Genomic DNA, 144,179 nt, shown 5'->3' on the forward strand with positions numbered 1-144,179 from the left:
TTTTACTGTAGCATTGCATTATAATCTGAAGTTCAAGGAGTGTGATACCTCCAGGTTAGCTCTTTTTTCTCAAGATTACTTTGACTGTTTGGGGCCTTTTGTGTTTCTGTACTAGCAAATTGTAGGATTTTTTAAAATTTATTTATTTTAACTGGAGGTTAATTACTTACACTATTGTATTGGTTTTGCCATACATCAACATGAATCCGCCAGAGGTATACACGTGTTCCCCATCCTGAACCGCCCTCCCTCTTTCCTCCCCGTACCATCCCTCTGGGTTGTCTCAGTCCACCATCCCCAAGCATCCAGTATCATGCATCAAACCTGGACTGGCGATTCGACTCATATATGATATTACACATATTTCAATGCCATTCTCCCAAATCATCCCACGCTCTCCCTCTCCCATAGAGTCCAAAAGACTGTTCTATACATCTCTGTCTCTCTTGCTGTCTCACATACAGGGTTATCGTTACCATCTTTCTAAATTCCATATATATGCGTTATTATACTGTATTGGTGTTTTTCTTTCTGGCTTACTGCACTCTGTATAATTGGCTCCAGTTTCATCCACCTCATTAGAACTGATTCAAATATATTCTTTTTAATGGCTGAGTAATACTCCATTGTGCATATGTACCACAGCTTTCTTATCCATTCATCTGCTGGTGGACATCTAGGTTGCTTCTATGTCCTGGATTTTTTGTTCTCGTTTTGTGAAAATTGTCAAGCATGTTTTGATAAGGATTGATTTAGGTTTATGGACCTTTAAACAATGTTAATCTTTCCAGTCCATGAATATGGAATGCCTTTCCATTTATTTGTATCATCTTCAGTTTCCTTTATCAATGTCTTATAGTTTTTATAGTGTAGGTTTTTTCTTTCTTGGTGTTTATTTCTAGGTATTTCATTCTTTTTGATGCAGTGGTCACAGGGATTTTTTTTTTTTACTTACTCTTCTGCCATTTAATATGAATTAGCTGTGGGTTTGTTGTAAATGGACTTTGTTATGTTGAGATATGTTCCCTCAATGCCAACTTTGTTGAGGGTTTTTCTCATGAATGGAAGTTGAATTTTGTCAGGTGGTCTGTGTGTACCTGTTGAGATGATCGTATGATTTTTATTTTTTGTTCTGTTAACGTGGTTCATCCCATTGGTTGATTTGTAGATATTGAACCATCTTTACATCCCCGGAATGAATCCCACTTGACCATGATTTATGGTCCTTTTTGTATATTGTTGAATTTGGTTTGCTAATATTTAGTTTAGGATTTTTGCATCTATATTCATCAAGGATACTGAAATAATTTTCTTTGTCATCGTGTCTTTGTCTGGCTTTGATATCTGTCGTGGTGGACTTTAGCATGCACTTGGGAGTGTGACCTCCTCCTCAGTTTTTCCAAATAATTTGAGAAGGCTAGGTATTAACTCTTGTTGATATGTTTGGTAGACTTCACCTGGGAAGCTGTCTGGTTCTGGACTTTTCTTTGTTGGGAGGTTTTTAATTACTGATTCAGTTTTAATACTAGTATCAGTCTATTCATATTATCTGTTTCTTCCTGATTCAGTTTGGCAAGATTGTATGTCTCTGGGAATTTATCCATTTCTTCCAGGGTGCTGAATTTGTTGGCATATAACTCTTCATAGTATTCTCTCATGATTGTTTATGTTTCTGTTACATTGATTGTAATTTCTCCTCTTTCACGTATTATTTTGTTATTTGGGTCCTCTGTCTTTTCTTAATGAGCCTATGTAAAGGCTTAATAATTTTCTCTTTAAAAAGAAGAACTCCTTATTTCATTGTCTTTTCCTTTCTGGGGAGAGGGGTACTGTAGGTTTTTGTTTTTGTTTTTTTTGTCTCTGATCTTTACTGTTTCCATCCTTCCGCTGACTTTCAGTTTTGTTTGTTCTTTTTCTGATTCTTTTACATGATAATTTAGCTTGTTTATTTGAGATTTTTCTTGTTTTCTGAGGTGTATAGTCTCTGTTTTCGTTTTTCCCATTTTTCTTCCTGTATTTGATTTCTGGTTTTATACTGTTGAGATCAGAAAAGGTGCTTGATATAATTTCTGTCCTTTTAAATTCGTTGGGACTTGCCTGATGACCTATTCTGGAGAGCATTCCATGTGAACTTGAATATGTATCTTGCTGATTTTAGATGGAATATTTAGTAACTGTCAAGTACAGTTGGTCTAGTTTGTTATGTAATGCCCTTGTTTCCCAGCTGGTTTTCTGTTCGGATCATGTACCCAGTGATGGTAAGTGGAGTGTTAAAATCCTACTGTTACTGTATTCTTGTCAAGTTCTCCCTTTTATGTCCATTGTTAGTAGATCTATTTTAAACACTTTTTTTTTAATGCCAAGAAGAATAGAGGAAGAATTCCAAGTACAGTTGGCATAGTTCTTCCCTTCAGAGTTAATAGGGTAATATGTATTTCCTTAGTCTTTTTCTATAAATATATGTTTTTTAAGTGGTGATGAAAGTATATGTAACATTTATGGTAAAAGCTTTTTTCCACAGAAAATAAAATTATAAAAATGATTTTAATTAATGTATCCTAGCATTCTGTTGAATGAATTTACCATAATTTACTTAATTGGAACCTAAACTGAGAAACATTTGTTCATAGTTTCTTGGAAATTAAAAATTTAAAAGCAGTTGAGCTACTTGTGTGTTTGAGTATTAGAATAATTTTCTTTCATATATTTTAGATTCAGGTAGACATGTATTCCCCTCTTAAATTGAAAGTTAAAATAATACTCTATTTGACTAGTTTATAATAAGAGATATTGAAAAGATTTTTTTTAAGACTTAAAACTCATTGTGATTGTATTTCGAAGTGTAATTCATTTATTGCATTATAGGTATTTCTAGTGATTTTTCTTTTTTGAGAAGTTTGTGAGTTCTGTTATTTCTTGAGTTATGAACACTTAGTTTATGAATTTTCATGCATTGAAATACCTTTCTTTGGATATGCTCTAGAAATGAAATGAAGCAGTTTAAAGTTATTTCTAAAATTAGGTTTTACGGTCCATACAAGGAATTGAAAATGAAATTTTGAAAAAGGGATCCAATTTATATTTGGGAAATAGAAAAACAATGATGTTTTTATTTATCTCACTTGTATCTGGAGGATGATCAGCAAGCAAGATCCAAGCTTTATTACCCCCTGGGTTTCACTCTCACTTGAATATACAGGTAGGGTGGTGACATCAGAGATTATCAATCACTCATCCTTGTCCCTGTTGATAATCTTCAGATAGCTTATTGTGAATAAAAAACAGAAGAAGAAAACTGGCAGCTTCCCTTCTTTTGTTTTCTCCACTTCTCTTCCTGTGGTTCTGTAGTAGGTGGTGCTAATAACTTTCCAATAATGAGAGATTAGATGTTTATCTGTAAATGTTACAAAATTTAAAACTCCAAAAATTGGAATTTGATTCAGTTTTTAACATGCATACATAGTTTCAGAAGTTAGGAAGACCAGACAGTATCGTACTTACGACTTATACTCAACATAGTAAATAAAAAGTATAATATTAACAATTAAAAGAATCATTGATGTGTAGTGTAATTCTAATACTAGTGATGTATATTTAGAATATACTGTTTAAAGTCATAGATTTTCGGTACTCACATACTTTCAGTGTTACTGTTTCTTCTAATTTTTAAAATTTTCCCTAGAGCTTTCTAACATTATAAATTATAAGAATCATTTTGAAGTTTTAAGCTCATTTTTAATAGGAAAACCTTGAGAGAACATTAGTATGCATAAAAAGAATTGATTTCCTCTTAGTCTTGAATTTCCTGTGGGCAAAACACCCTAAATTAAAATTAGGATCTTGACAGTGGGGAATAAACCTTTTTAACAATATTAAATAATAAAAATATATTTGTCATTTTTGTAAAAGTATGAAATACTTATAAGTATACTTATAAGTATGTATAAATACTTCGGCCACCTGATGCGAAGAACCGACTCACTGGAAAAGACCCTGATGCTGGGAAAGATTGAAGGTGGGAGGAGGAAGGGATGACTGAGGATGAGATGGCTGGATGGCATCACCGGAGGTGATTGACATGAGTTTGAGCAAACTCTGGGAGTTGGTGATGGACAGGGAAGCCCGGCGTGCTGCAGCCCATGGGGTTGCAAAGAGTCAGACACAACTGAGCAACTGGACTGAAAATTTTGGTTTAGAATGAACTAATTTTTACCTAACATTTTTTAAGTGAGGTAAAATATCCCTTCATTATGGAAACTGTATCACACAGGCACACTAGCGGTGAATATGGAATGGTTGTTCTGTGAGTTCCCTATAAATTTTAGAAATCTCATCTAATGTTACTTAGATTCCTTCATTTAGTTGTCATAAAAGACTAACATAAATTTATCCTGTGTCCTTGGCATATATTTCCGTGTCTTTTCTGTTTGTTTCTTTTTAATGCATGTGTATTGGTTTACTTAAGTAATTTTAGTTTCCAGCACTATTCAGAAATGAATTATAAGTACATAATGGTAAAATATTATTTGGAAGTTTTCTCACAACTTAGATTTGGACAGTCATTTACAACCTATCTGGTGGTTAAATTTCTAACTCTTTCAACTGTCCTAAAGTTCTGAACCAATAAGTATGAAATGGCTCCTGGGAAAAACACACACATGTGCACACACACCCAGGGGAAAGTACACAGATTTATGAAATGCCTTCTTTATTAGTCACTGTGCTAAATACTTTACTTTCAGTTTTATTTTTCACAGTAACTTGTGTTCATGATATTGTCAAGGAAGCAAATGCCCAGAAATTAACATAAAGATTAGGATTTTTTTTTTTTTTTTTTAAGAATCTCTTGTTTGGGGCTTTATAGTTTGACAGCAACATTAAAATGAAGGCACTTCGGTTTCCCACACCCCCTAACCGTACGCATGCATGGCCCCCTCCATTGTCAGTATCACTCACCAGAATGGCCCGCTTGCTACGCTGGTGAACCTATGTTAACACGACAGAATCACTCAAAATCCAGTGTGCCTTTGGAGCCACTCGTAGTGTTTACCATTCTGTAGATTTGGACACATGTATTAATAACATACACATGTACAAATCATATATTATTATTAATAATATACATATATTATTTATGTTATTAATAATAATATAATGATATTCCATCATTAGAATATCATACAGCATACTTTCAATACCTTAAAAATTCACTCTCCTCCCTCTATTCAGCCTTCCCTTGCCCCCAGCCCTGGTGATCACTCATCTTTTTAAAACTGTGGATAGTTTTATCTTTTTCCAGAATGTCATGTAGTTGGAATCTTGTGGTCTGTAGCCTTTTCAGATTTGGCTTCTCTTTATTACTAATGTGCAATTAAGGTTCCTCATGTGTTTTCTTGATTTGATAGCTCATTTCTTTATAGTGCTGAATTCTGTACCATGTCTGCATGTACCACAGTTGATGTATTCATTTCCTTTCTTAAGGGCGTCTTATTTGCTCCCGAGTTTTGGTAGTTACGAATAGAGCTGCCGGAGACACCCAAGTGGGCTCCCCTGGTTGCTCCACAGTAACGGATCGCCTGCAAGTGCAGGAGAAACGGGTTCCATTCCTGGGTCAGGAAAATCCCCTGGAGAAGGAAATAGCAACCCACTGTAGTATTGTTGCCTGGAAAATCACATGGACAGAGTAGCCTGGCAGGCTACAGTCCATGGGGTTGCAAAGAGTTGGACATGATTGAGTGATTAAACAACTACAGAAAATAGCCATTTGCAGGTTTTTGTTTGGCTGTAGGTTTTCAACACCTTTGAGTAGGTATCATGATTACTGCATTATGTGCCCCCTGGTGGATGAGATTGGGCCAGGGACTTGTGCCCACTTCCTGGTAAGAGGGACTGGTGCCTGAGCCCTCGTGAATGGAGCTGAGTCTTGTCCCTCTGGTTATCAAGGCCCTGCCAAGGGATGTGTGTAGAGGCAGTTGTGGGCTCAGGATGACTTTAGGCCACCTGTCAGCTGTTGGGTAGGCTGTGCTCCTACCATGTTGATTTTTTGACCTGAGGCATCCCACCACTGGTGCCTACAGGTGAGACAAGGTTCCAGTGCCAAAACGGTGACCTCCAGGAGAGCTCTCCCCGATGAGCATACCCTGGGGCCTCTGGCACTGCGTCCTTGTCCCTAAATGAGCGTCAGCTGACCCCCACTTCCTCAGGAGACCTTTCAAGACCTGTAGGTAGGTCCGGCCCAGGGTCCTGTGGAGTCACTACTTCACCCTAGATCCTAGTACGCATGAGTCCTTGCATGCGTCCTTCCCGCCGCGGGGTGCCTGACATGGGGTTCAGAACTTTCTCTTCTGTAGGAGAGCTTCATGATATAATTATTTTGCAGTTTGCAAGTTCTGATTTGATTATATTACGAATTTGTCCCTCCTACCATCTCACTGTGGCTTTTTCTTTGTCTTTGGAACTACAGTATCTTTTTTAGTAGGTTCCAGATGAGGTGAGCTCAAGTCTTTTCTATTCCACCAGCTTGTTTTCATCTCATAATTATTACTTCTTAAAATAATACTTGTTTACAAATTTCTAACCTTTTGTAAATGGTATGTTATATTTATCTCTTTTTTTAATTGAATATACAATTGATTTAAGTTTAGGCAGCCTCAGTTTGAGTCATAAGTAATTCTTTTTCTCAGTTGCATCAACTTTAAGACTTACTTCTTCACACCACACTAAAATGCTTCCAACTTAACATTTTTACCTATGTTCAGGAAATAAAGACAATATGGTATTCAAAAAGTATGAAAGCAAACACTGCTAAATAACCAGATAGGCCAAAGTTGCTAAAATTGAGCTCTTCACTGACATTATCTTAACATTAGAGCCCAAAATATTCATTTTGAGCACTACCTATTTTCAGTGGTTGTAAAGTCAAATGTATGAAAGCTGAATACCGTCTAAGAAAAATTGTAGCTACTTGAAAATTTTACTCGTGGGCAGTTTAGAACTTAAATTCTCTGATCATTGCAGGTCATTATGTTTCAATAGGAAATAGAATAATTCTAGGAGTGGTGCTGCATGCAGTGGTCGGATCCCACGTTTGAACAGCTTTCCACCCGTGGGCCTCGTGCTAGCTGTTTTCACTGTTCATCTGCCAGTTTGGCAGAAAGAGGCACCCAGTTGCTGCCCTTTGCAGCTGTTTTCACTTCTTTACTAACTGCAGCATCCTTTTCCATACAGTGAAAGCTGTATAGATATAAATGGTGTCCAGCAGCAGCCAGAATTTGCTGGATTATCTCTTTCCTTGGTTGCTCAGAAACCTCAGGCAGCCGAACTGCCGCAGCGAGTTTTCTAGGACTGTCAGCATAATACTTTCATGTTTGTCTGGACATTTTTATTTCTGGAATACATCTTGCAGGAAAGTTGCTGTCTTGGTTAAGGGGTTTTTCTCAGCTCAGATCATTTTGATAGTATTCTCTAATACCCACAAGTTTTGCCGTAGACTGCAGATGTTCATGAACTTCTTACAGGAAGCTACCAAGATTAAAGCCACACTTGACTTCAACTTAATATGCAATTAGGCAAGCTAATTCCCAAATCACTTACCTATATTGCCTTTGTAGCAACATTTTAGAGTAAGACCTCCTCAGTTCAGTTCAGTTCAGTCACTCATTCGTGTCCGACTCTTTGCGACCCCATGAACTGCAGCACGCCAGGCCTCCCTGTCCATCACCAACTCCCGGAGTCCACCCAAACCCATGTCCATCTAGTTGATGATGCCATCCAACCGTCTCATCCTGTCGTCTCCTTCTCCTCCTGCCCTCAGTCTTTCCCAGGATCAGGGTCTTTTCCAAAAGACCTCCTGCTCCCTGCCTTATATATGTTTATGTGTGTGTTTTCCATGTACCTCCAGTGTGAGATTCTGTCTCCTGCTCTGGCTTTGTACTAAATTTTGTATGCCTTTCACTTAGTATTTATAAGTGCAGTTATATTGGAGAGAGACCTTTGTTAATACTGGCAGTGACCTAGAAAATTAATGAAAGAGGAGTTAACTTTGATTCAGAAGACTGTTGAAAAAAATACATAGTTTTTATCTTGTCAAAGGTCAGACCCCTAATAAATGATGACGTTTAGACTACCAGGTACATATCAGTTCTGATATAAAACTTAGAGTAGGTGACATTTTTCTTAAGGTTTCACTGTCTTTTGAAAAGAATTTGAGTATTGAGTTCTTTAAAGGCAGCAACTCTTAACCAGTGGCTTGCACATAGGAGAAGGAGATAAAATTTAGTGAGTACCTGCTATGCACTGTATTACATACTTAACCTAGGTAATCTTGACAATTCTGCAGGGTAGGTGGCCTTATCCCATTTTTACATAAGAAAAAATTAAGGTACAGAGAGGTTAAATGATTTGTGTTATTAGTACTGAGAAGTAGATGTGGGATTCCAACCAGCTATTTTCCTTCCACCCCATCAGGGGTTGGCTGGCAATCTACATACAGCTCATGGACCACATCTCGGATCTTACTTTTGTAAATGAAATTTATAGAACACAACCACAGCTATTCTACGATTAGATACTGCCTGTGGCTTTCAAGCTGTAACAGCCGAGTTGAGTACTTATGACAGAGATCATATGACTCAGAAGCCATACGACTCACAAGTAGATCTTTTACTATCTGGTCTTTTATGGGAAAAGTTTGCTGATACCTGCACTAAACCTTACTTTGTTTAGAGGTACTGTAAACTGACGGTGCATTCTGTAGTGTACATTTCAGTCATACTGAAGCATTAGACTGGGACAAGAGCTATAAGATAATGATGAAGGCAAGGAACAACCCATGAATGTTCAAAAGCTTTCCTATTTGGAAAGATAGGCTGGTATGATTTAAATATAGTCCTTTCTGCTTTTGTGATTCAATGCATGTCTCCCAGTTTCCTCATTCATAGGTTAATAAACTGCCTCAAAAACTCAAGTGCACTTTAATTAATGAACTACTCCCAGAAATCCTTTATAGAACATGAAGTTCTTCAAAAATAAATATCTATCTCCTATTATGTTACCTTTTACTACAAAAGTAAACTATTTTTAAAGTCATTATTATGGGTTGAAGGTTGGCCTCAACAAAATAATTGGCTCCTACTCTTAATTTAACTGATACTAAAGATAACCTTTAGAAATACGATGTCAAACTGGAAGAGTCTATTGAGGAATCTTACACTCCCTTGTAAGTTTACTTATTGTAGCAGCTGGTTCTATGCACCTCCACTCTCCTAACATATGACCCTTGAGCTTAACCCTCTTACTATAATTTTTAAAATTTGAGCCATAGTATAGCTCATTGTAAACAAAAATCTCTGAGTGCAAACATTAATTAATACAATTGGAGGTATAGTTTAAATGTCACATATACTATTGAAGTGTTACCTTATATCCACAAAAAAAGAATCAGAAAAACATATTTCTTTCTTATTAAAAACAAAAATTATAGAAAGTGAAGTCACTCAGTCATGTCTGACTCTTTGCGACTCCGTGGACTGTAGCCCACCAGGCTCCTCCGTCCATGGGATTCTCCAGGCAACAATACTGGAGCGGGTTGTCATTTCCTTCTCCTGGGGCTCTTCCCAACCCAGGGATCGAACCTGGGTCTCCCACATTGGAGGCAAACTCTTTAACCTCTGAGCCACCAAATGAAGAAAAAAGAAATTATAGAGCCCTTCACAATTGAAAGATAATCAGGAAATTAGGGAAAGACCTATTTCTTACTCTTTGAGTGATTTTTACTTTCACTTTCATCCATTCTTTACCGGTTAAAGGATACATTTCTTAGTCTGGCCACAACCTATTTTCAGTTTCGTCTTCTATTAGCACAACACTAGAGGTACTCACCAATTGAATAAACCTTTTGTTTCATACCTTGCTTTGCATGGGCTGTTTCCTTTATGACTGATTTTAATAATGGCTGAAGACTAGATTCAGAAACGTTTATTGGAATGGAACAAAACTAGCATTTATTAAGCATACTAGCCAAGGTCTGTGGTAGATACTTAAAAAAGTAGCTCTCATAATCCTGACTATTGTCCTTAAGAAATGGTTGTTTCCTTTTACTGTATAGACGTAACCTGAGGCTTTAGGAGGGTAGGTACAATTACATAGCTAGTGTAGGTAAATGTGAGATTTCATACTCCAGATTAAGTGATTGTTTTCTTGTCTTTCCCCTACCCACCTCACATTGCTTCAGTAGTAAATACCTGTGATCTTTATTATAACCTCTTTCCAAATACAGTAGGCATAAACAGTTCATGTTTTCAGCCTTGTTTTGAGTTATTTACAGTAGAAGAAAATAAATGTAATGGTATTATAATCACGATTTCATTATTCTGAGTGTAATTAGTTGTAGTTAGTTTTACTCATTTGCTGTGAGTTGTATAGCCCTCTATATTTACATTTGAAAAATCTTTTCTTTGAGGTCCTTCTAAGTACTGAACAATTTCATTTTACTTTATTGTAATTTAACGTATTCTAGAGTTCTTATATGAGCAAAATTTCTTATATTTTTCATTATCCTAGAAATTGGCTGAATCAGATTTATATGTAATTTATACAAGAATTTAAGTGTATTCAACCATAAATTTTAGTCAAACTCATTTCCTGCCTCTGTGAAGGAGAAAATTGAAAAGACCATGTATATATGTAACTTTATAGTATAAAGTACAGCCTGTGAAACCGTCACTTTCTGTATGGGAAAATATTACAGTTTAAGAAGTTAGTTTGGGGAATATTAAACATTAAAATTTTTTTTGGCTATTAAGATAAATTTGGTAAAACATAATTCTTTCCCTTATATGTGCTTCCTAGATTTTATTAGTATTCCTAATTGTGGTATTTTTTTCCTTAGGATACTGATTCATAATTATTGGTTTTACAATCTAATATTTTTTCCTCCATTAGAATGTGAAACATGTTGCAGAAGCATTTAAGAAGTGGCTGAAGGGTGAAGGAAAAAAGTGCCATTGCCCATCAGAAAAAAGCAAAACAAAACATGGGAAGTTCAACCACCAAATTTCGTAAAGCACTCATCAATGGTGATGAAAACCTGGCCTGCCAAATATATGAAAGCAACCCTCAGCTAAAAGAATCCCTTGATCCAAATACATCTTATGGGGAGCCCTACCAGCACAATACTCCATTACACTATGCTGCTAGACATGGAATGAATAGAATATTAGGGTAAGTATTACTGGAAACCAATTGGTAACAATTTAGAGAAAGGGAAAAAAAAACACTCTGGTCTTTGAGAATACATGCATACATATGTGCATGTTGTGGTATTATAGTGAACTAAACTTTGTAAAACTGAATATGCCTAAATTATTAAGTATGGTTTTTTTATTATGTGTTTCATTTGTGAGGTTAGTTCACATATTCTTTTTACTATAAATACGTTTTGATCCTCAGTATGTTTCATAGTATGAATTCTTTATAACAGTGTAGTGTTTTAATTTACAGTGTTTCAGTTCTAGAAAAGTACTTGTCATCTATCAAAAAATTGCAGGAAATGGTGTCCAAGGCAATTTAAGTTGAAAAACTGATGTGTTTGCCTTACCTATTCTTGATCAGATTTGAGTTTCCTTCTTTTAAAAGGTTTAGTTACTTGAAAAGACTTTTCTAAAAAGTAAAACATTTTCTTGAAACTGAAAATATCAATACTAAGAAACTTGAAAAAAAATCTCTTTAGGAAGAAAGCCTTAGTGATAGCAGTATGTGAATTCTTCTTAATTACATGGGAATTAAATTTGATATTTGCTAACTTATAAGATGAAAGAAGCAAAAGATAGAAAAGTAGTTCCAAAATAAATGTAGTGTTTTTAGTAGTAGGTTGTGCAGCTGTGGAAGTCTGGTGGTAGAAGAGAAAGAAGCACTTTGCCTATGCAGTGCAATATAATTCTTAAACCGGCATTCCGAGTACTTTAGAACTTGACAAAAAGCTTTTCCATCCTTTCTCTACAGATTTGTTGTTCAAATTAAGCTGCTCTTTCTGGTGTCCCTGAACCATGCCAGGGGTGTTCTGTCTGCCACATTCATAACACTGTTTCCCGGGAGCATCGCTCCTCTCGGCCTTCTCTTTCTTACCTAAATTTTAGCCTTCCTTCAATGTCCTGGGCTTCCCTGGTGGCTCAGTGGTAAAGAATCTGCCTGCTAATGTAGGAGATGGGGTTAGGTCCCTGGGTCAGGAAGATCTCTTGGAGAAGGAAATGGCAACCCACTCTAGTATTCTTGCCTGGAGAATTCCATGGACAAAGAAGTTTGGCAGGCTAAAGTGACTTAACAGCAAGGCCCTAGGCATTCTTTTTCTGTCTTATCCTGTCACAACTTGTAAGGAACTTCAGTCCACAAGGAACTTCAGTCCACAAGGAACGTCAGTCTTCTTTTGAACTTCTGTGGTTCTTTTTTGTTTGTATTACTTGTGTGGTATACACTCTCCCATTGGTTTTGTAATTTTGTAAACCTACTCTTTGCCTGCCTAAATTACAGCTTTTTAAAAGGACTTTCTTTGTACTTCTAGCATCTAGCATAGTATCTTACACAAAGTAAATAGAACCTTTCTAAAAGTCATTGCATAGATAATTATCTTTACGATCAGGATTTGTGAATGAGAAAAATTCCATGAATAACTTAGTTTATTCAGGCCTATGATTATCAAGTAGGTATTTTTGTAACCTCTTAAAAATAAAATAGGTATTTCTTGATTTAAAAAGAGATATTTCTATTACCTCTCCATTTTTCATTTATCTCTTATTTTCATTTCTCTAAAAACACCCACTTAGAAGCCTCTGCCACCTAATCTTGTTTGAAATTTTACATTTTTTCTTTCAAAAATGGATGTTCCCTGTGTTAATTACACTGACATATTATACTAATAAAATAATGGCAAACGTGTTGAGGGCTTACTGTTTTCTAGGCACTACTAACTGCTCTGCGTGCCTTGTCTCAGTTAATTCTCATTATAGCTCTATAAGATTGTCTATCATCTGCATTTCAGAAGTGAGAAAACTGAAGCTCAGAAAGATTAAACAACTTATCAGAACTCTCCAGCTTATAAATGGCAAAGCTAACTGCCCATGTAGGCAGATGACTATAGTCTTTAGGCTTTCAACACTGTGATAGCCTTTTATCTCTATAGTCAGATAAGCCTGTATGTCAGGAGTGCCTAAAACACTTCTTGTGCTAAGTCGTTTCAGTTGTGTCCGACTCTGTGTGACCCCATGGACTGTAGCCCACCAGCCTCCTCTGTCCATGAGATTCTCCAGGCAAAAATACTGGAGTGGGTTGCCGTGCCCTTCTCCAGGGGATCTTCCTGACTTAGGGATTGAACCACATCTCTTTCATCTCCTGCATTTGCGGGTGGGTTCTTTACCACTAGCACCCCCTGGAATTCTAAAATACTTATTAGCAAGACAAATTAGTTACTCTGGATTTCAGTTTCCTTGTCTGTAAAATATTAAGCTTGTATAATTAAATGAATGTGTTATGTTTCATGATGCCTAGTGTATAGTTTTATTATTTCTCAAATTTGTAACCCTAAATATCTTCAGATTATCCTTGACTTACTCATCTCCTCTACCTAACCTGTTACTAATGCAAAGTTCACTCCGTCTTATCTGTTGGATTCATGTCTTTCCATTCCTGTTGCCTAAAACTTTGTTTACTCTTATCAACCCCTTCTTCCAATACTGAAAGTACTTGACTCCTGAATGTTCCTTTTGCAAGTCTTTTCCTCTTCAGGTCTCATGTTCGGGTTAATCTTGCTAAAAGTTTATCCTTTTCAGTGTTCTGTCATAAGAAAACTGTAGTGGTACACTGTTGTTTGCCTCATTTCACTCGGCTTCTAAAGCCTTATTTTTTCTCTGCCCTCATTCTGCCGAATCAGCCTAATCTCTCATTATTCTCCAACATGATCATATCAGTCAGACTGGTTGCCTTCCCTCTTGCTTTTCCCACTTTTAAAAAATGCCACCCCGTTAGCTTTATTGTTAATCCCTGATTCTGAAATGTCTTGTTTCTTCTCTAATTCCCTGTCCTTTAAGTCCTCACTTGATTTCTGCCTTTTTATGAACTCATTACCAGCTGTTCTGACCTGCAGTATTCTTTGTTCTCAGAAATTCCTATAACTTAGATTTTAAATCATCCAGTTGCTATTAAACATCTCTGACTAGACTGTAAATATTACAGATACACTGCTAAACAGTAATGCTCTAAGAAGATTAACTCTTGTTTACTTAGTCTACTCAATCTTTGTTTTTGATTTGCACATTTTCAGTGAGATTATGAAACTGTTGCCTTAGGTTCCGAATATTGAACACTGACAATAACATTTAATATCAGGTCTTGTTATGTGATTAATTAAAACTTTCTTAGAATACCACAGTAAAATGGTTTTGAATGTTATTACGAAGGTAATACATCTATTTTAACATAAAAGAACTCAAGTAGGAAAATACTTTTTAATCATTTATAGTATAATTTAAAATATACTTTATAAAATTGGAAAACTTTATTTAAGAGATGTATCTAATCCATTGAGTTTTTTTTTTAGTTGTATTCAAGTGTAGTTGATTTGCAATGCTGTATAAATTTCTGTACAATAAAGTGATTCAGTTATACATATATTCTTTTTCATATGTTTTCCATTGTAGTTTATCACAGGATGTTGAATATAGTTCCCTGTTCTGTACCGTAGGACCTTGTTGTCTATCCATTCTATATATATCGGTTTGCATCTGCTAGTCTCAGACTCTCACTCCTGCCCTCTCCCACCCCTTTCCCTTGGTAACCACCAGTCTGTTCTCTGTGCCCTTGATTTTGTTTCTACTTCGTATTTAGGTTTAATTGTGTCACGTTAGATCCCACATATAAGGGATATCATATGGTGTTTGTCTTTGTCTTTCTGACTTGCTTCACTTGTTACGGTGGTCTCTGTGTCCATCCATGTTGCTTCAGGAGCTTTGTTTCATTCCCTTCTGTGGCTGGGTGGTAAATATTTCACTGGATTATGCACCACATCTTTTTTATCTGTTCATCTGTCGGCAGACATTTAGGTTGTTTTCATGTCTAATCTAGTGAGTCTTAAAGTGCATTCTGAGGACTTGTAGATCCTGAGATACTTTCAAGGAGGCAAAGTAGATCAAAACTATTCTTAGTATTTAAATCAATACTAATGTTAAGATGTTATTTGCCTTTTTCACTGAGTTGACATTTGTGGTGATAGTGCAGAAAATGGAGGATAAAACTGCCAATGCTTTTGGGTGAATCAAGGCAGTGGCACCAAACCTTACTAGTAATCACGGTTTTCCTCACTGCTGGCCACTTGCTGTTTAAAAAAAAAAAAAAAGCCAGTTTTACTTAATATTTCTTCAATGAAGCAATAGAATGACTAATTAATCTCCATCCTTTAGTACACATCTTTTCATTAGTCTATAAATGAGAAGAATACACAAAGTACTTCTGCTCTTGTATGCTGATAGCTTTGAGGAAGAACACTTGTACTGTTGTTTGAGATGTGAGTTGAAATGTTGATGCTTATTTTTTCATGAAAACATTTTAAACTAATAACAACAATAAAAGATGATTGAGCTTGCCAGTGAGTACTGGAATTTTGAAAACTTATATTTACTGCCTTAAGCTTGACAGTTTCCTAGTACGTAGGGACTTTCTAAGTAAGATTGGCAGTGATATAAATTAACATGAGTTTTTAAAATACTCTATAATGAAATGTGACAAAATCTAGAAGATCTGTATAACTTAGTGAATTAGTATTTTCCAGAAGATAAGTATATGATTTTTTGCAGTTATGCATGGGTAAAAGATTTATTCAAAATACAAGGTAGGAGAAGGAAATGGCAACCCACTCCAGTGTTCTTGCCTGGAGAATCCAAGGGACGGGGAAGCCTGGTGGGCTGCCGTCTATGGGGTCGCACAGAGTCAGACACAACTGAAGTGACTTAGCAGCAGCAGTAGCAGCAAGCCACATATGTACATGTGTTCTCACATCCTGAATGCCCCTCCCACATCCCTCACCATGCTATCCCTCTGGATTGTCGCAGTACTTTCTCTTTGCAATAGTTTATTGTTAGATTTTGGAAGTGCAACTGACTTCTGTACATTAATATATTTATCCTGCTAGTTTATAAAATGCATTGATGAGCTTTAGCAGTTTTCTTGTAAAATCTTTAAAGTTTTATATATGCATATATATATATATATATATATATAACATTATATCTCTGCAAACCATGACAATTTTGCTTTTTTTTAACTTGGATTCCTTTTGTTTATTTTTCTTCTCTGATTGCTGTGGCTAGGGCTTCTAAAACTGTGTTGAGGAAACGTTAGTGGAGTGGGCATCCTTGTCTGGTTCTTGAACATAGAGGGAATGCTTTCACCTTTTACCAATGAGTATGATATTAGCTGTTATTTTCTTACATGTGTGCTTTTATTATGTTGAGGTATGGGATGTTTTGATGAAATCTAATTTTGGCCTGTCCCACTTTGGTGGTTGCTAGGTAGCTCGTTTACCAGTTTCTAGTTTGGCTAACTAATTAACATGTTCAGGAGACTGTTCCTTAAGCCTGCCTTGAGACTAGAGAGAACATCCTAGTCTTCCTGATACTTGGTGCTTTCTCTTGAATAAATGCTCCTTGTATTTTTCTAAGACTTTGCTTAATTTCCCAAGTTATTAAACATTTCACTTGACAAAAAATATATATATATATATAAGGTAAACCAGTAGAATTTTAAACATGGCAAAAGTTCATCGATAAGATTTCAAATTTTATACTGTAGGTAATCTAAGAAATGACCACTTGTTGAGTTTTTGGTATCAAATATGAATATTCACACTTGTCTGAAAAGGCTATTTTAAAACAATTCTCTCTTTTCTAATTATCTAAGGCTGGATTTTCTTCATATGCTTCAACCCAAATGAAATATATCATAACTGATTTAATACTATGAGAATCTTCTATTAGGCAAATGTTTAAAAAGATTTGTAAACTTGTAAAACAATGCCATTGTGTTCACTTAATTTTAAAAAAAAATATAGTTATTTTTCATTTTAAGATATTACAAATGTCAAATATATAATGAGTTTATTTTTAATGGATAAATTTATTTTAATTTTTAATATGAGTATCTCTCATATAAACAAAGGCTCTTAGAGATCTTTTTTAAAATTTTTTGTTGGAGTATAGTTGATTTACAATGTTGTGTTAGTTTCTGCTTTACAGTAGAGTGAATCAGTTATTCATATACATGTATCCTGTCTTTTTTAGATTCTTTTCCTATAAAGGTCATTACAGAGTCTTCAGTAGAGTTCTCTGTTTTATAAAATCAGTCCTTATTATACTTATCCATTTTACATATAGTAGTGTGTAAAATACTGCACACTAAAATACTACATAGTAGTGTGTAAAATAATGCAGAGAAGGCAATGGCAACCCACTCCAGTGTTCTTGCCTGGAGAATCCCAGGGACGGCGGAGCCTGGTGGGTTGCCGTCTATGGGGTCGCACAGAGTCAGACACGACTGAAGCAACTTAGCAGCAGCAGCAGCAGCAGCGTGTATATGTCAATCCCAGTTTCCCAATACGAATCTTCAGTAATTTTTAAATTTGTAAAAGTTATAAAAGTTTACTACCAGAAAGTTTAAAAATTGCTGATTTGATCAATATAATTGGTTTCTCTTAGAAGGGATGTATTTGTCTCCACCTTCTGCTTATCATTCTATTGATGAGTGTTTAAAGACCTGAAAAAAAAGGTGACTGTAAATTCTCTTTAAAAATTACTGTTTTTATGATTTGGCCATATACTTTATACTTATAGTTTTACTTTATACTTTCAATTTCAGCCTAAAGTGTTTGTTTTTTCTTTTTTCTTAATTGTTTGGAGACCAATGATTGATAATTTCTTTATTAAAGCCTTTAACATCCTGTCCTAGAATCAGAAATTACTTTATTGCTCTCCTTTCCTAAGATTAGACAACTCTAATTTCTTTAATCTGTGTATCTTTTTTCAAAATTTATTTAGTGCAGAGAAAATCACAAATCATATTATTATTTTAATTGTTTAGTCAATTTTGTAATTAAATAACTTTTAACACTATGTCACTTAACACTTAAACGCAAGAGAGTTCCAGGAAAACATCTATTTCTGCTTTATTGACTATGCCAAAGCCTTTGACTGTGTGGATCACAATAAACTGTGGAAAATTCTGAAGGAAATGGGAATACAAGACCACCTGACCTGCCTCTTGAGAAATCTGTATGCAGGTCAGGAAGCAACAGTTAGAACTGGACATGGAACAACAGACTGGTTCCAAATAGGGAAAGTAGTACATCAAAGATGTATATTGTCACCCTGCTTATTTAACTTAAATGCAGAGTACATCATGAGAAACACTGGACTGGAGGAAGCACAAGCTGGAATCAAGATCGCTGGGAGAAATATCAATAACCTCAGGTATGCAGATGATACCACCTTTATGGCAGAAAGTGAAGAAGAACTAAAGAGCCTGTTGATGAAAGTGAAAGAGAAGAGTGAAAAAGGTGGTTTAAAGCTCAACATTCAGAAAATTAAGATCATGGCATCTGGTCCCATCACTTCATGGCAAATAGATGGGGAAATAGAGGAAACATTGGCTGACTTTATTTTTCTAGGCTCCAAAATCACTGCAGATGGTGATTGCAGCCATGAAATTAAAAGACGCTTCTTAGAAGAAAAGTTATGAGCAACCTGCTGCTGCTGCTGCTGCTAAGTCGCTTCAGTCGTGTCCAACTCTGTGCGACCCCATAGACGACAGCCCACCAGGCTCCGCTGTCCCTGGGATTCTCCAGGCAAGAACCCTGGAGTGGGTTGCCATCTCCCTTTCCAATGCATGAAAGTGAAAAGTGAAGGGGAAGTTGCTCAGTCGTGTCCGACCCTCAGCGACCCCATGGACTGCAGCCTACCAGGCTCCTCTGTCCATGGAATTTTCCAGGCAAGAGTCCTGGAGTGAGTTGCCATTGCCTTCTCTGTCACCAACCTAGACAGCATATTAAAAAGCAGAGACATTACTTTGCCAACAAAGGTACGTCTAGTCAAGGATATGGTTTTTCCAGTAGTTGTGTATGGATGTGAGAGTTGGACTATAAAGAAAGCTGAGCACTGAAGAATGGATGCTTTTGAACTGTGGTGTTGGAGAAGACTTGAGAGTCCCTTGGACTGCAAGGAGATCCAGCCCATCTATCCTAAAGGAGATCAGTTCTGAATATTCATTGGAAGGACTGATGCTAAAGCTGAAACTCCAATACTTTGGCCACCTGATAAAAAGAACTGACTCATAGGGAAAAACCCTGGTACTGGGAAGATTGAAGGCAGGAGGAGAAGGGGACGACAGAGGATGAGATGGTTGGATGGCGTCACCAACTCAATGGACATGAGTTTGAGTAAACTGGGAGTTGGTGATGGATAGGGAGGCCTGGCGTGCTGCAGTCATGGGGTCGCAAAGAGTTGGACATGACTGAGCGACTGAACTAAACTAACACTGTGTCATGAATTCAATAGAATAAGGATAAATAGCACACATCAGCATTAAGTGAAATACCAGCTCTGTTTTAACTGTTTATGTTTTAGATAGCTTCAAATGTTTCACTGTGTTTAACTTTTCTAAACTCGTAACAAGTTGATGGCCATTATTTTCTCATACTGCCTCATGTAACCTGGCATACCTGCTTGCTAGCTTCGGTATAGACTCTGACTAAGCTTGGCTAGATTCCTAACACATGACATATATGGGTGGACAAAGAAGTATACCTAGCCAAGGACAATATAGTTTAGTAGCCATAAAGTAAACTGTAATACAGCCTTGATTTAATCCCCATTTCCTTTAGCTTTATGGTACCTGCAACAGCAGGCACAACTTTCTCCTCTTCTTAGACTTAATAATATGGTAAAAGAAGGGCAGTTTACAGTTTAAGAGCTAGTTTGCATCTGTATCTCTCTGAACCTAAATGCTATGTGTTTACATCATACCATACCACAGTGCTTCTTTCCTGGGAAACTGAATCCATATTCATAAATAGTTACTGTTTGATGTAGCAAAAGCACTGTTTAGACTTTGGAGTCCACATGTTCTAGTTTGGATAGGCATGTATAAAATGGGAAATTAGAGTGCTTGTTCCTTAGATTTTATAGGATAATTTCTTGGGCTTCCTAGAATATGAAAGGGGCCTGTCTTTTGGTATGAATAAAATATAAAATCTTTATTAGAGCATGTGTTTGTCAGAGCATATGTTAATATCAAGCTTTGAGAATTAAAATAGAGTTTCCAGTTTTGGGGGGGGGGTTTGATTCTTGTATTTCAGGAGTTATTAAATTCTTAAAAATGGATTGAAATTCAGTTCTCTCCTAAGCTTCCTTGCTGTGCAAACACTGTAAGGGCAGGTACTTAATCTGTTTTCTTAACAATATGCCTAACCTCTATAATACAATTACAGGTACTCAAAAATAATGTTGCATGAAAGGTAAGATGTAAAGGGAACTGAAAGTATATCTTAGTAACTACTGGAATAATAGTGTTATGACAAGAAATTGAGGCTGTAATAGAGAAGACGGTTATTTTGAGGGGAGCTCAACTGAATATGAGATAATGATGGAATGTGCAAGAGAAATGGACCTTAGACTCTTTGTGACCCCCATGGACTGTACAGTCCATGTAATTCTCCAGGCCAGAGTATTGGATTGAGTAGCCTTTCCCTTCTCCAGGAAATCTTCCCAACACAGGGATGAAAGCCAGGTCTCCTACATTGCAGGCAGATTCTTTTACCAGCTGAGCCACCAGGGAAACCCATAAAAATTTAGAATATGGCCTCAAGGTCAGGGTAGTAGTCAGGGTGATAGTGCATTAAGAATTATCACTGAAATAATAGTAGAAGCCCTTTGAGAAAAACCATGATTCTGCTGCCACTGTCTGTCATTTAGGTTCCAATAAAAGTTAACAGTTTACAAAGTGTATGCATAGAAACCACCAAAAGATAAGTGACTTTAAGAATGGATTTGCTCTCTGGAAGGAAGGAAGATGTCCAGAGAAGAAAATAGACTCAGAAAGTGAGTTTGCTTCCATTCAGGAGATAGGAAGGTAGAGCCATCCATCATAGGTAAAAGAGAGGTTGTTCTGAAAAAAAGTAAGAGATCTGTTAAAAAGATGGGTAGTTATGGAAACTGAGGTAATAAAGAGATCAGGATATAAATGAATTATTAGCACTTTCAGGCTAAAACAAGAATTGAGGATAAGAACTTAACTCTTAGGAAATTCCTGATGATGTGAACGAGTGCAGTTTTAGTACAGTGATCAGAATAGGGTCATATTGAAGTGGAGAGTAAATGTAGATTTATAGATTGCAGTTATAAATTGACTGTTTGATAGTGAACACTGAAAGAATCTAGACAAACAGATGACTTTCGATGGGTTATTAAGGTCAAATGAAAGGAATTTTTTTCCCAAGTTAATGTTTCCCTTACCCTACCTTCCTACCAGTTATCTCCTATCCTGGTCCAAGAATTAACCGTGTATGTAAACACTTCATAATTACTGGCATAGTTATAAGAGGGGCCTATCTAAAATTTACATGTCAGTTACAAATTTGTAATTCTGTTTATTCATTCATGTAAGTTAAAGAAGACTCTACTTTTGAATTTAAGCATATAATATAAAAGTAGTAATGTAAATCAATAAAATTAAAATATCTAACTTGACAGTTTTAGTACAAAATGTTTATGCAGGTACAGTACTATATCTAATAAATTTGAGAATCTTTCCTGAATATATGTAATTAAGCTCTTTTAATATTTTAAATTCAGAATAATAAGCTTGCTTTGGTTTGATTAATCGGAGTCTGGCATATTGAGTATAAGAATGTTTTCAAAATTATCCCATTATCTCGTCCCTCTTTTGGTGAGGATGTAGGATTGTTTAATGAAAGAGTTGGTCTCCATATCAGCTGCCATCCTTCCAACTTGTATTAGATTCCATGGTGATGAGAACCTGAGGTCTCCTGAACAAACTAAAAGAGAAAATACGTGATATATTGGAAATAGGGATAGGAAGAGCTAAATCTATGTTGTTGTACAGAGTCGTATGGAATCTGAATTAATTTTAATAATTTACTTCTAAATTAAATTTTTAAGAAAATGAAATCTTTTTATTGTTAATAATGGCTCTTGGAAGAGATTTTAATCTTGAACACATTTTTAGAGTAGTGTTTAAAATTTTGGTTATTCACTGTAATTCAGCCATTATAAATACAGGGAAATATCACTGAAAATTTTATCATCAGTTGTTGACTTAGGAAAAATATATTTTTCCTTTTTTCATAAACTGTGAAGCAACATTATGGTTATATAAATAAACTACTCACATTCCTGCCTCCCTTAAACAACTCTTAGAATCATTCCATGTCCCTTCTGATTTTTGCTATAAATAGTCTTATATAGACTTGTTAATGACTTTATAATTTTCTATTGTACAGAAATACTGTGACTTATATTTCCCAGTTTTCCTATAACCAGACATTTGAGTGATTACAAATTTTTCTGTTAAAAATAGCAGTTCTTTTGAATATTATTATTATCGTACATTTTTATTCTTTGTTTCCTTTAGGATAAATCTCAGGAGTAGGTTTACTTGGTCAAAGAATAGAAGCCATGTATTAGTTGGTTTTATGTATATAATATATATATTAGCTGTATATTTATATTGGTTACATATGTAGTATATTTTATATATTAGCTATTTTGTGCAAGATCACACACCTAGAAAGTGACAGAACTGGGACTACAGCCAGGTGGTCTGTACTGGTCAGTAGGTACTATGTTCTTGACCAGTCTGCTGTGCTACCGGCTTGTAAGATCTAGAATTCTGTCTTAATGTATTCCCAATGCCACATCACTAATCTTCGTCATAAAAGTAATACACAAAGTAGTTCATCTATCAGAATTAGAGCAAGTCTCCCCTCTGTGTTTGATACTATATTGGGAATTCAAGAAAGAACAGGATATAGACCTTGCCTTCAGTTCAGTTCAGTCATTCAGTCGTGTCTGACTCTTTGCGACCCCATGAATCGCAGCACGCCAGGCCTCCCTGTCCATCACCAACTCCCGGAGTTCACTCAAACTCACATCCATCAAGTCGGTGATGCCATCCAGCCATCTCATCCTCTGTCATCCCCTTTTCCTCCTGCCCCCAATCCTTCCCAGCATCAGTCTTTTCCAATGAGTCAGCTCTTCGCATGAGGTGGCCAAAGTACTGGAGTTTCAGCTTTCATTCCTTCCAAAGAACACCCAAGGCTGATCTCCTTTAGAATGGACTGGTTGGATCTCCTTGCAGTCCAAGGGACTCTCAAGAGTCTTCTCCAACACCACAGTTCAAAAGCATCAATTCTTCAGCTCTCAGCTTTCTTCACAGTCCAGCTCTCACATCCATACATGACCACTGGAAAAACCATAGCCTTGACTAGATGGACCTTTGTTGGCAAAATAATGTCTCTGCTTTCAGTATGCTATCTAGGTTGGTCATAACTTTTCTTCCAAGGAGTAAGCGTCTGTTAATTTCATGGCTGCAGTCACCATCTGCAGTGATTTTGGAGCCTCCCAAAATAAAGTCTGACACATTCCACTGTTTCCCCATCTATTTGCCATGAAGTGATGGGACCAGATGCCATGATCTTAGTTTTCTGAGTGTTGAGCTTTAAGCCAACTTTTTCACTCTCCTCTTTCACTTGCATCAAGAGGGTTTTTAGTTCCGCTTCACTTTCTGCCATAAGGGTGGTGTCATCTGCATATCTGAGGTTATTGATATTTCTCCCGGCAATCTTGAATCCAGCTTGTGCTTCTTCCAGCCCAGCGTTTCTCATGATGCACTCTGCATATAAGTTAAGCAGGGTGACAATATAGAGCCTTGATGTACTCCTTTTCCTATTTGGAACCAGTCTGTTGTTCCATGTCCAGTTCTAACTGTTGCTTCCTGACCTGCATATAGGTTTCTCAAGAGGCAGGTCAGGTGGTCTTGTAAGGCTATAAACCAAGTGGGAGAAAGGAACAGATATGTAAGAAAGTAACTGTGATACGATGTGATGAATTACATAATTAGGGTGTTATAGGAAGACAAAGAAGGGAATGATCAATGAAACTGGAGGAGGGAGCTTAGTGTAAAGAGCCTTCTAAGTAGGGTTGGGTTTGTTCAGATGGCTAGGTCAGATCCTTGGAAACCAGATAGAGCAAGCAGTAAAGAGCCTACCCATGTACTGAGGGAGTCACAAGGCCATCAAGGCTCTGTAGGACTTTAGAGAAAATGGGGTTTTCTGAGCAAATTTTATTAGAGCTTGAGACCTGAGCTTCAAAGGCAAGCTTTGAAAGTTAAACTTGGACTGAGTAGAGACTGAGAACTCCAGGAGATACCAGAGATACTTACTTCTCAGGATATACTTGTTTAACATTTGACTTGGGGGTAAGGAGTAGATGAGACATGAGACCATTCCTACATTCCCTGAATTGTCAGACTCAGAGATGAGAATCTTATCTTTTGCCCAGAAACATATATTTTACATTGCAAAGCATGAGAACCCAAGATCTTCTGTAGAAGAGTGTTCATACTCAGGGATAGTTTCCCCCTCCACACAACCCACCCCCATCCCAACCCCGCCCCGCCCCCCCCCACCAACCCCCTTCTCTTCACATCTTCCCTGGTCTCCAGAGGGAAGGAGATCTACTACACAGGCTTCCCAGAGTCTCATATTAGGGCTCATTCCTATTGTTGCTATAACAAATTACCACAAACTTGGTGACTAAAAACAACACAAATGTATTATCTTAAAACTCTGGAGATAGAAATCTGAAATGGTTCCACTGAATTAAACTCAAAGTGTTGGCAGAGTTATATTCCTTCTGCATGCTCTTGGGTAGAATCCCTTAGCTTACCTTTTCCAGTTTCTAAAAGCTGCCTGCACTTCTTGGCTTGTGGCCCCTTCCACCATTTTTAAAGACAGCAGCATAGCATCTTCCAATATGTCTCTGATTCTGACCCTCCTGTCTTTCCCTTCTAAGGATTTGTGATTACATTGGGCCCACCTGGATACTAGGATACTTTCCCAGTGTCAAGAACCTTAACTTAATCATATCTGTGAAGTCCCTTTTACTGTATAAAGTAACATATTCACAGGTCCTGGGGATTAGGACATAGACCTCTTTGGGGTGGGGATACTAGTCTGCCTGTCATATTGCCCCGCAGTGCGGACCCCAGTACATGTGCTATATGATGTCTTATCTGGCTCAGGTTGCGTTACCCCAGTGGTAGGAGTTGGGATGTGAGTGACTAGTTCCTATAATATTTCATTTGTTCCCGCATCAGAAACTTCATGTTTTACTTTCAAAATGGCTCAAGTGAATGTGAACCCTAGAAGCCTAATAGGCTAGTTTTGAAGAGCTGTATTGCTGAGCTGTCTAGAATCTTGAAGGATAAAAGCAGGAGATACCCAGAGTTGTTCTAAAAATTGGAAACCACCTTTAAGACATCTTACTCCACCTTTTTCCCCGTAAGAGCTCTCTAGCTTGGCTCATTTATTCAAGTTGAAGAGCTCATCCTGGTTCCTTCCTGGTCAGGGTTTTGTCTTTGTTTTTTCTTGTTCTGAACTAAAACTAACCTAAAAACAACCCAGATGTGACTAGGGTTTAGCGTTTGACTCTTTTGCTCCCTTCCCATTGCTATTCTGCCCTTAGACATAGGAATGCAAGTGATACCAACCCTCCATAGTAAATTGACTCATCTTTGCATATGGGACTGTATGCCCGTTTCATAGTATATTTGTGTTTTTTAGTACAGGCTGACTGAATTATACTAGGTTTTATCCAACTCATTTCCTGTTATGGCCACTGAATTGGCTCAAATGTTAATCCACTGAGCCTAGCCCAAAAGATGTAGTGGATGGTAGGCACAGTTCTTAGATCTGGATCTGATAGAAGTTAAGGCAGCTCACCTATTATCATCAGTAAGGTCTACCACCTTGAAATTAGATCGTGGTCTTCCAGAACTCACCTAGCTTATTGCCTTAAGAAGGTATTACATTGTATAAATATATGCCTTATTCTTTCAAAGGCTGTGGAAAACTCATATAAATTTTTCTTAGATTTAACATTTACTTCCAGACTTATGCATTGCTTGCTTCTCCTATATTGTCAGCATCCTTCCTAAGTAAATATGTACTCAAGAGAAATAAAATATAGCAGAGCAATAACAAATAAATCGCTGGGATATGTTTAATAATGTACCTAAGACATTTATGTTAATTGATATACTAGTCCGTTATGTGGCCCTTTGCTTCCTTTCTTTCTTCCTCCTTTTCCTTTTCTCTGTCCTTTTCCTTACCTTTCTTTTTTCTTCCTATGCCTTTTTCTCTTTTATTAGCAAATACTGTAATGATAGTCAACTTTGGTTTTTTAGTATTATTGTTCTGGAATCAGGTTTTTTTATAATTGTAAGAATTAGTGGGGCTTCCCTGGTGGCTCAGTGGTAAAGAATCCACCTCCTAATGCAGAAGACACGGGTTTGATCCCTGGTCTGGGAAGATCCCACATGGCACGGAACAGCTAAGCCCGTATGCCACAGCTGCTGAGCGCATACTCTGTTAGAGTCTGGGAGCTGCAACTGCTGAGCCCTTGTGCCGCAGCTCCTGAAGCCCTCGTGCAGGGGAAGCCCCTGCAGTGAGACGCCTGTGTACTGCTGTTAGAGAGGAGCCCTCACTCTCCGAGACTAGAGGAAAGCCCGCACAGCAGGGAAGACCCAGCACAACCAAACAAAAAAAATTAGTCATTCAGCCTATTGTGAAACAGTGCTTCAGTAGAAACTGGATCAGCAGCTTAGAAGCAGAGCTTTAAATGTATCTCCAGTGTATTATTTCCAGGGAGGAAAAACCTGATTTTCACTCTTTACCATTTTAGGACCTTTCTTTTTGGTAGAGATGGAAATCCAAATAAACGGAATGTGCACAATGAAACATCTATGCACTTGTTGTGTATGGGACCTCAAATTATGATCTCAGAAGGCGCCCTTCATCCTCGCTTAGCACGCCCTGCGGAAGATGATTTTAGAAGAGCGGATTGTCTACAGATGATTTTAAGATGGAAAGGAGCAAAACTTGACCAAGGCGAATATGAGAGAGCAGCTATTGACGCTGTTGATAACAAGAAGAACACACCCCTGCACTATGCTGCTGCCTCAGGGATGAAAACCTGCGTAGAGGTAAACCTTTGGTGTGCGTGTTTGTTTGCTTTAGCATTCTGCATGGTGAAATCCGTGTCTCGGTAACGTGTGATAATCAGTGTTTGTTTTACTTAGTTAATTTGACTAGTCATTTCTGTCTCTTGTGGTTCTAAAAGAAGTGGAAGCCCTTGTTTTAGGGAAAACAAACCCACAAACATTCATCCTTGGAAATAAAATGAAATCAGAAGCAATTTAAAATTGACTGACATCCCTGAATGTGGCAGTCATCATACAAACACTCTTATTGAGAGTAATACTTTTGGTATCAGAAGTTTCACTTAACGCCAATTTATAGAATGTATACATATGGCAAATCTTGACAAGTGGGACCTTTACCTATATTATCTAGAAGTGATCAGTTCCCTAAGCATATGAGCTTCGCAGGTGGCTCAGCAGTAAAAGAATCCGCCTGCAGTGAAGGAGAACTGGGTTCGATCCCTGGGCAGGAAGATCCCCCTGGAGAAGGAAAGGGCAACCAACTCTGGTATTCTTGCCTGGGAAATCGCATGGACAAAAGAGGCTATAGTCTGACAGGCTATAGTCCATGGAGTTGCAGAGTTGGACACAACTTATTGGCTAAGAAGCAGCAGGGATAAATATTTATGAATCTATTTATTGGGGCTTTAAAAAATTTTGTATATTAAAATGTGCTGGGGTTTTTTTGTGTAATTTGCACTAAAGTACCTGAGTACTTTGTATTTGAATTTTTCCATCAATGTTTTTCATCTATATATCTAACAACAAGCTTAGATAAAATCAGCCATATAGTATAGGATCTTAACTAAGCTAAGAAATCATTATTCTTTATACTGTCGTCGCTGCTATACAGCTATATTCTCTCAGCTATATACATGTCAGTCCATATATAACTCTTAGACATTGTTTTGCATAAATGTATTTAAGTTTCAGTGGGGAGCATTATAAATTGAATCAGAGTGTCCATTTACCAGAAATGTATGACTTGATTAGAAAAGTGGTTTTCCAGATTAAATATATGTTAATAAGATTAAAATATACATCCGAAAATTTAGTATTTCCGTAATATTATTCATGTGTATAAACTTATACTTCTAAATTGATAAATATACAAAAAAACATGAAGGTTCTCCATTTTCTTACTCATGTTAAAAGGTTATGGCCATTTATGTGACTTCTTCAGTGTATCTGGAGTGTCAGTTGTTCTCAACTTCTGGAAGCCTTCTGATCTGATCTTGTGTTTTTTGCTCTTATTTGTGATACTTACTGATCTTTTAGAATATTAGTCATTTCAGCTCTTGGAATTGTGTCACCTTTGCCCACTACTTAGCTAGTGACAGTCATTTAGTTGGTTGGTTTAGACACGACCAGTCGTGTCTTGCGACCCCAAGGGTTGTAGCCTGCCAGGCTCCTCTGCCCATGGGATTCTCCAGGTAAGAACACTGGAGTGGGTTGCCATTTCCTTCTCCAGGGGATCTTCCAAACCGAGGAATCGAACCAGGGTCTCCTGCATTGCAGGCAGATTCTTTACCAACTGAGCTATGAGGGAAGTCCAGTGACGGTCATTAACTTAAAACTAATCTTAAGCTTTGCTTTCTAACATTGATTCTTAGTGTGGTAGAAGGATATCCTAGGATTTAGCATGGAATGAGACTATTGACAGAATTCCTGAGGCTTTTACACAATTTTTTTTAATATATTGTTCTGCGCCCACCTCTTATGAACGAATCGCTGCTATGGTGGCTTGTTCTTGACAGGACTGCATCAGCATCATATTAATAATTTTCAAGTGAGCTAGAGTAGAAAATAGCTTGTTCTTGATAGTAATATTACTTTTAAATTGCTGCTTTATATCTTGCTTCCAAAAATTCTCTATAAGCATTGCTTTAGTAGTTGTTGATTTTGAAGAAAGTTTACAGTGATGGTGGAGAAGGCAATGGCACCCCACTCCAGCACTCTTGCCTGGAAAATCCCATGGACGGAGGAGCCTGGTGGGCTGCAGTCCATGGGGTTGCTAAGAGTTGGACACGACTGAGCGACTTCACTTTCACTTTTCACTTTGATCCATTGGAGAAGGAAATGGCAACCCACTCCAGTGTTCTTGCCTGCAAATTCCCAGCAACGGGGGAGCCTGGTGGGCTGCCGTCTGTGGGGTCACACAGAGTCAGACACGACTGAAGTGACTTAGCAGTTACAGTGATGGGTTTATTAAATTGTTTTCAAAAGGTGAATGTGGTATTTTTGCCAACACATTTATGTGTTTGTGTATCACACCATTCAATAACTATTTTCATTTTTCTGTATTCAGAAGAGCTCTTTGACTTAATGTAAAAACCATAAATAGAACCCTATAAATACCTTCATTGCATTTATTCTAGTTGTCATCAACAGATTTTAGCATATCATTTTACCCATATAACGCTATTTTAAATCTGTTTTATATACTTGACTGTATATTTACCCAGCCTCAGGTCTTGAATGACTTTTGATAATGTTAACTGTTAACTAAACACAAAGAGTTTCACAAGAAAGTGTACATTAACTAATTCCCAGAGGCCTTATTGTGTTTTCTAGTTCTAGTACATAAAACAAATACATTGACATATATAACCTACTCTATAGCTGTCCTTTTAGAGTATTAGTCCTTTAGTGTCTTTGTGTAAGGTCTTCTAGTATTCATAATGCTCATTGGTACCAAGCATGGTATAAGGGGCTTGGGTTGAGTGAAAGAATTATGAGATGTTTATTAACTTTTTTCATTAAGCTATCATAATATGGTGTAAAGAGCAGTGGTGTCTAGTCCTGATCCTCACAGTGATTATCTGTAGACCTTCAGTCACTCAGCTTCTTTGAGATTATCAAAGAAGAGGAAGCTGTCCAACCATCCAAGAGGTAACTATCACAGTTATCTCAAAAGAACCCTTTCAGTTCAGTTCAGTTCAGTCTCTCAGTCGCATCCGACTCTCTGCGACCCCATGAATCGCAGCACACCAGGCCTCCCTGTCCATCACCAACTTTTCACTCAGACTCACGGCCATCGAGTCAGTGATACCATCCAGCCATCTCATCCTCTGTCGTCCCCTTCTCCTCCTGCCCTCAATCCCTCCCAGCATCAGAGTCTTTTCCAGTGAGTCAACTCTTCGCATGAGGTGGCCAAAGCACTAGAGTTTCAGCTTTAGCATCATTCCTTCCAAAGAAATCCCAGGACTGATCTCCTTCAGAATGGATTGGTTGGATCTCCTTCCCATGGATCAAACCCGTGCCTCCTGCATCTCTGGCATTGGCAAGCAGATTCTTTACCACTGAGCCATCAGGGAGACTAAAGAACCCTTTAGCACTAATTTTTCTGTTAATCTGTGATTGTAGCAAAATAGATCTCATTTTTAATGTCTGGCCTTCAAGGTTAAATTGATTATTTTATTCCACGGTTAAGGCCAAACTATTTTTTTTTTAACTCTTAAGGATTTATTTATAAATGTCTATGGAAATATGTCTTTTCTAGCTATTGAAGGTGTTTTTTTCTGTGTTTATTTAAGGACAGAGTTGATAAAGTCAACATTGGGCAATTTTGTATGTGCATTTAAACACACAGATTCTTGTGGCTCATTATTTTGAACCATTTAAATGAAATGTTTACAACTTCCCCTTCTCTCTGTAATAATGATGTTCTCTAGTAAGATAAAGGGGCACACACATGTACATACACAGAACATAACATAAAAAACCTCTTAATCATAGAGTTCTTTTAGAAACTTGTCTGTGTGAAGGCATCAGTGGCTAAAGAGTTGACTCATTGGAAAAGACTCTGATGCTGGGAGAGATTGGGGGCAGGAGGAGAAGGGAACGACCGAGGATGAGATGGCTGGATGGCATCACTGACTTGATGGACGTGAGTCTCAGTGAACTCCGGGAGATGGTGATGGACAGGGAGGCCTGGCGTGCTGCGATTCATGGGGTCGCAAAGAGTCGGACGTGACTGAGCGACTGAACTGAACTGAACTGATGGCGGATTCATGTTGATGTATGGCAAAACCAATACAATATTGTAAAGTAATTAACCTCCAATAAAATTAACCTCTAACATAAATAAATTTATATTAAAAAAGATATAGATATAGATATACTGATATATGTATATATACACACACATAAACATACACGTACATACATATAAATGGAGAACTCACCCTGAAGTTTCTCATGCTATATTACTGCCTAGTTGATTTCCTCATACGAACATTCCAACAGTCTGTAAAATTTAGTGTTTCCAAAACTGTACTCAAGCTTCTCTATTCACAGCTCCTCTTCTGGGCTGCCTTGTTCCTATTAATGATGCTACCATTACCACCATATCTACTCTGGATACTTGGGTTTATCTTGACAATGTTTTTGTTTTGTTTTGTTTTGTTTGTGTCAAACTCATGCCACTAATTTGCAGAATACAGTTCTTCCATGCCTATTTTGGCCAGCCCCTTCTGTTTATCTCTACAGGGCACCTTCTAACAACAGATGCTTATATCAAATCCTACTTTTTCCTTAAGTAGGAAAATTTGAAGTTCGACAAACTAAGCATTCAGATTATTTATGAGATAAAAGTAACACAAAGAAGAGTAGACTGCAGTTTGAAAATTAGAAATGTTTATATGTTGAACGTTTATTAATGCAAATTAAAGTCCCTTTAATTGTAATTTTTTCATATTTCAAAGCATCATTCCAAGGGTAAGCAAACATTTGTCTGTGAAAGCCCAGAAAGTGTATATTTAAAGTTTTTCTTATAATTTAATTTATTTTTGGCTTTGCTAGGGCTTCATTGCCACGTGAGTTCTTTCTATAGTTGAGGCGAGCCGGGGTTACTCTTCATTATGGTTCATGGGCTTCTTGGGGGGCGGGGCACAGGCTGTAGATGCACGTTCAGTAGTTGCGGCACGCAGGCTCAGAAGTCGCGGTGTGTGGGCTCTACGGCACGCAGGCTCAGTACTTGCAATGTCCATCTCATCCTCTGTCACCCTCTTCTTCTGCCTTCAATCTTTCCCAGCATCAGGGTCTTTTCCAGTGACTTGGCTCTTTGCATCAGGTGGCCAAAGTATTGGCGCTTCAGCATCAGTCCGCACACCGCTAGAAAAGACTCTTGAGAGTTCCTTGGACAGCAAGGAATATTCAGGATTGATCTTCTCCAGCACCACAGTTTGAAAGCCTCAATTCTTTGGCACTCTGCGTTTATGGTCCAGCTCTCACAACTGTACATGGCTACTGGACGGAGCATAGTCTTGACTCTGTGGACCTTTGTCGGCAAAGTGAGGTCTTTGCTTTTTCACACACTGTCTAGGTTTGTCATAGCTTTCCTGCCAAGAAGCAGTTGTCTTCTAATTTCATGGCTGCAGTGATTTAGAGCCCAATAAGAGGAAATCTATCACTGCTTCCACCTTTTCCCGTTCTATTTGCCACAAAGTGATGGGGCCGGATGCCATGATCTTAGTTTTGTTTTGTTTTTTTTAAATTTATATTTATTTATTTTATTTGGAGGCTAATTACTTTACAATATTGTATTGGTTGTGCCACACATCAACATGAATCCGCCACAGGCACACACATGTTCCCCATCCTGAACCCCCCCCTCCCACCTCCCTCTCTGTACCATCCCTCTGGGTCATCCCGGTGCACCAGCCTCAAGCATCCTGTATCGAACCTGGACTGGTGATTCGTTTCTTATATGATATTATACATGTTTCATTGCCATTCCCCCAAATCATCCCACCCTCTCCCTCTCCCACAGAGTCCAAAAGACTGTTGTATACATCTGTCTCTTTTGCTGTCTCACATACAGGGTTATCGTTACCATCTTTCTAAATTCCATATATATGTGTTAGTATACTGTGTTGGTGTTTTTCTTTCTGGCTTACTTCACTCTGTATAATCGGCTCCAGTTTCATCCACCTCATTAGAACTGATTCAAATGTATTCTTTTTAATGGCTGAGTAATACTCCATTGTGTATATGTACCACAGCTTTCTTATCCATTCATCTGCTGATGGACACCTAGGTTGCTTCCATTTCCTGGCTATTATAAAGTTAGTTTTTTAAATACTGAGTTTTAAACTGGTTTTTCACTCTCCTCCTTCACCCTCATCAAGAGGTTCCTTAGTTCCTCATCGCTTTCTGCCATTAGAGTGGTATCATTCTCATATCTGAGGTTGTTGATATTTCTCCCAGCAATTTTGATTCCAGCTTATAACTCATCCAGCCTGACTTTTCTCATAACGTGCTCCGCGTGTAAGTTAAATAAACAAGGTGACAGTAAACAGCCTTGTCATACTCCTTTCTCAATCCTGAACCAGTCAGTTGTTTCATACAAGGTTCTAACTATTGCTTCTTGGCCAGCATAGGTCTGTTAGCAAGGCCTAATTTGTGATTTTTCTCCCCTTGGCCGACTTCCGTAGAGCAAGCCCAGTCATTAGGCCTCATTTATATTGGTGCTTCACCTGTCACAGTGATTCAAGAAATGGTTGACGTGACAGAGGTGACTGTCGTGTTTAATAGTGCTTCAACTCTGTGAAAAGTGTTTTTTAAAATGAGTATTATCTTAAGATATTTCCTATGCACCCCTGTCCTACTTGCTTATTCAAAGCTTTAAGTGTTGCTGCTTATTGTCAGATCAAATAAAGGTCACTGGAAAACCAAAGCTGGTAAGTCCTACTTCCCCTTTATAGCCACAGGGCCTATATGACACTCAGCAGCTGTCAGAGCATTTCACACTTCATTGAAAAGCCATAAAAATCATTCACAAGTTATACTGAAAAGTTTTATTTAATTATAATTGTGTTTTTAGCACCTGGGGTTTTAAAACTATAAAAAAGAACAAGGAAATTGTGGTCCCAACTTAGCAACTAGAAGTAACTGTGCCTGACTGGGCCTCGATTTTCTAATTTTTAATCAAGATAGTTATGATTTCATTATTGTATCCAAAATATTGTTACAGGCACTGAAGGGAAGGAAAGATCATTTTAATTTTTAATTTTCCTAAGCCCAGAAAATATTTTGGATTATAGTATTTGAGTGGATAAGACTTCAGTTTAAGTATTTGGAGGAGGCTACTCAAAATGTGGTCCTCAGACCTGTAGCATCAGTAACTCTTGTTGTAAATACAAATTCTTGTGCGTGCCAGACCTCCAGATACCAAATAGGAATCTCTGGGGTAGACTCCAGGAATGCTTTAAGCAAATTTCACTGGTTATTCGTTTGCATGTTGCAGTTTGAGAAGGACTGCTCTACATCTCAAACAAATGCAAATTGAAGTATTTTGCGGAAGTTTGATAAGACAGATGATTTAAAATGAAGATAGAAGTCATAGTAAGTAGAAAATCCTAAGTGCTAATTTGAAATTTATTTATAGAAAATTGAGCCATTTAATTTTCTTGATTGGTGCTATTTTGAAAGCAAATATAGTAAGATTAACCTAATGGTTGTAATGTAGAATAGATTTTATTTGAAAGGGGGTACTGATAAAGGAGTGGTTCTTAAAGCCTTGCTACCCAGACACTATTCCTCAGACTGGCTTTGGCATCAGTTTGGGTATTGTTGGGAATACAGCTTCTCAGGCCTTATCTCAGATCACCTGAGTCTGAATCTGTAGTTTAACAGGAACGCTAAAGTCATCCATATTCACATAAAGTTTGAGAAGCCTTAGCCGAGGGCAGTAATCTGTGGGACCTACAATGGAATAATCTGTAAAATGTGCGTATACTTAGTCTCCATTCCAGATCACCCTAATAGAACTATCAGACTACCCAAGTGATTCTTAAACAATTTGGAAACCTTTGTGTTGGAACAGTGGTTTTAACTATGTCTGCACACAAAATCCCATTCTGTAGACTGTATCTCAAACCAATAAAATTGGATTGCTGAGCGTGGGCCCCCTGTAATAAAACTTCTCCGGATGATTCCAGTGTACAGCCACAGTTGAAAACCAATATACTAGAAGGAGTGATAGGAGTTAGAATATTATTGCACTGATTCTGCTGTGAATTGATAAAGAGCCTGGATATGTGCAGTGGTATTAGAAATGGAAAGAATGAGACAAATGGATTTTGGTGACTTGGTCAGTTTATAGAAGAAAGTAAGAGAAAGGTTAAAGATGATGAAGACTTTAAAATGTTAATATTAACAATGGTGAGCTATCTTTGGATAATATAATTTTCTCATTTTTATTTTTCTGCATTTTGTATAACAATCTGCTATCATATCTATAATTAGAGTAGAACAAATTAACTTTAGTTTTAAGTAAACTGAGCATGATTTTGGACCTAGTTCACTTTGAAGCCTGCTAGCAATTGACAGACATCTAAAAAGTGAGTTCAGGTGTTGTATATGAAGTGTTCTTCAATAGTATAAAGAAAAAAATTAACAGTGAGATGAGATGAAGGAATTGGTTAGAAGGAAAGGCGAATATCTTGAATTGTCATTTAGAAGAAAATTGAGGTCTTAGATTATCCACATGAAATGGTATTCAGGCTGTTAAAAGTTAGAACCAACTGGGGGTAATGAATTTAGATTTAGAATCAAATGTTATCTCCATGGAGTTGATAACTAAAAGCAAGATAAGGTATAGATGACAAATCCAAGGACAGGACTTTAGATTATAGATGAAATTACAGAATTAAAGTCACAGCATCAACTTGGAGAATGTCTGTGTTTAAAGGAATGAGAACAAGAAGTGGCCTACAACAACAACAACAAAAAACCGAAAAGCAGAGAAGAGAACCAAGATAATTCAGCATCAAGGATGCCAAGAGAAGAATTTCAAGGAGAGGAGGCAGTCAGTCATTTGACATGCTTCAGAAAGGGCAAGGAATTACAAGACTAAGAAAGGCGGCTGGTTTTGAGAGGTATTAATGACTTTCAGGAATAATATTAGAGTGAAGTGGGCAGAGTAGAAGTTAGATTGCTGGGAGAAATTGAGTAATTTGCTGAGGAAATGTAGAGACAATGAGTGTCAGTCACTAATTTCAGAAATGTGGCTGAGAAAGTATTAAGGAAGTCATTAGAGGACTAACAGAATTAAGATAGGGGACTCCTCTGCCAGGAGCCAGTAGAGTCAGAGACTGAAGGGGGTGGGAGAAATGGAGTGCTCAGGGTCATAGAGGACACAGATTAGGAAATGGGAATTTTACTAGAACGGACTCTTAAGAATCATCTTTCTTTTTACACTTTTTCTCAAGATAATGTAAGCCTCATTTTACAAATGGACCTGTGTAAACTGAGGCTTACAGAAGTTAAACGACTTATGCAGAGTCACCAGCCATTTAGATGAAGGATCAAAGCGGTGGAAAGGGATTTGTCATCAACTCGGGGCTGTCCTTCCCCTCTTCTTGTGGGATTATGAATAGAAAGGAAGACAACATCGATAAACTGAGATGAGATGAACTGAGATGTGCTCAGACGGTGATAATTGGATGTTTCTTTGAAGGTAGAAAATTGTATATACCACCAAGTATGTGAGATAGGCTAAAATATATATATATTTGAATAAAATATTGAGTTCTCCTTGTTTGAGAGTGAAGAAAATGATACTTGGATGCTTTGGTTGAAGCATTTAAAAACTGCCTCTTCAGAACCAGGTGTAACTCCCTATTATGCAAAAGCAAAACATCTGACTTTATGCAGGAAATGGTGGCTGAGACGTTAAGGAGTCCACCTGCGATGTAGGAGACCCAGGTTTGATCTCCTGTGTTGAGAAGATCCCCTGGAGAAGGGAATGGAAACCCTCTCCAGTATTCTTGCCTGGAAAATTCCAGGACCAGAGGAGCCTGGTGGGCTACAGACCATGGGGTTGCAAAGAGTCGCATACGACTGAGCAACTAACTCATGTAGCAGAAGTTTAACATGTCTTGACATCTTGTGTTTACTGGTGTTTCGACTTTAGGCCCCAAAGGTCAGTATGCTGAAACGCTTTTTTAAGAATTCCTCCTCCAGTGTCAGGCAGTACTGCTGTTAGCTAGCTAGCTTCTCTGACAAAAGTAGCATATATATTGATTTCCTTGCCAAGACAAATGGACTCATGCTGCAAACATGAACCTTCCCTTCCATCACCCATCACGGGTATCTCTCCAGCAATGAGATACAGGTTTTGGGGACCCCTCACCATACTCCCATCAGACTCATTTTGGGACTGCTTTTGAAGACAGATCACCAGTCAAGGTAAGAAATCTCAAGTTCTGAAAATTGTCAAAAGTGACTCTCAACAATGACTTCTCGCACATTCCCTCTCCATACACTCTTTTTTTTTTCTTTTTTTTTAAACCCATGGAAGGCAGACTGGAAGGTTCCTCTCACCAATATTTTGGAATGGCACAGCCTCTTAAATTTTGTCTTTGCTTTTGCTAAAGACTGGAGTAATTAAGTTAAATATGATTTATCTTGTTTGCTAGTACTTGGAATGTCTTCCATGGTAGTATCTATTTTGGATGTAAATCAAATCATGGCTTTGAAAGCTATCCCAGTGTGCTTTTTAGAAATCATTTCCTACTGCTCTGAATAAAGAACCAGAGAACAAAGTCAGCTCTTAGTTCTGTAGCTGCTGCTGCTGCTAAGTCACTTCAGTCATGTCCGACTCTGCAACCCCAGAGACGGCAGCCCACCAGGCTCCCCCATCCCTGGGATTCTCCAGGCAAGAACACTGGAGTGGGTTGCCATGTTCTTCTCCAATGCATGAAAGTGAAAAGTGAAAGTGAAGTCATTCAGTCGTGTCCGACTCTTAGCGACCCCATGGACTGCAGCCCACCAGGGTCCTCCATCCATGGGATTCTCCAGGCAAGTTCTGTAGCAGTCAGAAGCAAATTGTTTTATGTTGGATAGCCTGTGAAGCTTAAAGGCTGAAAACAGTAATAGATCCTGCAGTTGGTATGGTAAGTCTGTGGGCTTATTACTTCCCAGTATTAAATAGAGTAGGTAATATAAATATACCAGTCTCCATACCACTTAGGCCAGAATGTAGGGTCATTGCTTGTCAGACTTCCATGTGCATAAGAATCTCCTTGAGATTAAAATCAGATTCTGATATAGAGGTCTGGAGTGGGAGGGGCTTGGGTGGTAACACTGAGATTCAGCGTTTCTAACAAACCCCCAGTGATACCACTGGTCCCCAGACCACACTTAGACTGAAGGGTTCCAGGTGATAAGTGACTGCTGAGACTTCTGCTTCGCATACTTTTTTCCTTTAAAGGGACAGATGTAATGTGTAACTATTTTAACCTTTGTGACCACAAGTCTGTGTTTCATATTCTTCTTGATTTGTTTGCTTGTTTTCACAACTTAAAAACTGTTGTCAACCATCTTAGCTCTGAGGAATACCTTTGGCCTAGAGCAGGAAGCCAGAGTCATGTCCACTGGGTTTGTGAGTGGCTTCCAGGCCTGGCATTGGTGTAGGTCCCTGATTTTGTCAGGGCCTCTTGGGATGACTGTAGAGGAACCACGAGAACTGTAGAGGCAGTAAAGGAATTTTACAGGAAGATCTGCGTTTGTTGAATGAAAATGAAAAGAAGCTACCATTTTGATTAGCTCCCTTAAACAGTGCAAATCGCTAGAAAGTATTCACGTTTAGATCATAAATGAGATTTGGCCAGAACTTTGCAGTAGGCCCAGGATACATGTGACTTCTTTAATGTTTGTGGTCAACCTGTTCTTTGCGTCAGTACAGTGTCATTAAGAACTTGGTCAAACTTGTGTCTGAATCCCAGTTCTGCTGCTTATTAGTTGGGTAATTTTGGTTAAGTTATTTAACTCTTCTGAAACATCATAGTATCCCTGCTACTTGGGGTTGTTAACATTAAATAAGGAAATGTGTTAGAGGTCTCAGCATAGTGCTTGGCACTCAGGAAACAATAGGTGGTATCTGTTACTATGTTATGTGGTGGTGAGTGAATTCTGTAAAAGAATTGGCTCCCTGACTAATTATTCGGCTGTCCTTCAGGGGTGTCCTGGATTATGGCCCTCGTGGTATTCATGCCCTTCCCGGTGTCTCTGCAGATGTAATGGGGAACCTTGAAGCTACAGCCCTTAGTAACAGTGTATTAAGCTTCTAGAAAATCAGCAGAAACCTCAGTAGTAAACACATTGTTGCTTTTTTATGTATTTTTACAAGTGGGATTTCTTTGAGTGATATCCTTCCTTTAAATATCAAGAGATTTGATGGAGTATCTTCTCACCTTGGCTGTGAGTAGCTATTCCCATTGCTTATTTTGAGTAATATTAAAAACAGTTTTGCTTCAGTGATTTGCTCAACCTAATTTCATTTCAGTGTTTAACTGATAATGAATGACGCAAATGAAAATTTTTGTCTGCCTTGCCAGGACATCAGGTGTTAATGGCACTTCTTGTTTAAGAAAGATTTGTAGAAATGTATAAAATTTAAAGCATTGAATAGCTATAAAATTATTCATTTTTTAAGTAAAACTTTGGATTGGACAGAATGTTTACGAATTTCTTTATAAAATTTAAGAAACAGGTTTGTTGTTTTTAATCAAAGGAAGTCATCTTAACACCGATTAACAGTAATTGCCTATCTTAAAATCAGAAGCCACTGGTATCTAACTTCTTAAAATCAGAAGCCACTGGTATCTAACTGTCACTTCATACTTCATATTATTACATATTATTGATTTGTGGTCATGCTTCTTTTATTATATCAAAAAGTTTTAATATGTAGCATGGAATAACTTGTCATTTAAATCTATAGGTACAAGTTTTTTGAAAAAATCTTTTTTAGCTTTTAGTAAAACATGGAGGAGACCTGTTTGCTGAGAATGAGAATAAAGATACTCCTTGTGATTGTGCAGAAAAGCAGCACCACAAAGATCTGGCCCTCAATCTAGAGTCTCAAATGGTATTCTCACGAGATCCTGAAGCTGAAGAAATAGAAGCTGAGTATGCTGCTTTAGATAAACGAGAGGTAAGTTTTTTTTTAATGAAAGAATATGCAAATATTGTACTAATTTTTTTTATTCTTTAAAACCCAGTTTGTGTGGTCTTCTTTGCAGTATGCTATACATTCTGTCATCTGTATAGCCATAGTATGAAAATACATCTTAAAAAGCCATAAGTATGAAAAAGATACAGAAAACCTGTCCTTTGACGTATGTATGTTTGTGTGTGTGTGTGAAGGTCACTCAGTCGTGTTTGACTCTTTGTGACCCCGTGGACTTACAGTCCATGGAATTCTCCAGGCACGAATACTGGAGTGGGTGGCCTATCCCTTCTCCAGGGGATCTTCCTGACCAGGAATCGAACCAGAGTCTCCTGCATTGCAGGCGGATTCTTTACCAACTAAGCTATGAGGGAAGCCCCATACGTATGTTTAATTGTATAGAGAGGTGCAGACTCCAAGATCCAGTCCTCCATTTCCTCAGTCTCTGCCTGTCTGGATTGCTCTTCTCAACAAACATGCTTGGATAACGCCCATCTTAAAATACAAAACAGCTTCTCCATTAACCACTCTTCCTGTCCCTGGCCCCCTTCAGTTGTAGCCCCACATCGCTGATCTTCATATGAGAAAAACAAAATTTAAGAGTTGTCTGTACATTCTGACTTCCTCACCTTCCCTTCACTCTCCAGCCCTTTGCAGTGTAACTTTCTCCCCTTCTACTCTGATGGAACTGCACTGACGTAGACATCGAGAGTCACCATCTTGCCAAATCCTTCTCTCTCCTCCTCTTACTTGGTGCTTTTCTCTCCTCATCTTACCTGAATTCCTCAGCACCACTTGACACAATTAACCATTCCCTTCTTAGTGAGACACTTCTTCCCTGGGCTGCAGGGACTTTGCTCCCTGGGTTTCCTTTAAGTCTTCCTTGTATCGGTAAACATTACCTCCAACCACTCAAGCATAAATTTGGCAGCATTTTCAGTTCACCACATCCAAACAATCTGGGAGTTCTGTCAATTTACCTCCAAAAATATAACCTAAATCCATTTACTTCTCTCCTTCTCTCCTCCTCCCTCCCTCAGTCATCCTTTCCACCTTCACTTTTCATCTGGATTGCTATAGTAGTTTCCTAACTGGTCTGCTGCCTTCTGTTTTAGTCCCCTTAGAATTCATTTTGTGCACAGTAGCCAGAGTGAGATTATTAAACTTAAATTAGATCATATCACTTAACCATTTAGTGATTTTCATTGCACTTAGAATAAAATCCAAACTATTTGCTCAGATATAAGAACTTATATGGTCTTGCCACTATTTGCCTTTTCAACCTTATCTCAAATTATTTTTCCTGTCATGCTATGGTACTTAGACTACACTAAGGCTCAGCTCAACTCAGGGGTCAGCTAATGTGAGGTTGGTATTGAGAGAAATTGGAAATATCCTCTTCTTCTGAGTGTCTTTCACATCTTTTAAAATTTTAACAGTTACCAATATACTTGGGTCAATAAGTACCTGTTTTTTCATTTTTTTCCAACAATGAACTTATTTCACCTATATAATCAGGGGAAAGCTGTTTTAATTGTGGGGGAAAATAAATATATCTTTAATAACTCCTTTGTCATAGTCTCTTCTGAAACAGTTTTTGAAGATACTATCACTTTATACAGGACTTCAAAGTGGTACAGTTTATATGTTGGACTGTTTCACTTTTCTTCAGTGGTATTTTGGTAGCAGTAATATGCACTGATGCAAAAGAGGCACTTTTATTCCCTGTTTGTCTTTAAATTAGTTTTCTTTTTCAGTATTAGACTGCTTTGAAGGTTATTGATGGTTTGTATTAATCTGAAAATAGAAGCAACAGAAAAGAGAAAGGCACCTTCATTTTAATCCTTCCTGCAGAAGAGAGGGATACTGCCTACATGTTGTTGTTTTTGAGTCAGTAAGTTGTGTCCAACTCTTTGCCAACCCCATGGACTACAGCATGCCAGTTCCCTGTCCTTCACTGTCTCCCAGAGTTTGCTTAAACTCATGTCATTGAGTTGGTGATGCCATCCAATCATCTCATCCTCTGTTACCCACTTCTCCTCCTGCCCTCAATCTTCCAGCATGAGTTGGTTTTTCACATCAGGTGGCCAAAGTGTTGGAGCTTCTGCATCCGTCCTTCCAGTGAATATTCAAGGCTGATTTCGTTTAGGATTGTCTGGTCTGAGCTCCCTGCTGTCCAAGGGACTCTCAAGAATCTTCTCCAGCACCACAGTTTGAAAGCATCAGTTCTTAGATGCTCAGCCTTCTTTATGGTCCAGCTCTCACTTCCGTACATGACTACTGGGAAAACCATAGCTTTGACTGTACGGACTGTTGTCATCAAAGTGATGTCTCTGCTTTTTAATATGCTGTCTAGGTTTGTCATAGCTTTTCTTCCAAGGAGCAAGCAACTTTTAATTTTATGACAGCAGACACTGTCTGCACTGATTTTGGAGCCCAAGAAAATAAAATCTGTCACGTTTCCACTTTTTCCCCATCTGTCTGCCTGAAGTGGTTGAACTGGATGCTGTGATCTTCATTTTTTTTGAATGTTGAGTTTTAAGCTAGCTTTTTCACTCTTCTTTTTCACCTTCATTACGCGGCTCTTTAGTTCCTCTTCACTTTTGTGCCATTAGTGTCATCTGCACATATGAGGTTATTGACATTTCTCCCAACAATCTTGTTTCCAGCTAAGGATTCATCCAGCCCGGCGTTTCACATGGTGTACTCTGCTTACAAGTAAGCAGGGTGACAGTATACAGCCTTGATGTACTCCTTTCCCAGTTTTGAACCAGTCTGCTGTTCCATGTCCAGTTCTAACAGTTGCTTCTTGTCTTTGATATGGGTTTCTCAGGAGATAAGTAAGGTGTTCTGGTATTCCCTTCTTTTTAAGAATTGTCCACTTTGTTGTGATCCACATAGTCAAAGGCTTTTAGCAAAGTCAATGAAGCAGAGGTAGATAGGATTTTTTTTGGAATTCCCTTGGTTTCTCTATGATCCAGTGGATGTTGACAATTTGATCTCTGATTCCTCTGCCTTTTCTAAATCCAGCTTGTACATCTGGAAGTTCTCCGTTCATGTACTGTTTAAGCCGAGCATGAAGGATTTTGAGCATTACCTTGATAGCATGTGAAATGAGTACAATTGTATGGTAGTTTGAGCATTCTTTGGCATTGCCTTTCTTTGGGATTGGAACAAAAACTGACCTTTTCCAGTTCTGTGGCCACTGTTGAGTTTTCCAAATTTGCTGACATATTGAGTGTAGCACTTTAAAAGCATCATCTTTTAGGATGTGAAATAGCTCAGCAGAAATTCCATCACCTCCACCAGCTTTGTTCGTAGTGATGCTTCCTAAGGCCCACTTGACTTCGTACTCCAAGATGTCTGGCTCTAGGGTTATCTGGGTCATTAAGACCTTTTTTGTATAGTTCTGTATATTCTTGCCATCTCTTCTTAATCTTTTCTGCCTCTGTTAGGTCCTTGCTGTTTCTGTCCTTCATTGTGCTCATCTTTGCATGAAATGTTCCCTTGGTATTTCCAGTTTTCTTGAAAAGATCTCTAGTCTTTCCCATTCTATTATTCTCCTCTATTTCTTTGCATTGTTCACTTAAGAAGGATTTCTTATCTCTCCTTGCTGTTCTCTGGAACTCTGCCTTTAGATGGGTATATCTTTCCCTCTTTCCTTTGGCTTTTCACTTCTCCTCTTTTTCAGCTATTTGTAAGGCCTCCTTAGACAACCACTGCATTTCTTTTTTCTTGGAGATGGTTTTAGTCACCACCTCCTGTACAGTGTTATGAACATCCGTCCATAGTGCTGAGGCACTCTGTCTACCAGATCTAATCCCTTGAATTGATTCATCATCTCCAGTGTATATCATAAGGGATTTGATTTAGGTCATACCAGAACGGTCTAGTGGTTTCCCTACTGTCTTCAATTTAGGTCTGAATTTTGCAATAAGGAGCTGATGATCTGAACCACAATCAGCTCCAGGTCTTGTTTTTGCTGACTATGTAGAGCTTCTCCATCTTCAGTTAAAAAAAATATAATCAGTCAGATTTTGGTATTGACCATCTGGTGATGTCCATATGTAGAGTTGTCTCTTATGTTGTTGGAAGAGGGTGTTTGCTATGACCGGTACATTCTCTTGGCAAAACTCTGTTAGTCTTTGCCCTGCTTCATTTTGTACTCCAAAGCCAAACTTGCCTATTACTCCAGATATCTCTTGACTTCCTACTTTTGTATTCCAGTCTCCTGTGATGAAAAGAGCATCTTTTTTTGATGTTAGTTCTAGAATGTCTTGTAGGTCTTCATAGAACCATTCAACTTCAGCTTCTTCAGTGTTAGTGTTTGGAGCATAGACTTGAATTACTGTGATGCCGAAAGGTTTGCCTTGGACATGAACCAAGATCATTCTGTCATTTTTGAGATTGCACCGAAGTACTACATTTCAGACTCTCTTGTTGACTATGAGGGCTACTCCATTTCTTCTAAGGGATTCTTGCCCACAGTAGTAGATATAATGGTCATCTGAATTTAATTTACCCATTCCCATCCATTTTAATTAGTTCAGTGATTCCTGAAATGTGGATGGTCACTCTTGCCATCTGTTTGACAACAGCCAATTCACCTTGATTCAGGGACCCTAACATTCCTGGTTCCAATGTGTTATTATTCTCTAATGAATCAGACTTTACTTTCCCTACCAGATCACACCCACAGCTGAGCATGGTTTCCACTTTGGCCCAGCCTCTTCATTCTTCCTGGAGCATTTTCCCACTCTTCCCCAGTAGCATATTGGACTCCTACTGACCTGGGACTGAACAATGTATTAAAATGCTTCACATAACCTAGTTCAATTGTAGAGATTCAGAGTGATCATGTTACATGTTCATGAAGGCAGTATGTCTTTTTCCTTCAAGAACTGTTTTTCTTCCATTGTTACCTATTTAAGTTTTAAGCTGTGTATTTTTTAAAAAAGGAATCTATACAGGTTGCTTTACATTATTCTTTTCTTGATATATCTAAATCAAATTTTATTTTGTTCAACATAAATTAGAATGAAAGCTACTCTAAAGAAGAACATTTAGGAATTAATACCAGGAAATATACAACTGCCACCACTGGGAATATTAAGAAATACTGTTTTTCATTACTGGGGCAGAAAAAATACCTGGAGTCCCAAATCTGAACTTAGAAGCAGTGTTATACATGGTGAATAACTTCTAGGCTAGAATGAATACTACAAATTTAATCATGAAGGGATTTGTGAGTTTTTGCATGAAAAGCTGTGTTTTATAAATTAGCTTAAAAGCAAGCTGTACATGATGATGTGGGGGTACTTTTCAAAGGATAGTTTGGATTAAATTTCCCTTTTTAATTTCTTTTTAGTTAATCCCTAGAGAGGGATATAATAATAAATTATATTAGAAGTTTAGGTTAATTTTTTTTTTCTTTTTCTAGTTAGGGTCCTAGGATACCTGTAATATGTAGAGATTCATGGCACTATAGCTGAATGCCTGTATCAGTGTAGTAGACTATTAATACAGTGTGCTGTGTGGTGTATTCACTATTAAGGCTTTACCATCCTTTATAAAAAGAGTAACACTACAGACCCATTGAGTGCATGCTCTGCCAGGGATTAAAGCTCTTTAACATCCCCAGTGATTTTCTTTAATTTTTTTTAATTAAATTTTTTTCAACCAAACATGCTCTTTATAAAAAGCACAGTAAAAATTTTAAATATTCATTTTTTCTACCACTTATAAATAATACTTGTAACATTGCCTTCCATTTTTAATCAGTGCAATGATATTGGACATTTTGTATCCTATAGTTTTTTATTTTCCTTAACATTTCTTGATATTTATAAACTTATAGGAAATATTTTGAGTGACTGGGGACTACTATTAATGTGTAAATATCCTTTAACTCCCTTAAAGTACATTTGAGTTAGTTGTATTTTGTCACTTTTATAAGTAACATTGCAGATGACCAGTTCTGTTCACATTGCGATTAGACCTTAGGATGAATTCCTGTAAGTAAGATTATTGAGTCAAAAGATGAATATTTTAAAGACTCCTGGGATGTGATGCTTAGTTTTCAAATGATACACCAATTTCTATTTTTACCCACAGTATATCAGAGGACTATCTCACTGCGACCTTAGCAATATGGAAGGTGGTCGTTGGGTTTTTTGTTTTTTTGTTTCAAACGTTGGCCATTTTGTTAGGTAAAGAGCTTATATACTTCAGGATGTTTGTGTTTTTGTGACATTCGATATTTTAAATTTACTGATTGTCACAAATTCCTTATATATTAAAAGCAACACAGTTGTTATGTTTAAATCTTGGCAGTGTTTTTGCAGTTAAGTCTGTCAGTCTTTCCTGTGATAAATACACTCATTGCTTCTATATGTATCCCTACCAGAAGACATTTTAGGATTAGAAAACTTGTATCAAGTGAGAGAAATAGCCTTGATGAATAGAGTTCCTGTCATCTTGGGTTGAGTAAGAAGTGATAAAATGGTTTCCATGATAATTTTAAAAAAGCAAAACAAGAAATAAAGTTAATATCTAGTTTTAAAATATCTGTAAATCAACTGTAAAAGATGAGGTTTACTAACTGCATCTGTTCTGTGGTTTCCAGAACTCTCTGGAATATTTGATAAATGTCACCAAAGGACATCCTCAGTGGTTGTAATTCTGATGAGTAGTTCAGAATTTCTACTGCTTTTTAACTTGTTATCTTTAGTTCTTTGCTTACTGCAGTAAGCTGGTTACATCTGTTTAAAGGACTGAAGTAGATATGTATATCAATATTAGTAATAAAAATGCAATATTTAATAAAAATAAAGGCAAATTGCGTAGTGATATTTATAAAGTTATGCCTTATTATTAGAATAGCTACAAATCAAGCTCATGGTGGTGATTGCCATAAGCAGGATAGGGAAATTAGGGAAATGAAATGAGGAAAACATGTCACAGGTTATTTTGGCCTTTATAAACTTATGAATAGTGAGACATTTGTGATTTTATTCTTTATATATTTTTTGTTAAAAGCGAAGGGGGGAAAAGATAAAGGATAATAATAAAAAAACACCTGAAATGATAAAGTACCTTTATGGAGTGTTAACAAACACTTGAATAAACAGAGATAATACATTTATGAGTAAGTTGAATAGTATGTCATAATCACTTTTCTCCAAATTCAGTCTTAATAAGTGTAGATGTTGGTGGTTCAGTGATTAAAACTGTATCTAAGTGAATATGTACATATTCACAACCAGTTGATTTGCAGAAAGAAAAGACTGGATAAAAATACTTGAGAACGTTTATCATGACCCAGTTGGTCAGTGGTGAAATCGTAAGTTTTTATTTCTAATGCTTTTTTTTTAGTATTATTTAGATTTTTGAAACTATAAGATGATCTTGTCATTATAGTATAATTCTTTGTTTTAGAGTGATGAGGTTCATGAGACCAGGCATCTACTTTCCAACTTAAAAAAAGACTTGTGAGAAAGTAGTTCGAAGTTCGTGATAGTGGAAGATACAATGCCTTTTTAGCTTCATTGCCAACCCAGAACTGAAAGATTAAATAAATGATAACCATATATATTATAGATTTGCAGAACTTCCTAAAGGTATAGTAGCCAATTTAATTTTGTTTTTCTTCTTTTTAAAGCCATATGAAGGATTAAGACCTCAGGATCTTCGTAGATTGAAAGATATGCTTATTGTGGAAACGGCAGACATGCTTCAGGCTCCACTATTTACTGCTGAAGCTTTACTTCGAGCTCATGGTAATGAAAGAAACGTCCTGAGTACCTTTTGAAACTTTTCACAGTGAAAAGATGGCTGTTTTGAAGCACTTTTACTTTTCTCTTGTTTTTTCAGAACATTTAAAATATTTAATTCTTCTAAGAGCTAATTCTCCCAAGATTTTAAAATAGTCAAAATAGAGTTCTGTTTGAAAAAGAAAAGTTTTTTAAGCAATAGATTTCTCTTGAGTTTCTTTTATTTCTTTTTTAAAAAATGCTATGCAGGCAAGGCACTGTAGAAATCAAATTCCTTTAAGAGGAACCAATTAATCTTTTTTCTTTGGTTATGTTTATTTCTTTGCCTTTTTTAACTACTTTCAATTTTTAGAAGAATGTAAATTTGGCACCTTGATCAAAATTACTGTAACAAATGGAAACAATGATATCTAAAGCTTACAACTATAGAATCTTCAACAGAATAACAAATACTTTGCCCAGGACATTTGAGATCAAATTGAACATGAAAGTTGTCTTACAAACCCTTAGAGGCAGATCTGAACAAGCATACATAGAAGAGGGAAAAGAGAGAATGAAAATAAAACTTAACATTATGCAGATTTATGCCTTATTTTTCAGCATTTTTTAAATGTTGGTTCTCTGAACCTGGTTTTACTTTTTATTAGATCTGTATAGTTTGGTTAATTAGTGATTCGTTCTTATTTCTTTGTCTTTTTAAACTACTTTTAATTTTTAGATGTTTTATTGAGTCTATCTAGAGCTCCATCACAATGGCAATGTGTATTTCCCTTAAAACACTGCAAACAAAGAAGGTAATAGCACCCCACTCCAGTCCTCTTGCCTGGAAAATCCCATGGATGGAGGAGCCTCGTAAGCTACACTCCATGGGGTCTCTAAGAGTCAGATACAACTGAGCGACTTCACTTTCACTTTTCACTTTGATGCATTGGAGAAGGAAATGGCAACCCACTCCAGTGTTCTTGCCTGGAGAATCCCAGGGACGGGGGAGCCTGGTGGGCTGCCATCTATTGGGTCTCACAGGGTCAGACACGACTGAAGCGACTTAACAGCAGCAGCAGCCACAGGCATGCACCGTTTTAATCTCATAATAACTAGTAAAGTTATTGTGAGATTGCTGTGTGAGTTAATAAACACATTTGTAAATACATTGCTTGCAGGAAGTAAATTTCTGAGTTACAGCTCAGGAAAAGCCTGCTGAATTTATGTGGTAAGCATTACTTAACACAGTATAAGGGTGAAAAGACAGCAAAAGTATCTTCATACATCCTCATCCCCTCACTGCAACAAGCCCTTAAATGGGAGAAACTTATTCCCCTCTCTTTCCTCCTCCTCCTCCAGTTCCCACTTACTGTCACCTTATAATATTCAGAGAGCACTTGGATTATGGATCTGAATAGAGAAATGCTTTCAGATTATCATCAGGCCACATACCCCAGTAACTGGTACTCAAAAATGGGATGTAGTTGTAAAGTGCTTTTAGAATACAATATTATTGTTAAAGGCAAGGGTTGACTCTCTTGTTTTGTTTTGACATGGCATGTCCTCAAATAAATATCAATCAATATAAAAAAAAAGATGGCTGTTTTATGTTTTAATATAAAACAAAATAGTTTGCTAAACAAGCCTGAGTTGTTATTTGTGCAGTGATTACTGCAGTACTCAACATCCTTGTGTTTTGAAGTAAATATAAACTGGCTATGAATCAGAGGAGAAATAAGAAATCTCTTTTTGAAAATTGAGCAAGTAGACCAATTTATAGATTGTCTAATTTTAGAAATGTATCTGATTCGAGCAAGGTTGAAAGTTGGAGTCCATAGTCCTAGTTCTGGTTTTGACATTAATTTTTACTAAAGCCGATTAAATAAAGTCAGTTAACTAACAGTTTGTTATTATTATTTATTTTTGTCAGTTGTATTTATTTTATGTAAAAACTGTTTCTCACCATGAAATACACAAAGCAAAATCTATAGAGTCAACGCAAGAACATACTGTTCCTTTTACAATGGAGGTTTTTTGTTCATTTTTTAAATTTTTTTGAGCACATTACCAACTTTACTTAGAAAAAGTGCTCAGCTTATTATAAGTCCTCTGTGATCCTTAAGACAACCATTCTGGGAATTGTCACGTGTTGAGTTGGACCCTCCAATTGCACAATTGATATTTGACATTTTGGCTTATTCAGAGTTTTTTGTCTGATTTAGAAATTACTTTTAAAAAGGGAAAGGTGAATGCCCTTTCTCATCCAATAATTTTGAGACATGCCTCTTTGTTTTAACTATAAATCATTATCATCTATATTAAAATAGAATGTCTACTTCCAAAAATTTTTATATGATCTTTTGATTAGAAGAAAATTTTAAACTGCATATTTCATCTTCCTTTCATCATTTCTGTGAATAATTTGGTATCTAACCCTCCAGAATCACCAACTTCATTATTGCTATTTCTCAGAGTTCTGTACTTGACACTCTTTTCCACTTTATATACCAGTGCCTCTAACTTTTGGGGTAAATAAGAATTGCCTAGGAAACTAACCAGAAATTCCTAGGATGACTTCTAGAGAATCTTAAGTCTTTTCTTTAGGTGAGGGAATAGGCATAAAAACATGGGTTATAAACAGCCTACCAAATAGACCCTTATCTAAGAAACATTGTTGTGCACATTTATCTAATGAAACCAAGGGTTTCAAAAACCACCTAGATAATAAAGAACATAGCTACAACCTGACCTTAATGAAGTATTCAGGATTTTATTTCTAAATGCCTTTTTAACCTTTTCTCCCCAACCAAAGGCTGTCCATACATGAACTCATCGTTTCTCCCACTATCTTGATAAATGGCCTCCACATTCATTTAATCACCCTGACCAGACTGAGAAGTCACACTTTCCTTCTTCCTCTCTATTACATTTGCACACAGCCTCATCATTTCTCTTCCTAAATAGCTCCCATCCTCTCCCCAGTCTCCCTAGCTCTTTCCATTCTCACTGCCCCGACTTAAATTCAGTTTGTCATTATTTTTCCTCTAAATTGTAGTCCAGTGTTGGCATTCCTCTTCACCCGTATTCATTTTTCATATTGCATTTTAAAATTTTGGGTATTTATCTCCCCTACTGAAAAACCCTTCACTGGCTCTCCCCAGACTTAGAGCATCCCATCTCTTTAGTACATCTTTATGACTCAGGCCTGTGCACCCGGGCCATCAGTCTCCACTTGTATTTACCCACTCCTGCTTGTCTTCATTAAGCACCGCTTCCAGGAAATCTTTCCAGCTCATGTATTCCCAGGGTTACTTTGAGAGCCTTCCTGTCTCTTCCCATTATATCCTGTGCATACATGTGTCATACACTTAGAATACAATATTATTGCAGTAATCTCTGTATTTGCTTTTCCTCTACATTAACCTGGGAGCTCTTAGAGGGCAGCTTTTTATTGTGGGTTTTTTTTTGTTTCCACAATAACCATCCCTGAAGCCTTGAGAACATAGTTACAGAATGAATAGATAATATATTTGAAATGTTATTTTAATAATTTAAACCCATCTTTTTATTATAAAACCCTATTTCTCCATTGTCATCTTTTAAAACTTTGAAGTAATCCTTTGGGAAGAAAAAGCTAGACCTGGTTCAAAAATGAAATTGAGGAATTCAAAATAGTTTTTAAAATCTTAGAATTTAAAGATAAAATATTTTCCTTTTAATCAGTAATAATGCTTAACAGTCATAATATAGAAACTTGTAAAGAAATACAAAATATCTTAAATTGTGTTTGTTTTGTATGAGGTTCACAGCAACCTGTCCTCTGCTTGAGCTTTCAGATAAAGAGAATGCATTTACATATAATATAGAGCTGGCGTAAAAGTAGAAGTCACTCATCTGCGAGGGGCTGTGTTGTGCCAGTTATATTAGAGTAGGCCACTGCGGAAGTGAAAGTACAGAGTCAACCACAGTAAATGTGTCTTGATTGTAATGGTAGTCTACGGTGTTTTATTTAGGTTAGGAATGGGGCAGTGGCTCCACTCCACACAGTTATCCCGACCAACTGAGACTCGGCCATCCTAACAGTGGCTTCTGAGGTTGCCCTGGGGATTCTCTCCATTCTAGCTAACCAGTCAGAAAGGAAGAAGCATGCAGATAAAGATGAGCCTGTCCCAGAAGTGACATAAATCACCCCTGCACCTATTCCACTGACCAGCCTTCAGTCATATAGTCACACTTAACTGTAAGCAGCAATTCTACTCTGAGTCTACCCATTTCTGCCACAGGTGTCTGCATTTGGCTAAGTTATATAATGTATCATAATTCTAACTTATAATATTGTATCCAATAAAAATCTAAGGCTAACTTAACCAGTAACTATATGGTAATTAAAACAAAGATTCTTTTCTAGTGTTTACACATTATATCATCAAGTATTTTTAAGTGATAAACTCCATTTTCACTCCACTGATCTTTCCTTAACTTACTTCTTTTACATAATAGGCTCAACTCTAATAAGGTGATATCTAACTGAATTTTACTAGTTGACTTTTGTCTATTCTGTGATAACTTTTTTGATAACTTACTTAAGAGTTCTGTTAATTTATTGCATTCCCCTGTTAGAGCATAAAATAGAGGCTAATTCAGGCTTTCAGATGAACATTTCTACATTCTTCTAGGTAATATCAGTGACATTTGATAATTAAATACGATTTTCAGAGGTAAATGATGTTAGTGAATAAAATAGACAGTACGTAGAACTACAGTTTACACTAATTGCTGTCAAAACCCGGATGGGCTCTGTTTCAGAGCTATTAAACTGAACTGTTTGGTAGATTTATAGATTGTATCCTTGGATTTATAGATTGTATCCTTGGTAACATTCATTCAGCTTTCTACAAGAAAATAAATTTAAGCATGATTTTATGTACTGTCAAATTTAGTCGCAAAGTAATGAGGTTGAAGACAGAAGACAGAAATGTTTGGCTATATTTGCTGAGAAGTAATTGAATTTTAAGAATGACTCTGTTAAAAATACAAAGGTCATTTTCTGAGCATTTCCTCAGTAATAAAAGTAACATGTATTAATAGCTGAAAGCTATCTAATGAGTAAATAAGTAAAATTTACTTGTGTGTTTGCTCAGTCACTCAGTCGTATCCAACTCTTTGTGACCCTGTGGACTCTAGCCTGCCGGGCTCCTCTGTCCATGGAATTTTCCAGGCAAGCATACTGGAGCTGTTTGGCATTTCTGTTTTTTAAAATACGAGGCCAAGTCTAGTTTGACTGTCCTTAGAGTAAATGTATATTGAAGTATTTTTTGAAGCTCCTTTGGAGACTCATCACTTCTAAGGTAATTCAACTTGAATAGTCCACATCTCCTCTCACTCTACTTTCTTCCTAGGAAATGACATTTTCTCCAAAGGCTTCTGTCGGTATTTCTCCCTCTGGACCAGACTTCTTCTCTGAACTCTATACACTGATATTTAACTGCCTATTTGAAATTTAATTTAATTTGAATTTAACTGCCTATTCTACCTCTAGAATATCTCATCATGTCTAAAATTAAAATCACGCTGTTAAACCTGTACCTGAGTGTCTGGTATTTCCTATTTACATGGAAGGCGGCACCAACCAACCAACATGGTAGACCTGGGATGAAAACTTTGACCTTTCCTCTCCTTCAGGCACTATATCCCAATGTCACCAAATTTTCAGTCTGACCTCCCAAATCTTAACTTCTCCCTTTCTCTTCATCTCCACTGCAGCCAGCCGTGGCCGTAGCTGCATAATCTCTTACTTGTACTTCCCAGTACCCTCTTTGCTAGACTGCCCTTCCCTCCACTCTTGTCCTATCCGATTTCTTTCTCCGTACTGTAGTCAGAAAGATCTGTTCAAATCTAACTGTGACAACCTTTTCTTCCTATGGCAATTTTTTCACTGGCTTCCTGTCACTCATAAACTGATGATAGGAGTGTTATTTAGAAGTTCTCTATGGACTGCATGCATACTAAGTCGCTTCAGTCATATCCAACTCTTTGTGACCCTATGGACTGTAGCCCTCCAGGCTCCTCTGTCCATGGGATTCTCTAGGCAAGAATATTGGAGCGGGTTTCCATGCCCTCCAGGGGATCGTCCCAACCCAGGGATGGAACCCGTGTCTCCTGCAGCTCCTGCACTCCAGGCGGATTCTTTACCACTGAGCATCAGGGAAGCCCCTGTATGGCCTAGTCCCGGCCTGTTTCTTCAGCCTTGCCCAAAGGGTCCTCCTGGTCTCCTTCCGGTCTTCCGGTCTCTGGAGACCTTTTACCTAGTTAGCTCTCACTAATACCTCAGATGTTCACTCCAGGCCATTTCCCCAGTCACCTCCTCTGACCTCCCTAAATGGAAGTCTGCCTTTTCTTAATGCTGCTTCTGACAGTGCTGATTTTTTTTAATGTGTTGATTTTATTTATTGACTTTCTCTTTGCTAGACTTTACATTCCAAGGAAGCAGGAATTGTGCCTGTTTTTCCCTCCCATTGTATCCCTACAGCTTGACATAGTGTATGGCACATAAAAGACACTCAATAAATGTTTGCTAAATGAGCGATATGACAGAATCCAAGGCTAGAATTTAATTTGTTTATATGTATATAAATTATAGCAGTTCTTTTCTCCCTTTATTTAAAAATGTTTTAATGGAGACCTGAAAAATAATCATACTGTTCCAAGAAAGTTTAAACTTGTTAATTACAAGTATACCTTGTTTTATTGCACTTCACTTTGTTGTGCTTCGTAGATGTTGCATTTTTTACAACTTGAAGATTTGTGGCAACCCTACCTTGTCAGATGATGGTTAGTGTTTTTTAGCAATAAAGTATTTTAATTAAGGTACTGTAGTCTTGTTAAGTGTGCAATACCATTATAGTTTTAAAAAAAGCCAATGTAGTGTAAACATAATCATTACATGTACTGGGAGACAAAAAAATTTGTGTGACTTGCTTTGTTACACTGTTTTGTTTTATTTCAGTGGTCTGGAACGAAACTTGCAATAAGTCCAAGGTATGCCTGTGGTGACCTATCAAAAACCTCAGATCCATTTAGCAACATTTCCCAGAATACACTGCTATGCAGAGCTTTTTACTTGCTGGATTTTTCTTCTTTGTAATCTGACTCCTATTTCCAATCTTATCTTCCATCTCCCCAAACCAAAGTATAGTACCCTGGAACTTTACAGAGCTGTTCACATCTCTCCATTGTACTTCTGTGACTTTCTACCTATGGAAACACACTCTGTCTTCATTGCATACCTGAATCCTAATTATCCTGTAAAACCGCCAAATATATTGACTTAATATGGTTGAAAAAAGCCTTCCATATAGAGTTTCCACAGATATTTGTATTTGGTTTGTAAAATGATATAGAATGGGCCTTTGGTAAATAACTGACTCTGTGTTACTTTTGACCTGTGCTTTATTGAGCTGCACTGGAAAGAACACAGACTTTGGATTCACAGAAATTTGTTTCATATACCTTATATCTGTTTGAGCCTGGCTAAGTCACATAATTTCCCCAAGTCCTGGTTTCTTCACCTCAATAATGATTGGAAAGTTTGTTAGGAGGAATGAGTGAAATAATATGTGTTAAACACCTGGCAAAATCATTGGATATATCAGTTTATTGTTTTTAAAGGTGTGACTCTGTATAACATAGATCACTTGGCTGTTTTTAAAGTATTCATAGTAGAAAGATAACCTTTTTTAGTTAAGCCAGATTCAGGCTCATGTAATATATAATTTACATCAAATTCCCTAAAACTTTATAATCATAATCCCTTAAGAAGTTCTTTCTGCTTTCAAGATGTTTATCAAATGGATTTTTAGAAGTTGTTGGCATTTTGACATGTTTATTATGAACTATGTAAAATTTTACAACTTGATAGCAGTGAGGCCAATTGTGAAGTTATATGTTATTCTTGAAAGAATAAAATGGCTTAATCAAACTTTTACCAATAAAAATTTAGTAAATTCCAGTGATGTGTGAGCCACCACTTTTGATTAAGAGTAGAAATGCCTGAAATTTTTGGCCATCTTGTTAAATATTGACATGGTGGTAAGCCATGGTAAATTATAAAAGTTTCAGTTCTGTTTAAAAATATGAATGGATATAACATGCCTAAATATGTCATTTGTAATTACAGCTTTGCTAACAAATAACTTTTCTTCCTAGAGGACCCATAGCCGTATGATTTAGTCTCTCTTTTGTTATTATGAATCTCTTAAAACAGCACCATGTTTCTCTGTTATTTGAGATATCCATTCCATTTGTCTTAAAGACTGGGACAGGGAGAAATTACTTGAAGCTTGGATGTCCAACCCAGAGAACTGCTGCCAGCGATCAGGTGTTCAGATGCCAACACCACCACCAAGCGGGTATAACGCCTGGGACACACTCCCTTCTCCGAGAACGCCAAGGACGACCCGCTCTTCTGTCACCTCTCCAGATGAATTAAGTTTATCGCCTGGCGATTTGGATACCAGTTTGGTACGGTTTTGTACTCGGTGTACTTCTCATAGTTTTAATTTTAACGTTGTTTCATGGAGCCTCTAGTTGTAGTCTTATAATTGAATTCTGTACCCTGCTTAAAGGGCTTAATTATTTCATGCTTTGGTTAAATATTTATTATCAGAGACTATTTTTGTGATCTCTGAGTTATAGATTGAAAAACAAGTGGGCTTTCTTTTCTCTTTTAAAGGTTTTGGCAAAACTGTTTATGATGTTTTCACTGAAAAGCTCCAGTTACTTACAGTTTTGAATAAGCCATATTGAAATATTAAAAGTTGAGTGTTAGGCACCTAAAACCAAAAATATGAAAATATTTTTATATTTTTCAGAATACATTTATAATATGTTGATAACTGTGTTTCAATGAAGCTTCTGGAGTTATTCATCCAGATACATCTCCATAATAAATATTTGCTTTTTATTGAGACACAGTACTGCTGTTGTGTCCATTTTTAATTGTCAAACCATTGATGCACTGATATAGGCAATTTTTATGTTTCTTGAATAATTCAGCTGATCAAAATACATGATAAATATGAATATACTCCAGATTTTATCTGGACCTTCTTCAAAAACAGCATCCTACTTCTGTAATTCACATCTGTAACATTTTAAAGTTTGATTCTCCTAGTTATGTGTAGAAGATGCAAAGCTTTGTAGCATGATTTGCTGGGTAGAAACACTTAAATTGCTACTCTGAATATGCTGAGTTACTTTTTATTTTTGTAGATTTCTCTGGGTTGAGTATAGGGTGAAGGACACCATATTGAAGTGGTTATCTCACAAGGAGCAATTTGATCTTGACCTGAATAGATTGTAATGATTTGTTTCTTATGTTTCCTTTCAAAACAAATAGTTGCACATAAGTTTAGAATTTAAGAATTTAACTTTTGCATTAAAACATTTCAATCCCACAGTAGTTTATAATGAGTTAAGGCTGATATTTGTTATTTAGTCAAAGACAGGCACAGTAATTTTAACTTCCCTTATAATTTTGAAACACTTTATATAATTACTGGTATTTTTTGCCATGAATTAATGAACAAAGGAATGTTCTCCATCAAGAGTATGACTTTGTTGAAATCATTTTTCTTCTTCATTTTCAGTGTGATATTTGTATGTGCAGTATTTCAGTGTTTGAAGACCCAGTGGACATGCCCTGTGGACATGACTTCTGTAGAGGATGCTGGGAGTCGTGAGTATATGTGCAACTTCGTATTTCTTACTACAGGATAGCACTCGGATTTCGCAGTAAAACCGCTTGCTTTCAATATTTAATGATAGGGATTATTTATATTGGTTTTAGAGTTACACTGAAATGTATTTTATTTTGCTACTAAATAAGAGTTTTGTTTTTATTTCGCTGTCTTCCCATCTATTAATTTTATAAAATTGTTTAATTTAGTAATTAAGGTTATTTAGCTTAATGTGAGGTACTGTGGGGAAGAAAGCAGATATAAGAATACAGATATTTAAAATTCTTTTCTAATCAATTCAAAGTTATATGTCTCTTCTAGATATGATTGGTCTATATTACAAATTGAAATTTTATTTTCCTTCTCATGTTTATCTCTGTTCTCCTTTCCATTATCTTGCCAATTTATGTTTTCTCACCATCCACTAATTTTACTCTAATGTACTTTTCAAGAGAGGTTTATAAACAGAATGGAGATGATCAGTGTGATGAGCAATATGATATCAGGTTATCCCTGGAGACACATAAATCTATTGATTGATGACCTAAGCAAGACATGTCATTAGTATTTAAGACAAAAGTTTTAAAACTATTCTTTCAAACTATATAAAAGTTTTTAAAACTGGACACCAAGTGTAGGGAATTGGGGAGCACCATGTGGGGTGAGACAAGGACCTGAAGACATTTCCTGGTTTTCTTTTATTAGTTACTGTGTCGTAGTATAGTTAACATACAGTAAGCCACATACTCAAATTAAATAATTCAAAAAGCTCTGACTCCATATACCATACAGTGTCATGAAACAATCAAGTTAATGACTGTACTCATTACCCCCCAGGGTTTCCTCATTTCTCCCTGAAATCCATCCTACCCGTCTCTTCCTACCTCCGTCTTACACTTGCATCACCACCTCCACCACCCCCCTCCGCTTCCCGTCTGTGGGCAAACACTGATCTTCTTTCTGTCTTTCTGGGAGAAGGAAACGGCAGCCCACTCCAGCATTCTTGCTTGGAGAACCTCATGGACAGGGGAGCCAGCTGGTCTGTGGTCCATGGGATCGCAGAAGTCGGACACGACGGAGCACACAGCTCAGCACCTTTTATCTGTTTTCCAAATTGGGATATAAGGCAAGATTTTATTTGGAGGGGGAAATAAAAGAACCTTTTAAAAAGGATTTTAGAAAATCAGAATAAATAAAATTATCTGGTTTTTCTTTTTAAAACATAGATTAGATTCTACTCTTGAGTCTAATTAGATAGGATCAAATCGATGCAGTTGATACACATAAATTAATTGGCAAGGGTTGGAGCTCATAACACAAAACAAACTTTGACCTAGTTCTGAGCACAGAAAATCCTCCATAGGTTTAGTACTTTGGTTAGCTTAAAATTGTCAGCTGAATTGCATTAAGAAGTATTCTTTGGGTTCTACCAAGTTTGATATTGTTGACCTTCATTTCTCTATAAAATTGAGTCCCCCTAAGAGATTTACTTGAGTTTTTTTGAAATTTTTTGACCTTCCTCGCCAAACTCCTATCACAGGAACCATCTCGCATACTCATGACAGACTAGCTGTGAGAAATTAGTGATAAGACTTACATTTGAAAGACTGATTGTTGTTTTCCATGGTCCGTTATCAGCCCACCTAGTGCCCTCCTCACTCCTACCATATCGTTCTTGTCCAGTCAAGTATCTGCAGTATCAGTAAAACACGTTCCAGACTGAGTGATTCTTCTGTGAATGAAACAATTTTAAAATTAATTGCAGTCCTTTCATTGGCACATAGAAAAGAAACTCCCCAGTCTAAGAAGCAAGGAAGAATTTTTAAAGGCCCTTAGATAGTTTGAAAACCTCTTCTCTACCCCCTTATCTGATTAGTCCATACATATGCTTTGAAGCATCTATGCCAAGGGCTTAAATGAAAGAAAAATTAGTATTTTTCTGTGCAACCTAGAATATCCTTCCTGCTACTTATTAGTTGTTGATTTAAGTAATCAGTAACCTCCCTGTGCCTCAATTTCCTAATCTATAAAATGGTAACTGTGGTGTTACTTTATAGGACGCTTCCCAGTTAATTGTTAAACGGCTAAGTACATGTAAAATGCTTAGAACAGTGCCTGGCACATAGTAACCACTCAGTAAATGTTAGTTACTAGATTCTTACTAAGCTCAGTAATGAACAGTGGAGTGGGAGCTGAGGATATAATCTGTGAAGCTGATCTAAAGATAAAAATATAAGTCAAGTCTGATCTAGATTTCCCTCTTTTACTAACATTTATCAACACTATGTTATACTTCTAAATTTAGGGAGAAATTGTATGTTGCTGAAAATTGATAGCCTGGCTCACAGAGAAATTATCTTTTCTTCAGGAAGTTCTTCTGGGTTCTGTCATTTAATTCTCCAGAAATAGTTAAACCTGCTCTGATGTATTGCAGTTCAGTTCAGTTCAGTTGCTCAGTTGTGTCCAACTCTTTGTGACCCCATGGACTGAGGCACGCCAGGCCTCCCTGTCCATCACCAACTCCCAGAGTTTACTCAAACTCATGTTCATTGAGTCGGTGATGCCATCCAACCATCTTATCCTCTGTCATCCCCTTCTCCTCCTGCCTCCAATCTTTCCCAGCATCAGGGTCTTTTCAAATGAGTCACGTCTTCGCATCAGGTGGCCAAAGTATTCTAGTTTCAGCTTCAGCATCAGTCCTTCCAGTGAACACCCAGGACTGATCTCCTTTAGGATGGACTGGTTGGATCTCCTTGCAGTCCAAGGGACTCTTAAGACTCTTCTTGAACCCACAGTTCAAAAGCATCATTGTTTTGCACTCAGCTTTCTTTATAGTCCAACTCTCACATCCATACATGACTGCTGGAAAAACCATAGACTTGACTAGATGGACCTTTGATGGCAAAGTAGTATCTCTGCTTTTTAATATGCTGTCTAGGTTGGTCATAACTCTCCTTCTAAAGAGTAAGTGTCTTTTAATTTCATGGCTGCAGTCACCATCTGCAGTGATTTTGGAGCCCCAAAAAATAAAGTCAGCCACTGTTTCCACTATTTCCCCATCTATTTGCCATGAAGTGATAGGACCAGATGCCATGGTCTTAGTTTTATGAATGTTGAGCTTTCAGCCAACTTTTTCACTCTCCTCTTTCATCAAGAGGCTCTTTAGTTCTTCTTCACCTTCTGCCATAAGGGTGGTGTCATCTGAATACCTGAGGTTACTGATTTCTCCAAGCAGTCTTAATTCCAGCTTGTGCTTCATCCAGCCCAGCATTTCTCATGATGGGTGGCATCATAAAAAAATGGGTGACAATATACAGTCTTGACATACTCCTTTCCCAATTTGGAGGCAGTCTGTTGTTCCATGTCCAGTTCTAACTTGCTTCTTGACCTGCATACAGATTTCTCAAGATGCAGGTCAGGTGGTCTGGTATTCCCAACTCTTGAAGAATTTTCCACAGTTTATTGTGATCCACAGAGTCAAAGGCTTTGGCATAGTCAATAAAGCAGAAATAGATATTTTTCTGGAACGCTCTTGCTTTTTCGATGATCCAGCAAATGTGGCAATTTGATCTCTGGTTCCTCTGCCTTTTCTAAAACCAGCTTGAACATCTGGAATTTCACAGTTCACATATTGCTAAAGCCTGGCTTGGAGAATTGAGCATTGCTTTACTAGCATGTGACGTGAGTGCAGTTGTGTGGTAGTTTGAGCATTTTTTGGCATTGCCTTTCTTTGGGATTGGAATGAAAGTTGACCTTTTCCAGTCCTGTGGCCACTGCTCACTGTTCCAAATTTGCTGGCGTATTGAGTGCAGCACTTTCACAGCATCATCTTTCAGGATTTGAAATAGCTCAACTGGAATTCCATCACCACCACTAGCTTTGTTTGTAGTGATGCTTTCTAAGGCCCACTTGACTTCACATTCCAGGATGTCTGGCTCTAGGTGAGTGATCACACCATCGTGATTATCTGGGTCGTGAAGATCTTTTATGTACAGTTCTTCTGTGTATTCTTGCCACCTCTTCTTAATATCTTCTGCTTCTGTTAGGTCCATACCATTTCTGTCCTTTGTCGAGCCCATCTTTGCATGAAATGTTCCCTTGGTATCTCTAATTTTCTTGAAAAGATCTCTAGTCTTCCCCATTCTACTGTTTTCCTCTATTTCTTTACACTGATCACTGAGGAAGGCTTTCTTATCTCTTCTTGCTATTCTTTGGAACTCTGCATTCAACTGAGTATATCTTTCCTTTTTCCTTTGCCTTTCGCTTCTCTTCTTTTCACAGCTATTTGTAAGGCCTCCTCAGACAGCCATTTTGCTTTTTTTGCATTTCTTTTCCATGGGGATGGTCTTGATCCCTGTCTCCTGTACAACTGCATGAACCTCTGTCCATAGTTCGTCAGGCCCTGTGTCTATCAGATCTAGTCCCTTAAATCTATTTCTCACTTCCACTGTATAATCGTAAGGGATTTGATTTAGTTCATACCTGAATGGTCTAGTGGTTTTCCCTACTTTCTTCAATTGAAGTCTGAATTTGGCAATAAGGAGTTCATGATCTGAGCCACAGTCAGCTCCCGATCTTGTTTTTGCTGACTGTATAGAGCTTCTCCGTCTTTGGCTGTAAAGAATATAATCAATCTGATTTTGGTGTTGACCATCTGGTGATGTCCATGTGTAAAGTCTTCCCTTTTGTTGTTGGAAGAGGGTGTTTGCTAAGACACCCTCTTGGCAGTTCTCTTGGCAGAACTGTATTAGCCTTTGCCCTGCTTCATTCTGTACTCCAGGCCAAATTTGCCTGTTACTCCAGGTGTTTCTTGACTTCTTACTTTTGCATTCCAGTCCCTGCTAATGAAAATGACTTCTTTTTTGGGTGTTAGTTCTAGAAGGTCTTATAGGTCTTCACAGAACCATTCAACTTCAGCTTCTTCAGTGTTACTGGTTGGGGCATAGACTTGGATTACTGTGATATTGAATGGTTTGCCTTGGAAATGAACAGAGATCATTCTGTTGTTTTGGGGATTGCATCCAAGTACTGCCTTTCGGATTCTTTTGTTGACTATGATGGCTACTCCATTTCTTCTAAGGGATTCCTGCCCACAGTAGTAGATAGAATGGTCATCGAGGTAAATTCACCCATTCCAGTCCATCTGAGTTCGGTGATTCCTAGAATGTCGACGTTCACTCTTGCCATCTCCTGTTTGACCACTTCCAATTTGCCTTGATTCATGGACCTAACATTCCTATGCAATATTGCTCTTTACAGCATCGGACCTTGCTTCTATCACCAGTCACATCCACATCTGGGTGTTGTTTTTGCTTTGGTTCCATCCCTTCATTCTTTCTGGAGCTTTTCTCCACTGATCTCCAGTAGCATATTAGGCACCTACCGACCTTGGGAGTTCATGTTTCAGTGTCCTATCTTTTTGCCTTTTCATACTGTTCATGGGGTTCTCAAGGCAAGAATACTGCAGTGGTTTGCCATTCCCTTCTCCAGTGGACCACATTTTGTCAAAACTCTCAACCATGACCCGCCCATCTTTGGTGGCCCCACACACATGGTTTAGTTAGACAAAGCCATGGTCCATTTGATTAGATTGGTTAGTTTTCTATAATTGTGGTTTCAATCTGTCTGCCCTCTGATGCCCTCTTTCAGCACCTACCGTCTTACTTGGGTTTCTCTTACCTTGGATGTGGGGTATCTCATCACAGCCACCGCTACTGACCTTGGCTGTGGGGTAGCTCCTCCTAGCAGCCGCTCGGCACTGCAGCGCCGCGCTGATGTATTTAGAATACATAAAATTTTAAAACATCATCATATATTAACTATATCTGTGTGCATTGTGCACTGTGACAGGGGACTATTAAGATAAATTATATCTGACATTACAGGGAACCTGTTCAGAGCTAAAAGGAAGCGATTCCTGCTTTGTTGAAAAAGCAACTTTGTAGTTAGAAGTTCTCAAATTTTTAGTCTCAGCATCCCTTTACACTATTAAAAATTCTTGAGGACATTTTTCACATAACTAGAACAAATAATTCTAAAAATTGTATAGAAATGCAAAAGACCCTTAATAGCCAAAGCAATCTTGAGAAAGAAGAATGAAGTTAAATTTGTCACACTCTCTGATTTTAAACATTACTACAAAGATCCATATAGTCAAAGCTATGGTTTTTCCAGCAGTCATGTATGGATGTGAGAGTTGGACCATAAAGAAAGCTGAGCACCGAAGAATTGATGCTTTTAAACTGTGGTGTTGGAGAAGACTCTTGAGAGTCCCTTGGACTGTAAGATCAAACCAATCAATCCTAAAGAAAATGAACCCTGAATATTCATTGAAAAGACTGATGCTGATGGTGAAGCTCCAGTACTTTGGCCACCTGATGCAAAGAGCTGACTCATTGGAAAAGACCCTGATACTGGGAAATAATAGTTTGCAGGATGAGAGGGGGTGACCGAGGATGAGATGGTTGGATGGCATCATCGACTCGATGGACATGCATTTGAGCAAGCTCTAGGAGATGGGGAAGGACAGGGAAACCTAGCATGCAGCAGTCCATGGGGCTGCAAAGAGCCAGGCATGTCTGAGCAACTGAAGAACAACAGAGCTGCAGTTATCAAAACAGTATGGTCCTGACCCAAAAACACATAGCTCTGTGGAACAGAATAAAAGAGCCCTGAAGTGAGCTCACACTTACATGGGCAATTATCTGCGACCAATGAGGACAGAATATGCGATGGAGAAGAGACAGCATTTTCAGTAAATGGTGCTGGGCAGGCTAGACAGTCACATATAAAAAAATCAAACTGGACTGCTTTCATATACCATGCATAAAGGTATATTCAGAGTGTATTAAAGGACTGTAATGTAAGACCTGAAACCACAGACTTCTAGAACAAAACGTAGGCTGTAAAGTCTTTGACATCAGTCTTAGTGATTTTTTTTTTTTTTAATATATATCTCCTCAGGCAAGGGGAATTCACACTTCAAAAGTTTCTTTCTTCTTTTTCCATGGGAAATATTATTAATAATCAAACCCTCAGTAAAATTTTGTAATTCTTTATTCTGTGCCCAGCACCATGGAGATATTTCACATACATTATATCATATAATCTGAAAACAACTCTGGGAAGTACATATTGTTATCTCTGTTTTATAGATAGAACACATTACATGTGTTACATGATAATTACTTAAGATCATACAGTTACATGATAATTACTTAAGATCATACAACTTGTTAGCAACAGACCTGGAATTCTCTAATTCCAAATCTTGCTCTTGACCACTTAATTGACCTTGGGTTAGATTCCTGTCACTTTCTAGGATGTCTTTTCCCTACTACCTCAACCAGTGTGCCTAGAGTAGGACATGAAACACATTTTAATGTTTATCTAAATAAAATATAAGAGGAAACCTTTTCTTCTAAAAGTTGCACTATATTACAGTGCCATCTCAAAAATCTCTTGAATTTTGTATGGTTTAATTCTGTACCATTGCTGTCTTTTTTTAAAGGCGTAGAATATTGAGAATCGAATATGACCTTTCTAAATCACTTATTTCTAAATTTTTACTCTTAAATATAGTGTTTCAAGTTTTTAAAGAGGACAAAGCAAACAAATGTAAAAAATGTATAAAACATAGATGCGTATAAATAAATAGTCATATAGTGAATGGCGGGGCAGATAATAAATGCTCAGTGTTTGTGAATTATTTGAGTTAATGTATTATAGTTGATATTGCACACTTTGTTTATTGGTATGTTTTAATTATACTCTTAACAGAAAATTCAGCATCTGGAAAAATTCTTAGAATGTGCAAATAAATTGTATCCTTGCTTTTTTTCTATCAATTGACAATTTTATTAGGTTTTTGAATCTGAAAATTCAAGAAGGTGAAGCTCACAACATCTTCTGCCCTGCATATGATTGCTTCCAACTTGTGCCTGTGGATATAATAGAAAGTGTAGTTTCTAAGGAGATGGACAAACGATACCTACAGTTTGATATTAAGGTATGTTGCCAATTGTCTGTGTAATCTCTACAATTTAAATTTTATTAAACCTATATTAACAATTTTAATTTTTTGTTCTGTTTTTGAAAGCAAAGTAATGAACTCTGGCTTTTGTCTGTCAGTTGGCGTAAATTAAAGTTTTAAGCTAAAGTATTGTTTTATAATCATGATAGAAGTAAAAATGAAAAGTGGCAATAGTAGTTTACCAGAAAATAAAACTACTATTTGTTGATTTGCGTGTTGAACTTTTGTAACTAATTGGTCAAAAAAAATTCTTATTAAATAGTAGCTATTTAAAATTTTCTAAATGACGTATTTTTACTCCTCAGTATATTTAGAAATAAAGATTATCAACCTGAAAATTTATGGATTTTTTTATATTTCAAGTAATCATTTCATATAATAAATTATAATGTTTATTTCATCTTTTTCCCTTATCTTCTTTATTTTCACTCAGGAGTTATTCATTACTATGTGCAAATCTTTTTTGTGGGATTTAATAGACATGTTCAGATTTTTTTATAGTCTGAACCTTAATATATTTTTAAAAAAGAAGTCCTGCTGTTTCTTTAACATAGAAAGTATCATAATATTGGTTTTTCTTTACATTTTTCATTATTGTGATAAAATACACATAAACTTTACCGGTTTAAACAGATTTAAGTGACCAATTTGTTGTTATGAAGTACTTTTACATTATTGTGCAACCATCATTACCCTTCATGGTTAGAATTTTTTTCATCATCCCAAACTGAAACTCTGTTTCCGTGAACACAGATGCCCCATTTCCCCTTCCCATAGCCACCAGTAAGCACTGTTCTACTTTCTGTCTCAATGTGTTTCTAGGCAATTTATATAAGTGGTGGCAGTGGTGGTTTAGTCACCAAGTCATGTCTGACTCTTGCAACCCCATGGACCGGAGCCTGCCAGGCTCCTCTGTCCATGGGATTTCTCAGGCAAGCATACTGGAGTGGGTTGCCATTTCCTGCTCCAGAGGATCTTCCTGACCCAGGGAAGCCTGGTGGAATCATATAAGTAGAATCATACAGTGTTTGTCCTTGTAAACCATATTATATCCATATAATGTTATATTATTTCATGTAAGTGGAATCAGTATTTATCCTTATGTGCCTGGGTTATTACACATAGCTTAATGTCTTCAAGGTTCATTCACCTTGTAGCATGTATCAGAATTTCTTTTTAAGATTGAATAATATTCCAATAATGTATGTAGCACATTTTGTTTATCCACACTTTCATCCATGGACATTTGAGTTGTTTGTGGCTTTTGATTAATGTTAGTAATGCTCCTTGGAGAAGGCAATGGCACCCCACTGCAGTACTCTTGCCTGGAAAATCCTATGGATGGAGGAGCCTGGTAGGCTGCAGTCCATGCCATCGCTAAGAGTCAGACACGACTGAGCGACTTCACTTTCACTTTTCACTTTCATGCATTGGAGAAGGAAATGGCAACCCACTCCAAAATCCCAGGAATGTGGGAGCCTGGTGGGCTGCCGTCTGTGGGGTCGCACAGAGTTGGACACGACTGAAGTGACTTAGCAGCAGCAGCAGCAGTAATGCTCCTATGCATATGGGTGTACAAATATCTATTCCAGTCCCTGCTTTTAATTATTTGGGGTATATATTGCAGAAGTGGAATTACTGGAGCATAGGATAACTCTGTGTTTGTAATGTTGATTTTTATGTATTATTAAAGTACCATGTAGAAATTTATTATTCTAATACAGCTAATCATCAAACAAGATTCTATTTATTATAATTATTTTCCATCAGAAAAGTGGCATATTGTGAGAAAGCATTTTTAAATTACACATATTCTGTATGAACAGTTGCATTTTTATACTGTCATCAATCTACTTGGTTCTTAGATTAAAGAATACATAAATTTTAAAAATTATTACTAAGGTAATTGCCACATTTTTTCCTTCTTATTTAATACATTCCAGTACTGTTTTAAGTATTTCTTGAAACTGACTACTCTTTGTTTTTTCATTTCATTCTGTTTCATTTCATTCATTCTGAAGTAAATTGACATAGGATACACTCTATTAGAATTGAGAGTTAACATATTTTTTTATGTTTTGTTATTGCTGTTTAAACAGGCCTTTGTTGAAAATAATCCTGCCATTAAATGGTGTCCTACTCCAGGCTGTGAAAGAGCAGTCAGACTGACAAAGCAAGGATCAGACACCTCTGGGTCTGACACACTCAGCTTCCCCTTGCTCAGAGCTCCTGCTGTGGACTGTGGAAAAGGACACCTCTTCTGCTGGTCAGTACAGGACAAGTTGGAATAGCCTAGTCACCTTGCTGACAGTTTTTAAAGAGACTTTGTACTCTGAATCGTGCCTTTAAGTTGTAGTATTTTTGATACCATTATTATTCATTAAAAAATGTATACAGTAGTGATAGTTTACATTTACGGTGTGCTTGATGTGTGCCAACTACCTTGTCAAAATTTTCAAATATTGAATTCTCCCAACAGTGCTGTGAATGGAATGCTGTTATTATACTCATTTTACAGATAAGGAAATTTAGACACAGAGTGGTTGCCCTGGGTTATATAGCTAGGAACTGGCAGAAATGAGATTAGACCCCGTCTCTGTTTGATGCTAGAACCCATGAACTTGAACTTTAATACCAAATTATTGACCTTAGATAGGAAAATATTTAGAGTTTGATATCTTTTCTTAAAGTAGAAGTGTCTAGCAGTGATACTTAACCAGGGATGCCCAGAGTTTAATATAAGACAGCTTTTCCATATTTTCATTCTAGACCCCAACAAGTGAAATTCTGATTTAGTGGATTTTGGAGAAAGAAGTCTTATGTGATTCTGTTGCACAGTCCCAGTTAGAAGCCACTTGATGTGTCTTGTGTGTTATGTAATTCCTAGTGCCCGATAAGTACTTAGTAAGTATGAACAGATGATGAGTCAGTAATGGGTGTGTAGTCAGTATGTGTAGTCACTTGACTGTGTGTTTGTCTAACATCAGCATTATACTTTATTCAGAGTAGTTTCAATTATAATAACTTCTGTTTTTGTTCAGTGATCAGAGGAAGAAATAGTATTTGTAATGCTTTTTACTCATTTCCAGATTTATTACATATGCAAGGATATATTTGAAGTGAATATAAAACACTGATCTTTATTTAATATACCTATCAGAATCCAGAGTCAGATTGTAGCACTGCTAGATGGTAAAAAGGCATAGTTATGGAAATATCCCTACCATGAAAGATCTATTTCTTACACTCATCATCATTATCATTAGCTAAAACTACTATTTGAACTGCCAACCTATATATAGCAGTGAATTCTAGGTCAGGTGTCAACAATGTAGTGTCTGCACCAATTTTTTAAAATAAAGTTTTGTTAGAACACAGCCATACCTGCTCATGTCAGTTTGTTTACCTATCATCTGTGGCTGTTTTCAGACTGTGACAGTATCGAGTAGCTACAGCAGAGACCATGTGGCCTGCAAAACTCAAAATATTTACTATCTGATCCTTTACAGAAAAAGTTTGCTAGGCTTCTGTGCTAACTGCTTGAATATAGTGATTAATAAATAAAAGCAGTGTTTACTACTTTCATAACTAAATCAGATTCAACAAGTAAAATAGCAACAAAATACTGAATAAATATTTAGAGTATATCCATATACCTGTATCCACATGTGGTAGTTTTTCACAACATTTTAAAAAAACATGCCTAATTTTTACTTTTGGGCTTCCCTAGTGGCACAGCTTATTAAAAAGCAAGACATTACTTTGCCAGAAAAAGTCCATCTAGTTAAGGCTATGGTTTTTCCAGTAGTCACGTATGGATGTGAGAGTTGGACTATAAAGAAAGCTGAGCACCGAAGAATTGATTGTTTGGAACTGTGGTGTTGGAGAAGACTCTTGAGAGTCCCTTGGACTGCAAGGAGATCCAACCAGTCCATCCTAAAGGAAATCAGTCCTGAATATTCATTAGAAGGACTGATGCTGAAGCTGAAACTCCAATATTTGGCCACCTGATGTGAAGAACTGACTCATTTGAAAAGACCCTGATGCTAGGAATGATTGAAGACAGAAGGAGAAGGGGACAACAGAGGATGAGATGGTTGGATGGCATCACTGACTTGATGGACATGAGTTTGAGTAAACTCCGGGAGTTGGTGATGGACGGAGGTGTGGCGTGCTGCAGTCCATGGGGTCACAAAGAGTCAGACACAACTGAGCGACTGAACTAAACTGAAGTGACTCAGTGGTAAAGAACCTGCCTGCCAATGCAGGAGATGTGATTTTGATCCCTGGGTTGGGGAGATCCCCTGGAGGAGGAAATGGCAACCCTCCCCAGTATTCTTGCCTGGGAAATCCCATGAACAGAGGAGCCTGTTAGGCTCCAGTCCATGGGGTCACAAAAGAGTCGGATACTACTTAGCGACTGAACAGCAGCAACAGATTTTTCATTTTATATGTTTTATTATTCAATGGTTGACCCTTAATTCCACCTCATTACCCCAGCAGAAGAGATAAGGATCCAGCAACAGAAATGGGAAGTGAGTTAATGAATATACATAAACGTAATTATAGATAAATTATCCTTGGATGAGTATGAGTCTACTTTATTTAAAGTAAGAGTATTTAAAATAAGGAAATAAAAGAATTTATTTGAAGTTAGTTTCTTGAGAAACTTAAGTTCTAGTACCTTCAAGCACTCCACCTAGAATGTTACTAATTATGTACTATCCTTTGGAAAGTCATTTTCTGAGCTCTCTGGTTCGTGTAAGCTTCCCTGGTTTAGAAAAAACTGATTAAGAGGGTTTTTGAAGAGCCTACAAAAATGGAAACCATACTTTAGTAAAATGTTTAGAAAATAGAAAACACAAATTAGTAAAATATTTAGAAGATAAGACGATAAACTTTGGTTTCTGTGGTCTAGTTTTTATTAGTTTTTTACTCAGGATTAGTTTTTATGTTCTTTTATTCTTCCCCACCTCTCTTTGTATACTATAGGTAGCAAGTTTGGATTAACTGAAAATATGGAAACTAACAGAGAAACCTACCAAGATAGATTAGATTGTAAAACATACATATGCATACACATACATGATGCTGTAAGCTGTACATTTCTAGTGTTGTGTTTAGAGAAATATGTCAGTTTAGTCTTTCTCATACCCAAAATATTAGGCTGGATATACTCAATCTCCATTGGAAACTATATGCCAAAATCACAGGCCCTACTTGGAATTTTATCCCAGTTTAAGGGGTCTGTGAATGGCCACGTGGATTTAAGATGACGTTTATTTACTCCTCCTGGTGGCAGGATGGTAGGACTAAGCAAATAGTATCATCATTTTCTAACACAGCAATTCAAGACTTAACCTTGTTACTTTTCAGTTTTGAAATTCCCTAAGCTCTAAGATTGATATATGTAGGTATATGATATATGTATTTGCTAGGATTTTTCTGTTGCTTCACTTCTCTAACCATTAATTGGCATTTTTTGTTTTTACATAGCTTCCTACTCATATTCATTGACTATATTTAGAGCTTTGCCTGTAGTCAGAAATTCTAAGAAAAAAAGAAGTTCTAAGTAGAATTCTGCTGCCCTTATCTTGTGTTTCAAAGACAAAAAATCTGCCTCATGCAAAAGGAAGCTTTGCAAGAGAGATCTTTATAAAATAAAAGCATGTGATTCAGGGTTTGCTTCTTTCTTTCTCCCATAAGTTCAAAACTATTTTCTAAATATGATTGCAAAAACCATCAGAAATTCCAATAATAATTTCTTCTTTTTAAGAACTAAATGTGACAGAATCAGCTGAGAGCTGTCCCCAGGATATGTCTGCCTGGATAGAATGAATATATTCATTGTTAGGAGGGAAGGTGGGAGTAGGCATTTTTCTTCCCACCACAGGATAGCCTTTTCTGTTCTAACTTGTTCACCAACAAGTTCTGTGCCCTTAATAACTGAACCTAGAATGCTTTCTCCCACTAACCTATATGATGACAGTTTGTCAAAGTATTTGCCACCAGTCATTGGTGTCTTGGTTAACCCTTTCTTCAGGAATTTAGCTTTCCAGTATCTGCAGAACTTTCCAGTATCTTCATTGCTTCTTTCAGAATACTCTCTCTTCCTACACATGGTGAGATCTAGATTATCAGTCACCTATTAACGTCTGACAACATTGTCAGTACTGTACTTTGCAGAAGTTCAGCCTTGTTTTCTTTTATGCCTTAGTTTTCAGAGAAACTTAGTAGTATTCAATGGCAACACTTTCTCATTCGTGGTTTTTGCTCTAGCTCCTCCTTTATTTATAAGCTTGTTTTTATACCCACTCTTAGCGTTGCATTGTAAAGTGGTAGAAACTGTGCCAGCGGGCTGTAACACTCAGACATGATCATACTGATTAGGCTAACCATTGAGGAAGCACCTGTGCCCTCCTGTGAGGTTCTGGAAAAGAAAAACTGATACTGCCCTCTAATGCAGCATGGCCTCAGTGAGCCAAGCCCACTAAAAAGCCAAGTACGGCCTTTTGAAGACATGGCATTCATTTTTTTCAGACTCTATTTGAAAGCAAAGGACTTCTTCCGCCATTGTTATTATTTTTTTTTTTCTGTCAGAAAATGTGCTGACAGCACAGTCAGTCATACTGATTCTACTAGAAAAAAATAGTGAATATCCCGGGGGAGGAGGGAAATCCTAAACTTACTGAAAATAATTTATTTTACTGACTTCATTTGTTTTGTTTTAGATATTACAGATTTGTAAAATTTCTGCACTTTGGTTTTTTATGTTCATTTGGGTTTTTTTGATGATTCATGAGAAATATAGATTATATATTCCATTTTCAGACAACACATGGAAATACTCTTCTTAGATCTGTGGCGTATTTCTTACTCTAATATATGTGTCAAATTAAAATGAACAGTTACCACAGATATCCCTTACATTTCTGGAAAGCAGAGTTGATTTTAATATGTGCTAAAATATATACTGAATACATCTACTTCCACTTTTAATCAACGCAGTATTTTTTTAAAGGCTGTTAAATTATAGCTAAGTAACTAAGGAGCTATATAAAACCAGTTTTGGAAGATTTCCCAAATACTAGCTATGGTAATAATCAGAAATCTAAGAAAATTATTCTTTCAAGATGTACGTAGTGATCTTTTTAGGTATACCGTTTGATGGCATTAAGTACATCCAGTGTTGTGAAACTGTCATCCCATCCATTTTAGAACATTTCTATCATCCCAAACAAAATCTCTGTAAGAGATTTCTCTAGAGATAATTTCTCTAGATTATCTCATTTAGATTCTCCCATTAAGCAGTAACGCCCCATCCTGCCTCCCTGCCACATCTCCTGGTAACCATCATTCTACTTTTTGTCTCTATGAATGTCCCTGTTCTAGTGGAGTTGGACAGTATTTGTCCTTTTGTATCTGGTTTATTTCACTTAACGTGTCTTCAAGATTCTTTCCATGTTATAGCATGTATCAGAAGCTCATACCTTTTTATGACTGATATTTCATGTGTGTGTGTGTATATATATGTATATATACACACCTTTTTATGACTAATACTTCACTGTGTGTATATATATATGTGTATATATGTTCATTGTTTATCCAGTCATATGTCAGTGAACAGTCTAGTTCCCATCTTGTAACTATTGTGAATAATGTGATGAGCATTGGCATAAAAGTTTGAGTCCTTGTTTTCAATCCTGTTGAAACGAAACTCTTTGAGGAACTATACCAAAGTGTTTTCCATAACATCTGCATCATTTTACATTCCTACCAGCAATGCACAGGGGTTCCAGTTTTTCCACATTCTTCCATACACTTGTTCTGTCTTGTTTTTCAAAAATAGTAGCCATGGATATGAAGTAGAATTGATACATTCTTAACACAGTGGAATGTTACCTCATCATTGTTTGTAAGACTCTACCTGTCAGTTGGCATGTCTTCTTAACAAAGCTAAATTGTAAATAAGATTTTTGTTTAAAATGACACTGGTGATGATAATGGTGATGTTGGCACCTATAGATTGCCTTTTTCTTTCCCCAAAGTGATATTTTGTTATTAACTGTAACAATTTGTCCTATAGAGTATAATATATTGAATTAAACAATTTGTAAAGGCTCTATGTCATTTTTAATGTTTGACATTTATATGCCTATAGAAAGAATATATAATTAAGTTACAAATGATACATTGATACGGTTTTTATTATTTAAATCAAAATTTGCCAAATGCCAATAGAACCGAAAATCAGGATTTGTCAAACACTGGAAAGTAAGTTAGATTGCCCTTGCTGTTACTTGGGAATTCAGAGGTAAAAGTAGTGACAAGAATGTAATGTAAAATAGTACTTCCCAAACTTTAAAATGCAGAAGGGTCATATGGTGATTTTGAGAAGAGGCAGATTCTAATCAGTATGTCTTATGCCATCTGCTCCTCTGCAGGTAAACAAGCTCCCAAGTAATGGCAGTGCTGTTCCCCAGGGGAACACACTTTGAATTGCAGACATTTAAATTGTTAGTGAGACAGAACTTAACTGATAAAAATATCTTTACCGCTCTTAAGGCCTGCCTGCGTGCTACATTACTTCAGTCGTGTCCAACTCTTTGCAACACAGGAGATGTAGGTTTGATCCCCGGATGAGGGAAATACCCTGGAGAAGGAAATGACAACGCACGCCAGCATTTAGAAGGCAAGAATGCGGGAGGAGGTTGTCATTTCCTTCTCCAGGGTATCTTCCCCACCCAGGGATCAAACCTACATCTCCTATGTCTCCTGCATTGGCAGGAAGATTCTTTACCACTAGCACCACCTGGGAAGTTAAAGGACTAAATTATAAATATTAGTTAATCTGTTCAGAGCTTTTTAAAATGTGTGAATAAATGCACTGCTGAAGGAATACTCTGGCCTAGTGCTGCCGAGCTGTAGAGTCATGCTTGCATTCCTCTGCTGAAATGCTTCATCTCTCAGTGGCTGCTGTGCCTCAGTGTTCTCAACTTTACATTCAAAACAGTACTTCCCACCTGCTCTTTTATCTTGACGTTGATGAAGGATGTTTTAAAATTGCCTTTTCCATGTTTTCCTCTTCAGGGAGTGCCTTGGTGAAGCCCATGAGCCTTGTGACTGCCAAACGTGGAAAAATTGGCTACAAAAAATAACTGAAATGAAACCGGAAGAACGTAAGGGGAATTTTAGATAGCTATGTATTTTCTAATAGCATTCCAAAGATAACGTGGTCCTGTTTCTTAGTCTTCATTTCTAAAGTTTTCAAGTTTGTTAATGCAGAGCTCCCCTTTTAAGTCCTCTAGCCAGTATCATTTTGGAGATCTCAGGGGGAAGTATAGACAGGTTCCATGTTTCTAACAGACTTATTAGGACTCCAGGGTAAACAAAGTCACTCTAAGTTCTGCTTTTGTAGTCCTTCCCTTTTATCCTGGAGTGAGCTCACCAGCTTTTCTAGACTTCATGGGAAGAAATGCATGGTCTGTACTGAGAGGAAGCTTCCAGTGGAGGGTAAGGCAAGTCAATTTCTTGCTATTATGTGGTTCTGTAGATTTACTTAGATTAAATATGATGTCTGTTTGACTAGTTTTTAATGCGATGTCTCTAAATATAGTATCTCTGTTCATCCTCACAGAAATGCTATGAGACTGATGGCAGTTATGCCATTGCACAGATAGGAAGCTAACAGATTGGATTGAGTGACACAGGGCAATTAGAATAGGTTTGAATTAGCCTTTCTAATAGCAGTTTCTGTGTTTGACAGGTAAATATATCTGCTTTGCCATAATTTTTTACCCCCTGACGTATTTTATGACAACTGTTTTCTTTTAAATTAATATAAATTAAAACTCATTTGGAGTTTTTTGACTTTTTTAATATTGGAGTTTGAGGTATTATGAATCAGGATTAAGAATTCACATGGTTCATCTACACTTATTATGAGCAAAGCACATAATAAAGATGACATCAGTCTCCAGGGAGTACAGAGGCTAGTAGGGAAGCAGTCAGATATTACAGTTAGCTGTCATATGGTACCTAACATAGTTAGGTTAGACAAGAGTACAAAAACAACTAACTAGGTTGGGGACAGAGGTTGTTAAGGAATCCTCCTGACAGCAGCAAGATATGAATTGAGTTTTAGCATGTCTGCAGAGGCATATCTGTCAGCAGCTAAAGCAATACTGGAAGAGGCTGGCTGGCAGCCTTGAGTTCCTCAGGTTTGTATTACTATTATATTGAACAGTATACCATTGCCTGAGAAATGGTTCTCAGCATTTGATAGTCACAAGATGATATTGTGCACCCACTCGGGATTATTCACATCCATGGAAAAGAGACAACTTAGGTAGACTAGAATACCAGTTTATTAACTGACCATGAGAATGATCTCTTTGATGTGTTGAGAAAATGCATGTCCTCTAAACAGGAGCAGAGGCAACTGGATAGTCTTAGGACATTTTATAGTGATATCTGATTAACCATTGCTTTCCTAAACATTGATCATTCAGTCAAATATCTTCTGAATACCTGCTTCCCAAATCAGAAAGGTTTGTGTAGATTGTTCTTGGTCCCCTGGTTCATTGTCTCTCTCCTCTGTATACCAGGGAGACTGTGTCATTGCTTTCTGGTTACCCATCCATTTTCCCTGTTCTCCATCTATGTGTAGTATGTCTGTGTGTGAGAGTTCCATAGAGAGATTAATACCATTACCCTCCAACACACTTAAATACGGCAAGATGATTGGATTTTGCTTTCTTTTCCTGCTTCTGACACCTGAAAACATATATATTTCCATTAGAGATGGCTTTCTATTGCCCACCTACCTGCATGTCTTTATACATTCTGTGGAGTTTAAAATTAAGATCCGTGGGAGAAATTTGCAAAAGATGAGGCTGGAAAGATAGGTGTTGCCAGATTGAAAGAGTTCTTGCCAGATTGTCTTGAGTTTATCCTATTAACAGAATAAGCCATAGAATGCAGTGTTCAAGTAGGAAAATAACATGGTTAAAGATATTGTTTATTTGATAACTGATGACTAGGAGTGATAGACTAAAGGAGGGATAGACCAGAAGTAGGAAGATGAGTTTTTAGTTTGGGTCGGAGAGTAGATCATGATGTCATTGGTTAACTTAGGAGATTCAGGTAGAGGAATAACTTGCAGGGGAAAATAATGAATTTTGTTGTGGCCATTTTGCAGTCAAGTTACTTGCAAGACATATGTGTGGAGATGTCCGGTGGATTTTAACAAGCGCCTGTCTGCAGCTTAAAACAGATGCTGAGAAAACTTAAGAATAATTTGTTGCCTTTAAATGATGTCTTCATTATGTCTTTAGCATTTATTTAGTGCTATTTTATGGTAGAATACAGAAATAGAATGCCCTCTATGCTCTTGAAATTTACATTTTAGAGATGGAGACAGCTGTGCACAAAACTCAGAACAATAAGTATTAGAGATGCTGTTAGAGAACAGTATACCTGTGATACATTGTGAGGGAGAGGAGAAACAAAGGAGGGGATTAGTTAAGAGATCATCTAGGAGAGAGGTAGGGAAAGCTTTATAAAAATAATTGATGCCTAAGCCATATCTTGAAAGGTGATAGATGTTCTTCACACAGACGAAAATAAGAAGGGCATTCTAGGCTCATGGTGCAGTAGGGCTATGAACTAGCACGGCATATCCAAGGACTGCAAGCAAGTCCCTTTAGCCAGCACAAACATGCAGTGAGAGATGAGACTGCGCGTGCAGGGGTAGGGTTGTGTGTAATGCTGGGAGGTCTCACTTTATCCCAAGATGCCAAAAAGGAGTTTTAAGGAAGGACATGATAACTGAAGATGTTTGCTTAGAAAAATCAGTCAGGTGCAAGTGTGGATGATGAATTAAGGACTAGGTAAGAGCACTGTTTCTGCAATAACTTCAAAATGTACAGGTAAGATGAGATAAGGGCTTGAACAAGACAGCACCGCACTTGGGAGGGGAGAGGCATATAGAAGAGAAATAAGATAACTTCACTTTATTACATTTTTAATCTATTGTACCTACTAGCTGCCTAAAAGAATTAATCCACTATAAAAAGTAGTACAATATATTATTTAATTCTTGAAAGTAGTCAGAAGTATCTGATTTGAGATATAAAGCAAGTATTTTGAAATGGGTGAGTATTTTTAGTTATGCCTTGACAATGTAAAGTTGGATCAATCATTCCACATCCATGAATAAGTCTTATTAGGGAAGGGGAGAGAGAATGACCTGGGTAGTCAGTACAGCTTTTTGGTGGAACTGTGACAGAATATTCTTGCATAAGACAAAGATCTGGATAGTGAAGAGAGAAGACAAATAGAATTAGAAAATGGTGCACACAGTATATACATGGCTGTCTCTGGTACTCAGATAGGGAGACCTCAAGTTAAAAACTGAAGATCACCCTCACAGAGTCCCAAATGGTATCTTATTTCAGAAAGATGGAGGAACTTTAGAAAATTCAATAGGAAGCAAGAGACCCAGGACACCCGCAAGTGGTCTACTGTAGAGGGAGCCACCACCAGGACTGCAGAGAAAATTCCCTGTTGCTAAGAAAGCTTTCTCACTGTCCTGGTGCATGCTCACCACAGTGAAAGCCGGTAGTGACCAGTTATACTCTTAATGGCCACTTTTAAGCGTGTGAAATTTATGGTAAGACTTAAAGCAAACAATAATAGGCCAGTTGTAATACTTAAGTAGAACATCATCGTTAAATATACTAACACAAAAATAATACTCTAAAAAAGAAAAGTTTGATTTACTACTCTACTGGGTTTACATATTAGTTTGGGTCAGGGTCACATATATTTGGCATAAGAATTTTCAACAGAACTGGTAGATTCATGAGATTGTTTTCTCCCTTATCCCTGGTTTTCCAGAGTCTTTAAATTACGAGACTTAAAAAAGGAGTGACAAATTCTAATTGATGGGAAAATACTAGAAAATATACTGAGAAAATATTCTTTCAATTATTAATTGAAAGAATTAATTCCATATAAAGTTGAAACACTGTCTTTGAGTACCAAACCTACCTCTGTTGTAGCTAATCAGAGCAAGAAACAGGAATGATTATATTTTCTGTGAAATGATAGTTTATAAAAATTTAACACCAGCGTTTTTTCATAGTACACATAATAATGGCTACTAAATGAAATTCAAGTAGTTTTTAAGAATTCAGTCTTTAAAAGCAACTTAGTTTTCACTTACAGATGTTGATTCTATTAATATATTGTTATACTGTAATACTTGATTAAATGAAGTTAATTTTTCTTACAAAGAGACTGGATAATTAAGGAAAGAAGATCAAGATCAACATGCAGCTGAAAAATGAGTTTGAAAGTCTGAGAGGGTGAAGAGGGCTCACCAGGTAGACTGAAGGGACCTTGCATGTTGTAGATATTGAGGAAAGTATATACAAAGGGCAGATGTCTGAAATGAGCATGTTCAGAGCACTGGTAGTGAAGGCATTTTTTCTAGCACAAGGATTTGTTGTTCTGATAGTCGATTATTTTCTGAACACCATTCACTTCATATAATCCCCTAGAATGCAATCAGAAACTAGCTTTCTTTCTCCAAGGGTATGAGAAAAAAAACTGTTATGTTGCAGGCCACACAGCTGCTTTGTTTAAATGTCTTTGTGCTTTATTTATTGTAACAATGGACAATAAATGTCGTAAGAATATATTGGAGCCTCTGAGCTAAAAATAATGTTGTTGCTAAATGGAGGAGAAAGGCCACTACTTTTAAACAAAAATCAGACATTGTACTTAGTAATTAGGTTTTCTAGCAGCACCTTTTGTAAACAGCATTACCTCCAGAGCTGATTAGTAGCCGCTAAGGGTAGTAACTTTACACATGGACATCACCAGATGGTCAACACCAAAATCAGATTGATTATATTCTTTGCAAAGATGGAGAAGCTCTATACAGTCAGCAAAAACAAGATCGGGAGCTGACTGTGGCTCAGATCATGAACTCCTTATTGCCAAATTCAGACTTCAATTGAAGAAAGTAGGGAAAACCACTAGACCATTCAGGTATGAACTAAATCAAATCCCTTACGATTATACAGTGGAAGTGAGAAATAGATTTAAGGGACTAGATCTGATAGACACAGGGCCTGACAAACTGTGGACAGAGATTCATGCAGTTGTACAGGAGACAGGGATCAAGACCATCCCCATGGAAAAGAAATGCAAAAAAGCAAAATGGCTGTCCGAGGAGGCCTTACAAATAGCTGTGAAAAGAAGAGAAGCGAAAAGGAAAGATATAAGCATCTGGATGCAGAGTTTCAAAGAATAGCAAGGAGAGATAAGAAAGCCTTCCTCAGCAATCAATGCAAAGAAATAGAGGAAAACAACAGAATGGGAAAGACTAGAGATCTCTTCAAGAAAATTAGAAATACCAAGGGAACATTTCATGCAGAGATGGGCTTGATAAAGGACAGAAATGGTATGGACCTAACAGAAGCAGAAGATACTAAGAAGAGGTAGCAAGAATACACAGAACTGTACAAAAAAGATCTTCACGACCCAGATAATCATGATGGTATGATCACTCTCCTAGAGCCAGACATCCTGGAATGTGAAGTCAAGTGGGCCTTAGGAAGCCACTGCAAACAAAGCTAGTGGAGGTGCTGGAATTCCAGTTGAGCTATTTCAAATCCTGAAAGATGATGCTGTGAAAGTGCTGCACTCAATATGCCAGCAAATTTGGAAAAGTCAGCAATGGCCACAGGACTGGAAAAGGTCAGTTTTCATTCTAATCCCAAAGAAAGGCAATGCCAAAGAATGCTCAAACTACCGCACAATTGCACTCATCTCACACTCTAGTAAAGTAATGCTCAAAATTCTCCAAGCCAGGCTTCAGCAATACGTGAACCATGAACTTCCAGATGTTCAAGCTGGTTTTAGAAAAGGCAGAGGAACCAGAGATCAAATTGCCAACATCTGCTGGATCATCAAAAAAGCAAGAGAGTTCCAGAAAAACATATATTTCTGCTTTATTGACTATGCCAAAGCCTTTGACTGTGTGGATCACAATAAACTGTGGAAAATTCTGAAAGAGATGGGAATGCCAGAGCACCTGACCTGCCTCTTGAGAAACCTGTATGCAGGTCAGGAAGCAACAGTTAGAACTGGATATGGAACAGACTGGTTCCAAATAGGAAAAGGAGTATGTCAAGGCTGTATATTATCACCCTGCTTATTTAACTTACATGCAGAGTACATCATGAGAAATGCTGAGCTGGAAGAAGCATAAGCTGGAATCAAGATTGCCAGGAAAAATATCAATTACCTCGAATATGCAGGTGACACCACCCTTACGGCAGAAAGTGAAGAGGAACTAAAGAGCCTCTTGATGAAAGTGAAAGAGGAGAGTGAAAAAGTTGGCTTAAAGCTCAGCATTCAGAAAACTAAGATCATGGCATCTGGCCCCATCACTTCATGGGAATTAGATGGGGAAACAGTGTCAGACTTTATTTTTTTGGGCTCCAAAATCACTGCAGATGGTGATTGCAGCCATGAAATTAAAAGACACTTACTCCTTGGAAGGAAAGTTATGACCAACCTAGATAGCATATTGAAAAGAGAGACATTGCTTTGCCAGCAAAGGTCCGTCTAGTCAAGGCTATGGTTTTTCCTGTGGTCATGTATGGATGTGAGAGTTGGACTGTGAAGAATGCTGAGCACCGAAAAATTGAAGCTTTTGAACTGTGGTGTTGGAGAAGATTCTTGAGAGTCCCTTGGACTTCAGGGAGATCCAACCAGTCCATCCTAAAGGAGATCAGTCCTGGGTGTTCACTGGAAGGACTGATGCTGAAGCTGAAGCTCCAGTATTTGGCCACCTCATGCGAAGAGTTGACTCATTTGAAAAGACCCTGATGCTGGGAGGGATTGTGGATAGGAGGAGAAGGGGACAACAGAGGATGAAATGGCTGGATGGCATCACCAACTCGATGGACGTGAGTTTGAGTGAACTCTGGGAGTTGTTCATGGACAAGGAGTCCTGGCGTGCTCTGATTCATGAGTTCGCAAAGAGTCGGACACGATTGAGCGACTGAACTGAACTGAACTGAAGGGTATTAAGTTCCTTCTGAAACTCCTGTTTTCCACCAAATTATCAAACAATTCTCTGCACCAGCACCCTAATGAAACCGTCTTCCCAGGTGGGTTTAGAAATGGAGTGGAATCTGAGCAGTTCATGGCCGCAGTTGTTTCTCTCTGCCGTGTGGAATAGCAGCGCTTTGCAGTTGAGCAGTAGCTGCTGTTCTGTTGTTGACACAAACTTAAGTAGATAGGTACGAAGGGTTCCATGTGGCAAGACACCATCAGTAGGCTCCTGATGGTGCTCAGCACTTCCAGTTCATATGCAGAACTAATTACCAGGGGTCAGACCATGCAAAGCTTTGTCCCCTTCCCTCTCCAGGGATTTGAATCTGGGAGTTGAGTGACTTTTCTTTTAGACTTCAAAACTTAGAGTTGATTTCTCCCCTGCTTTCAGTAGGGCTAACCTGTTACCCCACCCTTTCTAGACAATCTGCATATAATAAGGGCCTTAATAGAATGGACCACTCTTTTTCACAGTGATTTTCAGAATCTCTTTCAGTGAAGAAAAGGTAGAACTTTCCTCTGTACTTGAAGTTAGAAAGCAAACTTGAGTACTGACAATCTTGCAGGAAAAAATAAATTTTAAATTACCCGTCTGCCACTCTCTCCAGCCCCTAAATCTCTCCGTAGGTGGTGGTGGGGATTTATAGAATATAAAACGTAAAATGTAGAGTCTTTAAAAACACTGGCGTTCTTGAAGATTGCAGATCTCATATTAAAGTAGAATGAATAGTTTATAAGATGGTGAAGAGTATAAGGTTGGTGTGGGGATAGCAGGTGGGAGGACCTTGCCAGGTAGTCAGTCGGTGGCCAAGTCATGAAGGCCGTTGTGTTCTTTGCTAAAGAAATTTGATTAATCTTGTAATCAGTGAGGAACAACTAAAAGATTTAAAGATTTGTATTTTTAAAAGATCACTTTACAGAGGCAATTTAGTGTGGGTTTGGGGCATGAGGGAGAAGGATCTGGGGAGATAAGCTGGTTTCTGTGTTTTAATTGTCCAGGCAAAAGGTTCGGAGGATCCTAGCTGGAAATGGAGAGGAGATGGATATGAAAAAGTAAGAGAGAGAACCCATGGGATACAGCATATGAGGCAAAGAGGAAGATGTCCAAGGATCATGTTCTTCCTATATTGATTCTGGGTGGATAATCAGTCATTTACCAGGAAGGAGATAGAGAAAGGAGATTTGGGGGAAATAATGAATTTAGTTCTAGACATGTTGTTGGATTCATTTTTAGTTTATCTTAAATAATCATGGATTAAAACTTTGCCATAGACTCTGGTAGGAAAATAAATATATATATTTAAAATTGAGAGGCAACCTGCAAAGAAAACTTTGAGTGTTTTTCCATTTGAAGTTGTACACTAAATTGTTTATTTTTGTATTTGTGCTTAATACCCAAAGTTGTGGGAGTCAGCGAAGCTTATGAGGATGCTGCCAATTGTCTCTGGTTGTTAACTAACTCCAAGCCTTGTGCGAATTGTAAGTCTCCAATACAGAAGAACGAGGGATGCAATCACATGCAGTGTGCTAAGGTAAGTTAAAGAGGATTGTACTTGCTTTGCAGTTAGAACCGTAATTTGATTGTGAATCCAAAGGACAAATACTGTAAGCATAAAAACCTTATCTTTCAGAGTGATTCTAGGAGATTGTATTCTGCATTCTTTGTTAATTAACATAAATGTTGATTTATATTACTAAATTTTACAATCATAGTGAATGTTAAAAGCAAAGGTAAGGACTCAATGGTCCTTATCCAGTCAGAAATGCCGGAGTCCATGATCCTGAGAGAGTTCTGTATATATGTAAATGTGTAAATGATCAAGTGCTACCTTAATAGAGATGTTACAAAGCCTATTTTGGAGCATACTGCTTAATCTCAAGGTTCAAATCAGGCCCCAAGCGAACCCTTTAAGCCCAAATTTAAATCCTGTATGAGAAAAGTGCCCAAAGCAGTGTGCAGACTTTAGGTTTGCCAATACAATCAATTAAATAAGTAACTCATTACTATATTAAAAGTGAAAATGTCACTTGGCTAAAAAATAATTACTTTTAAAAGGCTACCCTCCTGACCTAGTTGCACAGAAAGAAACTACTATATTTAAAACAAATATTCTAGAAGTTAAGAATATTTTATTAATCCATGCCTACTTTCATGACCATTTTTGTTTAATTGTACTATCTCAGTTTATTTCCTTTTCCTTGGAAATGCCATGTATATAAAAATATTTATTTGAAATTATTGAGAGAAGAGCAATATAATTATTCTGATTTAGGATGTGAAAGAAACCCATACAGTTAAGATTTCGATAAAATACATCAATATCTTCTCTAAGTACTTATTGATTTTTTTTACCTTGAAGCTAATAATCATTATTACTATGACTTCAAAAATAATGACAGTTGCCAGTTAATAAATTAACATGAGTGAATTGTCTCAGTGAGACAGCAGTGATTTCCTCAGAAGAAAAACTTTCTACAGTGTTTTGAATGCTCAGGAGTACTTGTTAGTTCAGCTGATCAGGCCAAAATTCTTTCATTTATATGCAGTTGTATTTCCAACATTCATTTGGTTTTTTCTTGGATGGTCTGATACAGACTACATAGATGTGTAAAAGAAAATTTTTCACACAACAAAAGGTTGACCATAAAAACATCAACAGGTGGGGTACTAATAAAAAGACCAAATCTACCGTTACCTTTATTTCAGTCATAGCACTCACCAACAGTAAGTAGTTGATGAATACATATCAAGTAAATAAATATTTTCATGAACTAATTAATCAGGCTAATGATACAGGGTACCTTATTTTAAAGTTTGCTTAAGCTTCTGTTATATATTAAAAGGAGCACTTACATTCTATAAGAATAGCCTTATTTTTTTGTTGTTGCTCAACATTTTTTAGTAGTTTATTTAAAATTGTATGTATATAAATGCATGCCTATTTCTTATGGTCAGTTTCTGTATGTCATCAAACAAAATTTATTTCCAGCAAACTTAGGCCCTGTCCTATCTCATTCCGATAATTTTTTTAACTGAAGGATAATTGCTTTACAGAATTTTGTTGTTTTAGTATTTGCATTCAACAGAGGAAACTGATGAGTAATTCTTTCATTCTTATGACATAAAAGGAGACGTCTAGAAAGTGAAAGTTTTTAGGCTTTTAGAGGTTTTTTTTTTTAACTTTTAAGGTAGAACAAGAAGTCATATGTAATTGAATCCATATGATAACACAATGACTAAATGATAATATGCCTTTATTAATTCTTCAGTGTTTATTATTACTCAATAGATAGTTTTTACTATCTGGAATCAAATTGTCAAACATTTTAAAACAGTGACAGATTTGGCGATATAAAAATAGGTTCATTTTTAAAAAAAAACTCAATTCATTTCCCTTTAGATGATTTTTAGGAAACTATTTAAATTTTATATTCTTACACATTTTAAATCACTTGAAATTTGATCTGGCTCTGTGGAAAATTTATATGCTGCAACTGAAAAATTAAAAATTATCAAAGTTCTATTTTCTTTTTCTTATCATAGAATGTAAAATTCTTATCATAGAATGTAAAATAATAATAGATAATTTTACTCAACTCTTTCAGATAAGTTTGAACTTGGATTTGAAATGGATTGATTTTCTAAGAAAATTTAATTTATTAAACTAACCCTAGAAGAAATATCCGAACAAACTCACTCCCCAGATGATTTTTTTCAACAATGTTTTCTTTAAAAGCAATAGCCCCTAACAGTTTCACAATAAAATTTCATCAAAACTTAAGGAATAAGTAATTTCAATATGATTTGAACTGTTACTGGGACAAAAAGGAAAAACCTGGAAACTTTCAGATTATTATTATAAAATGAGTAGAGCCTTGATGTGAGTGCTTGATAAGTATTGAATGTGTGTGTGTGTGTGTGTGTGTGTGTGCGCGCGCACGCGTGCGTGCACACTGAGTCATGTCCAACTCTTTGCAATCCCAAGAACTGTAGCCTGCCAGACTCCTCTGACCATGGGATTTCCCTGGCAAGAATACTGGAGCAGGTTGCCATTTCTTTCTCAAGGAGATCTTCCCAGCCCAGGGATCAAACGCACCTCTCTCGAGTCTCCTGCATTGGCAGGCAGGTTCTTTATCACTAACACCACCTGGAAACCCCATTGAAAGTATAGATCAGTCTTATATATAAATAACAATGCATGAGTCCTAAATAAGATATTGGAGGAGAAAATACAGATATTAGCGAATATAATCCAGCAGAGTGCATTAGGAGAGTAATTGACCATCGGTTATATCTAAATGAAAAAACATGTTTTTAATTCTCTAAAAAGGTAATTAATCGCTTGGGGTTTCTTTCAGGAATATAAGAATGGTTTGATATTAAAAAGCTATTACTATACCTTATTGTAGTAGATACAGGACGAAAAACTATGTAAATTTTCTGTAGATGCTAAAAACGGATTTAACAAAAACTCAGCAACCATTCTTTATAAGACACACTAAGAAATAGGAATACACAAAATTTTCCTTTTAAGTATGATAAAAATAAATTTACTTTAGTCCAAAAATTAGCATGGTATTTAGTGGGGAAACTAGTGGTACTCTCCTAAAATTGAGAACAACATAAAAATGCTCTCATCACAAATATTATTAACAATGGACCGAGGATACCAGTCAACATAATTTAACAATGAAAAGAAATTGCAGATGTAAAGATTAGAAATGAGGTAGTAAAATTGTCTCTTTTTTTTACAGACAGCATAATTGTATACCTAGAAAACCCACAAGAATCAACTGAAAAACTACTGCAAACAATAAAAACTTAATTAACTAGCAGAATACAAAAATGATATGCAGAGAGTAATAGCCTTCACGTGTTCCAGCAACATCCAGATAGAGTATATGCTGAAAGGAAAGACTTCCTCTATCTAGAAAGAAGCTTAAGAAATGTGTAAGAGAAGAAAAGGCTTCCCTGGGGGCTCAGAGGTTAAAGCGCGTGCCTCCAATGCGGGAGACCCAGGTCCCATGGGGTCGCAAAGAGTCGGACTCAACTGACCGACTTCACTTTCACCTGAAGAAAATGTTAAGACCCCTATCTTTAGGTCTTAGAAGTGGACAAACAAATGGAAAGCTAACGAAGTTCTTAGAAAGATTGCAACAAAAATACCAGCAGGTTTTATTTCTTCATCTAGACAAGTTAATCCAAAAATTCATATGGGGAAACGAAATAAGAGCCAAAAAACTTTGAAAAAGAGCAGTGAGGAGGAACTGCTGCTACTGCTGCTAAGTCGCTTCAGTCATGTCCGACTCTGTCTCATGTGAGACCCCAGAGACAGCAGCCTACCAGGCTCCCCCGTCCCTGGGATTCTCCAGACAAGAACACTGGAGTGGGTTGCCATTTCCTTCTCCAATGTATGAAAGTGAAAAGTGAAAGTGAAGTCACTCAGTCGTGTCCGACTCCTAGCAACCCCATGGACTGTAGCCTAACCAGGCTCCTCCATCCATGGGATTTGCCAAGCAAGAGTATTGAGTGGGTTGCCATGTCCAAATAGTAGGCCCCACTATAAAGGCTCAGTAATTAAAACAGCATAGCTCTGGTACATGAATCTACAGATCAACGAAACAAAGCCCAGGGAAATAGATACATACATGGGGATTTAGTGTTTGTAAAGGAAGCATCGCCAACCAGTAGAGAAATGTGGGCTGTGTAATAAATGGTATTGAGACAACTGGACAGCTGCATGGAAGAAAGTTTAATTCATAGATACAGATCAAAGATGTAAATATTTTTAAAAAATAAGCTGTAAATGTACCACGAGAAGACATCGATTTAAATTAGGAAGATCTTTCTGACTCAAAATCCATAAGCATTTAAGAGAAAAAAAGGATATATTTTCATACTGGAATGCTCATATTTTTGGCATTGTTTGCAATTACAGTAAAGAAAATTTTCTTAAAGAGAAATAGGTTTTTTGTTAGATGTTCTGATTAAAGACCTTTTTAACTTATTCCCAGTTTCAAAACCAGTTTGTCAAAGTCAACAGAAGTTTTCAGATACACTGGTAGAGCTTTAGAGACCAAAGTAAGATTACTATGCACGTGAAAAATGAAACATTAGTCAGTATCTGTTTTTGTTATTTGGAAAGAGTATCATATTGATATTTTTAAAGATTTCTTGAGATTACTTAATATTATTTATATTTTAATTTATCCTTATAAACAATAATTCTAAACTACCCCCACATCTTTCTATAGTGCAGATAAGGCCTTTAGAGACGACCTGAAACAGAGGGCTTGTCTTTGAGAAGGTTTGTGTCCCTGGTCACACAGGCAGGATTGTTTAATCTCTTAACTAATTGATTAACTAGGAATTGAAAAGTAATTTGCATACCAACATGGGGAGATGTTTGCACATATGTTTTCTTTTGCAGTGCAAGTATGACTTTTGCTGGATTTGTCTGGAAGAATGGAAAAAACATAGTTCTTCCACTGGAGGATATTACAGATGTACTCGCTATGAAGTCATTCAGCATGTGGAGGAGCAATCCAAGGAAATGACTGTGGAGGTAGAGAGAACTGTTTAAGCCAAGACCTCTGGTTAAGCCACTTAATACCAGTGGAAGTATTTTGCATTTCTTCTTTTCCTGCCTTTATTGTAATGAGGCATTAAATTCAATACACTTTTAAGTAGCCTTTAATTTAAACAAAATGGCTCTATAAGCCTGAGCTCTTTTTTTTTTTTAATTTTTTCTTGTTTATATGGGTAATATCAGAAAAGACATATATCCCAGCATAACTCTAAAATGACTCAAAAATAATTTTAACATTATATCAACAATATGATATGTTATTTCCTACAGTAGGTATCTTAGTCTGCTTGGCTGCCATAACAAAATACCACAGACCAAGTGGCTCAAATGACAAAATGTGTTTTTCACAGTTCTTGAGACTACAGAGTCCAGGGCCAAGGCCTGTGCCGGGTCGGCTCCTGGTGCTGACTCCCCCTGGCTTACGGGCAGCTGTCTGCTTACTGTGTCTTCACAGGGAGGGAGAGCAAGCTCTGGTGTCCCTTCCTCTGCTTGCAAGAGCGCCAGCTCTGTTGGATTAGTTCTCCGCCCTCATGACCTTGTTCCCCCTTTATCACCTCACAGGGTGATATCACAGGGACTGTTTCCAAATATAGTCACGTTGCGCGTTAGACATTCAACATATGAATTTGATGGGAGACACGTTTTAGTCCATAGCAATATGCAATATAATAAAACATTGAAGATTTGATGACCATAGGGCTTGAGAGACATATTTACTTCACACTCTGGGAATAGTGGATTCAGTGGTTTGTCACAGAAAATACCAATGCAAGACTTTATTCTGGAAAGCATTTAAAATGTATTGGTTATTATTTTCTCAGCAAAGCAAGCAACAAATTTGTATGCATTACTATCTTTTACTAATAATTTTTTGTGTGGTCAAAAGCCTAATTTTAGTAGCTAGTACTTTTGTTTATATTATAAAAGTCATTTGGACTTCTGTTTCTTAGGCTGAAAAAAAACACAAGCGATTTCAGGAACTTGACAGATTCATGCACTATTATACAAGATTTAAAAATCATGAACATAGCTATCAGGTATGTCCTATATCATTTCAGATGTACTGTATAATACTGTTGTGAGTAAGAAGGAAAATGATATGTTTATTTCTGTTCCTTTAGTTAGAACAACGCCTTCTTAAAACAGCCAAAGAAAAGATGGAGCAATTGAGTAGAGCTCTCAAAGAAAGTAAGTTATAAGTGATATATATGATAGTTAATATAAAACATCTGTCATGCTTAAGTCACTTCTTTGGTAGGAGATTAAGACCCTTAGAGGAATACATTATCTCCATTAGCTCATTTGGTAGTTTAGAGTTCTTTGAAGTCCAGAGTGCACTTTAGCATTTGAGGCCTCTGATTAGGTTTCCATCTGGCTTACCTCATCTTCTCAGCACACATCATGGTTTTGCTTACTCTGCACCATTGCTGATGCTCTACAATGTGGGCAAAAGTATATGGACCGAAAAGGCATCCCTGACCTACTCAACAGAGCAGGATTCACAAGCTGTCCAGTTGTATGACTAACTCCCAAAGATTCTTGAGAAATTTAGCAGAATGCTTTATGGAATGGAAGTCAAGTACAGGTTTGGGAGAAAATCATCTCATTGGTAAATAATGGACATTGGAGTCAAAAACCAAAGACATGAGATAGCACGCACTTATGGTTCCGAAAATGGAAGTTCAAAAAGAACATTCCTAAAAATGGATTGAATATTAGTTATATAATTTGAATATAATAAATACCTCACAGTGACTATACAGCATACAGGTTCTGGCATGTTTGTTGTAAACAGTCATATTTTTAAAATTATCATCGCATAAATATAAAAAGTTTTAAGCCTAAAATGCAATTAATCATCTTTATGTTTTTTTGGTCCATTTTATAAAAGTAGTGAGTACTAACAGCCTTTTCATGAGAATAACTTTTTTACTAAAACAATAACCGTAAGCTAAATAGCTTAGAATGGGACAAAAGCATCAATAGCAGCTTAATCTCCTTGTTAATTACTAGTTCTTAGACTATAGTAATGACATAACTATATCAAGTCAATAGTAAACTCTTGAAGTGTTAATTGTCCGCAGTAAAAACTGAAAGAAAAAAATCCTCACAGATTATACAGTATGTTCTGTCACCGATGTGTTCCTAATGCTTAGAACAGTGCCCAAAACATGTAAATGTAAAGTAAATACTTGTAGATTTGAATTGCTGCTTCTGTTCAACCTTTTGGAGGTTCTAGACAGCATAGTAAGATATAAGAAAGAATCAAAAGAAGACTAAGAAAGGAAGAAATAAAGCTACTCTTTCCCTCTTCTGCTCTTTCTCTCCACGAAGTGTTCATTTACTGCTGATGCATTCGCTACCCAGTTGTTCCCCCACAATGTTATTTCTTTTACCTTACAATATCATTTTTGCAGAAGCATAATTTATAATTAGACTTTTTTTTTTTAAGAACTTAGCAAGGCATTTATTCTAAATTCTGCTGGGGACAACCTGAGAAACTTAGTAAAGCCTAGAACTTAAAGTAGATTTGTTTACAAACAGGGTGAGAACAGAATCCAGGATCATTGCATGCATTCCTTTAGGATGCATTCCTGGGCTACTGCAGGGGCGTGTTCCATTTATAATGTATGCAGGTCACATAAATGCAAAATGTATGAGTTTTACATAGGTTTTTAGTCTGATTCAAGTAAATATTATGATATAGATACAGCTTCTTCAATTTCTTCGTGGAGATTTGTCTTTTTTTTTCTTTCTTTTAAGAACACTTAGTTGTTTAATTAATTTTATAACAGCATATTTGCAAAGAAATTTTTTTACTGTGCCTGGTTTACTTTATAGCTGAAGGAGCCTGTCCAGATACCACTTTCATTGAAGATGCAGTTCATGTGCTCTTAAAAACTCGACGCATTCTTAAGTGTTCTTATCCATATGGATTTTTCTTAGAACTTAAAAGCACAAAGAAAGAAATTTTTGAACTCATGCAAGTAAGATATCTTTTTTTATTAAACTTAAATGCAGTTATGATGAAAAACAAGTTTTCTCCTTTCTCAACCGCTTTACAACTAAGTTTTATCTTACTAGAGTGTAATTAACAATTTTGTTTCCATTTTTAGAATGGTTTTTAAATAAAACAAAAGTTACTGTAATAAATTGAAAGTTTCTTTATGTTTGAATTTGTCACTATGCAGATTCGAGTGAGCTCTGAGCTAGGCAAGCATTTACTACTACACTTATTTATTTTAAACTGGTTGAGGTTGAAATCTGGCCTGATAGAATTTTGTCTTCAGAAATGAAACTAACAGCATCACTTACTAGATGAGAAAATTGTTACTTGCCAGTTCATTTTAACAGTGCAACTGAAAGAAAAACTTAAGAGTACTTTTAAAAATAAGTAAAACATTTAAGCCAACTGACATGAGTGTAGCCAACCAAGTATATTATACATTCCTCTTTTTTTGAAGTAACCAAACTTTGTCCTCTTGCTACGGATGTTTTTATCATCCGTTTAAACTCCCCTCTACTAATTTATGTCTTATATTTCTTTCAATACTTGACATTCGTATTCTCCATGAGGTCTTCTAGACTTAACCCCAGATCCCAAAGGTTTTGCCTTGCCTCACCTTCCTTCAGCATTTACATAAAGTCTATGCCATGTGGCCTTGCATTTGCATGTACAATGCTTTGAATTTTGCTAGTTCTTTTTCATACAGGCAAGTTTATAAATTTTTTTTATACAGCTGCTGTACTCACTACTACTTTGTAATCCATACCAACTGCATTGCTATAAATGCCTGTTGAATGAATGGTGTTTTCCTAAAATTTGCAAAGTAGAAACTTGTTAAATTGAAAGTTGTTACGATGGTTGGATTACTTTCTGATTTCAAAAGAGAGTTAGATTTAACCAGGTAGACACTGAATTTACTGTTGACTTACCCATTTGTCCTATAATCTTTTTGTTTGTTTTTTCTTAACATAGACAGACCTAGAAATGGTCACTGAAGACCTTGCCCAAAAAGTCAATAGGCCTTACCTTCGCACACCCCGCCACAAGATCATCAAGGCAGCATGCCTTGTACAGCAGAAAAGGCAAGAGTTCCTGGCGTCTGTGGCTCGGGGAGTCGCTCCTGCAGACTCGCCGGAAGCTCCACGACGCAGGTAAAAAGGATACACACTGTGAACCTCACCCTAGCACCAGCCACAGAGGCAGCAAGTGTGTTTTTTGTCCAACTGGGATTCATATTCCTGAAAGTTACTTATACCTGAAATATGGATAGCTTATAAAAGTATGTTAACTTCTTTTTGGTGATTTTTTTTTTTCTCCAGTACTATTTCTGTTTTTCTTGTTATTTTTTGTTGGTCATTGTGTAGTTTCTCAGACTAAATTAAGGTAGGTAAATTTCACACTTCAATGAACTCATAATTCAACAAGTATTCTAATGTGTCATTTTGATAGTCATAGACATCTTATGATGTAGAATTTGGAAGCCTTGCCAACTTGTTATCATCATACTTGTATTTTCTGGTAAAAAGTTGTAAGGAAATTAGAAATCTGATGTTAGTAAAGTTTTGTAAGTGATCCACATACTCATCCATTAAAGAACAGTTGAGTTTGGTTGTTTTATTTCAGATACTTATACTGGCATTATAACTTGAAGCATATTTTCTTGTTTGTACTAATTATAAGGATTAGAAATTCCTTGGACCCTTATTTTTATACAAACACTTAAAAATAGAAGCAATCATAAAATATACTCTGGTATAGCATGGTGATTTTTAATTTTCCACCATTTTACATAAACATAAAACAACATAGAATTTGAAAGAAATAACGAAAGACTTATTTTAATTATATTCAGTAGTTGGTCTTTGGTTAAGCAAGTTCCAAGCAAAGGAGTTAGAAGTAATGTTCAAAGGACGAGGGTCTGATTATTTGTACTTTGTTGCACTGATAATAAATCAAATGGTGTGTCTAATTTCTTTGTAGCTTTGCTGGTGGAACATGGGATTGGGAATATTTAGGATTTGCATCACCTGAGGTAATTGTTTTGTGGGGGCGGGGTTGGTTTGGGTTGGGTTGGGTTAGTTATAATTTTCCTTAGTGCAGTCCTGCTTATATTTACACCCTCATTTGTTTACTCTTGCCTGGAAAATCCCATGGATGGAGGAACCTGGTAGGCTAAAGTCCATGGGGGTTACAAAGAGTCAGACACAACTGAGCAACTTCACTTTCCCTTTCACTTTTTTGTTCTCTAAACATCCCTTTGAGGCTGTAAACAATGTTTTTTCTTTCCTTTATTGTAACAGTGCCTCAGCAGAGCCTACATTTACCTTCTTATGGTATTGAATTATCATCACATTATTAAATGCATACCCCCTCTTATAATTTTTAATTACTGAATTTTAATTATGGAAGGCCAGCTTTCAGGGTACATTTTTGAAAAATCTCTTTAACAGAAATAGAAATTTTATTTATTAGAAATGCACTTCTAATTATAATATTACTTGTTTCAGTCTGAATTTATAAAAAACATAAATACAAAATCTATTTTTTTAAGTTATTGAAACAACCTGTTATAATTTATTTATAGTCATTTAGGTGAAAGCTTAACATTAATGTTTTATGCAGAAAGAGTGCTTTGATCATTTCCTTTTTGCTTCTCTTTAAGATTTTCACAATCTTTTTGTTTTCATTGTTGTTCTTTATATCCCATTTTAAAATAAGAAGGTCCATAATACTACAAATACCAATAAAAACAAGATAAAGTGAAAATCTTAAACACATTGCTATTTTCTGAGATTTAAATTGCCACTGTCACTGTTGAGTCTGATTTTAAGTGGTTTTAGCAGTTCTCTCCACTTTGTACTTCATACAACAGTATACCGTATATTCGACGCTTTGATATAACCTTTTAACTTAATTCTTGTCAGCTCTGAAACCTGTATCATTTATAGCCCATATAATATCTGCAACTGAAAGACAATGGAATTGATTATTATTCGTAAATGACTGTGGTTTATTTAAATCAGGTACTTTCTCCTTTTAGCTGCTGAGAATACTTGCAATCACCTTGTGGCCTTTTGATATTGGTAGATATATCCAAAACAGCATTGACTTGAGGAAAAATTTGTGCTTAGAGCTCTGATACGAAAATTTTAAATTCACTTAAATTTAAAAAAATTTTTTGATATATTAATGAATTTTCTATTGTAGAACAAATTATGAACCTTTTCTTTATTTGAAACTATACTTTAATATTTCTGTGTTACAATATAATTTCAGCTTTGGGGATAGTTTGGAAAATTTCCACCTAGAAGGAGGAATAAATAAGCTTCAGTTATCAAAAACAGAGTACAAAGATTTCATATCAAGGTAGAAACACAATAGAGCAAAAATATATTCACAATCAGGTATGCATCATCTTGAGACTTCTGACTGTGGCAGTAACTTAAAGAATTTCAAAATATTTGTCCTTGAATATTGAGAGCCTGCTAATATGATTGACACGATTTCGTTGTAGTAAACATAGAGAAGCTTTTTATCTTATGTGTGAATATTTCTAAGTAAAATTATTGAGCTCTTGTTCTCCAGGGATTGAAAAAATGTGAAATTATAAATAGTATTTTATTCTTAAGAATAATTTAACTTTTTTATTCTTTAAGGTATTTGGCACATTGAGCACCAAGCTTTTATGTAAACGTTGCAAATCTAAAGAATTACCATGTAGTATGAAATTTTAAAATTCTTCATGTGTGTGATTATCAAGTATCTACCAAAATTATTTCTTTGAAAACTAGCTCTTTGCCTTTATATAGATTATGAAAAAGTAATGTTGCCAAACTTCAATAGACTTTTAGGCTGAATTTATATTTTTTGTTAAGGTTAATTACATCTTATTCTTTTTAAGCTAAATTGAATGAGTCATTGACAAGCATCAGTGTTTGTTTTGTGCTGCATTAAGGGCTGTGGGACTTCCCTGGTGGCTCAGTGTTAAAGAATCTGCCTGCCAGTGCAGGTGCTCCATGAGACATGGGTTCGATCCCTGGGTTGGGAAGATTCCCTGGAAAAGGAAATGGCAACTCACTCCAGTATTCTGGCCTGGAGAATTCCATGGACAGAGGAGCCTGGCGGGCAGTAGTCCATAGCATCGCACAGAGTCAGACACAAATGAGCAACTAAAACAACAACAACAAAGGCAGTGGCGCCCAGAGGAGAGAGTGTGATAGAGATGTCTCAGGGACACCAGAACTCAAGGTCTAACCCTATAATTTAAGGTCGACTTAGGCTGTACCTTCCTTCATTTCTCATCTTTCAAATGTGGATCCTGATATCTACCCCATGGAAGTTCTGGAATGATTAAAGCATCTGTTTAAGTCACTGACAGAGCTGGTGTTCAATAAACGGTGGCTGTTATTATTTACAATAATAAAACACTTCTGGCACTGTTTCCCCCTATAAATCCTAGAACTTCTAAATCTTCTCTGTAGCCATAACACTCTCAAACCATTTGGAGTATTCTGACTAAAGCCTTTCATATGCTTACTTGGAGATCTTAGGAATCCATGGAAGTTTTCAGATAAGTTTACTTTTATGAAAATAATTTTTTAAAAGTCTATTGCATGGTGAGAGAATGCCATTTGATTTTTTTATCAGAATAACTATAACAAGTTTCTTTTACAGTTGTTTTTCAGCTATTTAGTTTTCTTCAATGGAAATATGTATATTCTATGAAATAGTTTATTTAATTCTGAGTAACTTTGTACCATCACCAACTGTACAAAGTAAACAAATTCTTCCTAAAGATAAGTTCCGTTCAGTCGCTCAGTAGTGTCCCACTCTTTGCGACTCCATGAACCACAGCATGCCAGGCTTCCCTGTCCATCACCAACTCCTGGAGTTCACCCAAAGTCATGTCCATTGAGTTGGTGATGCCATCCAACCATCTCATCCTCTGTCATCCCCTTCTTCTCCTGCCCTCAGTCAGGGTCTTTTCAAATGAATCAGCTCTTTGCATCAGGTAACCAAAGTATTGGAGTTTCAGCTTCAACATCAGTCCTTCCAATGAACACCCCGGACTGATCTCCTTTAGGATGGACTGGTTGAATCTCCTTGGAGTCCAAGGGACTCTCAAGAGTCTTCTCCGACACCACAGTTCAAAAGCATCAATTCTTTGGCACTCAGCTTTCTTTTTAGTCCAACTCTAACATCCATACATGACCACTGGAAAAACCATAGCCTTGACTAGACGGACCTTTGTTGGCAAAGTAATGTCTCTGCTTTTCAATATCCTGTCTAGGTTGGTCATAACTTTCCTTCCAAAGAGTAAGTGTCTTTTAATTTCCTGGCTGCAGTCACCATCTGTAGTGATTTTGGAGCCCAAAAAAATAAAGTCAGCCACTGTTTTCACATCTATTTCCCATGAAGTGATGGGACCGGATGCCATGATCTTCGTTTTCTGAATGTTGAGCTTTAAGCCAACTTTTTCACTCTCCTCTTTCACTTTCATCAAGAGGCTTTTTAGTTCTTCTTCACTTTCTGCCATAAAGGTCGTGTCATCTGCATGTCTGAGGTTATTGATATTTCTCCTCATAATCTTGATTCCAGCTGTGCTTCCTCCAGCCCAGCGTTTCTCATGATGTACTCTGCATAGAAGTTAAATTAGCAGGGTGACAGTATACAGCCTTGACGGACTCCTTTTCCTATTTGGAACCAGTCTGTTGTTCATGTCCAGTTCTAACTATTGCTTTCTGACCTGCATACAGGTTTCTCAGGAGGCAGGTCAGGTGGTCTGGTATTCCCATCTCTTTCAGAATTTTCCACAGTTTCTTGTGATCCACACAGTCAAAGGCTTTGGCATAGTCAAAGGAAGAGGAACCAGAGATCAAATTGCCAACATCCGCTGGATCATCGAAAAAGCAAGAGAGTTCCAGAAAAATATCTATTTCTGCTTTATTGACTATGCCAAAGCCTTTAACTGTGTGGATCACAAAGATAAATCTCAAACTGGCATAATATTCTGTTGCCATCTTTGTCTGAGAAATGTGGTAGTACTTGGTGGTCCTGTGAACCATGATGACACAGTCATCCAGTTTTAGATGATCTACCTCCAGGAAAAGAGGAAGCGATGCCTCAGCTCAGCAGTAAATTTTAAAGAACCTGGTTAATCTCTCTGGACACTTGTAGTATCTTATGTTCATTTATTTCTAACCTGATAGGATGCCTTCCATTCTTTAATTAGAGTCCAGCTACTTACATAGAAAAAGGAGAATTTCACCTGAGTGACACGATGTGGAAGTTTTACTGGGATTATAAAACTTACTCTCATTTATTTCTGTTACTTTCACAATATAATCATATTGAATATTCTAGAGTAACTAGATAATCACGAATCATAAACCAAAATCATATTTTAGTGTATATCACTCAAAAATTCTACAGTGATTCTCAAAATTAGCCTTTTTATGCTGGTATCAGGGCTTCTTTGGTGGCTCAGTGGCAAAGAGTCTGCCTGCAGTGCGGGAGACCCAGGTTCGATCCCTGGGTCAGGAAGATCCCCTGGAGAAGAAAATGACAATGGCTATTTTTCCAATGGCCTTGCCTAGAAAATCCCATGGATAGAGGAGCCTGGTGGACTGTAGTCCAGGAGAATACACAGAGTCGGGCACGACTCAGCGACTAACACACACGTGTTGGTATCATGTACACTGGTCTGTCTGTCACTAAAATCTGGAAGAGGACATGTGTACCCAGGTGGTAGCAAATAGTCCCAGGTTCTGCCTCCGGTGATAGCAAACCCACTTAAAACTGTTACCACAAATGTGAAGTAGGCTTGCGGACATTTGCCCACATCTGTGTCTTCCCATATGCTAAGCTGAACGCACTTCGCCTTGCCTGGGCTGTAGGTCACCCTCCATATGAACTAACACAGGAAGGAAGCCAAGTAGTACCTTATTTTAAAGGTAACCTCATATTCTTTTTAATGGCGCCTCACTCCAGCACTCTTGCCTGGAAAATCCCATGGACAGAGGAGCCTGGTGGGCTGCAGTCCGTGGGGTTGTTAGGAGTCAGACATGACTGAGCGACTTCACTTTCACTTTCATGCATTGGAGAAGGAAATGGCAACCCACTCTGGCATTCTTGCCTGGAGAATCCCAGGGACGGGGGAGCCTGGTGGTCTGCCGTCTTTGGGGTCGCACAGAGTCAGACACAACTGAAGCGATTTAGCAGCAGCAGCAGCATATTCTTTTTTTGCAGTAAATATGGTTTATAGTCCCAAAGAATACCAGATCCCTCAGTCTAACAAGTACTTAACTGTGTGTGCTTTTATTTTTTTTTTCTGTTGCATATATCACAGTCCTTTTTTAAAAACCAGATCTCCAGAGAGGGCCTAACTCATATGAGTAAAATTATTTTGGTATTAGTTATAACTTTAGATAACAAGGTCCAGGCATATGAAATGAAGCTCAGTTATGATCTAGCATTGGAGCTTGCAAGTATTCCCAATTTATTCACACAGTTACAATGGCTATGTAAAATTTTTCTTTTCCATTTTACCTTTTCTGTTTTCTTTGGCATGGCAAAACCTGACGTTTTCTGTTTCTAAAGCCAAGTGATTTTATAATATGTGTATAAAATCACACATTTTTTTTCCTGGAAAAAAAGTGTATAGTTGGTTTTATTTGGATTTTAAAATGTGCATGCTCTCCCGTATTTTATAACCTGTGGTTTATGCAGGAATATGCTGAATTTCAGTATCGGAGAAGGCACAGACAACAGCGCCGGCGAGGAGATGTGCACAGTCTGCTGAGTAACCCTCCAGACCCCGACGAGCCAAGTGAAAGCACTTTAGGTAAGTCCTTGAATTGGGTTTGCTGTAATCTCTTATTTCTCTTGCATGTCTTCGTAAAAGTGGCTAATCTAAATGTTGTGAAAGGGTTTGCAATTTAGGTATACAGTCAGCATGCAGATGCTTCTAATGTCACAGGATGCAGAAAACCAGGGCGATTAAGAACATGGACTGGGGAGTCAGACAGACCTGAGCTCATGACTCCAGCTCTGCCGCATGTTAGTGTGAAGCTTTCGTCCCTCAACCTCTGCAAGCTTTGGTCCCCTCATTCTAAAGAAGCAAGAACAGTAGTGTCACTTTGTGGGCTTGTTGTGAGCATTAAATGGGGTAGTGTGTGTAAAACCCTTAAATATGAATAGCACCTAGCGAGCACTTGATAGATTGTAGCTGTTGGTTACCCTTAGTGTGTTCATGAAATATTTTTCTCCTAACCTTAGTTCTCCTATCAACATTTTTTAAATTCCTAGTAGTGAAGATAAATTATCATCCTTTAAATATTAAATTGTTAATTGAAAATCTTCAAACTACAGCAGTGTCAGCAGCTCATCTTTAATATATCAGGATCGACAGGCCTAAAGATTAGCTTTGGGGGCTATTGTAACTTGCAAATTCTTTAGTTTTAAGAACTCTGAAAACTAAAACACCTTTCTTGTTGCCTAAGGGGAAAAAAACGAACACTTGGTAGCACTTGCCTTTATGAATAGAACCATGTATAATCTAAATAAAGTTGTAAAGACCAATCATGGATTTGAAATAATTGTGTTAGATATATGTTGTTGCTTGTGGTGAGACAATATGGATGAAAAATCTCTGAAAGACGAAGTGAACTTGTGACCCTGGGTTTTCACCAGCGCTCAAAGAGAAGTCATCGATTTAGTTAAAAAGATGTATGAGACCTGATATGACTAAACCCTCTGGCACTGCTTGCTTCGAAACAGATCTCCCGGAAGGTGGCGGTGGCCGCAGGCCAGGCGCCTCCGTGGTAAGCTCTGCGTCTATGAGTGCGCTGCACACCTCTTCCCTGCGTGACTACACACCCGCCAGTCGCTCCGAGAACCAGGACTCTCTTCAGGTAGCCTTTCTGGGTAGCCTCGTCGCCCCTGCCTTTTGCTCTTTCTCCCTTGAGCCTGGCTTCTTGTTTTTACTTCTGTTGCTCTCCTTTTTCTCCCTTCCCTTCCACAATCTTTGCTTCAGAGCTGTACTACAGGGAAAGATTTTTCTATTTCAGATTTACAGTTAAGTAGTTTATTTTCCCTTTAGCATGGGCAAGGAGAAAATTAAAATAATATTGTAGTAGGTCAAAAAGTTCTTCTGTATAAATAGAGGTACTATTAATTATCTGTTTAGTAAAAGAACAGTGCAGACCTCACTGGGTTCAATCATTTTTCCTTTTAAATTTTGAAGTAATTTTAATTTCTGTTGCCTCAGGCTCTGAGTTCCTTGGATGAAGACGATCCCAATATACTTCTTGCAATACAGTTATCTCTGCAAGAATCTGGGCTGGCCATCGATGAAGAAAGTACAGACTTTCTCAGTAATGAAGCATCCTTAGGGGCAATAGGCACCTCTTTACCTTCCAGACTGGACTCCGTCCCCAGGAACACTGATAGCCCTCGAGCTGCGTTGAGCAGCTCTGAGCTGTTGGAACTTGGTGACAGCCTCATGAGACTAGGAGCAGAAAGAGACCCATTTTCAACTGACACCCTGAGTTCCCACCCTCCCAGTGAGGCGAGAAGTGAATTCTTCCCCTCATCCAGTGACCCTGACTCAGCCAGCCAGGACGCCAACATCAGTGACAATCTTCTTGGCAATATCATGGCTTGGTTTCATGACATGAACCCTCAAAGTATTGCTCTGATTCCTCCAGCAGCTACAGAAATCAGTGTAGATTCTCAGCTCCCCTGTGTCAAAGACGAGTCAGAAGGTGTGAGGGATGTGGAACTGATGCCTCCAGAAGTTTCAGTGTTTGAAGATGCTGCGATCAGTGAAGGTAGAGGAACCCAAAGAGGAGAAGAAAATCCTCTGGAGGGAAATACTCTGGCTGGGGAAGCAGCATCTCAAGCTGGCGACAATGGTAATGAGGCTGCCAACAAGGGGGATAGTTCTGATGTTTCAAGTCAGACACCTCAGACCTCAAGTGACTGGCCTGAACAAGTACACTTAGTATGAACTGCACGTCTCGGGTCTCTAGTGAATTGCAGGTACAGATGGTATGCTAGCGGAGTATGCTTTACAGAGACTTGATCCACTTGATTCCAACTAATTATAAACCACTGACATTAGGATTAAAGATGAAGGAGTTCCCTTGAATGATATAGCTTCATTTCTGATTTTAACCTGACAGGGAATTTCTTCTGTATTTAATTGGATCGCTTTTCCCCTTTATGCTGACAAACAGAAGAGCAGGAGAGAGCAACACGAACGGAATAAATAGCTAAGATTCCACATTCGAAGAAAATGCAGTCCTCTGTTTAGGTCAGCAGTACTTAAATTGAACATTAAATGAAAGGCTTAGTCTCTAATCCTTGGGTGGTTTTTCCTTTAAAAAAAAAAAAACTTAAAGTTTTCTTCATTTCGGAAGTTGTTTTGGACAGATCTAATAACATTTTATCCCTCCGTCTCTCTGTGCTCTTCTGTAGCTTTCCTTCTTCCTTTTTGTCTGAGCGGTGTGAATTGAGGTAGCCGAGGCTTCTCTTTAGCGCTGCGTCTACCACAGTGTAATTAATTTTAATTTCACATGAATCAGAGATCTCTTCTCATGCTATTTACAGTCCACTTGTGCCAAACTCTGACTCATGCACTGACAAGGCGTTCAGGTGTGCGGTGTCCCAGAGGGCTTCCAAGCAGTCTCAGCCTTCCTGGAAGTAAAAGGTGCCACTTGGTAGCAGTGATGTTCCAGAATTCAGTGGGCTTTTGTTGCCATGGAGACTGCATTTAAATAAATGTAGCCTGTAGCTTAAGTTAACTAAATCTAATGCTGCTGTTCAAAACAGTTTATTTTAATATTAAAATACAGTTGATTAGCAACAGCGGTGCTGTATTTTGAGACACTTTATTGGAAGTGCAATCATAGTTCTTTGTTTTCACAATTTTACAGTGCATTCTAATTACTAATGGGTGCAATTACTTTTAATGGTAAGTGTTTTATAAAATAGAAAAAAAAAAGTGGAGTTTTCTTGAGTTATAGTAAATCCCACAATTATTAAAAAAAAAAAAACAGTAAAGCATCCTGCGCAACATGTTACCGTGCCTTTGCCTCACCTCAATGGGTAGTTGCCAGTCAAGTAAGTAATTCCAACTTCAATGTCTCCAGTTCTGAAGTAACTATGCTGTATGAATTGCAAAGACCTCCATAAAACCACCCATGGCCTTGCCTTTACAGTAAATATAGCAACTAAATGTTCAATCGGTTTGTTTGACTAAATCGCAAATGCTGACGTGTTTGTTCTATTGCACAATACTCATTTGTTGTGTGATTACTGTTTAGTGTTGGAAAAAATCAACTTCCTAGTTATCAGTGTCTTACTGTGAAGAAAATGCTGGTCTTAGTTGTAATTAAGATACAATGGTACAGTGTGTAATTAAAACTAGAATAAACTGTTGGAATCGCTGTTTTACTTACATATTATGAAAACTAGCATAACATAAGCAAAATAGATATGCAACACTCTATTTAATGTTTTGCCAGATTCTTATCAGAAATCTACAGATACCAAAATTCCAGTACCAAGTTTGTACAGGCAAGTCCTGGGCTGGGTGAAAGGTTATGTTAGTATTAATATCCACATGAGCTGTAATTAACAATTTTTGATTACTTTTTGTTCCCAAACCCTGCTTTTGAAATTTCCTTGTACTTCGAATCATATGGCTCAGACATTATATTAGAGTATTTAATATTCCCCTGTTCCCTTAGGATAAACTGTGTGGGAATTGCTCCTGTGCCATGGATATCGGAAGTCCACACTGGTTTTTATTTCCCCAGCTATCAGAAACATTGATTGATATCAATCCCTCTTAAAATTAGTTGGGGGAAAATATTACCTTTATCTGCAGTGTATTACTGTATATGAAACTGAAATAGTCCATTAAAGGATTTTTTTACAAATTTAATTTAGATTGAAAATATCAACACCAATCCGTTTTTAGATCAAGTTGCAATTTTTCAGTAGGAGGAGTCTGTGTGCCACTGAGGTGGCCTGCGGAGCCGCGGTGTGGGGAGGAAGCGCGCCGTGTGCTGGCGGTGTAGCCGAGGCTTCTGGCTCCACACTCCTGTGCAGTTCCCTGTGTTTCTGTGGCCTCTCCTGAGCATGAAAACGATCAGGATCCAATTTGTATCTCCTTGGTACATATTTTAAAAACACAGTCACTGACTTAACAGTTCAGAAATAAAGTTTGGCAAAGCCTATTTTGTAAACAAGTTAATTTTATAATGTAAGAAAAAATTACTCTAACCTTGACTTGTTATTTGCACTTTCATAGTCTATACTTGATACATTCCCACTTTATATACAATAGGATTCTACAAACGTGTAGATGTTTGGCCAAATGAATGCTGTTAATAATATGTAAAATTCTTTGATTAAACATTTATTACTTAAACCACTTCACTTTTGTCTCATTATAGACTTTGTTTAACCAAGTCAGGAAGCTAATCGTCTTCACATTAAATTCCCTCTAATATGATGGGGTTAATTTGGTTCTTACATGTAATTAATTCCTAATATTTTTTATACTAGCCCACTTACTGAGCATTTTATACCCTAGAGATAAGCCTAAACTTTGCATGATAATGTGTTAAAACATTGTGACTTCAGCACTCATTATTTTTAGTCACTGTAACTTTCAGAAGAAAACTTATGGTTTTTCCTTGAAGTCTCTAATAGAAACATAGAAAAAGAATTTTAAGATAGTTTGTGAAATTGCTTAGGATAGGAAAATTATTTTATGCCATATGAATAGAAATGCCTGCTTCTCAATCATTTTATTATTCTTTCCCATCTAAGTAATTACAGCAGCCCCCAGCATCTGAACTTCAGTGCTCAGGCACAAGTCCCAGACCCCCAGCTGACGCATCACAAGATGTGCCCATGCTAACCTCTGAGAGTCATCGTTTTATTTGTGCCTGTCAATTTGTGGATCCCAAGCTTTACTCCAGTGTCTGTATGCTGAATTACTCTTTAAATGTTATTTATTACAGCCACTGGTCTCATTTCCGTTCTCTTTTTAGTCCTTGGATCATGTTGCTTACCTGTTAATGAAATTAAAATCTGGTGGCTCAGTGGTAAAGAAGCCCCATGCCAGTGCATGAGACACGGATTAGATCCCTGGGTCGGGAAGATCCCCTGGAGGAGGAAATGGCAACTCACTCCAGTATCTGGAGAATCTTATGGACAGAGGAGCCTGGTGGGCTACAACCAACCCATAGAGTCACAAAGAGTTGGACTCAACTGAAGTGACATAGCACGCACTGTGGTTTACCTGTTATGAAATTACAGTCTCAAACTTACTGAAATTTGGTCATAATTTTAAAAGTAACAGTAAATCACTAAAGAATAAAATTTTAGAATCTAAATATTACACGATAATACCAATTTGGGTTTTTTCCTTTTTCAGGCTGAAATTAAACTCCATAGGAGAAAAGTGTTCATGTGCTTGGCTCTGGGGCTGAGTAGTAGTTGTATCTCAGCCCTGGACTGCGGTTGTAATTATAAGGTCATCACCTAGCAACAGTATGTTACTGCCTTGTCAGTCATTATCCCCTTCTCTCCAGTAGATTTCTTTCTGGAAAGATGTGAGTAGGCAATGGCACCCCACTGAAGTACTCTTGCCTGGAAAATCCCATGGACAGAGGAGCCTGATGGGCTGCAGCCCATGGGGTCGCTAAGAGTCAGACACGACTGAGCGACTTCACTTTCACGTTTCACTTTCCACTTTCATGCATTGGAGAAGGAAATGGCAACCCACTCCAGTGTTCTTGCCTGGAGAATCCCAGGGACGGGGGAGCCTGGTGGGCTGCCGTCTATGGGGTCGCACAGAGTCGGACATGACTGAAGCGACTTAGCAGTAGCAGCAGCAGCTCTTTCTAGATTATTATGTGATCATTCTTCTAGGAACTGGGTCTAGTCATGCTTAAAAGAAAGACAGACCAGAAGAGTTTCCTAAATTTAGCTCTCTGTTGCACTTAGGACTGACAAGTGGCTGACAAACTGCTGCTGCTGCTGCTAAGTCGCTTCAGTCGTGTCTGACTCTGCAACCCTATAGGCAGCAGCCCACCAGGCTCCCCTGTCCCTGGGATTCTCCAGGAAAGAACACTGGAGTGGGTTGCCATTTCCTTCTCCAATGCATGCATGCATGCTAAGTCACTTCAGTCATGTCCAACTCTGTGCGACCCCATGGACAGCAGAGGCCACCAGGCTCCTCTGTCCACGGAATTCTCCAGGCAAGAATACTGGAGTGGGTTGCCATTTCCTTCTCTCGATCAACTGAGTGGTGGCCAAACTTATGAAGAAATTACTGTTATTCAGTCTTTAAAACTGTAACTTGAAAATATTCCTGATCAGGATATAGATATGTCTTAGCCAGCCTAGCATCAATTTACAGACAAACTGGGAGAAAGATTCATGAGGAGTAAACAGAATACAGAAAATGGTAGTTATGGGATGAGACAGTCCAGTTCTCCTGGGTCTCTGAAGTGCCTACACATCTTGCTGAGTGTGCCAAGACTACAAGGCCTGATGAGAGGTTTGCCTGAGCCACTTCTCAGCATTTATATCACAAGTAAGCTTGGGGGCAAGAAGCAGGTTTGCTGTAAAAGTGTTGGATTCCTTGCACTCTCTTCCTCAGCTGTGACACAGATCGCTGTGTGTTCGGCATCATCCAGCATTCATCCAGGCCCACGGTGTTAACCTGTGGGAACTGGGGACCTGGAAGACTGACGTAAATATGGAGATACTCACTCTGCGTGCTGCACACCCTGAGTGATAGAGGCCTTTGCCTCTGATCAAGGATCCTGTGTCTTCTGTCAGCATTCACAAAACTGATAGGCTAACTTATTGGATAAAGTCAAACCTCGGATTGTTTTGGCAGCAAGGATTGGAATGCTGACAGACGCTTTTCTGGAAGGTGAACCATTGGGCCAGGTTTGGGAATATTAGATTCCCTGGAATCAATCTGGTAGTCAGTGCTGTCACTCAAGATAGATTAAAGATGGGGGAGGATAAGTGTTCCCACTGGCCTAGCTTTTACTGAACAGAGTTAACGTTTACAGGCTGAATGGTAGAATTCGGGTTGAAACAAGCTGTGCGAATATACCTTGATTGTTGATAACTCTGGCATGCAGACAAGAAGGAATGTTTTCATGACAAAGGGCCAGCAGTTCCTGTGAGGGACCGAAGGTGCCAGGGACTACAGGGTGACCACAAAGGCGCATGTGAAGAAGAAAGAAGCCCCTGGGCTGTAGTTTCCTCTGATACTGGCAGGCATCACCACTGCCATAGGAAAGAGAGCTTTGCAGGTCTTCAGGCACTGGCAGGGAGCAGGGGGTGGGGGTAGGGAGAAAAGACCAACAAAACAATTAAGTTTCCCCCCCCCCCAGCAGCCTACCTCCCCCACTCCTGGCTTCCTTACCCTCTCAGCTAAGGGACAAGGTGATGTGGCATCCATTTGCCACCTTTTGTTTATAGCTTCTGACTCATGCAGTTTAGACTCTTCAGCTTGGAAAAGGGAATTTCTCCATAGTGGAGAAGGGAGGCTTCCCTTAAGTGGATTTCTTTGGCTGATTAAAAGTCACACTGCTCCCAGCTCTGAAGGTCTAATAGAATTGATGTGTTATGTGCCCACAGGTCCCTGTCTCGTAAGTGTCAGTGGGGCTGTTCTTATTTAGGGACTGCTACGTGCATCAATCTGATTTCCGTGTTGACCATCTGGTGCTTTCCATGTGTAGAGTCTTCTCTTGTTTTGTTGGAAGACAATGTTTGCTGTGACCAGGATATTCTCTTGGCAAAACTCTACTAGGCTTTGCCCTGCTTCAGTTCACAGAAGAACTGTGCAAAAAAAATCTTCACGACCCAGATAATCATGATGGTGTGATCACTCACCTAGAGCCAGACATCCTGGAATGCGAAGTCAAGTGGGCCTTAGAAGGCATCACTATGAACAAAGCTAGTGGAGGTGATGGAATTCCAGTTGACCTATTTTAAATCCTGAAAGATGATGCTGTGAAAGTGCTGCACTCAATATGCCAGCAAATTTGGAACACTCAGCAGTGGCCACAGGAATGGAAAAGGTCAGTTTTCATTCCAATCCCAAAGAAAGGCAATGCCAAAGAATGCTCAAACTACTGCACAATTGCACTCATCTCACACGCTAGCAAAGTAATGCTCAAAATTCTCCAAGCCAGGCTTCAGTAATACGTGAACTGTGAACTTCCAGATGTTCAAGCTGGTTTTAGAAAAGGCAGAAGAACCAGAGATCAAATTGCCAACATCCGCTGGATCATGGAAAAAGCAAGAGAGTTCCAGAAAAACATATATTTCTGCTTTATTGACTATGCCAAAGCTTTTGACTGTGTGGATCACAATAAACTGTGGAAAATTCTGAAAGAGATGGAAATACCAGACCACTTGACCTGCCTCTTGAGAATCCTATATGAAGGTCAGGAAGCAACAGTTAGAACTGGACGTGGAACAACAGACTGGTTCCAAATAGGAAAAGGAGTACGTCAAGGCTGTATATTGTCACCCTGCTTATTTAACTTCTATGAAGAGTACATCATGAGAAATGCTGGGCTGGAAGAAGCACAAGCTGGAATCAAGACTTTCGGGAGAAATATCAATAACCTCAGATATGCAGATGACACCACCCTTATGGCAGAAAGTGAGGAACTAAAAAGCCTCTTGAAGAAAGTGAAAGAGGAGAGTGAAAAAACTTGGCTTAAAGCTCAACATTCAGAAAACGAAGATCATGGCATCTGGTCCCATCCCTTCATGGGAAATAGATTGGGAAACAGTGGAAACAGTGTCAGACTTTATTTTTTTGGGCTCCAAAATCACTGCAGATGGTGATTGCAGCCATAAAATTAAAAGACACTTACTGCTTGGAAGGAAAGTTATGAGCAACCTAGACAGAATATTAAAAAGCAGAGGCATTACTTTGCCAACAGTGGTCCATCTCATCAAGGCTATAGTTTTTCCAGTAGTCATGTATGGATGTGAGAGTTGGACTGTGAAGAAAGCTGAGCACAAAAGAATTGATGCTTTTAAACTGTGGTGTTGGAGAAGACTCTTGAGAGTCCCTTGGACAGCAAGGAGATCCAACCAGTCCATCCTAAAGGAGATCAGTCCTGGGTGTTCACTGGAAGGACTGATGTTGAAGCTGAAACTCCAATATTTTGGCCACCTCATGTGAAGAGTTGACTCATTGGAAAAGACTCTGTCTGATGCTGGGAGGGATTAGGGGCAGGAGGAGAAGGGGGCAACGGGGGATGAGATAGCTGGATGGCATCAGCGACTTGATGGATATGAGTTTGGGTAAATTCCGGGAGTTGCTGATGGACAGGGAGGCCTGGTGTGCTGCGATTCATGGGGTCATAAAGAGTCGGACACAACTGTGTGACTGAACTGAACTTGCATCAAGGTGAGAATGGGGCCTGAGTCCCTCCCCATTTTGCTTCTTTGTCCCCTCTCCTATGGTCCAGCTGAAACAATACAGAAGTCCAACAAGAGAAAGTGAAATCACTTCTTTTGTTAAAGACTTGGTAGCAGCCCAAGTATTCAAGCCATTTCCCAGCATAACATTGCAGCCTGCCTGACACAGCCACCCAGTACTCCAATTTGCTCCTAGGCTCCTCTTGAAACTGAATGCCTGACCCCTGGAGGCCTTGGGAGTCACTGATGTGACATCTCCACTTTGGGGTGGGTTGCCTGGCAACCAACATGGACCCAACAGGCCTTGCAAGTCAAACAAATGGTAAGTTACAGAGCATAGCCAGCCTGACTGCTGCAACAAGTATTCTGACTACATGAAAAATCAGTAGCTATCTTTGGGGGGATATTTTGTGTATATCTTCATTTCCTAAAGAAAAGCCACTGGCTTCGTCAGGGGTCTCAGTCCACGGAATGCCTGGGTTTGGTTCAGTTGTTTATTAGCAACTTTAGGAAAGCCCAGCAATATTTTCCTATAGCTGTAAATAATTCTGAAATTGTGAAGTATTCTAAAAGTATGGCAAGGCAAAAGAACTGAAACAAACTATTTTGAAAAAGAAAAAGTGGGGAAAGTCATTCCACCTGTTTTCAAAACTACAATAATCAAAACTGATACTGATGGAGGGAAAGACACATACATTGATAGAACAGAGAATCAAAAATAGCCTCCTTCCCATATCATCAACTGGTTTTGACAAATATACAACAATGCTACAACTGAGGAGGGACAGTGGTACTAAATAAGGCAGGCCAAAATATGAACCGCTGAACTGCACACGATACAAAACTCAGACTAGGTCACAGATAATATAAAACTTTTGAAAACTTCAGAGAAAAATAACAGAGTATCTTTATGTTCTAGATTAAGCAAAGCATCTTACACTTGGTACCAAAAGCATGATCCATAAAAGGAAAAATTTATAAATTGGACTTAGTCAAAATTTAAAGCTTTGTTCTGCAAAAAACCTTATGAAGAAGATGAAAAGTTAAGCTACAGACTGGGAGAAAATGTTTGCGAACCACATATCTAGAATATATAAAGAACTCTCTAAACAGTAAAAAGATAGACAATCCAATATAAAATGGAAAAATGACGTTTCACCAAAGAAGACGTATGGCTCTCAAATAAGCACCGGAAAAAAACGTTAACATTGCTACCGAGTACGAAATGCATGTTGAAACCATAGTAAGGCACACTACTGGAGAAGGAAATGGCAACCCACTCTAGTATTCTTGCCTGGAGAACTCCATGGACAGAGGAGCCTGCCGAGCTACAGTCTACAGGGTCGCAGAGTCAGACACAAATGAGGGATTAACACAAGGCACACTGCACACCTATCAGGATGGCTCGAATGATTAGTAGCATCAACACCAAATGCTGCCAAGGACGCAGCTGGATCACTCATGCACTGCCTGTGGGAATGTAAAAGAGCACAGCCTCCTGGGAAATAGCTGAATCGTTGTGCTAAAAACCAACTACACTAACCATATGACAAGCATCAACTGTTGGACATTGATGACAAGAGAAGTAAACATTTAGGTCCACAAAACCTGTACACACTTGTTCATAGCAGCTTTCTGCCAAACACTGAAGTCCACCAGAATGCCCTGTAGTAATGGCATGCTTTACTGCAGTAAATGGAATATTTAAGGGATGAACTAGTGACACAGCTTGTAATAACTGGAATGGGTCTCAGGAGCGTTCCTCTGAGTTAAAATCTCAAAATGTCACACGCTGTATGGCTTCATCCATTTAACATTTTAAAATGACAGGTGGTTACCACGAGTCACGGATGTTGGAGGGGAAGCGGGGTGCGTGTGTGACTCTAAGGGATAGAAAGAGGGCCTCTGTGGTGCTGGAACAGTCTGCATCTTGGTTACCATAGGGGCTACACGAGTTTACATGTGATAAAGTGACAGCTATACATAGGTATCACACCCAGTGTCAGTTCGCTGGTTTTGATATTGTACATTATGTAAGAGATAACCACTAGAGGGCAAGAGTACACTCTCTGAAGTAACTTTGCAACTTCCTGTAAATCTATAATTAATTCAAAATAAAACTTTAAAAATCTAAAAGGTAACATGGTAAATTTGGCGTGTGTTGTACATTTGCTGACCCCTGCTTTAGCGCAACAATCAGATAAACGTTACTTTAGTGCATTATGAGTTATCAAAGTCCTACAACTTGCAAACCATTGATTTTACATTTTCAGCAGTTGATTCGTTTCAAGGACTTTGATTAAGCGAAAGATACCAAAACTGCCAACATTTGTGTCAAATGCATGGCACGGCATTTTGGCCATTGATATTCTTTAGCTGACATACCAACGTGAGAAATGCCGTGGCTAACAGCATACTAGCCTTTAACATGAGTAGTTTCACCCGGGTCCATTTGTGTACGATAGATTTGCTCACCAAACCATGCCTGAAGCTAAATGAGGGAATACCCATTTGGGATAACACAAAGAACAAAAGTTAAAAGTAAATTATAGGCCCAGCATTTGTGGGCATTATGAAAATATAACCTAAATTTTTCTATGGATTCTTTTTCTTTAAGCTTCCATTGCCCCATTCTGGACACCTTGGGTTGATTTACAGATGTGCTACCTATCACGGGATTTGGGACCACTCCTGACAGATTTTCAAATCATGGACTGTCTTCTCAAAAGATGAATTTCTATCACTAAGAACAAAGTAATCTACTCATTTCATAGACTGACCCTAAAAGGTATGTCTTGCTCAGAGTCCTTATTAAATGCAGAAGTCAGAAGTTTGTCATAGAAGTGTTAGAATCTCTTTTAACTGACTCACCACCATGGGCTTCCCTGGTGGCTCAGATGGTATAGAATCCGCCTGCAATGCAGGAGACCTAGGTTTGATCCCTGGGTTGGGAAGCTCCCCTGCAAAAGGGCACGGCAACCCACTCCAGTATTCTTGCCTGGAAAATCCCCATGGACACAGGAGCCTGGCAGGCTACAGTCCATGAGGTCACGAGTCAGACACGACTAAGTGACTATCAATCTAAATACAATATAATAATAGACTTCCATGTGATGGCGCGTACAGTAGACTCAGAGTGGACTGTGTTGGAAGCATTGCTGAGGCGACAGAAATGCCTAACGTGGTGTGGGGACAGCAGAAATGTCAATGGAGCGATCAATCGACCAGGTATCCCTATAATATGCAGGAAGGTTGTCTTGATGCCAAAAGAATATGCAAACCTCAAGCTTCCCAGGGGAATTTGCTCTGTCGTATGAAGTAGTTCCCCATGACTTTGGCAGGTATATGTGCACCTGGTGATATTTGTTGAGACAACCCCACCCAGGAGCTTTATAGGGCCCTAGATTTTTTTTTTTTTTTGCTGGGTGGCTGTAAAGTCCCTTTCTCTGCTACTTGCTCACATTTCAGAGGTTACATCAATCTTCAGGACTTTGCTGGTAATAAGAGAGCACAAACACTATAAAGAAATTCTACCACAAGAGTGGAGATATGGCTAATTTGGAACAGTTAATCAAATTCAGGTGGGTATATGTACTATAGTGCTTGTTACTTAAGTCCATGTGTCTTATCTGAGATCTGTATGTTCAGTTAAATCTGGAAAGAAAGCTCCATGATAAATCTAGAGAGACTAGAAGATGTCATCTGATTTCCCCATCCTATCCCCTGCACAATCCATCCATGCTAGAAATGGCCCCTGATTATCTTCCTGCCAGACATTGAAGTAGTTCAGACCTCAAAGGTTGGCCTGGGAGGAAACAGATATTTGTTTGAGATAGAAACAAAGAGATCTCTCAAGATAGAATTTACTTCTCCAGTCTGACTTGAATCCAAGAGAAAGGCAGAATTCTTTGGTTCACCTTACTCTTAAGCCAGATGGCAAAATATTCCCACCAAATGTCCACATCAAGAGAAGAGAATGGAGTAAATATAGGTTTCTATAATCAGTTTTATTCATGTAGATGGATATTGTTTACAGTTTTAAGTAATACCTGGAAAACTTCAACAAAGTAATGAGCATCTTACAAATGTTTGTAAGTATGTAGTTATGTACTCATCTTTTAAATTTATAAAAATCAGAAAATGTCCACCAGAAAGTTTTGTAATGTAACAGTGGAACTAAAAATATATATAACAGCTATAGCTACTGTCTACCGAATGCTTGCTTTCATTTGACAAGAAAAAAATTATTTTTTAAAATAGAGGGGCTTATGGAGTGGTAACCTCTGCAGTCTTCACAGCCGTCCCTCCTTCCCTCTCTTCAGCATGAGCCAGCCTTGCCCATGTGACTACCGTCCCATTCCAATCAATTGCAAAATAAAAAGAAAAAGGTTGATTATGTCCATGTAGATGTTCAGGGCAGCAAAAACATACTCTTCAGGGTCCAGGTCAGAATGATGGTGGCGCCCTCCCACCATCAGCTGCACATCCATCACCAAGTACTTAAAGAAAAGAAAGAAGAATCAGCTACTTAAATTGTACATTTTGATCAAAGAAGTGTCCTGAGATTATCTGGAAAGTATCTTACCATCAGTAAAAGTAAGTTTGTAGCTAGAGATGTTATTCTTACAGCCTCAATCATTCACAATCTCCCCAGGCTGGTACTCTGTCTATTAAAGCAAGTGCTTCACTCTCCTGAAGCCAGTGGGACCAAACCTGTGAGCCCTCCTTTCCTTCCAAGTCTAGAAACCTCTGTGCCTCTGGTCAGTGACGTGGACCAGGTGGGCTAATTGGACACAGAGAGAAACTAAAAAATGCCCTGTGTTTGTGACTTTCCAGCAGGTTCTCACTGAAAACAAAGGAGGAAGAGACAGATGGTTCCCCTGACCCTTATATTACCCACAGCAGTCGTTCTGGGCTCTCCTTTGGGTGATAGCATTTTTCAAAGCTTGGCATTGGAGATGGCTTTGTGATGATGTCAGTATTTCCAAAATAGAATGAGGAGAAGATTTATGTATGGTTAAATAACCCCCAATTAAACGTTTTAGCTCAGCTGTGGTAGGTAAAATTACAAGCTTCTTAAACATCAAGAAGAAAGTCGGAGAGCCCTCTCACCCTTGTGTTTGTTGCAAAGTGAGCAAACGTGGGCAGCGCAAGTGCACTAGAGGGAGGAAGGGAAAACAAGCGGCTCCTCAGGCCTTTCTGTCCAGACCGCAGACTCAGAGTCCAGTGCTGTGAGGCAGTGGGGAAACCTTGGCACTACAGGGAGTTCTTGGGGGTTTCAAGATTCTTGAAAATTAGCCGTTTTAGAACAACAGCCACTACAGTGAAACCCATCCCAAGTAGTTCAGGTTATCAGCTCTCCCTGGGTCCTGGTTCCCACTCAAGCTTCTAAGAATGAAGACGGGAGGAGGAAAAAAGAACAGGAGGAAAAGGCAGAATTGGGCACCTTCTAGGTAGCCTCTCATCCATTCAGGATAGACATCATCTCAGATAAAGTGGGAACGACCTAGTTGAGGCAGGTGAGATTAACAGAGCCTCCAAGAAGGGAAGATCACTCTGTGGCAAGTGGTAGAGAAAGGAGTCAAACCCGAGGCTGGGGGTTGCCAAGGCAGCTCCCTCACCTGGACCATTGAGTCCCATCCCACTTATCCTCCCCCTCCCAATGTCTGATTCCAGCAACTTTGTTCAGAAAAAGCTAGAATGAATCAACCACTCCAGTTTGCCCAGGGACTTCATGTGTCTTCAGTAACCCCTCAGTCCCAGGCAAACCAGGACAGTTGGTCATTCTTTAAAAAAGGCCCCCAGCAGCTGAGCTTCCAGCCTTGCCCCTAGCCTCCATCTGTCACCCCAGAGTCCTAACTTCTATGGAAAAGTGCTGTTCTTTCTCCCTCCCCTCCAAGAACTGCTGACTTTATCTTATTTCTTCTTATAAGAGAGATACTGACTCCTAATCATCTCATGTGTTGGTAGTGAGCAGCGCAGAGTGCACCTCCCTGCTGAGGGTATGTGTTTGAAGGCAGACAGGGAAGTGGGAGAGTAAAGTGAGCCGGGATCAAGCTGTCTGCCCCCCCGGCCCCAGGGAAAGAGGACTCAGGACACCATGCCAGAGACAGCCAGCTCACAGGGAAGCCCTGATCAAGATTTGAAGCCCCAGGAACATTTAGGGGTTCCATGAACAATCAGAGTAAGGTCGTAGGAAACAAAGTTACGAGACAACAGTCAACTGGTTTCCTCTATGCCGGCAGTGAATAAGTGAAACTGGACATCAAAAACACAAAACCATTTCCACTAGCATCCATAAAAAATGTAAATACTTAGATATAAATCTAACCAAATATGTACAAGAACTGCGTGAGGAAAACTATAAAGCTCTGATGAATGAGATTAGGGAAGAACTAAATACATGGAGAGACATTCCATGTTCGTGGATAGAAAGACTCAATATTGTCAAATATCAGTTGTTCCCAACTTCATCTATAGATTCAACACAACCCCAATCAAAACCCTAGCAAGTTATTTTGTGGATATTGACAGACCACTGCTAAAACTGATATGGAGAGACCAAAGACCCAGAATAACCAACATGCTACTGGAGGAGAAGAATAAAGTTGGAGGACTGATGCTACCAGACAACAACATTTACTATAAAGTTGTAATCAAGATGGTATGGTCTTGGCAAAAAGACTCAACGAATATATAGATCAGCAGAAAAGAATAAAGAGCAAAGGCAATATTCATCTCTTCAACAGATGGTGCTGAAACAACTGAGCATCCACATGCCAAAAAAAAAAAGGATCTAGACACAGACCTTACACCTTTCACAAAATAGCTCAAAACAGGGACTTCCCTGGCAGTCTGATGGTTAAGACTCTGTGCTTCCACTGCAGGAGGCTCAGAATCAATCCCTGGTCCAGATCCTGCATACCACGCAGCATGGTCAAAAAAAATAAGATAAATTTTAAAAAATAATGAATAATAGACTTATATGTAAAACATATAACTCCTAAGAGGTAGCATAGGAGGGAATCTAGATGACCTTTGGTATGGTGATGGTTTCTTAAATGTGACACCAAAAGTATTATCCATTAAAGAAGTAATGGATAAATTAGACTTCATTAAAATTAATATTTTCTGTTCTGTGAAAGACAATGTGAAGAGAATGATAGTACTAGCTACAAACTGAGAGAAATTATTTGCAAGAGAAACATAAAGGACTGGCACCCTAAATATACCAAGAACTCTTAAAACTCAACAGTAAGAAAAACAAACAACTTGATTACAAAGTGGGCCAAAGAACTTAACAGACACCTCACCAAAGAAGATATATAGATGGCAAATAAGCATATGAAAAGATGCTCTACATCTTATGTCAACAGGAAAGTGCAAATTAAAATAACAATAAGGTACCACTATGCACCTATTAGAATGGCCAAAATCTGAAATACTGATAACCTCACATGCTGATGAGGACAGGAAGCAATAGGAACTCTCATATACTGCTAGTGGGGAATGCAAATATTACAACCACTTTGGAATACTGTCTTACAGAACTGAACTTACTCTTACTGTATGGTCCAGTAAATGTGCTCCTTGGAATCTCCCCAAAGGAGCTGAAATCATCTGTCCACACAAAAGCATGCACACGGATGTTTGTAGTAACTTCATTCATAACTGCCAAAATTTGAAAGCAAACAAGATGCCCCTCAGTAGATGAATGAATAAATTAATTGTGGTACATCCAGAGGGTGGAATATTATTCAACATTAAAAAGAGATGAGCTACCAAGCCGTGAGAAGACATGGAGGAATTTTAAGTGCAGGTGCAAAGTAAAAGAAGTCAATCTGAAAAGGCTTCATGCCGTATGATTCCTACTGTGTGACATTCTGGAAAAGGCAAAACTTGGAAACAGTAAGATAACCTGATTAGTGGTTGCCAGGGGTTGGGGATCAGCTTGGAGGAGCAAAGAGGATTTTTAGAGCAGTGAAAATACTCTGTATGGTATTACAATGATGGGTACATATCATTATACATTTGTCCAAACCTGTAGAATGTAGAACACCAAAGAGTGAACCCTAATGTAGGTGACTGTGGTATATTAATGTTCATTTGTTCATCAATTGTAGTAAATGTTACACTTCAGTGGCAGATATTGACATTGGGGATGGTGATGCCTGTATGGAGGCTGGGAAATCTCTATCTTCCTTTCAGTTTTACTGTGAACCTAAAGCTACTCTAAGAACTGTCTTTATAAAAAGTAAAAAGGAGAAGGAAGAGGATGAGAAGAAAGAAGGAGCAAGTCAGCGGGAGGGCTTTCCAGTGAATCACTGACTCTGCTTGACTCCAGGCCTAGGAGAGGTCTTAAGGCCCTGTCAATGCACATTCATATTCTTTATCAAAGAAAGGGAGAGTTGGACATACGAGTGAGAAGATCACAGTTCCAAGTCCAGCATACAATAGATGCAACCACTGCAAAAAGAAAGGATACAACGATGTGTTAAGAGCAAGACTGGGAACAACACAGGGGGTCACTTAGGTCACTGCTGTTAGATAAGATGCTTAGAAAGTCAAAGCTGTGGGGAAATTAATTTTTCTTGAACATAGTTGGTCAATAGTATCAACTCAATTCCATTCAGCAAGGAGGTAAAAACTACCTGTTATATGTATCAAGTAAGGGTCATCGAGCAAGTACTAAACATCTCATGCATAGTAAGGCAAATGGGATATACTGAGTATGTTTCCTTTTTTGCCCCATCCACACAGCTCTTCTAGAAAAAGTGCCCTCCCCTCAGCTCAGGGAATATTGTGACCCTCACACAGCCTTGCTAGAGCCGATTGACAAGAGGTGGGAGATGCCACTCCAACAGCGTGAATCTCTTGACTGACCAGGAACCTCTTACATGACCAGGATCAAAGAGATCCTCTGGGCCAGGTATAAATCAGTTCTCATGATAGAGGGATCCAGGAAGCCATTGTGTGATTAGTCAGTGCTGGGTTAGCTGGTGCTTTACAAGCCGAGATGATCAAGAAAGGGCGGTGGGGTTTCCATTTCTGTGAATTCTGGCTCTTCTTCCCACCTAGGAGAGTCTCTGGGCCTTTGCTTTGAGCCAGTCTAAGTGGTATGTGTTTCCTGCCACCAAAACAGCCCTGATCAGCGTATGTGACAAATTGATCTGAATACTGGAGAAGAGAATAAGGAAGTGGTGTACATCATCTGAGAAACAATGGCATTCACTCCTCAGGATGAGAGATGGGGAACCTCTGCTAACCAGAGAAGGTTCTTGAGGAAACAGTGAGACCAGGGGCCAGGAATACACTGCGTGAGGTCCCCTGTTCTCATACTGAGCTGGGTGTGAGAGGACAGCTGGCAACTGCAGCCTGAAGGGTTCACAATTGCCAGGGCCCAACAGGCATGCGTGCTTAGCTGTCCGACTTCCATTTAATCATATGCTTAAGATCATATATTATTGGTATTTGTGACAGGAAATTTAGAATGGAAACTAGGGTTCCTGTATCTAGTAGGAAATACAGTTTCTTAACTGCTCCTGAGTGGCATGGTAAAGATGTAAGGAACCCACCCACCACATAAATACGTGTATTATTACTACAGTATCTGTGCCACCATCAGGAACAATAAATGGAGAACTATGGCCTTTAAAGACATATCTATGATGTCTTTGAGTTTATCTCCAAAATCCAGGCAGAAATACTGATTCTGTGTCTGAAGTCCATTTAGCAACGCCACTTGTTGCCACAGAAACTCTTTAATTCAGCAGCAAGACCAAGTTGGCCTTGGGGCTTTAGATGGATGGTCACAAGCCCCAGGCCAGTCCTCTGTGAGCCTGGCTTCCAGTAAGGTCTCCATACAGGGGCCAATCTAGGCCCCTACCAGATGTGGGGCCAGACCTTCTCATTCTGCCTGTCCACTTGCACACCGGACTCAGTCCACGGACAGTGTGTGTGGCGGAAAGAGTGTGACCACCAGATCACACAGACCTCGCTCTAACCCCAGTCCTACCGTCTACTCCCTGGGTGCAGTATGGAGTGTGAATTCTTTAATTTATCTGAGCCTGTTTTCTTTTCTCTAAGATTAGATGAGATATGTACTTTTCAGGAATGTTGTGAGAATTAACTTTGATGACTTTGAGAAAAACATATAGGCCTGTGTATGATATCTAGTAAGAAGGCAATAAATATATTAAAGCAAAAAATAAAAAAAAAAAGAATGGAAGGAAGAAAGCTGGCATTGGAAACCGAGGAGCTTCCTCTAGGCTGCTGCTGTCAGAAAAGCAAGCCCGTGCAGGCTTGCCCATCTCTGCACCCTCATTACTTCAGACAAGCAGCACCATGTAGGGAAGTTGGAATCTGATCTGCCCTGTGGGTTGGCCACCTCCATGATCCTCTTAGGGGAGGACAGCTGTTCTCTCAGCTCGGAGCTCAGTCTTCACACCCAGACCTCCTGTCAGTGGTCCCCCCACCACGCTGGTGTGGCAGGCGACCTTGGAGACCTCCAGCTATGGGGAGGGGCAAGTAACTGACCAGGGCCCTGGTGGCCGTGCAGTGCGACCCACTGCAGTTTCCTTCCTGGATCATGCTTTACCCCTGTCAATCACTGGAAGGGCAGCAGAGCCTTCCTGGGAGACCCAGGACCCCCTGGTGGGCTTGCCAAAGCCTCCTTAGAAGGCACGACATCCAGCAAGCTCCCCTCTTACTTCCCTGTCCTCCACCTGGGCTCACGTGTGCTGTCGTGTTCTGACAGCTCTTACAGCCCTTGTCACCCCACGCTATTCTGTCACAGACCTCTCTCCCACCAGGGTCTTTGCAAGTTTCACCCATCTGGTGTCTGCTTCTAGACCAACCACACAACCAGCACTTCACCTGATATTCTGCCAGTCCTCTGAGGGTTTCAAAGGAGGGCCCACTTACATATGATCGAATGAAGATTAAGATAATTCCATAGATGATAAGTACGAAGAGTAAAACAAACAGCATTCCATTTAGCAAAGTGAAATCCCACTGAGGAAACAAAAAACACAAAAACGATTCAATTATCATCCATAGGAATTTCAGGGTGTTTAGAGATGTATCTCATACCCCCTAGACAAACTGGCCCATTTGTTACCAATGTACCCTGGCTAATCCCAAGAACCGTGGAAATTCATTAGCCCTACACACTGAAAAATGCCACATAAAAGGTATTGTGCTTCTTCAGGGGAGAGAAAATGTAAGGTATGGATGAAATAACAGGAGCCACAAATTTGCAATTTTTGAAACTAGGTAACTGGCACATGGGGGTTTGTTAAAATATTCTATTTGTGTGTATATCTTTATAAAGTTTTCCATAATACAAAATGTACACTGAATAAGTAGGATGTAAATTTGTAAGTATAGTAGGATCATAATCATTCATATTTTTAAAAGCATGTGCATAGAATACACTAATGGCATTCAGTGGACGAAGATGTTAACTGGGTACCTTTCTCACATTTGTATGTATCAATTTTAGTGTATACATTTCAGTAGAAATATATATACTAAGCTTTCAAAAATTAATGATCCTTTTGTAAACCCAAAATTTATTAATGTGCTTTTATATAAATCAATAACCAAATCAGCTTAGAGAAGATTAATATTTTTAAAAGAAAGAGGAATATGCATCTTCTGACCTGAAAAAAATTGGATTAGGAAGCAAAAGAAGATCCTCAAATCCAATGTGTTTTCTTGCAAGTGTGTTTTCCTAATTCCTCTGTCTCCCTATGTCACTCCCTGCCTTCAGCACACCAAGAGAATAAAGTACCAGGTCACCGAGGCTGGTTCTTGGGCTGGAAGCATCGGCAGCGCCTGGGAAGTGAACGTTACTGACCCCCAGCCCAGACCTTGTCTTCACAATGCCAGGCATGGGGCTCAGCAGTCTGTGTTTCACAAGCTCTCCAGGTGACTCTGATGTCTGCCAAGAAAATTCGTCTAGAGCTGTGCTTTCAATATACATGCTAATAAGCACTGGAAATAGAGCTACTTCAAACTGAGATGGCTGCAAGTAGAAAATACACACTGGATTTGAATTTTAGTTTGAAAAAGAAAAGTGTAAAATGACTAACTTTGTTATACTGATTATATGTTGAAATAATAACCCTTCATATATATTGGGTTAAATGAAATATATCATTAAAATTAATTTTACCTGTTTCCTTTTACTTAAATTTTTTCTGATGCGGACCATCTTTGTAAGTCTTTATTGAATTTTGTTACAGCATTGCTTCTGCTTTATATTTTCTCTTTTGTATGCGAGGCATGTGAGATCCCAGCTCCCTGACCAGAGATGGAACCCACACCCCCTGCGCAAGAAGGCAAAGTCTTAACCACTGGGGCTCCAGGGAAGCCCCTCTTACGTTTTTAGCACTGTCACTAGGAAAGCCAGAAGGCAGAAGACGAATGCTCGGTGGAGGTGAGGCCCCCAAGAAGCAGCCAGCCAGGGGGAGGAGGAAGCAGAATGGGTCAGGAGGGGCAGAGGAAGATAGTCACACACTGCCTGTGACAGAAAGTGGCTTCAAAAATACGTACTTTTGTTTGAAGAGCAAATAAACTGAGTGATAGCGTCACCAGAGCTGTTGCTCCTGTTGCCCATAACACTTCCTCGGCGTTATAGAAACTAAAACCAGAGACTGCGATTATTGTTCACGTAATGTTAGAAGAAAAGCATGCACACACAAATGAAAAAACGTGTATCGAAGACTTACACTGACACGGTTCCTAGCAGCAAACCTTGAAGAACTGTCTAAAAACAAAATTCACAATCAGAAGCCTGCTTCCCACGGCGCCAAATCCAGAAGAGTTGGTTTGAGGTATGTGTGTTATGGCAGGTTAGAGGGGAACTAGCAGGAATATTCCTGATCTTAGCGCACAAAGCTATAGGCTATGCCATATGGAAATAATGGAAATAAACATTTTCTTAATGTTCTCCCTAAGACTGGACAAGAAAAAATTCTCCTATGAGTAAAAAGTTCTTAGAATACAATAGTAACTTTCAACATTTTCAGTGAGTTAAACTGAATATGTTATTAATTAGAAATGTAGAAACCAAGGTATAAGCTTTATCTGTAGACCATACTGTCTACAAATCTTACCATCCACACAAATCTTACCATTTTATCAGAGCAGGACATGCTATTTCTATTAACACCTCAGCAACTGTTTCAGTACTGACCTTTCCCATAGTGCTTGGATGAGAACAAAATGGTCAAACCTCAGATGTGGGAGGACTATTGAGACCTCAATACCTGGGGGTGGGGCTGGAGGACACTTACCAACACAGCATGCAGCTGCACTGGCAGGTGCCAGTCCTCAGCTCTGAAGCGGGCTGCACGGGGGCAGTGTGGGGGCTGTATAGGGGTCCGAGGGTTCCCTTGGTCCAAATGAACCAGGGATGGGGCGGCGTGGGAGAGAGGGAGGAGCTGAGAACCAGAAGCAGTCAAGCCAGAGGATGAGACCAAGAAGGCAGTGATGGTTTGCCTAGGCCCACAGTTGGGCTCCAGGACTGACCAGCAGGCCACTGAGAACGGCAGTTGGCAGGGCTGCAGGGCCTGAGGACATTCCCAGCTGGCCTGATGCTCTGTCTTCTCCGTGACATGAGGAAGCTATTCTTCCCAGCATGTAATTCACATTAGACAACGCAAGATCCTCAGATTTTCAGGATGCGAGATGCAAGATTCTGAGTGCTGAGAAACTCACCGTTGCCCACGTGTCCTTCCTTGCTCACATTGACCACCAGGAGGCGCAGATCCATATCTAGGCTGATCAAACTCAAACGCTCGGGACTAGGCATTTTGTGCACTAATCTCACCTCTGGCTTCATTTGCCTTTCCTTATTTTTCCTGCCATCAGATTTCCCTACCAACTTATCTTCTTACGTTGTGTGTATTTTTATAAGCTACCTCAACACTGATGTGGAACCAGGTGAGAAACAAATGAATTGGTGAGTAAATCTTCTCATGGAAGGGTGGTCAGCAGTTCGTGGGAGCAATTGCATAGAATCTGACTTTCTTTCGAACTCATTGAACCACAATGAGATTTCCTCTGCGTTTTCCTAAGAGGAGCAAATGCTTATTGTCAGTGAGTTCACTGCCTCCAGGAGGTAAGAGTGTTGGCCCAACTGGTATAAACATTGACAGAACAGAAACCTCAATTACAACATAGTCAGGAGACGTTGAAATAGAAGCAAAATAAATTTCACAGAGAAAGTTACATTTCTTGCACACAATTTGTGAACTAAATGTGGAACTCACTCTCCGTAGCAAAATGAGTTTGTTGTGCCTGACAGAGGACAGTCGAGTTAACTGTCTTGGGAGACTCGGGAGCAGGCCTCTCAGAGTCAAGTTTGCCGGTGCAAAGGAGTAGCCGAAGGTCTCCAAATTCTCTAGCTTGTTAAAAGGGTGTGGATTCCACCTCATATGTCAGTTGACTTCAAAATTCATCCAAGAGAATGTCTCACAAATAATTTCTATCTTCTTATTCCATAGGAAGATTTTTTCCACAAAAAAAGGAATAATGAGATGAAAATATATTTCAGAGGTGAATGACAACGGATGCTAAAGAGGTTTACTTACAAATAATCCCAGGAGAATGTAATTCGCAGGCACCTGGCGGCGGAGTTTCCCACAGCAGGCGAGTACAATAAATATAACAAAAAAGGCTGGCCTGGGGATAATTTAAAACCATGTGTTATTTGCTTCCACTGCTTGTATCATGTGATATATTACAGGTAGAGAGATACAGAGATGTTTGCTCTGATAATATGTATTATAAAGAAAAATAAAGATTGTTATCTTTACTTTTTTTTTTTTTTTGCTTTTAAAACTAACTTTTCCCATTGCCATCCACACACAGTTTGTGGGTTTTTTAAAAAATATTTTTACTTTGAAATAATTGTAGATTCACAGGAAATTGCAAAGGATCAGAGGTCCTGTGTACACAGTTTGCCCCCATTTTACATATTTAAAGTAGAATACCCAAACCAGTATGTGACACTGGTATAGCGTGTATATATGCAATGCTATGTCATAGACCTGTGACACAAACCTGTGTGCAGATCCATGTAACCAGCACCACAAGGTGTGGAACTATCTCATCATTAAATTACTGTACTATCCCTTTATGGTAACACACACACATACACACGCACTCATAAAGCCCTAACTCCCAGCAACTACTAATTTGCTTGTTTTTCATCTCTATAATTTTGTCATTACAAGAATATGTTACCTTTACCTAATTTTCAAAAAAGAACATCAACTGATAGCTAGTAGAAAGAACACTTTTTATTTAATCCAATAATACTTACAAGAGTGTGTAATTGAACCAGGGATTCTTGATCACCCAAGATCGTAAAGCCTTGCTGGTTAAAAAAAAAAAAAAGATATTGTCTTACACAATAAGTAGTTTATTTTGCTAACTAGTATAATATTTAAGTATAAATTAAACAATTTCATGAGAAGAAAGGGGGAAAACCCTAAGTAGTTGACAATGACAGATGGGAAAGGAAACAGTGAAACATAACTGTTAAACTGTAAGATAAAGATAAACTGTATCTTACTTCTTAAAATAGGGTCATAAGAAGTACAGTCATAAGTAGTAAGTGACATTTGCATAAATGCAAATGTATCAGTGATGATTTTATTTTAAAGTACTGAGATATGTATATAAACAAAAGTAATAAAATTTTCATATATTTGTCTAAAATATAGATTTTCAAAGGATGAGATTAAGCAGTGATGGATCATACTCCCTGAAATAATTTCTGCATTTAACAGAGATCTAGCCTTCAAGGCCTTCAAAATCTCACCTTTTTTCCTTTACTTGATTTTGTCTGTGGAAATAGCTCAGGGAAAATAAAAAAGAAAATAGTACCCAAAATAAGAGTAAGGGAAAAGTTTATGGCTTAGGAAGTTAAATCTACTAACACTTAGTTAGTAGAAATCTACTAACACTTTGGTCTAGGAGTTGCCTCAGAAAAACAAAGCAATAGAAATGGTATATCCTATGAATGATTGGACTTCTCAGGTGGCCCAGTAGAAAAGAACCCGCCTGTCAATGCAGGATACACAAGACATGCAGGTTCGCTCCCTGGGTTGGGAAGATCCCATGGAGAAGGTAATGGCAACCCACTCCAGTATTCTTGCCTGGAAAATCCCACAGACAGAGGAGCCTGGAGGGCTACAGTCCATGGGGTCACAGTCAGATGCAACTGAGCACAGACACACATGAATAATTAGGGAAAAATAGATAATTTTTTAATGATCAAAATTCAGTCATGCTAAATAGTGAGAATTAATGTGGGCAACTTAATAGCTCACCTACATCAGTAATGAAGACCTACCAGAAAACAAACAGGCTGACGATTGCCCCAGTGATCAGAAGCTGAATGGACAGGAGGAAGAACACTTTTACGATGAAAGCTGAGGAGACAGAAACTTATTTTTATGAGACAGTATTCAAAAGTAAAAGTATAAAATCTAACTACCTATTTTTGACACTTAGTGAAATAAATTTTTCCTCTGATTTTCTTGAGGACAGGAAAGGGGGTGTGAGTTTAGAGTTGGCCAATGGTATGACAGTACAGCTCTGCAGAACTCTCAGAAAAGACTCAGTCCAGACTGTAAGAGGCATTTTAGTGGAAACCCAAGGGTTTATCCATAAGAGCCCCACAATCTAAAGACCAAATTCAGGGGTTTAATTCTGTATTGTGCACACCCCATCCTCCCTAGGACCAAAAGTGACCTGAGAATCTCAGAATGTCGCCAGCCCATCCTTAGGGACCCAGCAGCATCCCTGCATAGACGGAGCCAGTGATGCACCAGGGACTGCTGGGGGAGACGGCGTTCACCCCTCTGCAGGGAGTCTGCAGGGCTGTTCCCCCAATTTTCTCTCCACCCTCCCTGTCTTTAGCAATTCCCTTCCCTCCTACTTGTGCAGAAACTGCATAATCTGACTAATGGTAAGTATAACCAAGGAGTTTCAAGCAAGTGGCATGCCAAAGCAGAGTTCAGGGTGTGTTAGCATCTATGTTTACTTCCAGCTAACTACGTGGGTTTTTCCAGAGCCCTCCGAATATGCATTGATAATGACCATTTGCTTTTCTGTGGGCTTCTCCCAACTTATCCCATCACTGTGGATGGTGACTGCAGCCATGAAATTAGAAGATGCTTGCTTCTTGGAAGGAAAGCTATAACAAACCTAAACAGTGTATTAAAGACCAAAGACATCACTTTGCCAACAAAGGTCCATATAGTCAAAGCTGGTCTTTCCAGTAGTCATGTATGGATTTGAGAGTTGGACCATAAGGAAGGCTGAGCAACAAAGAATTGATGCTTTCTAACTGTGCTGGAGAAGACCCTTGAGAGTTCCTTGGACACCAAAGAGATCAAATCAGTTAATCCTAAAGGAAATCAACCCTGAATACACATTAGAAGGACTGATGCTGAAGCCAAAGCTCCAATACTTTGGTCACCTGATGCGAAGAGCTAACTCATTAGAAAGGACCCTGATGCTGGGAAGGATTGAAGCCAAAAGGAGAAGAAGGTGGCAGAGACTGAGATGGTTGGATAGCATCACGGATTCAATGGACATAAACTTGGACAGACTCTGGGAGTTAGTGGGGGACAGGGAAGTCTGGCATGCTTCAGTCCATGGGGTTGCAAAGTCGACTTTGTGACTGAACAACAATCCCAATTTTAAAAGGAAAAAAAAAAAAAGAATGCTGCTTAAAGTTGACTTATAGGATTGTCAATGTGTCCTTTTGCTGGGCAGTTTCTGTGCACTGGAAGTGTGACAATAAAGAAACCACACTGAGATATATATCCCCAAATGTGTGCTACTGCTTTAAAATATCTACTTAGTTAACTTTAAATTCACATCTAGTATGTATGAGGAACTATAAGAGAATCGATACTAAATGTGGCCCAGCCTTATTAGACTAGACCATGTAGATCAATGAAATAGAACTGAGAGCCCTAAAACAGTCCCTACATTTGTGGAATGTGGTCAATTGATTTCTAATAAACATGCTAAGACAATTCAATGGAGAAAGATGAGTCTTTGGAGCAAATGGTGCTGGGGCAACTGGACACATGCATACAAAATGATGAATCTGGGCCCCTTCCGCGTATCACACACGCACACAAGACTAATTAGTTAAACATCGATCATAAACATAAATGAGAAATATAATCCTTGGAAGAAAGTATAGGTGTAAATCTTTGTGAGCATGGATTAGGCAATGTTTTCTTAGATAATGATACCTAAAACACAAGCAAAGGGAAAAAAAAAATTGGATTCCATCAAAAGTGGATTTGAATTCCCCTGGTGGTCCATTGGTTAGTAACCCGCCTGTGCGCAGGAGACACTGGTTCGATCCCTCGTCCAGGAGGAGTCCACATGCTGTGGGCAAATTAAGCCTGTGCACCACAGCAACTGAAGCCCCTGCATCTAGGGCCTAAGCTCTGCAACAAGACCCACACTACAGAGTAGCCCTCACTTGCCACAACTAGAGAAAGACCATGGGCAGGAATGAAGGCCCCACACAGCCAAAAATAATAATAACAAATAAATTAAAAAAAAAGAATTCTCACTTTAAAAAGGCAAAAGCTTTGTGCTTCAAATGACACCATCAAAAATTGGGAAAAAACCCACAAACTGGGAGAAAGTATTTGCATATCATGTATCTGTAAATTGATCTAGCACATGAAGAACACGTACACTCCAATTACAAGAAGACAAATAAGAATTTATAACGGACAAAGCCTGTGTAGTTCCCTCCCACACTGACGCTGGGCTTGGCCACATGACATGTTGGTCAGTGAAACATTAGCACTGGCTTGATTAGCAGAGGCTTCATAAACTGCTTACACACTGGGGCTTGTCCATCTGGTCTACCTCTTCTTGGGCCCCAGTTCCATGTGATGAGAAATTCAAGCCAAAGAAGAAAGCCAACAACCAACACAAACTGCCGTCCACATCAGAGAGTCATAAAGCCCATTGCAGACTCAGCTGCCAGCTAAGAGTTTCAAAAGGCATCTGTCTTTCCAGCAACAAGGTAGAGGGTGAGGGCCACGGGGAGACAGCAGTGAAGTTCGAAGCTCAGAGTCCATCGTCAAGTCATCCAGGTTCTAAGTAGGCCTCAGTTCAGTTCAGTCGCTCAGTCGTGTCCGACTCTTTGCGACCCCACAAACCACAGCACGCCACGCCTCCCTGTGCATCACCAACTCCTGGAGTTTATTCAGACTCATGTCCATTGAGTCAGTGGTGCCATCCAGCCATCTCATCCTCTGTCGTCCCCTTCTCCTCCTACCTTCAATCTTTCCCAGCATTAGGGTCTTTTCAAACGAGTCAGCTCTTCACATCAGGTGGCCAAAGTATTGGAGTTTCAGCTTCAATATCAGTCCTTCCAATGAACACTCAGGACTAATCTCCTTTAGGATGGACTAGTTGGAACTCCTTACTGTCCAAGTGACTTTCAAGAGTCTTTTCCAATACAATAGTTCAAAAGCATCCACTCTTTGACTCTCAGCTTTCTTAATAGTCCAACTCTCACATCCATACATGACCACTGGAAAAACCATAGCCTTGACTAGACAGACCTTTGTTGGCAAAGTAATGTCTCTGCTTTTTAATATGCTGTCTATGTTGGTCATAACTTTCCTTCCAAGGAGTAAGTGTCTTTTAATTTCATGGCTGCAGTCACCATCTGCAGTGATTTTGGAGCCAAAAAAAAAAAAAAAGTAAGCCACTGTTTCCATTGTTTCCCCATCATTGTCATTAAGTGATGGGACAAGATGCCATGATCTTCATTTTCTGAATGTTGGGCTTTAAGCCAACTTTTTCACTCTCCTCTTTCACTTTCATCAAGAGGCTTTTTAGTTCCTCTTCACTTTCTGCCATAAGTGTGGTGTCATCTGCATATCTGAAGTTATTGATATTTCTCCAGGTGATCTTGATTCCAGCTTGTGCATCCTCCAGCCCAGCGTTTCTCATGATGTACTCTGCATATAAGTTAAATAAGCAGGGTGACAATATACAGCCTTGACATACTCCTTTCCCTATTTGGAACCAATCTGTTGTTCTATGTCTAGTTCTAACTGTTGCTTCCTGACCTGCATACAGATTTCTCAAGAAGCAGGTCAGGTGGCCTGGTATTCCCATCTCTTGAAGAATCTTCCACAGTTTATTGTGATCCACACAGTCAAAGGCTTTAGAATAGTAAATAAAGCAGAAATAGATGTTTTTCTGGAACTCTCTTGCTTTTTTGATGATCCAGCGGATGTTGGCAATTTGATCTCTGGTTCTTCTGCCTTTTCTAAAACCAGCTTGAACATCTGAAAGTTCATGGTTCACGTATTGCTGGCTTGGAGAATTTTTAGCATTACTTTACTAGTGTGTGAGATAAGTGCAATTGTGCAGTATTCTGAGCATTCTTTGGCATTGCCTTTCTTTGGGATCGGAATGAAAGTTGAACTTTTCCAGTCCTGTGGCCACTGCTCACTTTTCCAAATTTGCTGGCATATTGAGTGCAGCACTTTGACAGCATCATCTTTCATGATTTGAAACAGCTCAACTGGAATTTCATCAGCTCTGCTAGCTTTGTTCGTAGTGATGCTTCCTAAGGGCCACTTGACTTCACATTCCAGGATGTCTGGCTCTAGGTGAGTGATCACACCATTGTGATTATCTGGGTCGTGAAGATATTTTTTGTACAGTTCTTCTGTGTATTCTTGCTACCTCTTCTTAGTGTCTTCTGCTTCTGTTAGGTCCGTACCATTTCTGTCCTTTATTGAGCCCATCTTTGCATGAAATGTTCCCTTGGTATCTCTAATTTTCTTGAAGAGATCTCTAGTCTCTCCCATTCTATGATTTTCCTCTATTTCTTTGCATTGATCACTAAAGCTTTCTTATCTCTCCTTGCTATTCTTTGGAACTCTGCATTCAAATAGGTTTATCATTCCTTTTCTCCTTTGCCTTTCTCTTCTCTTCTTTTCACAGCTATTTGTAAGGCCTCCCCAGACAGCCATTTTGCTTTTTTGCATTTCTTTTCCATGGGGATGGTCTTGATCCCTGTCTCCTGTACAATGTCATGAACCTCATTCCATAGTTCATCAGGCACTCTATCTATCAGATCTAGGCCCTTAAATCTATTTCTCACTTCCACTGTATAATCATAAGGGATTTGATTTACGTCATACCTGAATGGTCTAGTGGTTTTCCCTACTTTCTTCAATTTCAGTCTGAATTTGGCAATAACAAGTTCATGATCTGAGCCACAGTCAGCTCCCAGTCTTATTTTTGTTGACTGTATAGAGCTTCTCCATCTTTAGCTGCAAAGAATATAATCAATCTGATTTCGGTGTTGACCATCTGGTGATGTCCATGTGTAGAGCCTTCTCTTGTGTTGTTGGAAGAGAATGTTTGCTATGACCAGTGTGTTCTCTTGGCAAAACTCCATTTGCCTTTGCCATGCTTCATTCTGTACTCCAAGTCCAAATTTGCCTATTACTCCAGGTGTTTCTTGACTTCCTACTTTTGCATTCCAGTCCCCTATAATGAAAAGGACATCATTTTGGGGTGTTAGTTCTAAAAGGTCTTGTAGGTCTTCATAGTACCATTCAATTTCAGCTTCTTCAGGATTACTGGTTGGGGCATAGACTTGGATTAGTGTTTTATTGAATGGTTTGCCTTGGAAATGAACCGAGATCATTCTGTCATTTTTGAGTTTGCATCCAAGTTCTGCATTTCAGACTCTTTTGTTGACTATGATGGCTACTCCATTTCTTCTAAGGGATTCTTGGCCACAGTAGTAGGCATAATGGTCATCTGAGTTAAATTCACCCATTCCAGTCCATTTTAGTTCACTGATTCCTAAAATGCTGATGTGCAGTCTTGCCATCTCCTGTTTGACTACTTTCAATTTGCCTTGATTCATGGACCTGACATTCCAGGTTCCTAAGCAATATTGCTCTTTACAGCATCACACCTTGCTTCTATCACCAGTCACATCCACAGCTGGGTATTGTTTTGCTTTGGCTCTGTCTCTTCATTCTTTCTGGAGTCATTTCTCCACTGATCTCCAGTAGCATGTTGAGCACCTACCAACCTGGGGAGTTCATCTTTCAGTGTCCTATCTTTTTGCCTTTTCATACTGTTTATGGGGTTCTCAAGGCAAGAACAGTGAAGTGGTTTGCCATTCCCTGCTCCAGTGGACCACATTTTGTCAGAACTCTCCACCATGAACTGTCCATCTTGGGATGGATAGCCTACACGGCATGGCTTAGTTTTATTGAGTTAGAAGAAGTTAGAAGAGTTAGAAGAAGCCCTAAGCATGGCATATTGTTTTCTGGGACCTACAGGATTTGCCTTGAATTGCTTAACTTCCAACTTCTTATTTCATGAAAGAAAAAAATTCTCATTTATTTTAGCCATAGTGTTTTGGACTTCTGCTACAGCTGAATGTATTTCTGATATAGAATTAATATGTAGGTCTCTGAATGAGTATTCTTTAAAACTAAAGACAGTATCATGGTATCACTTTGTATGTAAGTTAAGACATTCTGTGTTCAACGACTAACTCACATTTGTTAAGAAAACCACAATTTATTCACCATAATATGTCTATCATGAATTTATGAATGCCTTGGAAAACTTGGGGAGCTGTCTGTTCTTACATATATCATGTTTCATGGTAAAGCATGATGGGAAAAACTAAGGGCAAATTTAAATCCTACAACCCACCCTGTGGAAATATTTTAAGAGAATGTTACTGTTCTTTTCCACAAAGGCCATTTCTTTATTCTTACCTCTGCGGACAGCTGTTTCTGAAAATGGGCCAGGGCTGATGTCGTCTGTAGTAGTCTCTGGCGAAATCTGTACCACATAGGTATCTGCTCGCTTACCAGCCTTTGAGTGTGGATTTCCACGAGCTTGTTGTGGCTCCTGAGTCGAAGGTACAGTTCCATAGGACCGAACAGACTTGCCCCCAACATAAGCATCTGCAGCTTTCCGAACTAGATGTTGATGATCTCCAGAGCTAAAGTCTATTGGCTCACTGACCTCCAAGTCCATTTTCCTGGAGAGGGAACACTGTTATTCAGGTCCTTATGCGTGTACCACTACAACCTTAGCAACTTCATAATATCAGATGTTTTTTCTTTATTTTAACTGCCTTTGCTCTGTACTTTCCAAGTCATTGCTCCACAGATACTGGTTGAATAAATGATGAACAAATAGTTTTAATATGAGAACTATAGGTTAAAATAACTTTATTTCTATTGTGAAAGTCATATGTTTATAGATTTATTCTGCAACAAGTGAATAAACTCCCTCTTATGTTGAGTTGCCCTTGTCACCTTCGCCCCTAAAGAGCTTACATTTTGGGAGAGAAGATAATCAAATAAGCAATCATATAAAAGGCAATAGAAGTAGGGCCAGAAACATGGAGGATATTATGAGGGTAACAAAATGTAGAAGAAGACGCAGAGAGTAGAAGAGGTGGTTAAGAGCCTCCAGAGAAAGTGAGGTTTAAGCCAAGGTGGGGAGAGGAGAAGGAGTCAGTCAGGTAAAGAGGTAGGGAAGGTTTTCCGAGGCAGAGGAGTCTGTCTGGACCAGGACTGGAGGAAGCAGAGAGGCAGGTTCCAGAAACTGAAAGAAGTACACTGGATGGAGTTAGGGAGTTGGAAGGGGAAAGCAGAGTGAGGTTAGAAACAGGAGAGTAGAAGGGGCAGGCTCTTGTGGGGCTGGCGAGTCAAATTCATCCTGAAGGCCATGGTTGAATAGCGGTCCCCCAAAGCAACCCAGCCCAGTATTCTTGCCTTGAAAATCCCATGGACAGAGGAGCCTGGCGGGCTACAGTCCATGGGGTCACAAAGAGTCGGACACAACTTAGCGACTGGGCACGCCCGCACACAGGTATCCACGTCCTAACGCCCGAACCTGTGAACCTATTACTGCGTGTGGCAAAAGAAACACTGCAGGTGTGATTAAGTTAAGGAGTGTGAGATGGGACTATCTGGTGGACCCAATTGATTTACAACGGTCCTGATTACCGTATTTATAAGAGGAAGGAGGGCCAGCGTCAGGAAGGAGGCATGATGAGAGCAGCCCAGGCCAGAGGGATTCAGCGGCTGGCTATGAAGGTGGAGGAAGGGGCCGTGAGCCAAGAAATGCAGGAGGCCCGTAGGAGTCAGAAAGGGTCAGGAAATGTATTCTTACATTTGAAGGAATGTATACTCCTTGGAAGAAAAGTTATGACCAACCTAGATAGCATATTCAAAAGCAGAGACATTACTTTGCCGACTAAGGTCCGTCTAGTCAAGGCTATGGTTTTTCCAGTAGTCATGTATAGATGTGAGAGTTGGACTGTGAAGAAGGCTGAGCACCAAAGAATTGATGCTTTTGAACTGTGGTGTTGGAGAAGACTCTTGAAAGTCCCTTGGACTGCAAGGAGATCCAACCAGCCCATTCTGAAGGAGATCAGCCCTGGGATTTCTTTGGAAGGAATGATGCTAAAGCTGAAACTCCAGTACTTTGGCCACCCGATGTGAAGAGTTGACTCATTGGAAAAGACTCTGATGCTGGGAGGAGTTGGGGGCAGGAGGAGAAGGGAACGACAGAGGATGAGATGGCTGGATGACATCACGGACTCGATGGACGTGAATCTGAATGAACTCCGGGAGTTGGTGATGGACAGGGAGGCCTGGCGTGCTGCCATTCATGGGGTTGCAAAGAGTCGGACACGACTGAGCAACTGAACTGAACTGTAACTGATCTTGATTTTAATCTAGTGAAACTTATTTCTGATCTGTGACTTCCAGAACTCTAAGATAACAAATTTTTGTGTTGTTTTAAGGTGTTAACGTTTGTCATAATTTGTGTCCACAGCAATGAGTAATTAATACAATGAGGAAATCGCTGAAAGTTTTCCAGCAGGAGGCCGTGGGGATCTGACTAGAGAGGTTACAGGAGGCACAGAGTGGAGATTGGACCAGAGGAAGCAAAAGTGTAAGCAGAGACCAGAAATCCAGTAAGAGACTATGGTGGGCTTTGCCACAGCACTCCTCAACAGAACAGAGTTCTCAGAAAACTAGGACTATGCAGACCGTTTATGGCAAAGGGAAAGGCCCCCATTCACCTCTTGGGGACGTGCAGACTCAGGCAGGCCCCTGCTAGTTGCCCCCTGCCCCACAAAGAACCATGGAAATGTCTGAGATGAAGAATGAGATCGTGAGGGCCTGGGCAAACCATGGACCAGGTGGGACTGGCATCTGAAGAAGTGAGCAAGACACCATGCCCCTGGGGAGGCACACTCTGTTGTATACAGTTATCCCTTCTTCTCAAATTAATCTCTAAATTTTATAAAACTTATTGAAATTTTTTTCAGTACTTGAAACCATAACTCTAAAGCTCACCAGAAAGAGTAAGTATATGAGAATAATCAAGACAAAAATTGAAAGAGGATTTTGGGAAAGAGGGAAAATGGAATAAAAATATAATAAAGTTAAATAATTAAAAGTGTAGTGTTCACAGGGCAACAGATAAATGGATCAACAGGATGGAAGAGATTCAAGAAATAAAATCATATATGTAAGAATTTAATATTTGGTAAAGGTGGTATTTCCATTGTCTCATGGTATTAGAACAATTAGCTATTCTTGGAAAACAAAGTTTAATAGCTATTTCACATCTTTTACAATAATTCATTGCAGATGAATGAAAGATTACAATAATAAATATTAAGAGCCAAATAAGAAAATATCAATAAAATTTGTATAAGCCTTTGTAAGAATGATACCATGAAAGAAATGCTTGACAGATCTGGGGTACAGAAACACTTTAAATATCATCATAAAAAGATACCAACAAATCTGAAATGAAAAATTCTGAAAATAAAATTTGCAATATTTACTATAATGTAAAAAGAACTTTTTAACATGGAAAAGACGAGCAAGTCAATAGAAAGATGAGAAAGGAACATAAGTAGGCAATTCATACAGGAAATTTAAATGGTCAATCAATTTAGGAGACCACATCTCACAAATAGTTAAAGAAAAGAAATACAATCGTGAAATGTTTTTTTTGTTTGTTTGTTTAGCATAAAATCTGACAAAAACTGAAAAGAGCATTCTCAGAATTGCAAGGATGTGGAGAAATGGATAAACCAACACCACGTTATGACTGGTAAGGGCTCTACACATATTTGCCTTCCTGGGTCCTACCTCCATAATAAACTATGAAGGAGTACATTTTAATGGTTTCATTAGTATAAAAAATACAATCCAGGCTGGATTCACTGTATATTTTATATTCACCATTACTGTATTCATTTTTATCCTGATTTTAAAAGAAATTTTAAAAGTTTTCATAACCCCCAAAACTATTGTGGGCCCTCAGCAATGCATCTTTTGTGTCCAGTGGCTAAATCAGCCGTAACATAATTTCACAGGAGTTGGCAGGTGTGCCGACTTTTTTGGGTGAGTAATTTGGCAACATCAATCACAATTCAAAATGTGTGCCACTTTAGACAAAACAGTTATATTTTTAGGAATTTCCCTCATAAAAATACCCACACAAACAGGCAACAATACATGTGTAAGGAAGTTCATTCTATCAGTCATTGTAACTCCAAAAAATTTAAAACAGGCTACATATCCAACATCAGAGGAATGGGCTATCACTAACACAGCAGAATTGAAGGATATGCTGAATTGTATGCATTTTTATAATGAAAACATTATCTATGTTAAAAAGATTTCCTTGGGTAAATGAAATATTTCTCTTTTTGATAAAATCCAAACTCCTCTGAGGAACACAGTCTTCACATAGAGCTGAGAAAGGCTAAAAGATGCTCAAACAACCAAGTTGGTTTTGTTCCCCAGCCATCCCGCCAATCAGAAGGTGGAGAGGCAGCAAGATAAGAGCTCTGAGACCAAAACCAGAGGAACAAGAGTCAAAGCAGCTGAGACTGCCTTATAGAACTACAGCGGTTGGATACCTGAATCGCAAAACGTGGCTTTCGCCCAGTCCTCAAAGAGCTGTTGGCTCCTAAGCCAGCAGTCATTCGAAGGACAGGTAGGCACAGGTGTGGGTACTGAGAAGCAAAGTTCTGAGTGACAGTTAGGGGAGTGACAGTTGGAGGACGGGGTGGGCCAGGACCCCCGCTGCCTGGCAGATGGGCTCTGAGTTGGGTCCCTCTGCTGGGCCCTTAGTGGCCGGTCATGGCCAAGCCTGAGTCTCAGGGACGCCTGTTCCACCATCTCCAAACCGATTCCGTGTTAAGCAGGGTCCCGAGGCCTTAGCAGAGGCAACCAGAGGACAAGGTGTCCTCCTCACAACATCATCACCTTTTCCCAAACAGGAGGAAGACGCTTAGGAAGCTCCACCAGGGATCCTGCATGGTTATCTCAAATAAGGAAGACTCGTTTGTGATCCAGCCGGTGCTGGATGGTGGATGATGATGTTAATAGGCAACTTGAATGCCCTCTGTGGTGCAGGCAGATGCCTGCTCAGGCTGCAGGCCAGGGAGGAGCCAGGGAGGCCCGATGCAGGCTGGTTGGTGAGAGAAGTCAGCTGATGAGGTGGGGGCAGTGAGGAGGGGAATGGGCGTAGGCACTGCCCTGAACCGAGGCTGTTCATTCAGCTGAGAAAAGGCTGACTGATATGTTAATCCACACACATTAGACTGCGAATTGATGCCTACCTACCAAGTGCAGGCTTCCCTGGTGGCTCGGTAGTAAAGAACCCGCCTGCTGATGCCGGAGACTTGGGTTCAATCCCTGGGTCAGGAAGGCCCCCTGGAGGAGGAAATGGGCAACCCACTCCAGTATTCTTGCCTGGGAAATCTCGTGGACAGAGGAGCCTGGTGGGCTGCAGTCCATGGGCTCGCAAAGCACTGGACATGATTTGGTGACTAAACAACAACAAACAGTGCAAGATGTGGGGAGGTCGTCTGTGGGGTCGCACAGAGTCGGACACGACTGAAGCAACTTAGCAGCAGCAGCAGCAGCAGAAACACAAAGAGGAAAATGGCAAACTTCCTTTCCTCAACATGCTCCTGGTAGTGGAGGAGATAAGGTACAAAGGTGCACCCTAAAGGAGGGAGAAGGCACAGCAAGGAACAGCTACTTCGTGGGGCAGGGGAGGGCTGTGACTCCTGGCATGAGATTTCCTGGAGGAAGTGATGCCTGAGCTGATTCTGGGAAGATGGATAGGGTCCCTATGACGCCTTGAGAGGACACATATTTCAGGTAAGGAAAACACCCTGAACTGAGGCATTGGCGTGGGAACCATGGGGCCCCACACACAAAACAGAAAGAAAGTTCTGGGTTATTGCACGGAAGGTGTGACTGCAGAGGGAGACAGGGCTGCCATCACACCCCTCCTGAGGATAGAAGACAAGGTCAGCAGGAATACCTGCCCTGGCCCTCTCTTCTGGCAGTTCCATAGGTCTCACCCTGCCCAGTCCACACACATTCTTTCTCTAGTTTGTCAATGTTAATAGGCAACTTGAGTTAATTACACTTTTTCCAAGACTGTAGTTGGGGGGAGGGGTATACATTTGACCAGCCTGGTCAAAAGAATGCCTCCTCCTGTCTTGTTAGCATCAGGAGCTCAGGCATTAAGTCATGGCATTAAATCAAGCAGTGACCAGGTTGAAAAGTTGTTACCACCTCACTTGTGCCAACTCACTGAATCCTCCCACTAACCCATGAGGTGTGCTCTCTCATTATCCTCATTTGACAGGTGGGTAAAGGAGACTCAGTGGCTGTGTGCCCTTGAGGTATGCAGGACAAGGGTGTGGTTGGATAAAGAACTCTGCCTTCCAAACAGAAGTGAAGTGAAGTTGCTCAGTCGTGTCCAACTCTTTGCGACCCCGTGGACTGTAGCCCGCCAGGCTCCTCTGTCCATGGGATTCTCCAGGCAAGAATACTGGAGTGGGTAGCCATTTCCTTCTCCAGGGGAATCTTGCCGACCCAGGGATTGAACCCGAGTCTCCCACATTGGAGGCAGACGCTTTAACCTCTGAGCCACCAGGGAAGCCAGAACCAAGATACAAAATGTGGTGAACAGCATCTATTTGAAACAGGCCCTGGGATATATTTTATGCATTTTTAAAAAGAGTTTTAATTAATGAAGCATGCAGCACCTAAATCATGCACATTAGACTGCAACTTGACAATGATAATCCCCTGGGGAGCTCAGCTTTCTTTCTTTCCCATAGTGTGAATGTTAAGATCTTGGGAGGTACTCATTTTTGTGTTCACAGCTTGCATACTCACAAACATACATACACACAGACAGATAGGCACCAAATCATCTCTTTCCCCTTCGTCCAAGCTAGGTCTCTCGCTCTCCTTCGGTCAATCTGAGATCTCCCGTGGGGCCTCAGGGAGCCCCGGCCTGGCCAGTAGTGGCTCCGGCTCTTGCTGAGGCGCCCATGAGGGAGCAGGACTGGGTCAGAGCTTTCATTGACAGTGTCTTCTGGAATCCTTCTCACCCGCCCATTTCTCTCACCTCCCAACTTGACTCCACCCCCTCCCCCTCCCCATCACATAGTCCTTTTTATCCTTGCAGCACACGGGTCTATTCTGTTAACACTCCAGTACATCTGCATAGGAGCTCTGTGACACCATGGCTTTGCTGCTTGGAAGACAAGCCCTGTGTTTTGACTGAGAACTATGTGCCAGGCGTGATAATTGACCAAATCTTGCTGCAGCCCTGGGGTGGGTGATACCCTCCCCAATTTACAGACAAGGGCCTGAGATGCTGAGAGGAGGTCTGCTTGCCAGGCCTTGACTAGATACTGTCTGCTGTGACCTACCACCTCCAGCTGGCAGAGGATTTTTAGGACCAAGAAACCACCAATTTCCTTCTTTTCCTTCTGATACTTTTCCCTCGTTTTTAAAAATAAAAGTAACACACAACGTGGTAAGAAATATTTCAAATGATAAAGAGGTGCAAACAAAAGGCCACATATTGTATGATTCCATTTACACAAAATGTCCAGAACAGGCAAATTCATAGAGAAAGAAAGTTAAAAAAAAGTAAAAAAAAAAAAAAAGAAAGAAAGTAGATTAGTGGTTGGGGGAAATTTGACTTAACCCTTTGACTACTTAATGGTTACTTAATGGATAGTTTCTATCTGGAGTGATGAAAATGGTCAAAAATTAGATAGTGGTGATAGTTGTACAAATCTGTGAATATATTAAAACCCACTGAATTGTATACTTTAAAAGAGTGAACTGTTTTGTATAGCTAAATAAAGCTGTTATAAAAGAAAAAAATGGGTGCAAAAAGAAAAGTGTAAGACTGTCTCACCACCTCTGTGCATCAATTAGCAACAATTTTTTGCCTGAATAACTAAAACAGGTATACACCATGTATACAGATATTTAATTTACATACAGGGATCATGTTCTATGCACTGTTCTATAAATTGCTTTTCCCCTCTGAAAATTTATATCAGAAATCTTTTCATATCAGTAAATATTAGGATAGAAGATAAATAGAAGAGCTTTGGTTTCCCATCTCACTGAGAATAAAATCCAAAGTCCTTTCTTTGGCTGACATGATCTTGCTGCCAAAGCCTGACAAAGATATTACAAGAAAGGAAAATTATAAGCCTATCTCACTCATGAACATAGATACAAAAATCTTAAAATATTAGTAAAGTAATCCAGCAATATGTGAAAAGAACAGTACACAATAGCCAAGCTGGATTCATTCCATTAGTGGCAGTATTAATTTAACATTCAAAAACCTGAATTCACATTATTCACAGACAGGAAAAAGTGGGACTTGCCTGGTGGTACAGTGGATAAAAACCTGCCTGCCAATACCGGTGACATGGGTTCGATACCTGGCCTGGGAAGATCCCACAGGCAACGAAGCCCATGTACCACAACCACTGAGCCCACGAGCCACCAGTGTTGAGTCCGCATGCTGCAACTATGAAGCCTGAGCACTCTAGAGCCTGCGCTCTGTGACAAGAGCAGCCACTGGGCAGAGGAGCCCACGCACCACTGGAGGGTAGCCTCCACTCCACAGCGAGAGAAAGTCCACGCGCAGCGGCAAAGACCCGACAGAGGAAACCTAAGCGATTTTTTAAAAAGGAGAGAAAGCATGATGATCATCTCATACAGAAAACTGCTGGATAAAATTCTACATGTTCATGATGAAAACAGGGATAGATGGGACCTTCCTTACCTTCCTGACAAAGGGAAGCCACAAAATCGTAAGTGTTAAAAACCAGTATTGTGGTGATCTCTGGATAAAGAGCATGTTGGGGCTTAGGTTCTATTTCTTGATTTGGTTGGCCCAGTGTGGTGACTTTGTGATAAGCTATATTTAGATGCATTGGATACTTTACAGTATGTGTATTATACTTAATTTTAAAAGGTTGTAAATTTTAAAAAAAAAAAAAACAAGGAAAAAAATGTGGTTCTCTCTGGTGATCTCAGAAGAGTAGAGGGTGTAACCAGGAGCTATGGGAGCTGACAAGGACAGGCGATGGAGATGTTGGAATGAGGAGGAATGGAGAAAAGAGGATACTGAATGGTTATACATGTGGATGTGGGCCCCAACCAGGATGGTGTCTCTGGTGGAGAGGAAGCTGGTGAGCCAGGGGCCAAAGTTTTCCATGAGTGAGAGGCAGTAATCTCACAGGAGGAGGTGCAAAGACAGGAGTACTAGCAGGAGAGATATATTAGGAAGGATAGAATTTAATGTCTAGATGCCTCTCTCAGAGTGCATCCTTCTACAGTGAGACCACACTGTGTACCTATTCTCCTCAGCCACTTTCACAGTTGCTGTTATACCCCATAACAGTCGGAAACATAATTTTTTGTGGTACTGTTCAGTTCAGTTCAGTCACTCAGTCGTGTCCAACTTTTTGAGACCCCATGAATCACAGCACGCCAGGCCTCCCTGTCCATCACCAACTCCCAGAGTTCACTCAAACTCATGTCCATTGAGTCAGTGATGCCATCCAGCCATCTCATCCTGTCGACCCTTCTCCTCCTGCCCCCAATCCCTCCCAGCATCAGGGTCTTTTCCAATGAGTCAACTCTTCGCATGAGGTGGCCACTATTGGGGAACCCTAGACTCACAGCCAGGATGACCAGAGCCACAACTCAGGACGCAGGGCTTTGGCAGAGCCCTGTCCAGATGTGCTTCCAAGACCAGTGTCCACCGAGGCATCCGGGCCAAATCACAGTCCCTCTGTTGATCATCAGTTAAGAGTGAAACAGGGATAATATCTTAAACCACAATCGGCAGAAGCCCTAAATGCAGTTTCACAGTTTGATAAGGCAGTCAATACAGCTTTCTTCTTCCCACACCCCTCCACCAACATATTCATCAAGACGTGTGAGAGAACTTCAAGAGTAGGAAACCCAGGATCACGAAGAGAGGCAGGCAACCACCACTCCACTGAGAGAGGCTGGGTAGAGACTCGTTTCCCTGGCCAGGCTGGTACTGCCCAGCGGCATTAATTGAGAAGGCTGGATTCTCATGATGCCCTTGTCTTAGGTCAGCTCTTCCCAAGTGCGGTCCAGGGAGCTCCCAAGACCCTTTCTGGAGGTTCTCGGGGCCAAATCTGCCTCCCAACAATGCCAAACCAGCACTATCTCCCCGGCCTAATGCTGAGGCTATGGGACTCAAGATGACACCGCCACTCAAGGGCCAATGAACGTATGCGTGGTCTCCAGGGGTTTAAAGTATGTTTCAACTCCTAATACTCAAATGTCCCTTGTAAGCAAACGTATATGGGGGTGTAAATTATAATTTTAAAGAGTGTAAGGAGGTCCTAAGTACGAGAGCCAGACTTGGAAAATTAAAAATACAGGCTGCCCAGTTAAATTTGAATTCAGATAACGAACATTGCATAGGATACATTGGCGTTAGTAAGTTATTAGTTGCTTATCTGGAATTTAGATTCACTTAGGACACGACTGAGCGACTGAACTGAACTGAGGCGTTTTATAAGCCAATCGTAGGCCTAAAATGCCGAAAAGCTCGTGAACCTCCCCGCTGCTGCTGCTGCTGCTGCTGCTAAGTCGCTTCAGTCGTGTCCGACTCTGTGCGACCTCATAGACGGCAGCCCACCAGGCTCCCCTGTCCCTGGGATTCTCCAGGCAAGAACACTGGAGTGGGTTGCCATTTCCTTCTCCAATGCATGCAAGTGAAAAGTGAAAGTGAAGTAGCTCAGTCGTGTCTGACTAGTAGCGACCCCATGGACTGCAGCCTACCAGGCTCCTCTGTCCATGGGATTTTCTAGGCAAGAGTACTGGAGTGGGGTACCACTGCCTTCTCCGAACCTCCCCGCAGTCCCAGTAATTCCAGGGAAGGCACTTCCGGTCGGAGGAGCGGCCAGTGTGCGGCCCCGCCCATCACCGGAAGCCCCCTAAGGCCGAGGCCAGGCTGTCCTTCCAGGCCCCGCCCCGCCCCGCCCCGCCTTCTGGCGCTTCGGGCCGCCGAGGCTGGAGCTGGCTGCGGAGCGGGCGGAACCGGCTTCCTGCCTCCAGGGGGCGGCGGCCGCGGCCCGGTCCCGGCTTGGGCAGCTCGGCGCCGCGCCCGCGCCGCTCTTCTGTCTGTGGGAGTGGCGGGCCGGCCCGCGGGCCGCCGAGGCCGGCGGTCGCCATTCCCGTGTCGCTGCGCCCGCGGGGGCCGCCCGAGCCGGCCACCATGCCGCTGGGCCTGAAGCCCACCTGCAGCGTCTGCAAGACCACGTCGTCCTCCATGTGGAAGAAGGGCCCGCAGGGGGAGATCCTCTGCCACCACTGCACAGGCCGGGGCGGCGCAGGCGGCGGGGGCTCCTGCCCGGGGGTGGCCGGCGGCACAGGGGGCGGCGGCGGCGGCGGCGGCGCAGGGGGTGGCTTCGGCGCCGCGACCTTCGCCAGCACCTCGGCCGCCCCTCCGCAGAGCAACGGGGGCGGGGGCGGCAAGCAGGTGAGCCCCTGCGGCCCCTCCCGTGGGCGGAGGCCTCCCGGCAGACTGGGCCGGGCCGCCCCCTCCCGTCCGCGACGAGAAGGTCGTCGTTGGTTTGGCCCCTTATCAGCACCTTTTCTCATGAGAAGTTTAAAGTCTAGAGAAGCAGGAAGAGGAAAAACCCCTCAGAAATCCCTCCCCTGTGATACTTTGGGTAGCAACCGGACATCTCAGGGTACCTACGTTTACACAGAGATGTCTACGGGGTCACGGCTACTGGACCTCTTTCCCTGTTAATAAAGTTTACTTTGTCATAATGGCATGTTATTAAGATAATCAGGTCGTTTTCAGTAGTAACATAAGTGTTCCATTGCAGGAGGTGGCATACCACACCCATTCTCTAGCTTAGGAGAGTTGAATTTTTAAGGACTTTTGCGTTATAAACGCAACCGATGAAAGGGCTTACCTTGGCATAAACCGACTCCTCTTGCTGCCCGTTGCCCTTTTACAAGTAGTTCACACCTTTTTTGGAGTCTCTGGAGATGTTTGCCTGTGGCTCTCCGTTTTTAAATTAAGCCAGTTCGTTTGATTATTACCCAGCATGAAAAGAAAAGTTGCACTCTTAGTTTATTTTTGAATGTTCGTTTAAAGTGCATATTCTGGGATCCTTGTAAGATGGTTGTATCAGGACAGCAACCTTTCTACACTTTTTATTTCTCTTTTTTTTGTTCTTTGTTTATGTAACAGAGTAAGCAGGAAATTCACAGGAGGTCTGCTCGGCTCAGAAACACTAAATACAAATCTGCTCCAGCTGCTGAAAAGAAAGTTTCCACTAAAGGGAAAGGGAGAAGACATATTTTTAAATTAAAAAATGTAAGATGATTGTGGACAGTGTCTTGTACTGTAATTGTGGCATTGTGTGTAGTGTGACCAACCACCGCCTTCTGGCATTGTGTGTAGTGTGACCAACCACCGCCTTCATCTCACCATTGAACTTGGACTCTGCTCTTGGCAGCTCTTCTGTAGCCTTCTGGGGACTGATCCAGGCTTTCAGAAAGGGAAGGAGCTCTTTTAGGAGGCTTACTGTTATAAAGTTAACGATATCCTCTTTTCCTTGTTTTAGGTTTTTTTTCCCCCTGGGGAACATAAAACATGATTCTAAAAGAAACCTAAATCTTGAGCACATTTTATTGGGTTCTCTATGCAAAAGA

General features: G+C 39.0%; 2 protein-coding genes and 1 pseudogene across 2 annotated transcripts in view; 2 read left to right on the forward strand and 1 right to left on the reverse strand.

The window, feature by feature from the left end:
- The first annotated feature begins 11,032 nt into the window (after positions 1 to 11,032).
- ANKIB1 (ankyrin repeat and IBR domain containing 1) lies at positions 11,033 to 101,858 on the forward strand. Its single transcript, XM_068972708.1, has 19 exons — positions 11,033 to 11,220; positions 27,015 to 27,315; positions 40,073 to 40,255; positions 47,931 to 48,048; positions 56,336 to 56,544; positions 57,672 to 57,760; positions 65,625 to 65,769; positions 67,893 to 68,059; positions 74,887 to 74,975; positions 83,332 to 83,462; positions 88,362 to 88,496; positions 89,471 to 89,557; positions 89,642 to 89,708; positions 91,362 to 91,507; positions 92,500 to 92,678; positions 93,508 to 93,559; positions 99,256 to 99,370; positions 100,306 to 100,439; positions 100,796 to 101,858. The coding sequence occupies exons 1-19, from the start codon at positions 11,033 to 11,035 to the stop codon at positions 101,534 to 101,536; spliced, it is 3,276 nt and encodes a 1,091-aa protein (XP_068828809.1). The 3' UTR covers positions 101,537 to 101,858.
- Positions 101,859 to 113,357: 11,499 nt separating this feature from the next.
- On the reverse strand, positions 113,358 to 132,111 carry LOC138079626 (protein lifeguard 2-like; annotated as a pseudogene).
- Positions 132,112 to 142,725: 10,614 nt separating this feature from the next.
- GATAD1 (GATA zinc finger domain containing 1) overlaps positions 142,726 to 144,179 on the forward strand; it is a 7,103-nt gene continuing 5,649 nt past the window's right edge. The window contains exons 1-2 of the mRNA XM_068973341.1: positions 142,726 to 142,989; positions 143,716 to 143,841. Coding sequence (XP_068829442.1) covers positions 142,726 to 142,989; positions 143,716 to 143,841 — 390 coding nt within the window. The remainder of the gene's footprint in view (positions 142,990 to 143,715; positions 143,842 to 144,179) is intronic.

The sequence above is a fragment of the Capricornis sumatraensis genome, chromosome 5, assembly GCF_032405125.1.
Source record: "Capricornis sumatraensis isolate serow.1 chromosome 5, serow.2, whole genome shotgun sequence".
In the NCBI taxonomy this organism is placed as follows: Eukaryota; Metazoa; Chordata; class Mammalia; order Artiodactyla; family Bovidae; genus Capricornis; species Capricornis sumatraensis.

Coding starts and splice junctions, on each gene's coding strand:
- ANKIB1 (XM_068972708.1), top strand. CDS start 11,033: ATGGGAAGTTCAACCACCAAATTTCGTAAAGCACTCATCAATGGTGAT. Junction 88,497..89,470: donor CCAAGGAAATGACTGTGGAG/GTAGAGAGAACT, acceptor TCTGTTTCTTAG/GCTGAAAAAAAACACAAGCG. Junction 89,709..91,361: donor GAGTAGAGCTCTCAAAGAAA/GTAAGTTATAAG, acceptor TTTACTTTATAG/CTGAAGGAGCCTGTCCAGAT.